This window comes from Somniosus microcephalus, chromosome 1 (assembly GCF_052327205.1).
Source record: "Somniosus microcephalus isolate GS21.2 chromosome 1, FLI_Smic_1.0, whole genome shotgun sequence".
Lineage (NCBI taxonomy): Eukaryota > Metazoa > Chordata > Chondrichthyes > Squaliformes > Somniosidae > Somniosus > Somniosus microcephalus.
In genome coordinates this window covers 218,045,513-218,189,691 of record NC_140987.1, presented here as the reverse complement: position 1 = coordinate 218,189,691, position 144,179 = coordinate 218,045,513, and the positions used below count along the sequence as shown (strand labels likewise).

Genomic DNA, 144,179 nt, shown 5'->3' with positions numbered 1-144,179 from the left:
ATCAGCATAAAGATGAGAGCAATGCTGATTACCTTACGGAACTACGCAAGCTATCAAAGCACTGCCAGTTCGGAGCAGGACTGGCAGATACCCTACGGGACAAATTTGTCTGTGGACTCCTGAGTGAAGGAACCCAGAAGAGGTTACTCTCCGAGAAAGAGCTGACGCTAGATAAGGCTTTCAGCGTGGCAGTATCGTACGAAGCAGCAGCAAGGGGAGATGCGGAAATACAGCAAAAGCCACAGGAATACGGCACCAACGAAATGACACGGGGATTTGAAAAATGTTATCGCTGCAGCAGAACAACCCATGACCAGAAGGACTGCTGGTCCAAGGACAAAATATGCAGGCAATGCGGAAAGATGGGACACATTACACGAGTTTGCAGGTCTGGGAAGAAGACCAACGACAACAAAAATGCTACTAAGGAACAGTACAGGAAAGTACAAAAGATGACGGACAGTAGTTCTGAAGACCAGATGAGCGATAGTGAATCCAGGAACAAGAGACTAAGCTGTCTCAAACTTCACAACGTAATCGCAAAAGAGGATCACCGAACCATTTGGGTCACCCTCACGATAGCAGGGTCCCAAGTCAAAATGGAATTGGATATAGGATCAGCCCTGACCGTCATGAATCAACGAGACCATTGAGCGGCTATTCTCACACATACCCTTGAAAGAGACATCCATTGTCTTGAAGATGTATACGGGGCAAAAAGTATACCCCAGAGGGAAAATAAGGGTGCCTGTCGAATACAACGGCAAGGAAATACAGAAATTGTATCTGTACATACTGCAAGATGGTGGACCACCGTTATTGGGACGTGAATGGATCAGAAAGATAAGTTTAGACTGGCACTCCATTCAGGCACTGACGGTGGCTGGTAAAAAGGAAGACGACGTCACACCTGGACGATTGTCAAAAATCTTAGCTAACGCCAAAGAGGTATTTCAACAAGAACTGGGAACTCTTAAAGGCGTAACCGCCTCGATAAAAATAGAAGAGAATGCAATTCCCAAGTTTTTCAAAGCAACACCGGTACCGTCGAGGCAGAGCTGGAGAATTTGAAGAATGCAGGCGTGTTATCTAAGGTAGACTGGAGCGAATGGGCGACACCCATCGTTCCTGTCATGAAGAAAACGTTAAACAATAAGTCTGAGGAGCCAAGGAAGGTTCGCATCTGTGGGGACTTCAAGGTGACGGTGAACCCAGTCCTTCACACAGTACAATATCCTCTCCCGAGGATAGAAGATATTTTCGCCTCACTATCTGGAGGGAAGCGTTTTACAAAAATTGACCTAGCACAAGCATATTTGCAGATGGAGGTTGAAGAAACCTCTAGGAAGTATCTCACGATAAACACTCACAAAGGTCTTTACCAGTATAATCGACTGGTATTCGGAGTAGCATCAGCTCCGGCGATATAGCAAAGAGCGATGGAACAAGTCCTGCAAGGGATTCCGGGGACTCAGTGTTACTTGGACGACATCCTAGTGACAGGTGATGATGACAGTGAACACCTTGCCAACCTAGAGCAGGTGCTCACTAGACTAAGAGAACATGGGCTACGAGCCAATCGCCCCAAGTGCGAGTTTTTTAAGAAACAGATATCGTATTGTGGCCACGTGATTGATGAAGAGGGGTTACATAAGTCCCCTGACAAAATTGAAGCGGTAGTTAAGGCTCCAGCGCCTAAAAATGTGTCGCAACTGAGGTCATTCCTCGGATTGGTGAATTACTACCATAAGTTTTTGCCGAATTTGTCCAAAATTCTGCACCCACTGAACGCCCTACTACAAACTGGAGTAGCATGGAAATGGAGCGATTAATGTAAGCGGTCCTTTCAGAAGAGTAAAGTCCTAATTACTTCAAGAGAAGTATTGGCTCACTACAACCCATCACTACCGATAAGACTGGCGTGTGATGCGTCTCCCTACGGCATTGGAGCGGTACTGTCACATAAATTCCTTGATGGTTCAGAGAGGCCGATAGCTTTTGCGTCACGCTCGTTAACTTCAGCCGAGCGTAACTACGCCCAGATTGACAGAGAGGCCCTCAGCCTGGTGTGGGGGGTGAAGAAGTTCAATCACTACCTACACGGTCAGAAATTTACTCTACTAACTGATCATCAACCTCTTGTCTCCATTTTCAACCCTCAGAAGGGCGTCCCGATAATGACAGCACAACGGCTACAGAGGTGGTCCCTTTTCCTAGGGGCACACCAATATGACATCGAGTACAAAGGAACTAAACAGCATGGGAATGCTGATGGATTGTCGCGCCTACCGTTGCCGACGGTGGAAGAAGCACCTGCAGTGGATCCAGTGGAGATATTCCACTCAACCATAGTCGAATGTCTACCTGTGACGAATGCAAACATAGAAAAGGAAACACGAAATGACCCGACACTCTCCTGGGTCTATGATTTAACGGTGAAGGGATGGCCAGCACATGGCGAACCACTGTTGCCAGCATTCTCGCCGAGAAGAGAACAGCTGTCAGTGTGCAGAGGAACCTTGATGTGTGGATCCAGAGTAGTAATTCGGGGGTGGCATTACACGGAAAATTAGAGAAGCGTGCAATAAGGGCACAGCAGTTATCATGGGTGAATTTAATCTACATATAGATTGGGCTAACCAAATTAGTAACAATACTGTGGAGGAGGAATTCCTGGAGTGTGTGATAAAAATGCTAACTTCCGGGAAGTTATGTCATCACTTCCTGTGAACTATGAACTGTGAACTATGAACTGTGTACATACCTCACTTCCTGTTGGACTGGTATAAATACTGGTCTGTTCAGTATTGTAAGAGGCTTCTACCAGAGGCATGGTAAAGACCTCTCTTGTATATAGTGTGTTTATAAGTTACTTAAAGCTTACTTTAAAGTTACTTGATGGTAAGTCTCCTTTTTCTTACATCAGAGTGTATACGGGATGGTTTCCTGGACCAATATGTCGAGGAACCAACTAGAGATCAGGCCATCTTAGACTGGGTATTATGTAATGAGAAAGGATTAATTAGCAATCTTGTTGTGCGAGGCCCCTTGGGTCGGAGCGATCATAATATGATAGAATTCTTCATTAAGATGGAGAGTGAAATAGTTGACTCAGACTAGGGTCCTGAATTTAAATAAAGGAGACTACGATGGTATGAGGTGCGAGTTGGGTAGGATTGATTGGGGAATGTCACTCAAAGGGTTGACGGTGGATGGGCAATCGCAAACATTCAAAGATCGCATGGATGAACTACAGAATTTGTTCATCCCAGCTTGGCATAAAAATAAAACAAAAAAGGTGACTCAACCGTGGCTAACAAGGGAAATTAGGGACAGCATAAGATCCAAGGAGAGGACATATAAATTGGCCAGAAAAAGCAGTAAACCTGAGGATTGGGAGCAGTTTAGGATTCAACAAAGGAGGACAAAGGGATTAATTAAGAAAATATGAGAGTAAGCTTGCAAGGAACATAAAAACTGACTGTAAAAGCTTCTATACATATGTGAAGAGAAAAAGATTGGTGAAGTCAAGCGTAGGTCCCTTGCAGTCAGAATCAGGGGAATTTATAATGGGGAACAAAGAAATGGCAGACCAATTAAATACATACTTTGGTTCTGTCTTCACAAAGGAGGACACAAATAACCTTCCAAAGATGTCGGGGAACATAGGGTCTAATGAAAGGGAGGAACTGATAGAAATCAGTATTTGTAGGGAAATGGTGTTAGGGAAATTGATGGGATTCAGGGCCGATAAATCCCCAGGGCCTGATAATCTACATCCTAGGGTACTTAAGGAAGTGGCCCTAGAAATAGTAGATGCATTGCTGGTCATCTTCCAAAATTCGATAGACTCTGGAACAGTACCCACGGATTGGCGGGTAGCTAATGTTACCCCACTGTTCAAAAAGGGTGGTAGAGAGAAAACGGGGAATTACAGACCGGTAAGCTTGACATCGGTAGTGGGGAAAATGCTAGAGTCCATTATAAAGGATGTAAGAGCAGAGCACTTGGAAAAAAGTGACTGGATCGGACAAAGACAACATGGTTTTACAAAAGGTAAATCGTGCTTGACTAAGCTACTGGAATTTTTCGAGGATGTAACTGGTAAAATAGATAAGGGAGAACCAGTGGATGTGGTGTATTTGGATTTTCAAAAGGCTTTCGATAAGGTCCCGCATCAGAGATTAGCGTGTAAAATTAAGGCACATGGGATTGGGGGCAAGGTATTGACTTCGATAGAGAACTGGTTGGCAGACAGAAAAGAAAGAGTTGGAATAAACGGCTCTTTTTCCGAGTGGCAGGCAGTGACTAGTGGGGTACCACAAGGATCGTTCCTTGGACCCCAGCTATTCACAATATATATTAATGATCTGGACGAGGGAACTAGATGTAATATCTCCAAGTTTGCAAACGACACAAAGCTGGGTGGGCGTGTGTGCTGTGAGGAGGATGCCGAGAAACTCCAGTATGATTTGGACAGGTTGGGTGATTGGGCAGAAGCATGGCAGATGCAATATAACGTGGATAAATGCGAGGTTATCCACTTTGGTGTCAAAAACAGGAAGGCAGATTATTATCTAAATGGCAATAGATTGGGAGAAGGGGAAGTGCAACGAGACCTGGGCGTCCTTGTGCATCAGTCGCTGAAAGTAAGCATGCAGGTGCAGCAGGCGGTTAAGAAGACAAATGGTATGTTGGCCTTCGTAGCAAGAGGGTTTGAGTACAGGAACAAGGATGTCTTGCTGCAGTTGTACAGGGCCTTGGTGAGGCCACATCTTGAGTATTGTGTGCAGCTTTGGTCACCTTATCTGAGGAAGGATGTTCTTGCCATGGAAGGAGTTCAGCGAAGATTCACCAGGCTGATACCTGGGATGGCAGGAATGACGTATGAGGAGAGATTGGGTCGATTGGGCTTGTACTCGCTGGAGTTTAGAAGAATGAGAGGGGATCTCATCGAAACTTATAAAATTCTAACAGGACTAGACAGACTAGATGCTGGAAGGATGTTCCCGATAGTCGGGGAGTCCAGAGCCAGGAGTCACAGTCTAAGGATAAGGGGTAAGCCATTTAGGACAGAGATGAGGAGGAATTTCTTCACCCAGAGAGTGGTGAACCTGTGGAATTCTCTGCCAAAGAAGGCAGTAGAAGCCAATTCATTAAATATATTCAAGAAGGAGTTGGATATATTTCTTAAGGCTAAAGGGATCAAGGGATAGGGAGAGAAGGCAGGAACAGGGTACTGAATTTGGATGATTAGCCATGATCTCATTGAATGGCGGAGCAGGCTCGAGGGGCCGAATGGCCTACTCCTGCTCCTATCTTCTATGTTTCTATGTTTCTATGAAGCAGAAGAGGAGGAAGCGGAAAGAATGAGGCAACCCAAGCAGCCCCTTTCTGGCCAGGATATCCGGGATTGAATCATCCACCTGCGGTACCAGTGAACACAACTCCAATTCCCCTTTCAACATTTGTCCCACACCTTACCTTCCCTCTCTTATTGACCATCACAGCATCCTGTTGGCCACAATGTTGAAATAAAAGCCAACACAAAGCAAACTTTCCAATCCAACTTTATCCAAACATGCATCCAATATTACATCCAAAAGTCAACTTGTCACCCTTGTGCATTCCCTCAGTGAGTGTCTTGCGTGTGCCTTTGCTTATCCTACTAATGGCCCGTAGTGCTACCCCAGTGGCTGCAGCATGGCTGATGGAAGGCTTCTGACTTTCAGTGTAGGAGACTGCAGATGGCCTTATAGGATGACCTCAAGGAGTTGGTGGCTGGGAGTGTGAAACTGAGCGATGGTGTTTCTTCTTCTTCATCTTCACTCTTTTCTCCCTCTTCTTGTTGACCCACTGGCTGGGCAGGCTGGATTTCTTGGGTATCTAAAATGAGGAAGGTGCAAGGGTAGGGTTGTGGTGAGGGGAGGGGGTAAGACAAGAGGTGCATGCTTACACCATGTGCAGCTTGTAAATCAGAAGAGATTGTGGGATGAGAGGGAAGTGGGATGTGAGAAGGAGGATAATGAATGAGGATACCAGCATCTAGTATCCTTTCAGCCCCGCCACCAGCCAAGGGCTCAGCCACGCCCCTGCCAAGAATGGCCAGCCTTGTCTCCTCCAAGGGGGTGAGGTGAAGCTAAGAATGTGAGGTGTGCCTCATGTTTGGTAGAGGTTGTTGGTAGTTGAGTGATGGGGGGGTCATGCATTGAGCAGTGTGTGAGACTAGTGGTGTAGTTGGTAGGAGGCAGCTTTTGTAGATGCATTCACTGACCTTGACCACTCGTCTGAGGTCATGAAACATCTTTGGGCACTGGAGCCAGGTGCTCGGGGTGACACTGCTGGTAGTGCCGGCCTCGGCAATCTGGTCCCACATCCTTCTTTCTGAAGGGCCTCCTGGACCTCTGTGGGTAGAGGACCTTGCTTCCAGTGTTTACCCCTTCACAAAGCTTGAGTGCTGTGTCTGAAACCGTGGGTGCCCCTTCCCTGGCCTGTTGAGTCATTTGTGTTAGCTGAAGCACTTTTACCATTTTTTATCAGCAGAAGGTAGCTCATCTTTAGGAGGTGCAGACTGCCTAGTGCTGAAGCAATTTAAATTTTTTTATCTGCAGAAGACAGCTCAGCTTTAAGAGCTGCAGACTGCCTTTAAGAGGAGCAGGCTAACTTTAGGTAAAGCTTGCCTCGCTCCAGCAACATGAACTTCGGCCTCCTGCTGAGTGCACAGCCTGTCAGCAGCTCGTTCAGCTCTAGGTTGTGCGCTACAATCATAGTAATTAGCAGGCAGCATGAAGTTGACAGGCTGCCTGTGCTTTTTGAATAGGCGTGGGCATATCTCGCATTGCGGTGCCTGAGCCCGTTTTTTGGCAGTATTGACGTTCCTGGCCTGGATGTCTATGAAGCCTGCACTGAAATTTAGGGGGGAATTTTCCAGGGGGTCAGTGGGCAGGATCGGTGGCGGGTTGGGTGGGAAAGTATTTTTTTGACAGCTGTCAACCCACTGCCACGCACCTTTCCCAATGTCGTGTCTGTCAGCGCTGAGCAGACCCAATAGGCAGTGGTGGGGGACCCAATTAATCTCATTATTGCCTTGTTGACAGATCATTAACAGGCTTTTTTAACTTAGCTTTTCACTTTATCTTCATAGCCACGGGAACCATGCTGTTCAGGGGCCACGGCTATCAACCTGAGGTGGGAGTTCAGTGGCCATTTCTCCAGCTGATTACTTGACAGCTTCAAATGTACAGTAAAAGCTCTCACCTGACAGACCATCACTTTCCACAGCTATAAGCTGTTTCTCAGTCCATTTCCAGCACAGATTCTGCAGGCTTTCCACTTCACACTCTCCATCCACTCTCACCTCTTTGGAAGAACTCTCTCGCCATTGACAGAATGCTTCTGTCATCTGTGCTTCACCTGCCATTTATTCCATCAACATGGGTGCCTTTTATACTGTCTCACCTTGGTCCTCAGAATCCACCCACAATCAGCCCCAACACCAGCAGCACTGGGCATACCAGCAGCACCAACAATAACACTAACCTTCTCCACAATCACCTTATGCTACACAAGACACAGGGCATCAGCACCCAACCACATTGCTGCCCAGGAGGCCAGGGATGACCTCACCTTGGCCAGATTTACTTCACGTAACGCTGTACACCCTGGCTGCTACATGATGCACCAGGTTGGCACCACCCCACACCAACACCATAAAGCATCCCTACAATGTCCAAGCCATTCCTTTCTCACTTATTATCATTGGGGGGGGGTACCGTTATGTCTCACCATTCACTGCAACTCACTAAGCCACTTCCAAAGATGCACACAAATCTGTCCAAGAATGCAAAATGTTGAAAATAAAGGTTTCAATGTTTGACAGCACATACATGAACATTGGATAAAACACCCAAGTGGCTACCCTTGTGTGTTGTTAGTTGGTATGATTGCATTAGGATGAGGGTGAGTGTGAGGGGTGGCTACTGAGATGGGGATGTGATAATGTAGATAGAGAGAGGGATGGGTGGAGGTGCAAGGTAGGTTGGTGTGAGTAAGGATGTGTAGGAGTAGGGTAGGGAAGGTAGAGTGATGGGGATGTGATGAGAGGCACAGCAGGATGAAGGTGAGTGTGGCTTTGGACTAAAGTTTCATGATCTAATGAGATCATTGAAAGGCTTGCTCCACTGCAGCCAGGTCCTCCTGACCACATCCCTGCTTGTGACCTCCTGTGCTGTGTGCAACCAGACTGTGTTGGTGTCCTGGGGAGGTCTCTTCCACCCATCAGAAGGGAAGAGGACCTCCCTGCGTGCTGTGACTCCCTCCATAAGCATTTGGAGGGAGTCATGGGAGAACCTGGGTGCAGCCGTGCACCTCTGTGCAGTGCTTGTCAGTGTTTGCTGCACCTCAATGCTGTAGATCACTGACAGCACAAATGTCAAAATAAAGTTGGCCATGGTCCCGTTAAGGAAACCGGCTGATGACGCGTCATGAAATTACATCACCAGACCTGCTTCCTCTAATTGGCCCAGAAATGCCCTGGGTGGGCTTAATAAGCCCTATTAACGTAAATTCATTTCAGACAGTGGAATGAAGCCAACAGCGGGGCCACGAGCCGCCACCCACCCCGAACCTGCCGAGGTGAGCAAAATCCCGGCCTTAAAGTCTTTTGACGGGATGATAAAATTATTAAAGCTCCAATAAGGGAGAGGTGATGACATCACAAATGGCAAGTGTATTGTACTCATCACCTGCAGCACTGCCACAGAAAGATAGCTCTTTATTGCTTCTTTAAAATATGTTATTAAAAGGAGTATTCTTGTGAGATATTTAATGTGTAAAGCAGACGTGTGCATAATTATATTACGCGATGATCGCAAACCATTACAAATGTATTAATTTTATTCAAGTTCTTGAAAAGAAAATACCAAGAACACATTTTAAAAGTTTGCACAGCAGTGGGAAAAAATGTCAACTTCCAGGAGGTTCAATAAATTGGGTAGAGCCCTGCATTGGATGAATTGCACTTGGTTTGTATAAGGAATGGGTTTGCTGACTGAATGGCCTTTTCTTGTTCCACACTTCCTTAAGTCTGCTTTAGTGTGAGGTTTTCCCACTGACCAAAATGGTGGAGCGGACAGCTGAATTTTCAAAATTGACTGTTCGATGAACTGAATCTGTCAAAACAATCCCTCAACAGAGGTGCTAAGGATCTTTTAAAATGTACTGTACTTTCAGTGGAGCTGTTGCTACACTCACATTGTTCATCAACAGAGCTTGGTGACAGGAGTGACTATTAAGCACATTGGTAGCTGCCTCACTAACATGCTGCATGGTGACACGGGCCTATCCATAACTGACAGGTAGCCCCCGCTTACAAATAGATTGGTACATGCCAGGAACCTAAATGTTAGTGCATAGTATTTACATTTTAAACACCCAAACAGTCATTAGTAAAGAAATTCCACAGGGTTCTCCCAATCATCCACTGTAACTTTGGCAGAAGATCTACAGAAACCCTAGAAAAATGGCGTAAATAGAAATTCAATCCCAAAGATCTTTTGTGGGCCTTCTGGAATTGGGAAACACTACAAAATGTTTACAAGTTGAATTTTACCATCTGTGGAACACTGTAATTTTACAGCTTGATCAAATCCAGCATCTGTAGTTAGACAAGTGGAGCCACTATAAACATAGCCAGAGAGATATTGCTCTTACTATAGGAACCACGTGTTAACTTTGATTTTAATTATACCCTTTACCCTAAATACAACCATATTGAAAAATATTATATCAGCCAAGATATAAGCATAGTAAAGCACATGATTATAACAGGGTTTTTGCATGGATCAAAAGCACTTTCTGTACCATTGCAATCTAACTGCATATGAAGTGCTAAAACTGCATAATCATTCAGAAGACTGAGAGGTGACCTGATAGAGGTCTTCAAAATCATGAAGTGGTTCAATAGGGTCGATGTAGAGAAGATGTTTCCACTTATGTGGGAGTCCAAAGTTAAGGTCCATAAATATAAGATAGTAACTAATAAATCCAATAAGGAATTCAGGAGAAACGTCTTTACTCAGAGAGTGGTGAGAATATGGAACTCGCTGCCACAGGGAGTGTTTGAGGCGAATAAAATAGATGCATTTAAGGGGAAGCTAGATAAAGACATGAGAGAAAAGGCAATAGAAAGATATGTTGATAGGGTGAGGTGAAGTAAAGTGGGAGGAAACTCGTGTGGAGCATAAACAATGGAAAAGACCTGTTGGGCTGAATGGCTTGTTTCTGTGCTGTAAATTCTATGTAAATTAATAACTTGCAAGGGACAATATTAAATGTTTCCCAATTGAGAATGAGAAGCTGCTTATGAATATGACTGTGTGGATATCTAATGCGTTGTTCCATGGAGTGATGGAGTGTGGGTTTGTGCTCATAACTTCCCATACATTGAGTTCTCAATCTCAGCCAAATTACTATATAGAGATGCTGGGTGAAGGTTAGACTCTTTCTGACAGTCATCCTGACTTCTATCATGCACCACCCAGCTCCTGATATTGGGCTATGTGATATGAAAAGCACTGATTTACTGATGATACAGGGACGTATCATAGCTTTTCTATAATATGGGGATTCTATTTTAAGGGGAATAGATAGGCGTTTCTGTGGCCGCAAACGAGACTCCAGGATGGTATGTTGCCTCCCTGGTGCAAGGATCAAGGATGACTCAGGGCAGCTGCAGGGCATTCTGGAGGGGGAGGGTGAACAGCCAGTTGTCGTGGTGCATATAGGTACCAACGATATAGGTAAAAAAAGGGATGATGTCCTAAAAGCTGAATATAGGGAGTTAGGAGGTAAATTAAAAAATAGGACCTCAAAGGTAGTAATCTCAGGATTGCTACCAGTGCCACATGCTAGTCAGAGTAGAAATAGAAGGATATTTCAGATGAATACATGCCTAGAGGAATGGTGCAAAGGGGAGGGATTCAAATTCCTGGGACATTGGAACCGGTTCTGGGGAGGTGGGACCAGTACAAACTGAACGGTTTGTACCTGGGCAGGTCCGGAACCGATGTCCTAGGGGGAGTGTTTGCTAGTGCTGTTGGGGAGGGTTTAAACTAAAATGGCAGGGGGTTGGGAACCTGTGCAGGGAGACAGAGGAAAGGGAAGCAAGGATAGAAACAAAAGACAGGAAGGGGAAAAGCAAAAGTGGAAGGCAGAGAAATCAAGGGTGTAAATTAAACAGGGCCACAGTAAATAATAATTCTAAAAGGACTAAGAGTGTTAAAAAATCAAGCCTGAAGGCTTTGTGTCTTAATGCGAGGAGCATTCGTAATAAGGTGGATTAATTAGCTGCGCAAATAGATGTAAACGGATATGATATAATTGGGATTACAGAGACATGGCTCCAGGGTGACCAAAACTGGGAACATAACATCCAGGGGTATTCAATATTCAGGAAGGACAGGAAAAAAGGAAAAGGAGGTGGGGTAGCATTGCTGGTTAAAGAGGAGATTAACACAATAGTAATGAAGGATATTAGCTCTGAAGATGTGGAATCTGTATGGGCAGAGCTGAGAAATACCAAGGGGCAGAAAACGTTAGTGGGAGTTGTATACAGACCCCCAAACAGTAATGCTGAGTTTGAGGATGGCATTAAACGGGAAATTAGAGATGTGTGCAATAAGGGCACAGCAGTTATCATGGGTGACTTTAATCTACATATAGATTGGGCTAACCAAATTTGTAACAATACTGTGGAAGAGGAATTCCTAGAGTGTATACGAAATGGTTTCCGGGCCCAATATGTCGAGGAACCAACTAGAGATCAGGCCATCTTAGACTGGGTATTATGTAATGAGAAAGGATTAATTAGCAATCTTGTTGTGCGAGGCCCCTTGGGGAGGAGCGATCATAATATGATAGAATTCTTCATTGAAATGGAGAATGAAGCAGTTGACTCAGAGACTAGGGTCCTGAATTTAAATAAAGGAAACTACGACGGCATGAGGCATGAGTTGGCTAGGATGGATTGGGGAACATTACTTAAAGGGTTGACAGTGGATAGGCAATGGCAAACATTTAAAGATCGCATGGATGAACTACAGAATTTGTTCATCCCTGTTTGGCATAAAAATAAAACAAAAAAGGTGACTCAACATTGGCTAACAAGGGAAATTAGAGATAGCATAAGATCCAAGGGGAGGACATATAATTTGGCCAGAAAAAGCAGCAAACCTGAGGATTGGGAGCAGTTTAGGATTCAGCAAAGGAGGACAAAGGGATTAATTAAGACAGGGGAAATAGATTACAAGAGTAAGCTTGCAGGGAACATAAAAACTGACTGTAAAAGCTTCTATAGATATGTGAAGAGAAAAAGATTGGTGAAGTCAAGCATAGGTCCCTTGCAGTCAGAATCAGGGGAATTTATAATTGGGAACAAAGAAATGGCAGACCAATTAAATACATACTTTGGTTCTGTCTTCACAAAGGAGGACACAAATAACCTCCCAGAGATGTCGGGGAACATAGGGTCTAATGAGAGGGAGGAACTGAATGAAATCAGTATTTGTAGGGAAATGGTGTTGGGAAATTGACGGAATTGAAGGCCAATAAATCCCCAGGGCCTGATAATATACATCCTAGGGTACTTAAGGAAGTGGCCCTAGAAATAGTAGATGCATTGCTGTTCCTCTTCCAAAATTCTATAGACTCTGGAACAGTGCCCATGGATTGGAGGATAGCTAATGTTACCCCACAATTAAAAAGGGTGGTAGAGAAAAAATGGGGAATTATAGACCAGTAAGCCTGACATTATTAGTGGGGAAAATGCTAGAGTCCATTATAAAATATGTAATAGCAGAGCACTTGGAAAACAGTTACAGGATTGGACAAAGTCAACATAGATTTACAAAAGGTAAATCATGCTTGACTGATCTACTGGAATTTTTTGAGGATGTAACTGGTAGAATAGATAAGGGAGAACCAGTGGATGTGGTGTATTTGGACTTTCAGAAGGCTTTCGATAATGTCCCGCATAAGAAATTAGCGTGTAAAGTTGAAGCACATGGGATTGGGGTAAGGTACTGTCTTGGATAGAGAACTGGTTGGCAGACAGGAAGCACAGTGTTGGAATAAACAGATCTTTTTCTGAGTGGCAGGCAGTGACTAGTGGGGTACCGCAGGGATCAGTGCTAGGACCCCAGCTATTCACAATATATATATAAATGATCTAGACAAGGAAACTAGATGTAATATCTCCAAGTTTTCAGACGACACAAAGCTGGGTGGGCGTGTGTGCTGTGAGGAGGATGCAGAGAAACGCCAGTACGATTTGGACAGGTTGGGTGATTGGGCAGATGCATGGCAAATGCAGTATAATGTGGATAAATGCGAGGTTATCCACTTTGGTGGCAAAAACAGGAAGACAGATTATTATCTGAATGGCAAAAAATTGGGAAAAGGGGAAGTGCAACAAGACCTGGTGTCCTTGTGCACTGGTCGCTGAAGGTAAGCATGCAGGTGCAGCAGGCGGTTAAGAAGGCTAATGGTATGTTGGCCTTCATAGCGAGAGGATTCGAGTACAGGAGCAAGGATATCTTGCTGCAGTTGTACAGGGCCTTGGTGAGACCACACCTTGAGTATTGTGTGCATTTTTTGTCGCCTTATCTGAGGAAGGATGTTCTTGCCATGGAGAGAGTGCAGCGAAGATTCATCAGACTGATACCTCGGATGGCAGGAATGATGCATGAGTAGAGATTCGGTCGATCAGGCTTATATTCGCTAGAGTTTAGAAGAATGAGAGGGGATCTCATTGAAACTTATAAAATTCTAACAGGACTAGACAGACTAGATGCAGGAAGGATGTTCCCGATGGCAGGGGAGTCCAGAACCAGGGGTCACAGTCTAAGGATAAGGGGTAAGCCATTTAGGACTGAGATGAGGAGGAATTTCTTCATCCAGAGAGTGGTGAACCTGTGGAATTCTCTGCCACAGAGGGCGGTGGAGGCCAGTTCATTAAATATATTCAAGATGGAGTTGGATATATTTCTTGAGGCTAAAGGGATCAAGGGATATGGGGAGAAAGCAGGGACAGGGTACTGAATTTGGATGATCAGCCACTGAATGGCGGAGCGGGCTTGAGGGGCCAAATGGCCTACTTCTGCTCCTATCTTCTATGTTTCTATATCACATAACATGACGACATGATCAAAGACTTCATGAAATACTAGCTGATCTCCCAGGTAGCCTGTGGTTTGGAGCATGGCTACGATGTTTAACTGCTAAGAGGCAGCTGTGTTTAATCCTTTAAAGTTACTGCTTAGGTACGCCCTGGTTTAAATAAGGATATCATAAGGAAATTAGAGACAAAGGGGTAGATTTTAATTTTCACCGCCAGATGGAAACCTGATGCTAGCAGATTGACAGCCTGTTATACACACACCTGATTTTCATCCAGCAGGTTGTATAACTGGCAGCCAATCCTCTACCACCAGTTTTCTGTCCAGCAGTGAAAGTTATAATCCACCTTTAATTGTCAAAGGAAGTTTCTGTAGGTTAGCAACAATAACAACTTGTATTTATATAGCGCCTTTAATGAAGTAAAACGTCCCCAGGTGCTTCACAGGAGTATTATAAGACAAAAAATTTGACACCGAGCCACATAAGAAAAAAGACTTGCATTTATATAGTGCCTTTCACAACCACCAGACGTCTCAAAGCGCTTTACAGCCAATTAAGTACTTTTGAAGTTGAGTCACTGTTGTAAAGTGGGAAACGCGGCAGCCAATTTGCACACAGCAAGGTCTCACAAACAGTAATGTGATAATGACCAGATAATCTGATTTTGTTATGTTGGTTGAGGGATAAATATTGGCTAGGACACCGGGGATAACTCCCCCACTCTTCTTCGAAATAGTGCCATGGAATCTTTTACGTCCACTTTAGAGAGCAGACAGGGCCTCGGTTTAACATCTCATCCGAAAGACGGCACCTCCAACAGTGCAGCACTCCCTCAGCACTGCGCTGGAGTGTCAGCCTAGATTTTTTATGTGTGCAAATCCCTGGAGTGGGACTTGAACCCACAACCTTCTGGAGAAATTAGGGCAGATGACCAAAAGCTTGGTCAAAGAGGTAGGTTTTAAAGAGCATCTTAAAGGAGGAAAAAGAGGTAGAGAGGTGGAGAGGTTTAGGGAGGGAATTCCAGAGCTTAGCACTTAGTCAACAGAAGGCATGGCCACCAATGGTTGAGCGATTATAATCAGGGATGCTCAAGAGGGCAGAATTAGAGGAGTGCTGATATTTTGGGGGGGTTGTGGAGCAGATTACAGAGATAGGGCTGGGTGAGGCCATGGAGGGATTTGAAAACAAGGATGAGAATTTTGAAATTGAGGCATTGCTTAACCGGGAGCCAATGTAGGTCAGCGAGCACAGGGGTGATGGGTGAACAGGACTTGGTGCGAGTTAGGACATGGGCAGCCGAGTTTTGGATGACTTCAAGTTTACGTAGGGTAGAATGTGGGAGGCCAGCCAGGAGTGCATTGGAATAGTCAAGTCTAGAGGTAACAAAGGCATGGATGAGGGCTTCAGCAGTGGATGAGCTGAGGCAAGGGTGGAGGCGGGCGATGTTATGGAGGTGGAAATAGGCGGTCTTAGTTATGCCGCGGATATGTTGTCGGAAGCTTATTTCAGGGTCAAATATGACACCAAGGTTGCGAACAGCCTGGTTCAGCCTCAGACAGATGTTAGGGAGAAGTGTGGAGTCAGTGGCTAGGGAACGGAGTTTGTGGCAGGGACCGAAAACAATGGCTTCGGTCTTCCCAATATTTAATTGGAGAAAATTTCTGCTCATCCAGAACTGGATGTCGGACAAGCAGTCTGACAATTTACAGACCGTGGAGGGGTCGAGAGAAGTGATGGTGAGGTAGAGCTGGGTGTCGTCAGCATACGTGTAGAAACTGACACTGTTTTTTCGGATGATGTCGCCAAGGGGCAGCATATAGATGAGAAATAGGAGGGGGCCTAGGATAGATGCTTGGGGGACACCAGAGTTAACGATGCGGGGGCGGGAAGAGAAGCCATTGCAGGTGATTCTCTGGTTACGATTAGATAGATAAGAATGGAACCAGGCGAGTGCAGTCCCACCCAGCTGGATGACGGTGGAGAGACGTTGGAGAAGGATGGAGTGGTCAACCGCGTCAAAGGCTGCAGACAAGTCAAGGAGGACGAGGAGGGATAATTTACCTTTGTCACAGTCACAAAGGATGATATTTGTGACTTTGATGAGAGCCGTTTCGGTACTGTGGCAAGGGGAAACCTGATTGGAGGGGTTCAAACATGGAGTTGCGAGAAAGATGGGCTCGGATTTGGGAGGCGACAGCATGTTCAAGGACTTTGGAGAGGAAAGGTAGGGTGGAGATGGGGCAGTAGTTTGCAACGACGACGGGTTCAAGGGTTGTTTTTTGAGAAGAGGAGTGATGACGGCAGATTTGAGGAGAGTGGGAGAGTTATTAGTAAACACCTAGCTCCTGCCTTTGGGAAAAGATCAGATCTGAAAAATCAGCAGAGAATTACTGGCTTTCTTTCTCTTTTTGTTATTACATTTAACATTTTGAAGTGTGATGGATGTGTCCTAGATACAAGACTTTTTTATATTTACCTTCTAACTATATTCCTCTTCGTTGGTTTCCCATTTCAGTTGACAATCGTATCTTCTGTTATCACCACTAAACACTACTGTTTTTTCAGTACTGCTCCATCAATAAACAAGGTATTTTCAAACATTGGGACAAAATAAGGAATAAAAATCCTGTGTATTACTATATACAGGAATAAAGGCTTTATAGAATTGTTCGTCTGTCACAGCTGTGATTTAAGGAAGACAAATACAGATATGGTTGTGTTTACAGGTTTTTAAGTATCTCTAGTAAAAATGGACAAATTATTTCAAGTGGTAATCCTCCAAATTCACTCATAGAAGCTTTTGTTAACCCTTCACTTTCTAAACATATTATGAACCTAATGAAATTGTTTAACTCATAGATAGCTGAGTCAAATTTAATGTACCTACCCGGTCACTCTCATGATAAATATGTCACCACTTAACTAAATCGGAGTTCTGGTAGCAAGCCTGCCTCTAAGGCAGAAGGTTATGGGTTTGAGCCACACTACAGACAGCCTCGGTGAGTGGAGACAAATGTTATGGTCTCTGAATACTGGGTTGACATCCAGCAGGCTACTTGTGTGTGATGGGAGCGGACTACCCCCACCCCTCCCATTTTAGCCTCAGTGAGCAGGAGAGGAACTGAAAGAAATTAGTATTAGTAAAAAAATAGTACTGGAAAAGTTAATGGGACTGAAAGCCAATAAATCCTGTGGACTTGATGGCCTACCTCCTAGGGTTTTGAAAGAGGTGGCTATAGAGATAGTGGATGCATTGGTTGTCATCTTCCAAAATTACAGAGTCTAGAATGGTTCCCGCGGATCGGAAGGGAGCAAATGTATCCCCACTATTTAAGAAAGGAGGGAGAGAGAAAACGGAGAACTACAGACCAGTTAGACTGACATCATTAGTAGGGAAACTGCTAGAATCTATTATCAAGGATTTATATCAAGGACAATAACAAGGCACTTAGAAAATAATAATAGGATTGGACAGAGTCATGAAAGGGAAATCATGTTTGACGACTTATGAAAGAGAAATCATGTTTGACAAATCTGTTAGAGTATTTTGAGTTTGTAACTAGCAGAATAGATAAGTGAGAAACCAGTGGATGTGGTGTATTTGGATTTTCAGAAGGCATTCGATAAGGTGCCACACAAGAGGTTATTAAACAAAATTAGGGCTCATGGGCTTTGGCGGGCTTTTTTTAACAGGCCAGTGTCGGGAGCGGTGAGAGTGGAGGTTCAGTGAGTATTTAAACTCACTTTCGCGGGCTTTTTCTCACAGGCCATTGTCGGGAGCGGTGAGAGCGGAGGTTCAGTGAGTATTTAAACTCACTTTCGCTGGCTTTTTTACAGAGGCTTACCAACCTCGCAGACCAGCAGCAGCATTCCAGAGCCACGTCACGATTCAAAACGTGATGCGGGCAGAAGGAAGCAGCTGATTGGGTGAGTACTTATACTACTCTATAGTTTGACAGTTAAGGTTCATAGGGGGAGAAATTGGGTGAGTAGCGCCACCTGTTAGCGCCTAAAGAGGCAGTCAGTGGCTGTAGCGCCACTGGCTGCGTCTCCGGCGATATTCAGTAGGGGCGCTAATGGTGGCGTTAGGCATTTGCGCTGCACCGCCACCGATGACGTCATCGGTGTGCGCAGCGCCCCATTCGTGCCCCTTTCGTGATATTTGGTAGCGAACGCCGCAGTTGCGCCACTCGCTACCCGCGCCCGGTTCACGGGGCCTTACTGTGCCAGCAGCGGCGCAAGTTAAGGTGGAGGTGCGGGGCGGCCGCTTTTTCGGCGGCTGCCTGCCAGCACCTCTGTCCCCGGCCTCCTAACCCCCCCCCCCCGCGGCATTGCCAGCTGTTTCCCGAGAGCCCGGCACTTCTCCTTGGTGCTGGGCTCATTTGCCGGCACTCGCGAGTGGGGATCACGCTGTTGCAGGCACCTCCCCCTTAACAGTGGGAGGAAGGCCTGCAGTACCGCAGCGTGCCGCGCCGCAGCATGTGGCGCTGCGGCACATTGCGCTGCGATAATCAGTTTCAGCGCCCTAAGAGGGACGCGGAGCGCCTCGAGCCTCGCCCCGTGTCCCTCGAGGGGCACTGAAACTGAATTTCTGGCGTTCGGCATCACTCCGATCGCTGCGCTAAATCCTGCGCTCAGCCGACTTTTGCGCCACTTTGGCGCCCCAACTCAATTTCTAGGCCATAGTTTATAAAGTTTAGAATGTCTTAATTTTGTGGTTATAGTTTCTAAGGTCTCAGTTGTGTAGCGGGGCGTGCTAGCAAACAAGGGCCCTTGAGTATATCATTTAATTGTAGTATAATTGGTGGTATTGATTTAATATAAATTAATTAAAGGGTAAGTTATGACAGCAAAGCTCGGCCGCGTGGCATGCTCCTCCTGCACTTTGTGGGAAATCAGGGACACTTCCATATGTGCGGGAAGTGTATCCAGCTGCAGCTACTGGCAGACCGCATTGCAGTGCTGGAGCTGCGAATGAATACATACTGGAGCATTCGCAATGCTGAGGACGTTGTGGATATCACGTTTAATCAGTTGGTCACACCGCAAGTAAAGGCTGCACAGGCAGCAAGGGAATGGGTGACCGCCAGGCAGAGTAGTAGGCGCAGGCAGGTAGTGCAGAGGTCCCCTGTGGCCATCCCCCTCTCAAACAGATATACCGCTTTGGATATTGTTGGGGAAGATGGCTTATCAGGGGGAGGCAGCAGCAACCAACTTCCTGGTACCATGAGTGGTTCTGCTGCATGGGATGGGAGGAAAAAGAGTGGGAGAGCTATAGTGATAGGGGATTCTATTGTAAGGGGAATAGATAGGCGTTTCTGCGGTCGCAAATGAGACTCCAGGATGGTATATTGTCTCCCTGGTGCAAAGGTCAAGGATGTCTCGGAGCGGCTGCAGGGCATCCTGGAGGGGGAGGGTGAACAGCCAGTTGTCGTGGTGCATATAGGTAAAAAATTGGATGAGGTCCTAAAAGCTGAATATAGGGAGTTAGCAGGTAAATTAAAAAATAGGACCTCAAAGGTAGTAATCTCAGGATTGCTACCAATGCCACGTGCTAGTCAGAGTAGAAATAGAAGGATATTTTAGATGAATATGTGACTAGAAGAATGGTGCAAGGGGGAGGGATTCAAATTCCTGGAACATTGGAACCGGTTCTGGGGGAGGTGGGACCAGTACAAACTGGACGGTTTGCACCTGGGCAGGACTGGAACTGATGTCCTAGGGGGAGTGTTTGCTAGTCGTTGAACTTTTTTCTGCATTGCACAGGAGTCCTGCCAACCATGCTGTTGGAGGTCACCCTGTTTGCCTCCTCCCTCCAGGCTTTTCTATACTCGCTGGGCAGCGGCCTCCTGGCACTATCAGGGAAGAGTGGAATTCTCTACCACAGAAGACAGTTGAGGCCAATTCATTAAAATATTCAAGATGGAGTTGGATATATTTCTTGAGGCTAAAGGGATCAAGGGATATGGGGAGAAAGCAGGGACAGGGTACTGAATTTGGATGATCAGCCATGATCGCATTGAATGGCGGAGCAGGCTCGAGGGGCCGAATGGCCTATTCCTGCTCCTATCTTCTATGTTTCTATGTTTCTATGGGATTGGGGGTAATATACTAGCATGGATTGAGGATTGGTTAACAAACAGAAAACAGAGAGTAGGAATAAACGGGTCATTTTCGAGTTGGCAGGCTGTAACTAGTGGGGTACCGCAAGGATCAGTGCTTGGGCCTCAGCTATTCACAATCTATATCAATGATTTGGATGAGAGGACCAAATGTAATATATCCAAGTTTGTTGATGATACAAAGCTAGGTGGGAATGTAAGTTGTGAAGAGGATGCAAAGAGGCTTCAAGGGGATATAAACAGGCTACGTGAGTGGGCAAGAACATGGCAAATGGAATATAATGTGGAGAAATGTGAAGTTATGCACTTTGTTAGGAAAAATAGAAAACCAGATTATTTTTTAAATGGTGAGAGATTAGGAAATGTTGGTGTTCAGAGGTACCTGGGTGTCCTTGTATACGAATTACAGAAAGTTAACATGTAGGTACAGCAAGCAATTAAGAAAGCAAATGGTATGTGGGCCTTTAGAACATAAGAACATAAGAAATAGGAGCAGGAGTAGGCCAATCGGCCCCTCGAGCCTGCTCCGCCATTCAATAAGATCATGGCTGATCTGATCCTAACCACCAATCTACTATCACAGAGGATCCTTATTACAAGAGGATTTGAGTATAAGAGTAAAGACGTCTTACTGCAATTATATAGGGCCCTGGTGAGACCACACCTGGAGTATTGTGTACAGTTTTGGTCTCCTTACCTAAGGAATAATATACTTGCCATAGAGGGAGTGACATGAATCAGTCATTCATGAAAGACAGACTTATGAAATAATATTGAGCGGCCTGCAGGTGGCGCTGTCCAGGGAGAGTATAAATACTCGGGCACGGGCCCAGCTTGCGCAGGACATTCTTAACAGGAACTAGTGAAGGACACAACTAGACCTCCATGTTGTAAAACAGTTGATTAAAGCTTTGTTTAATGCTTAGACCAAGTGCCTAGTAGTTTTCTTACGTCAGGGAGTGCAGAGTGATTCCTGGGATGGAGGGATTGTCCTATGAGGAAAGATTGAGTAGACTAGGCCTATATTCTCTAGAGTTTAGAAGAATGAGAGGTGATCTCATTGAAACATACAAAATTCTTACAGGGCTTGACAGGGTAGAAGCAGGGAGGATGTTTCCCCTGGCTGGGGAGTCTAGAACCAGGGGTCACAGTCTCAGAATAAGGGGTCGGCCATTTAGGACTGAGATGAAGGGAAATTTCTTCACTCAGAGGGTGGTGAATCTTTGGGATTCTCTACCCCAGACGGCTGTGGAGGCTCAGTCGTTGAGTATATTCAAGACAGGGATCGATAGAGTTTTGGATATTAAGGGAATCAAGGGATATGGGAATAGTGCAGGAAAGTGGCGTTGAGGTAGAAAATCAGTTATGATTTTATTGAATGGCGGAGCAGACTCGAGGGGCCCAATGGCCAACTCCTGCTCCTATTTCTTATGTTCTTATCAGTGATCTAACCTCTGAATACTAGGTTGATATCCAGCAGGGTACCTGTGTCTGATGGAAGTGGACTGTGGACCCTGCACTGCAACTAGCCAGTCCCCCCTGGTCAGGCTAACAACCTGGACACATAAAAATGAGTCTTTGTTATGGAAACAACCCATCTGCTGGATCTAAAAGCAGTGGAAGAAAAGGGTTTCCCCATGTGCTGCTAGGCATGGAGAGAAGAAGACTTAACCGAATTATAATTGATTGACTAGTTTAAACCTAAACTGCACAGCTATTTTTCTATTAAATATGACATGGAAAATGATGTGGAGGTGACTTCAGATTATTGCAGAGCAGAGATGTAAGTAGAAAATATATTTCTTTTTAATAAAAACATTATTTCCAATCTCAGTTGTATACTTTAGCACCAAAAAAGAGGGAAATCAGAGGGAAGATCATTTCTAAGCAACTCTTGTACGTCTTACACTGACCAATAGCACCAAAGGGAACACAAGCAGGTTGTGCATGAGTCCTCTTAGTCATAGGTAGTGGAGAACTTAAAACCCAAATGAAGAATAGTGAGAAAATAACATTAGAAATAGGAGTAATACTTTTACAAAATAAATAACCAGAAGTTAGAAATATATATATATGTGCAAATGTTCAATTATCTTGATTTTGAAACAAGTCACTCCACAAAGCTGGCTAAAATTCATGATACAATTAATTCCCAATGTTTCCCTTTTTCAAACCAATAACAATTTTCAACAAATTCCACTGTTACTGTAAACAAGACCTTTACTTTTGTAAATCTTGTATGACTCCTTAATATGTACAAGAATTGATATAAATTCTGAGTGAGCTTTATTAAATTGTTCTTAGGATGTGGGTGATGCTGGAAAGGCTGCATTCATTGCCCATCCCTAACTGTCCTGAGAAAATGGTGGTGCCCCTTCTATTAGTGATTATTTTTACAAGTCGTGAGTCCACTTCAGAGAATTTTAAGAGTCAACCACATAATAAGGGGCTGGAGTCACATGTTGGCCACAACAGGTAGGCATGGCAAGTTTCCTTCCCTGAAAGATATTCGTGAACCAATTGGGTTTTTACGACAATCCGTCAGTACAATAATCTTAGTACTTGCCTGTCATAGAGTGTGTATTAATTAAGTGCCTGACACTAAAATGGACTGCTGGTTAAACATCAAATATTTATTAATATTTTCTTGCTTTTGAGAATGATGATATTGGTCACATTGGTATATAAACATCCTAGAGGAGTAACACTTGAATTTATGTTGTTACATCGCCACCTTATGGAGAAGTTTGCATATTCATGTATGAGTATTGGGATTCTGAGTATTCTGCTGTTTTATCATTAAAGGAACTAGCATCTTAAGTAATTTTGATCGTTAATCAAATTTTTCCAAACCTGTTTTCATTTTAGTAAAAACAGCTGTAGCCCATCACACTGTAATGTAATATATTGAAAAAGTGTCCATTTTCTGAGAGGTACAAAGCCTAAACTCTTCGTAGCTACAGCTTTAATTACAATTTCTGGGGATATTTTGTTGAATTTATTCCTTAACAGAAGCTGCAGGAAGTATTCTGAAACTCTCATGGATGCAGGAATTATTTCTAATCTTTAAATGAGAACTTCTTGAAAAATGTTGTCCAGGAAACTACTGATGTGTTCTGTCAGTTTAATCCCACTTTCCTCAACCCCAAGAACATTTCTACCATTCTAGTAGAAAGAATTTGTTTTTATGTAATGCTTTATTACATTTGTAGGATGTCACAAAGTGCTTCACAATCAATTAACTACTTTTGAAGTGCAATCACTTCTGCAGTGTAAACACTGCAGCAAAATCCCATAAATAGCAAAGAGATAAATGAGCAGTTACTCTGATATTTTGTTGGTGTTAGTTGAATTAAATTTGTTGTCCAGGAAAGCCTTGTGGTAAACCACTGTATTGTATATTGCCACCTCTGGGTGGCGCTGTGTATGGAGGCATGCCTCAGCTGACTCCACCCACCACTGTGTGGGTTTCGTTCAGACTTGTTCAGTCACTCACGAAGAAGCATGGTCTCTTCTTAGCTAATAAAAGCCTTATTCATCTCTTCTTTCGACTCATCATCTCTTCTTCGACTCATCACCTTTTATGAAGTAATTGATAAGCGTATCAATTTTATTAGCTAAAAGTTAAATGGCGACACCTGAGGAGCAACAACAGCAACGGATACAGCAGACATTGCTGAGAGCCCTCAGACCACCACGCCTGGACCTCGACCCTCAAGATGTGGGTGCATCAGCCAAGTTTGAACACTGGCTGAGCTGCTTTGAATCCTTCCTCGCAATCTCACAGGTTACAGAGGAGGATCACAAACTGAAAATTTTGACCGCCCAGGTGAGCCATCAAGTATATATGCTAATCCGGGACTCTAATACGTACGTGGCGGCCCTCGAGCTACTAAAAGGGCAATATACGCGCCCAGTGAACACAATTTACGCCCGACACCTCTTGGGATCCCGCAGGCAGCAACCGGGAGAATCGGTAGGGGCATTTGCACGGGCGCTACTGGCACTCTGCAGAGACTGCGATTGTAAAGCGGTAACGGCTGTGGAGCACGCGCAGGGACTCGCCTGTGATGCCTTCGTCAGGGGCCTCCAGTCAGACCACACCCGGCAGAGACTGCTAGAAAGCAAGGAACCTGACCTGAAGACGGCCATTGCCCTTGCGCTCTCGTTAGAGGAGGCCCACCGAAACCTCGAGGCATACCCCCGTAACGGCGCCGAGACATGGCAATCGAAACCGTGGGACACGGGACCGCCGCCCCCGGCACCAACCGCTGCAGCGACCCAACCGAGACAGCAGCCTCCGGTAAGAACTGCTTCGATGCCCAGTAACCAGGCCCAAAAATGCTATTTCTGTGGCCAGTTAAAACATCCCAGAGCGCACTGCCCAGCTAAGACAGCTACCTGCTCGGGCTGCGGGAAGAAAGGCCATTACGCTAACGCCTGCAAGGGGAAGCCAGCCAGCAGCGCAGCGTGCGGGCCGTGGGAGCAGCCATCTTATCCGCCATTTTGTGTACCCCCGGCCGCATGGCATCCGCCGCCATCGTATCCAACGCACTCAACCGCCATTTTGTCACCGGAACCGACCACCGTCTCGGCGGATGACTATAGTGACTCACTAAGCCACATACTGGCCTCCGTGACGCTGGATCAAGGCCACCCTCACCATCTATCCAGCTCCATGATGGATATCGCGGTAAACGGCCGCGCCACCAGTTGCCTGATCGACAGCGGGAGCACAGAGAGTTTCGTCCACCCCGACACGGTACGTAGCCACTCCCTCACGATTCTGCCAACGCACCATCGCATTTCTATGGCGTCCAAGTCCCAGTCAATGGACATCAGCGGCTACTGTGTGGTGACCCTGTCAGTAGGGGGCACTGAATATCAAAAATTTAAACTGCTAGTCCTGCCCCGTCTTTGCGCTGCCGTCCTGCTAGGGTTGGATTTTCAGTGCCACCTTAAGAGTGTCACACTAGCATACGGTGGACCCCTCCCCCCACTCACAGTCTGCAACCAACAACTTTTAAATCGCCCGCTGCAAACCACCTGCAGCCTTTCCACATTAAAAGTCCCCCCCCCTCCCCTGTTCGCTAACCTCACCCGCGACTGTAAACCCATCGCTACCAAAAGCAGGCGGTACAGTGCCGGGGACAGAGCTTTTATCAGCTCTGAGGTGGAGCGGCTCTTGAAGGAGGGCATTATCGAAGGTAGCACTAGCCCCTGGCGAGCCCAGGTTGTAGTCGTTAAAACCACTGCAAAACGCCGCATGGTAATCGACTACAGCCAAACCATAAACCGGTACACCCAGCTGGACGCGTACCCCCTCCCTCGCATATCTGATATGGTCAATCAGATTGCGCAATACAAAGTATTCTCCACCATCGACCTTAAGTCAGCGTACCACCAGCTGCCCATCCGCCATGAGGACCGCCAGTATACTGCCTTCGAGGCAAACGGCCGCCTCTACCACTTCCTTAGGGTCCCCTTCGGCGTCACCAACGGGGTTTCGGTCTTCCAAAGGGAGATGGACCGAATGGTTGACCAGAACGCGCTGCGGGCAACCTTCCCCTATTTGGATAACGTCACCATCTGCGGCCACGACCAGCAGGACCACGACGTTAATCTAGCAAATTTCCTCCGTACGGCCCAACGGCTGAACCTAACGTACAATAAGGAAAAATGTATGTTTCACACCAAGCGCCTGGCCATCCTCGGCTGCGTGGTGGAGAACGGAGTCATCGGGCCCGACCCCGACAGAATGCGCCCCCTAATGGAGCTACCCCTTCCCCACTGCCAAAAAGCACTGAAGAGATGCCTGGGGTTTTTCTCCTACTACGCCCAGTGGGTGCCCCTCTATGCAGACAAAGCCAGGCCCCTCATCAAAGCCACCTCCTTCCCCCTGACACCAGAGGCGTGTGCAGCCTTCACTCTTATCAAGAACGATATCGCGAAGGCCGCAATGCACGCGGTGGATGAGTCCATCCCCTTCCAAGTGGAGAGCGATGCCTCCGACTTCGCCCTAGCCGCGACCCTTAACCAGGCGGGCAGACCCGTGGCCTTTTTCTCAAGGACCCTCCAGGGCCCCGAGACGAGACACTCCTCCGTCGAAAAGGAGGCCCAGGCTATTGTAGAAGCGGTGCGTCACTGGAGGCATTACCTGGCCGGGAAACGATTTACCCTGCTCACTGACCAGCGTTCAGTAGCTTTTATGTTTAATAATAAGCAGAGGGGTAAAATCAAGAACGACAAGATCTTGAGGTGGAGAATCGAACTCTCCACCTACAATTATGATATCTTGTATCGGCCAGGGAAACTCAATGAGCCCCCAGATGCCCTATCACGTGGTACATGCGCCAACGCGCAGAGTGATAGGCTGCAGTCCCTCCACAATGACCTCTGCCACCCGGGGGTCACCAGGTTTTTCCATTTTATCAAATCCCGTAACCTGCCCTACTCCATCGAGGAGGTCAGGACCATGACCAAGAGCTGCCAAATCTGCGCCGAGTGCAAACCGCACTTCTATAGGCCGGACAGAGCAAGCCTGATCAAGGCCACCCGCCCCTTCGAACGCCTGAGCGTCGATTTTAAAGGGCCCCTCCCCTCCGCTGACCGCAATGTGTACTTCCTCAACATAGTTGATGAGTACTCCCGTTTCCCCTTTGCCATCCCTTGCCCAGACATGACCAGTACCACGGTCATCAAGTGTCTGAATGACATCTTCGCTCTGTTCGGGTTCCCCAGCTATATACATAGCGACAGGGGCTCATCGTTCATGAGCGACGAACTTCGGCAGTACCTGCTAACAAGAGGTATCGCCACGAGCAGGACCACCAGTTACAACCCCCGGGGGAACGGCCAGGTGGAAAGGGAGAACGCGACGGTTTGGAAGGCAGTCCTCTTAGCACTAAAATCTAAGGGCCTTCCGACCTCCCGCTGGCAGGAGGTCCTCCCTGCAGCGCTTCACTCCATTCGGTCACTGCTTTGTACTGCCACTAATGCGACCCCTCATGAGAAAATGTTCGTTTTCCCCCGGAAGTCTACATCGGGAACCTCGCTACCGGCATGGTTGACTTCTCCTGGGCCCGTCCTACTGCGGAGGCACGTGAGGACGCATAAAACGGACCCCCTGGTCGAGCGGGTGCACCTCCTACACGCCAACCCCCAGTATGCCTGGGTGACATACCCAGACGGGCGGGAGGACACGGTCTCCATACGAGATCTCGCACCCTCGGGTACCCCTGAATTACCACCGTTATCCCCCTTACCACCGTTATCCCCCTTACCACTGTTATCCCCCACCACCCCTCCCAACCCAACCCCTGCAGACGGCATGCCAAAGCCCCAGGAATCTTCGCCAACCACCCAGACACCAGACCCGACGTCGGATGCTGCAACACCACCGCCGCCACCACGACAATCAGGACGTCAGACAAGGCCTCCTGATAGACTTAACTTGTAGTACCCTTCACCCCGCCGGACTTCACATTAAACAAGGGGTGAATGTGGTAAACCACTGTATTGTATATTGCCACCTCTGGGTGGCGCTGTGTATGGAGGCATGCCTCAGCTGACTCCACCCACCACTGTGTGGGTTTCGTTCAGACTTGTTCAGTCACTCACGAAGAAGCATGGTCTCTTCTTAGCTAATAAAAGCCTTATTCATCTCTTCTTTCGACTCATCATCTCTTCTTCGACTCATCACCTTTTATGAAGTAATTGATAAGCGTATCAAGCCTCCTTCAAATAATGTTATGGGATAGTGTCCACCTGAACAGTTGAAAGTTGTCTTGGGTTTAACAAAATCTCCAAGCGTTAAACCTAGGACCTGTCCACACTCTCAGGTGCGCATAAAAGATCCCACAGCATTATTTGAAGAAGAGCAAAGGTGTCCAGTCCGATATTTATCTCTCAAACAACACCTAAAAACAGATTAACTGGTCATTATCTCATTGCTATTGGTGGAACCTTGCTGTGCGTGTTTCCTACATTAAAACAGTAATAAACTTCAAAAGTACTTCATTGGCTTTAAAGCGCCTTTGGACATCCTGAGGTAATGAAAGGCGATATGTAAATATATAAGTTCTTCTTGTCTTTTTGCTCTAGCAATACAGCTCAAAACTGGGCCTCTATGAGGTGCTGTGGGCCATCAGCAGCAGCAGAATTGTATTCCACCACCATCTGTAACCTCATGGCCAAGCATATTTCTCACTCTACATTTACCATCAAGTCAGGGGTTCAATGAGGAGTGTCAAAGAGCATGCTAGGAGCAGCACCAGACGTACCTAAAAATGAGATGCCAACCTGGGGAAGCTGCAACACAGGACTACATGCATGCTAAACAGTGGAAGCAGCATACTATAGACAGAGCTAAGTGATCCAACAATCAATGGATCAGATCAAAGCTCTACAATCCTGCCACATCCAGCTGTGAATGGCGGTGGACAATTAAATAACGAACGGGAGGGGGAGGCTCCATGAATATCCCCATCCTCAATGATGGTGGAGCCCAACATGTGAGTGCAAAAGACAAGGCTGAAGCGTTTGCAACCAACTTCAGCCATAAGTGCCAAGTGGATGATCCATCTTGGCCTCCTCTTGAAGTCCCCACCATCACAGAAGCCAGTCTTCAGCCAATTCGATTCACTCCACGTGATATCAAGAAACGTCTGCGTCGTGTATTGATTGCGAGTTTGACACCAGTCAATACGGTAATGTAATGTGCGAGTTTAACACCAATTAATACGGTAATGTAATGTGCATTGCATTATGGGAATTACCCGGGAAAGCGGCAGTCAGCCATTTTACCAATAAAGAGAAGATTGCAGTTAGAAGCCTGTCTGCCTGACTCTGATTTAATTCGACGTATCTACATGCTTGATTGAACGCATTAAAGCATAGATACAACATTGGTGACGAGGATAACGAAAAGGATCATTTTAAAAAGGTAGTTGCCCAAGTTTTAGTTAGCTAGGGTGGAGAAGACCGGCATTCAAAATTTTGCATGTTTCGCCGAGCCAGCCACGTTGGGTCCAAGATGGACGAGGTGGTTAATGTCTTTTGAGCTTTATGCCGACGGCAAAGGACTCATTATCGACGATACCTCTACAGCTGCCACAAAGCAGAGGAGAAGAGCTCTACTTCTACACCTAGCAGGACCAGAGGTCCAGGATATCGTTTCGACTCTACCGGACACAGGAGAGCCAACAGACTACACGGCGGCGGTTAGTGCTTTGAATCACTACTTCATGCCCCAGGTCAACGCAGCATTTGCTAGACAGACTTTTCATAAGTTGTCCCAGAAGGCAGGTGAGACTGTGCAACAATTTGCTACTCGCTTGCGGCAGGCTGCTAAAGACTGTGCTTTTGGGGGGGATGCGGATAATCAAATAAGAGACGCTATCCTGAGTAGGTGCACGTCAGCCTATGTGCGGAGGAAATTGCTAGAGGAAGGGCATGATCTAACGCTCGCCCACACGTTACAATTGGCCTCACTATGTGAAAACGTCGAGGAGCAGATGTCAGCCATGTCATGTACAGAGAAGGCGGAGACAGATACTGTTCATCGTGTTACACTGAAAAGAGGGTATTGTGTGAAAAGCTCAACAGTGAAACCAAAAGGAAATGGCGATAGGAATGAAAGGAAATGTTACAGATGTGGACACACAGACCACATGGGCAGAGATCCGAAATGCCCAGCACGCGGACAAATGTGTCATAAGTGCAAGGGAAAGGATCATTTCTCCAAAGTATGCCGCACAAAGGGTACAAAGAAACACAGTGTGAACAATGTAGAGGAACAAAATTATTGCATCTTGACCGAACAGTAATGAATAGAGGAGACGGAATGTACCTTTTACTATTTACTGAGTAAATGGGTGGACATTACAGCACATTGTCTGCATGGCAGAACCCGAAACTGAAAGTGAAAGCCAAAGTAAAACCGAGCCCCCCAGCACCCGCTTCAGGTAACACCCGGGAACTGGGACAAACTTAATTGAAGCAAAACTCAAAACACAACACTCCTTTCCCCCAGATAAAACCCTTTAGTCCTCCAGGCGTCTGGGACGGAATCTAACCCGACTTGAGCGCCGCTGGACAGGCATAGTCGGGGTGCCACTGTTAGCCGCAGGAAAACCTTCCTCTGTGGCTGATGACTCCGTGACACCTTCTGTCGATGTGGCTTCCGTCGTTGTTGCAGGAAGCAGGCCGTCACTGCCTGGCAGAGGTGGCGGAGACAATGGCCTAGCCTGTGACATCTCTGTTACTCTCACCGGAGTACGACCCTGTAGCTGGTCTACAAGGCGTCTGTGTAGCTGGCCATCAGGTGTACGGACGCTGTACGACAGGGGACCCGTGGCCTGCTCCACCACGGCAGGCATCCATTTGTCTCCTCCTGCATAGCAACGGGCAAACACAGTCTCTGATGGCTCGAACTGCCTGCCCGTTAGAGGAGGGGTGATAGGGCGCTGTGGTCACGTGGCGGATCCAGTTTCTGCCTGCAAAAGCCTTGAACTCTGCTGATGTGAAGGCTGCTCCATTGTCCGAAACCAGCACATCGGGGACCCCATGTGTGGCAAACAGCAAACGCAACGCGTTGATCACTGCACTGGATGTCATGGAGCTCATGATAGCCACCTCCAGCCATTTCAAATGAGAATCCACCACTGTCAAAAAGACCTTCCCCTGAAATGGCCCTGCAAAGTCAATGTGGAGTCTTGACCATTTACGAGTGGTCCACTCCCAGGGGTGAAGGGGAGCCTTGGATGGGCTATGGTGAGTCAGCTGACATGTCTCACAGCTCTTTACCACCTCCTCCACGTCTCGGTCCAACCCCGGCCACCAGACGTAGCTTCTCGCCAACGCCTTCATGTGCACAATCCCAGGGTGCGAGTCATGCAGCATTTTCAGCACCTCCTCTCTTGCGGCGGCAGGAACCACCACACGGCTTCCCCAGAGCACGCAGTTCTTGTGTGCAGACATTTCATGGTGCCTCTGAACGAAGGGCTTGAAATGCTCCTCCTGGACCTCGGAGGGCCAGCCATGCAGCAGCCAGCGTAGCACCCGTGATAAGACTGGATCTTTCCTTGTGAGGCTGCCAATCCGCTGGGCATGGAGTGGGGCCTCCGGAACCTCCTCCAGCAGCAGCACCTCCAGGGGTGGTGGCGTCTCAGCCATTGGCCGGTTCAAAGGCAAGCGACTCAGAGCATCAGCATTAGCCAGCATCTTCCCAGGCCTGTAGCAAAGTTCATAACTGTAGGCCCCCAACATCAGACTCCACCAAAGCATACGCAGTGATATGATCTGGGGCATGGGCTTGGAGTGATGCAAGAGCCCCAAGAGTGGCTTGTGGTCTATGTAGATGACGAACTGTCTCCCTAACAGGTACTGGCTGAACTTCTTTACCCCAAATATGATGGCTAGGGCCTCCTTGTCAATCTGGGCGTAATTACGTTCTGTTGTTGAGAGTGTTCTTGAGGCAAAACTGATAGGCGCTTCCCGGCCATCTGGCTCTATGTGACCCAACAGAGCTCCCAGCCCGTATGGTGAGGCATCACACACCAACACCAATGGCTTGTTTTCATCATAGTGTGCCAGAACCTTATCTGCTTGTAGCAGTTCCTTTGCCTGTCTGTAGGCTGTTTCGTGAGCTGAGGTCCAGTTCCACACTGTTGCTTGGTCTAACAGCCTGTGCAGTGGCTCTAAGATTGTGGCTTTGCCCTTGAGAAAACAACTGTAGAAGTTTAACAGTCCGAGGAATGCCTGCAGTTCGGTCTTGTTCTTGGGGGTGGGAGCGCTCCGGATAGCCTCCACCTTCTCTGTAGTCGGATGCACACCGTCTTTGTCCACTCGGAATCCCAAGAACTCCACCCCATTTGCAGCGAACACACATTTCTCCTTCTGAAGGCGTAGTCCTACCTCAGCCAGCCGGCGTAGTACTTCCTGCAGCCGCTCATCATGGGCTTCCTGTGTCTTGCCTGTAATCAGTATGTCATCCAAGTAAGGCTGAACTCCCGGAACACCAGCCAACAGGGTGTCCATGAACCTCTGAAAGATTGCCACAGCCGTAGACACCCCAAACTGCAGCCTTGTGGCTCGGAAAAGTCCTCTGTGGGTGTTGATTGTCAACAGCTCGGCTGACTCTTCATCCAGGACCAGTTGCTGGTATGCTTGCTTGAGATCCAGCTTGGTGAACAGAGTGCCTCCAGCCAGTGTTGAAAACAGCTCTGTAACTGTTGATAAGGGATACACATCTGGTAACACAGCAGTATTAACCGTACATCTGTAATCTCCACAGATTCGCAGGCTCCCATCCTTCTTTGCAATGGGCACGATAGAGGTGGCCCAACGGGAGTTCTTCACTGGCAAGAGAACCCCTTGGTTCACCAGCTTATCCAGGGCCTCATCCACCTTCTTGCGCAACGCAAAAGGAACTGGTCGCGCCTTGAAGAACTTAGGCGCTACCCCTGGGTCCACTTTGATTGAGACTGGCGGTCCCCGACAGGCCCCGAACTCACCAAAAACCTCTTCATAGTTCTCCAACATAGGCATTATGGGCTGTCGCTGTACCTTGTGTACTCCTGTCACTTCAATACCGAGGGGCTCAAACCAATCTCTGCCCAGCAGGCTTGTGCCCTGCCCCGCCACCACATAAAGTGGAAGTGTGTCCTTGACTGCCTGATACTTAACTTCCACATGAATCATACCCAGCACCTGGAGTTGAGCTTGGGACCACTGCCGTAGCACGCCACTGACCTGAGCCATTGCCGGGGGTTCACTTGGCCACAGCCTATTGTAAGTCTCTTCACTTATCAACGAACACGCTGAGCCTGAGTCCACCTCCATGCAGAGTGGTGCCCCATTCATGATCACATTTGGCGTGTATCCCCACCGTCTGTGGGGTAGCTGCTCAGCTTCCGTGGTATACACTGTGTACTCATCGTTGTCCTCCAGTGTCAGGGTGTGTGTCTGTGATGCTTGTGTTGGCTCTGCTGCAGCAGCCTGAGCTTTCTTCACACAGACACAAGCTATGTGTCCTCTTTTCTTACAGAAATGACATACCGCTGCTGACACAAATTTGCATGTAGTGGAACCATGGAGAGCCCCACAGTGGAAACATTTTCTTCCTGTCTCTTTAGTTGCCTCCATGTCTCTCGCAGCAGCAGCTGCGTGTGTGGTCTTGTGCACCTCCTCGGCGGCCTGAGATGGTGCTGCCTCTGTACGGAGCATACGTGTGTTCATCAATGCAGCCTCTGCTGCTAAAGCCTTCTCCTCGGCCAGTCGGAACGTCAGGGCCTTCTCCGCTAACAGCTGTCTCTGCAATGCCGAGTCCAGCACTCCACACACAATCCGATCATGGAGCATATTGTCTAAATGGTCACCAAAATTACAATGTAATGAGCGTTTCCTCAACTCAGCAATGTAACTTGAAATAGATTGTCCAGGCTGTTGTTTACAATTGTGAAAATGGAAACGCTGCACAATCTCTGAGGGTTTTGGGTTAAAATGTTTCTGCAGCTTCTCAATCAAATCAGCATAATCCACCTCACTAGGTTTACGAGGAGCCACCAATGAACGCAGGATGGAGTAAGTAGCAGCTCCGCATACACTTAGCAACACTGAGCGCTTCTCTTCTTTGTCAATATTATTGGCCTCAAAGAAACACCCCAGTCTTTCTGCGTATTCCTCCCATGAACTGTCCTTATCCCCAGAGAACTCTTCAATACGTCCCAAGGTCGTCATAGTTTAAATGTGCACTGTCCCTTTAAGATCCACAGACTTTTTTCTGTTTTTTTAAATTCTTTTTCTCCTCCGGCCAGAGTTACGGTAGCTACACTCACGGTAGTTGCCTGGCCCGCACAATACTCTGTCCGCCGTCTACATCGCAGCTAGCCAACTATCAAAATGCCGTTGATGTTGCTAGCTGAGTGGCCCGCTTGTCGCAATTTCCAATATCACGGCTGTAGGTTCGCATGTCTATCTCCGTCCTTCTAGAGAGTTCAACAGCCGCCTCGTCGCCAGTATTGCATCTTGACTGAACAGTAATGAATAGAGGAGACGGAATGTACCTTGTACCATTTACTGAGTAAATGGGTGGACATTACAGCACATTGTCTGCATGGCAGAACCCGAAACTGAAAGTGAAAGCCAAAGTAAAACCGAGCCCCCCAGCACCCTCTTCAGGTAACACCCGGGAACTGGGACAAACTTAATTGAAGCAAAACTCAAAACACAACAAAAATAACTGCATTTGCTGTTACTGGAAATAACGTGACAGAGAGACTTACCTTGTGTGGGGGGAGTAAACCTGAGAATGTTAATTGATTCGGGTGCAACTAATAATGTGATAGATGAGAATACATGGGAAGGATTAAAGTCAGAACACATTAAGTGTCAGTCACATGTCCCTAAGACAGAGAGAAAGTTATTCTCTTATGCTTCTAGCCGACCACTGTCAGTTAAAGGTGTATTCACATGTGGGATTACAATAGGTAAGAGAACTGAGCAGGCAGAGTTCATTGTGGTTAAAGGCCATGGAGAGCCGTTGCTAGGAAGAGAGACAGCCATGAAACTGGGAGTTTTAAAAATTGGCGCAGATGTCTCAGCTGTGGTAGATGTGAGACAGCTACTAGAACAGCGGTATCCAAAGGTGTTCCAGGGAGTAGGAAGGCTGAACACAAAACAGATCAGTTTGTATATCGACCCACAAGTGAAGACTGTGGCCCAGCCACTCAGGCGTATACCATTCAACTTAAGGGGGGCAGTAGAGGCCAAAATAAAACAATTGAGGGACATGGACATTATTGAACCTGTAACTGGTCCCACCCCATGGGTAAATCCTGTGGTTATTGTACCAAAAGCGGATAAGGATGTAAGGTTATGCCTAGACATGAGATGAGCAAACCAGGCAATAGTGAGGGAACGATATCCAATCCCCACCGTTGATGAGATACTCCAAGGTGTGAATGGCTCGACGGTGTTTAGTAAGCTAGACCTGAAATGGGGTTATCACCAGCTAGAACTGACCCCTGAGTCATGAGAAATCACAACGTTTGCAGTACATAACGGAGTATACAGGTACAAGGGGCTGATATTCGGTGTATCTTCAGCTAATGAGCAATATCAACACGAGATAGCTAATGCCTTAGCTGGAATAGAGGGTGTTCAACACATCTCAGACGACATTATCATGCATGCACACAACCAGGAAATGCACAACAGATGCCTGCACGCTGTCATGACCAGACTAATGGAAAGTGGACTGACACTAAACTCAGAGAAGTGCCAATTCAACATGGACCGATTGATTTTCATGGGAATCCTGTTGTCTGAAAAGGGCATCGGGCCAACAGCAGGGAGAGTGCGAGCGGTGGCAGAAGCTCGGGAACCAGAGAATGCTACAGAGGTGAGGAGTTTCTTGGGACTCGTTGGGTACAGTAGCAGATTCATCCCGCAGTTTGCAACGCTATCAGAGCCACTGCGACGCTTGACGAGAAAAGACACACCATTTAAATTTGGATCACAACAGAGACAGTCATTCAGTGCACTCAAGGAAGAGTTGGCCAGAGCCGGCACTTTAGCATATTTTGATAAGGACGCACCAACCAAGGTGATAGCAGATGCCAGTCCTGTAGGTTTAGGTGCAGTACTAGTTCAGGACCAACAGGGACAAGAGGTGCCAATATGCTATGTAAGTCGTAGTTTAACAGACTGTGAGAGGAAATACTCTCAAACAGAGAGAGAGGCCTTAGCTCTTGTATGGGCTTGTGAGAGGCTGCATCCATATGTGTATGGCCAAAAATTTAACTTGGTAACTGACCATAAGCCATTACAAGTGATATACGGCCCACACTCTAAACCCTGTGCCTGTATAGAGAGATGGGTACTTAGATTACAGCTGTACGATTTTAAGGTGATACACATTCCAGGCAAGCAAAACATTGCAGACCCACTGTCACGATTGCTGGGGGAGACAGCAAAACAGGAGAGACATTCTCATGGCTCAGATGAATATGTGAGATTTGTAGCTGTGAGTGCGACACCAAAAGCACTCACTACTAGAGAGGTGGAGGAAGCCTCTGCTACCGACCCAGAGCTGATTGAGGTACAGAAGGCAATCACAAACAGACATTTTGAGAACTGTAAAGCTTATGCAGCAATTGCAAATGAGCTGTGCGTAGTGGGGTACCTAGTTCTTCGGGGAACACGCATCATGCTACCCACAGTGTTACACGCACGAGCCCTGGTGTTAGCACATGAAGGACACTTGGGAATAGTTGGAACAAAGCAACATCTCAGAACCAAGGTTTGTTGGCCTGGCATGGACAAGGCAGCTGAAAAACACTGTAAAGTGTGCCACAGCTGTCAGATAGTAGCCAGACCCGACCCACCTGAACCGTTGAGACCAACACCATTACCGGAGGGCCCCTGGCAGGATGCAGCTATAGACTTACTGGGACCCTTGCCATCCAACCACTCTATTCTTGTGGTAGTTGATTATTATAGTCACTACTATGAATACGACATCATGACCTCCACAACAACAGAGAAGGTTATTGATAGTTTAGAGTCAATCTTCAGCTGTCATGGTTTGCCAATAACCTGCAAATCTGATAATGGTCCCCAATTCAGATCTGAATTATTCAAAGAATACTGTGAAAACAACGGAATCAAACACCTGAAAACGACAGCAAAATGGGCTCAGGCTAACGGAGAAGTCGAGCGCCAGAATGCATCGCTGATGAAGAGAATCAGAATTGCTCAGTCAGAAGGACTGGATTGGAAATGTGAACTTAGAAAATATGTGACTGTGTACAGGAGCATTGACCATGCCACGACAGGAAAGAGCCCGGCAGAGCTGCTCTTTAAACGGAAAATGAGAGGAAAGCTGCCAGACATCACAGAGTCGCACGCAGACATGGAAGTACGTGACCGGGACGCAGAACAAAAAGGCAAGTCCAAACTGTACGCAGATGAACAGCGGAGAACACAATACTCAGAGGTGGAAGTTGGCGACACGGGGCTGGTACGGCAGGACAAAGTAGACAATTTCACCACTTCTTTTAATGCCACACCACACAAAGTTTTGAGTAAAACAGGGAGTCAAGTAGTAGTGGAATCTCCAGAAGGAGCACGCTACTCGAGAAACACTACGTTTGTGAAGAAATACAGAACCAATGGACCAAAGCAGACACTCCATGAGCAGGAGGAAACACAAGGGACTGAGGACAGTATAGTAGACCCTGACACACATATCACTGTGACACAGGCAATACCCACTGACACCAACATGTCAGACATACCCAATACAGCCAGACCTCAAAGGGTTAAAAAAAAAAAACAAAGACTGTCTGATTATGTCACAACATAAACTGTGCGAGAACTGCATGGGTGATATTAAATGTTTAAACCTGGGAATTATTTACTTGTGTGGTAAGACACAAGTTTGTAAAAAGTTTATAAACCAAATAAGTTATGCAGTGTTATTGTAAGCAACTGTTTGTAAACTGCAAGTTTGTTTCCAAGGAAAAGGGGGATGTCGTGTATTGATTGCGAGTTTGACACCAGTCAATACGGTAATGTAATGTGCGAGTTTAACACCAGTTAATACGGTAATGTAATGTGCATTGCATTATGGGAATTACCCGGGAAAGCGGCAGTTGGCCATTTTACCAATAAAGAGATGATTGCAGTTAGAAGCCTGTCTGCCTGACTCTGATTTAATTCGACGTATCTACATGCTTGATTGAACGCATTAAAGCATAGATACAACAGGCTGAGCGCACTGGATACAGCAAAGGCTATGGGCCCCGACAACATCCCGGCTGTCGTGCTGAAAACTTGTGCACCAGAACTAGACACGCCTCTAGCCAAGCTGTTCCAGTACAGCTACAACACTGGCATCTACCCGACAATGTGGATTGAAAGCAGGACAAATCCAATCCGGTCAATTACCACCCCATCAATCTACTTTTAATCATCTGCAAAGTGATGGAAGGTGTTGTCGACAGTGCTATCAAGCAGCACTTACTCACCAATAACTTGCTCACCGATGCTCAGTTTGGGTCCCTCCAGGACCAAACATGGACAAAAAAGCTGATTTCCAGAGGTGAGGTGAGAGTGACTGCCCTTGACATCAAGGCAGCATTTGACTGAGTGTCGCATCAAGTAGCCCTAGTAAAATTGAAGTCAATGGGAATCAGGAGGAAAACTCTCCACTGGTTGGAGTCATGCCTAGCTCAAAGGAAGATGGTTGTGGTGATTGAAGGTCAATAATCACAGCCCCAGAACATCGCTGCAGGAGTTCCTTAGGGCAGTGTCCTAGGCCTAACCATCTTCAGCTGCTTCATCAATGGCCTTCCCTCCATCATAAGGTCAGAAGTGGGGATGTTCGCTGATGATTGCACAGTGTTCAGTGCCATTCGCAACTCCACAGATAATGAAGCAGTCCGTGCCCGCATGCAGCAAGACCTGGACGTCATTCAGGCTTGGGCTGATAAGTGGCAAGTAACATTTGTGCAACACAAGTGCCAGGCAATGACTATCTCCAACAAGTGAGAGTCTAACCACTGCCCCTTGACATTCAACAGCATTACCATCACCGAATCCCCCACCATCAACATCCTGGGGGTCACCATTGACCAGAAACGTAACTGAACCAGCCACAAAAAACTGTGGCAACAAGAGTAGGTCAGAGGCTAGGTATTCTGTAGCGAGTGTCTCACCTTCTGACTCCCCAAAGCCTTTCTACCATCTACAAGGCACAAGTAAGGAGTGTGATGGAATACTCTCCACTTGCCTGGATGTGTGCAGCTCCAACAACACTCAAGAAGCTCGACACCATCCAAGACAAAGCAGCCCACTTGATTGGCACCCCATCCACCACCTTAAACATTCACTCCCTCTGTCACCGGCGTACCATGGCTGTAGTGTGTACCATCTACAAGATACACTGCAGCAACTCTCCAAGGCTTCTTCGGCAGCACCTCCCAAACCCGCAACCTCTTCCACCTAGAAGGACAAGGAGAGCAGACGCATGGGAACACCATCACCTGCAAGTTCCCTTCCAAGTTACACACCATCCTGACTTGGAAGTATATCGCCGTTCCTTCATCGTCACTGGGTCAAAATCCTGGAACTCCTTCACTAACAGCACTGTGGGAGTACCTTCACCACATGGACTGCCGCGGTTCAAGAAGGCAGCTCACCTCTACCTTCTCAAGGGTCATTAGGGATGGGCAATAAATGCTGGCCTTGCCAGCGACGCCTACATCCCAGGAACGAATTTAAAAAACAACTCCAACTACTGCACTGAAGTGACAACCTAAATTCAGTACTGTAGTCCTGGAGTAGAACTTGAGCCTACCACTCATCTAACTCAGAGTCAAGGCTGCTATCAGCTGAACCAAACACACTATGCAATCACTTCTATCTCCTTCATCATTGAGGTGTTCAATCTGAAATAGCTTATAGAATTGAAAGATCAATAATAAGCTGAGATGATCCAATTTTTCCACGAACCTAAATAGAATTGAGAACAACAAATTATTGCACTGAATAAAATAAGACATAATTCGGCATGTTAGGATTGAAACTGGATTTGAACATTTTGTAAAAGTTTTCAAAATGTAAAATTACCCCTTTCTTTTCCATAAGCATGGGGTCAGCTCACAGCTTTACTTTCCACCACAACTGTTCACTCCACCACCACCACTGTGCTATCCAACTAATTGTCCATCATCACTGGTGAGCAAGAACTTATCCAAATTATCAAGACTGAAGCTGTACTTTTTGGCTCCCACCAAAAATCACAACTATCTATCCTCATTTCTGGATACTCACTCAAGCTGAATCCAGTGGTGTGCAGCGTTGGTGTCTTGCTAAGCTTCAAACCCCACTACTAGCTATCACCAAGTTTGCCTATTTCCACTTCTATCACCCCACTGAAACTCCCATCCATGGCTTCATCACTTCTAAGCTTGTCTTCTCTAATGCTCTTCTCGGCTGCCCTCTAGTTCCACCCCACATCAACTCGTCCTACATTCCGCCACCCTCATCTTATCCCGTACTGTCTTGATCCCCTATTAGCCCTATCCTGTCAATCACCAAAGGTTCCCTATCCCCCAATGTATAAACTTCAAAATTCATGTCTTTGTCTACAAGTTCCTCCATATTTTTGCTGTTTATGAGCTCTGCAACCTCATTCAGATCTACCTGCCAGCTTGAACCTTCTATTGTCCTTTACACCTCACTCCACTTTCAGTCACAGCAACTTATCTGATTTGGCCCCACACTCTGGAATACTTTCCCTAAATCACTCCATCTTTCTCTTTTTTCCCCCTCATTCAAAACACTCCTCAAAATTTACATCTTTGACTATGTCTTTGGTCACTTCCACTAACTCATCTCTCATTACTGCTTGGTGTCTGATTTTACCTCTGTGAAGTGCTTTGGGACATTTTATTACGTTAAAAACACTATGTAAATGCACAATGCTGTTGATATTGCTGTGTCATGTGCTAGTGATATAATAGAGTTCATTTGAAATGGTCATCTTGATATACCCTATTGCTATGCAGTGTTAGTTTGAAGTTGTTTTCAACAATTTTCTGCTTCCACTTACCCCCTCAAAATCCAAAACTCCAAAAGGGAAACTCTCAAAGAAATATTTGTATTAAAATGAATCATTTTATTTCTGTACATTTTCTATCTTCAGATGCTATGTATATAAATGTGTTATCCTGATGACATTATGTCTGCAATGACACATCTGCATTACATAACATGTTTTGAAGCTCAATTTATTTGCGTAAAGCTCATACAAGCACTATATACAGCACAAACTGATCTATTTACCTTGAACACCCTAAGCTGCACAATGAGTTTATAAGTCCATATTAAACTAGGTCCCATCGGTACAAGGTCATTGTGTGAATTTCTCTGAGTAACAGTAGTTTTAAGGAGTGGTTACAAAAACACATTAGTTACCTTCCTGTCTCATATTCTGAAAGGAAATTCTTACTGACCAAGATACTTCAGTTATGAAAAATTTGTAAGTGTTTGATGAAATTTGCAAGATTAAGAAGTTGGTTCTTTGATCTCGGAAGACATTGCATTAGTGTTGGAGCATTACTGGGTTTAACACATGAGCATGAAAGAGGCAGAAATAAGAAGAACTGCTCCTACAAGTGGATTCCTCAGAAATTAAATAAACCCAGCAGCACATTGCTACTAAATCAATATTTATACTCTGCCAATGTGTAAAAAGTTGAAAGAAATTTCTATTTTAGTGCTGGTATTCTTTGACAAAGTAGTTAATATATTCCACATTTTAATGACATTGCTTCTCAGACTGACATTAAAACCCAGCTGTCAGAGAAAAGTGGTCAATCTCCAATAGATTAATTGAAGCACTCACTGAGTGAACCCATGGGTGACATGAGCTAATTGAGCATCTTACATAGAATTACAACGGATATACGGCACAGAAACAGGCCATTCGGCCCAACCAGCCTATGCCAGTGTGCCATCGTCCAATATGAATATAGCAGGTCTCCTTAAAGGTTTGAAGCCATAATTAAAATCAGAGTTTCTCCCATTAAATAGGAAACATTCTTTACACCAGAAATCTAAAAGGTGGTGATGGAGGGGCAGTAGGTTGCAATAAATGATGTCACCTGCGTCATCTTATTTGAAGGGGCTGCTGCAGGAGAAATGCTGCAAGAATTACTTTAAATGTGTTCTCAAAATGGAGTCAGTGGTCAGACTGAATGGCCGGAATGTTCACTGTCCGATCCACTAGCAACGGGGGAGCACTGGAGCGCATGGGAATCCAAAAGTTTGTCAGTGGCTTTTTAATGAAGCCACTGTATTTGCATCTGACTTCCTGCTTTCCCGACCAATTAACACAAACAGGCGTGATAACGACATGCATGCGTTTATTTCAGCTGAGGTATTTAAAGGAACACTGCAAAGATAACAGTTGAAGGTTTGTGGAGATGGGAGAAAGAGTGGTTTGAGATAAAAATGGATTCTCAATGTTCCAAAGCTGCCCCTCACTTTAGTGATGCCTCCCTGGACCTCATGCTGCAAGTTGTTAGGCCCACAGGGAAGGTTTATTCCCTTCTGATGGGAGGAAGAAGCCAGCCTCACTTATGAAGAAGGCATGGCTGGAGATAGCGGAGGAGGTGAGCAGCAGGAGTGTGGTGGTTGCTCCTGGATACAGGAAGAGATTTAATGACCTAATGAGGGCAAGAAAGGTGAATACAACAACACATTCAACTACATCCTGATGTGTGTGTCACCCCAACCCCCTCACTCTGCCTTCCCAAGCCTACTTCTACACATCACTCCTCACATCAATGTACCTTGCAGATGCACCCATCCCTCTCTATCTATGCACTTCCTCACATCCCAATCTGACCATCCAGCACTGACACTCACCCTCATCTTAATGCAATGTCATGCCATCCATCCATTCCACTCATTCCATGACTCTCACTCAAAGATCTCTTGTTTCCCTCCTTGCAAGAGAAGAGAGCACAGAACAACAGGGAGGCAGAGGACCGGAGGTGGCCCTCCAGGCATAGCAATGCTCACACCTCAGAGGATAAGGCACTTGAAATAAGTGGAGTGTCAGCGTGCATGGCAGTGGGAGATAGAAAGACGGGGAGCTCCCAGCTATCTGGTGACAGAATTAAATATCACACAACCACACGGCATGCAACAGACACTCATGTTGACTTGATGTCAGCAGCCAGTGAAATATGATCATGTGCATAATGTTCACATAAAACATTCTTACCATGACAGTTTTAATTCATGTTTTTAATCTCTCACAGACCCGTCAAGTGTCCAACAGGCGGTGGAGCTGGAGGAGGAAGAAGACTCCTCAGAGGAGGTCGCTAATTCTGAGGGTGCACCGTCACAGGGTGCATGCACACCATGTACCAGCTCAGATACACACACGTCGGTGGCACTATCAAGACAGATAGTTGTGTTGTCACCTGGTGTCTCACAGATCACATGTGAGCAAAAGCGGATGGTGGAGGCAGGGACAGAAGTGGAGAATCCTCGTTGGAGGGCACAAGATGCTCCAAGCTCTGCTCAGCTGGACACAAATGCTGAACATCGGGGTCCGTCGACAAAGAGGATGATTCTGGAGAGGCAGCAAAAAATGTGTGAGGCTCTGGCAGGATTTCCAGCAGTGATGTGCACGCTTGCAGAGAGAATGGAGGAGTCCATCTCAAGCATGACTGGCATAATGTCGCAGGCCTTAGCTATGATGTGTTCGTCCATGGAAAGGTTGGCCACGCGCATGGAGCATCAAATGCGGCAGTCAATTGAGTCCATGCTTGCCCTCACCAACTGTTTGCACACTCTGAATGCCACTTTAACTCAGATAGATCAAAATCTAAAATAACAACAGGAAATGCTGGAAAAACTCAGCAGGCCAGGCAACATCCGTGGAGAGAAATTAGAGTCAACGTTTCAGCTCAAAACCCTTTATCAAGACTAAAGAGGCACAGGGAATGAAATGGATTAAGAGGCTGGGCTGGGAGAGAACAAAAGAGAAGAGACATTAAGAGGTATTCAAAACGAGACGAGATGGTGATAGGACTAGTGGAGACAAAAGACGGCTCTAGATTAGGTGTGAAATGCGCTGGCAGAATGGGAAACAGCTGCCATGTGGGAAAGAGAAAAAAAAGGAAAGGGGGGGTGGAGGGAAAAACCAAAACAAAGGTGTGGATAAAACATATAAGTAAAAATGTAATAGGGACCGAGGTTATGATCTGAAATTGTTGAACTCGATATTGAGTCCGGAAGGCTGTAAAGTGCCTAATTGGAAGATGAGGTGCAGTTCCTCGAGTTTACGTTGAGCTTCCGTGGAACAATGCAAGAGGCCAAGGACGGTGAGGCCTGAGTGGGAATGGAGCGGTGAGTTAAAATGACAGGCGACCGGAAGCTCGGGGTCACCCTTACGGACTGAACGGAGGTGTTCTGCAAAGCGGTCACCCAATCTGCGTTTGGTCTCCCCAATGTAGAGGAGACCGCATCGTGAGCAGCGAATACAGTATACTAGATTGCAAGAAGTACAAGTAAATCGCTGTTTCACCTGGAAGGGGTGTTTGGGGCCCTGGACAGTGGGAAGGGGGGAGGTATAAGGGCAGGTGTTACATCTCCTGCGCTTGCACGGGAAGGTGCCAGGCGAAGGGGAAGGGGTGCTGGGGGTGATAGAGGAGTGGACTAGGGTGTCTCGGAGGGAGCGGTCCCTACGGAATGCTGAAAGGGGAGGGGAGGGGAAGATGCGTTTGGTGGTGGGATCACTTTGGAGGTGGCGGAAATGGCGGAGGATGATCCGTTGAATGTGAAGGCTGGTGGGGTGAAAGGTGAGGACAAGGGGAACCCTATCGTGGTTCCGGGAGGGAGGGGCTGGGGTGAGGGCAGAAGTGCGGGAGATAGAACGGACACGGTCGAGGGCCGTGTCAACCACGTGTCAAAACCTAACCTTGGCTGTTCATCGCCCCACTGCTGCGCAGCAAGGTGCTCACCAGCAGGGAAGTGTGGGTGGGCCATGAGAGGGATGATGGCAAAAGGGGACATAGAAGTGGGGACTCCACTCAAAGCGCTTACACTTCTCACACATTGCCACCCACCCCCCTCCCAGTCAGTGCCCCACATGCTGCTGTTATGTTCATAAATAAATAGACGTTTTCATTATGAACAGCTAGCTTGAGCTAGTCATTTATTCAGCCATGTGGACTAGTGTACAGGCATCCATCTTGACTACTGCCTTGTGGGTAGACCACCTACTAAACATACAGCTCCACCTAGTGTACCATTCTAGAATGACATGTTACTGATCATTACATCCCCCTTCCTTAGAGGTTAAACAAAATCAATATCAATCACTCATAACGACATAAACATCTTCACAACAGTCAACACATTTTCAAAGCTTTACTTTATGAACTCTAAGCTTTTCATTCTTTTATTATAGTTTACTTTATACTCAATGATTAAGTCTGTCAGGCTTTTTTACTTCACGTGTGGATCTTCTCAGCACAGGTAAGTCTGATGTGTTTTCATGAGAGCCTGTATGTGTGTTTGTGTTAGATTGTTCTGGTGGTGAGTGACAAGATTCAGTTGCGGCATTGTCATCAATTTGCTCTTGGATAGTTTCTTGTGTTTTCAGGAGGGAACGGCGGTTCCTCCTGAGAATCTGTCCTTCCTCAGTTCTAACAGTGTATGACCTTGGTCCTACTTCCTCAAGAACTGTAGCTTTCCTGTTCCATGCATCTGGATCCTCAATCCTGACAACATCATCCCTTGTCAATGGTTTCAGAGTTTTGGATGACTTGTCATAGTATGATTTCTGTTTCAGCTGTCTCTGTCTTAGTTCCTTACTCTGCTTTTCTTTTGCACAGCAGGGTAGCGTGGTGCGCAACTTGCGACCCATTAGGAGTTCAGCAGGTGAAGAACCACAGTCTAAAGGGGAGGCTCGGTAGCTCAGCAGGGCGAGATAAGGATCAGACTTGCTTTCTGTTGCTTTCTTCAGTAGCTGTTTGAGAACTTGAACACCTTTCTCTGCCTTACCATTCGACTGAGCATACAGAGGACTGGATGTGATGTGTTGAAAGTCATAATGTGCTGCAAACTGTTGCCACTCCTTACAGTTGAAGCACGGACCATTGTCGCTAACGGCAATCCTGGGAATTCCATGTCTGGCGAAGATGGATTTAACATGCATTATGACACTGCTTGCTGATGTGCTTGAGAGCAGCGCCATCTCAGGATAGTTAGAATAGTAGTCAATCACTATTAGATAGTCTTCACCATTCAAATGAAAAAGGTCCATACCAACCTTTTGCCATGGTGCTGTTGGTAAGTCAGCTACTATCATTGGTTCCTTTGCTTGTTTGTTTTGGTGTTTCTGACATGTCTCACATATGCCTATCATGTTCTCAATGTCCTTATTTATGCCAGGCCAATAAACAGTGTCTCTTGCTCTCCTTTTGCATTTTTCAATTCCGAGGTGTCCCTCATGAATCATTTTGAGCATGTCTTGACGTAGAGCCTGTGGAATTACTATTCTGTTCTGTTTTAGTAATAGTCCACTTGCGACACTCAACTGTGACCTGATGTGATAGTACTTTGGACAGGAACCTTTTGGCCAACCATGATGAATGTTCTCTATTACTGTTTGTAACACTGTATCTTTTACTGTTTCTTCTGCTATTTGCTTTGATTTTGTGTCTGACACGGGCAGCGCAGCAGTGACCATACTCACATAAACATCCACGTCTTCCTCAGTAGAGCTCACATGACTCATTGTGGGTGCTCGGGATAGTGCATCTGCTAACACTATGTGTTTGCCTGGTGTGTAGATCAGTTCAAAGTCATATCTTTGCAGCTTCATCATGAGTCGTTGAATCCTTGGTGACATCTCATTCAGGTTTTTTTTTATGATGGCAACCAGTGGGCAGTGGTCTGTCTCAACTGTGAAGGTGGGAAGTCCATATATGTAGCCATGGAACTTTTCTAGTCCAACTACCAAGCCTAGACATTCCTTTTCAATCTGGGCATATCAACACTCAGAATCAGTCATAGACCTGGAGGCATAGGCAACAGGCTTCCAATCTTCACCCTCTGCTTGTAGCAAGACTGCGCCTAGGCCATCTTTTGATGCATCTGTTGACACTTTGATTCTCTTTGTTGGGTCAAAGAAGGTGAGTACAGGTGTGGTTGTCAGCACTGTTTTGAGGTTCATTCACTCTTGTTCATGTCTTTCTGTCCATGCGAACTCATTTGTTTTATGTAATGGTCTCGCAGACAGGCTGTCTTGGCTGACAATTTAGGAATGAACTTTCCAATGAAGTTTATCATCCCCATGATGCGTAGCACTCCTTTTTTGTCAGTGGGTCGGGGCATGTTGAGTATGGCGTTTACTTTTTCCATATCTGGCTCTATTCCTTTACCAGATAGATTATCTCCTAGGAAAGTGACTTCCTGGACGCCAAACTGACACTTGGCTTTGTTGAGCTTCAGTCCATTCCGGCGTATGCTCTGTAGCACTTTAGTCAGTCTCTCATTGTGTTCTTTCAGTGTGGAGCCCCAGATGATGATGTCATCAACATAGACCCGAACTCCTTCCAGACCTTCAATTATGTGTTCCATCGCTCTATGAAAGATTTCAGATGCAGATATTATCCCGAAAGGCATTCTGAGGAAACAATACCTGCCAAATGGTGTGTTGAAGGTACAGTATTTGGTGCTCTCTTCATCCAGTTTTAGTTGCCAAAATCCTTGTGAGGCATCGAGCTTTGTGAAGTATCTGGCACCTGACATTTCACTGGTGATTTCTTCTCGCTTGGGAATCTGGTAGTGTTCACGTTTTATGTTTGCATTTAAGTCCTTTGGATCCATGCATACTTTTAGATCATTGTTCTTTTTCTTTACACATACCATGGAGTTAACCCAGTCTGTTGGCTCTTCGACTTTCCTGATGACTCCTAGTGTGGTCATTCTGTCCAGTTCTTTCTTGAGCCGGTCACGCAGGGGTGCTGGAACTCTCCGTGGAGCATGTACCACTGGCTGAGCATCCTCCTTTAGCTGGATCTTGTAAGTGAATGGTAGAACTCCAAATCCTTTGAACACATACTGGAAATTACTCACTACAGAATCCACTGAGTGATCTGGTCTGCTTATGGCACAGTTTATATGGTAGACTCTCTTGACCAGTTCTAAGTCCTCACAAGCTTTGTCACCTAGTAGTCCTTCAGCCACAACAGAAAACATGAGATGATGCACTTTGTCTTTGACTGTCACTTTAAGTGTGCATACACTTAAGCTATCTATTTTCTGTCCATTATAGTTCTTCAGTAGTACTGACTTTTTCTGTATTTTGGGCTTTTCTTTCATGTTTTTAATGTCTCTCATACTGATTAAGTTTGCTTTTGCCCCAGTGTCTAGTTTCAATGTAACTAATGCTCCATTTACCTGCAGTGACATTATCCATTTGTCCTCTTTTACTGCATTAACTTTATGTTCAGCATTGTCCATTCCTGAGGGCTGCACATTTTCTGTATCCTTTTCGATATTGTCATGCGACACCATTCCTACAGAAAATGTCTCACTTAAATCAGTGTCCTCTATCACATTGACTTGTTGCCCTTTCTTTGTTTTTACTTTTGAAAAGCATTGTTTGGCAAAGTGATTCTTTCCATTACATTTTGTGCACATTTTCCCAAACGCTGGGCATTGTCTTGACTGGTGCTGGTAACCACAGTGTTTACAATTAAAAATTCCATCCTCCGATTGCTTTGCATTTCTGTTCTGCCCACGTTTCTTCCCCTTGTAGGACACAGCACCGACAGCAGCACAGTCACTCATTACAGTCGCATTTTTATTAATTTCACTGAAAGTCTTTGCGTGCTGTTGAGCTAGCTCACTGGTATGGCATATTTTCACAGCATCCTCCAATGTTAGTTCGGTTTCTCTCAACAAACGTTCCCTGACTTTTTTTATCATGAATACCAAACACAATCTGGTCACGAATCATGGATGATTTCAGTTCAGAGAAATTACATGTCTGTACTTTCAGTTTCAGATCGGTCACAAAGCTATCAAAAGTCTCATTTTGCTACTGTGTCCGTGAACAGAACACTTTCCAGTCTTGTCGATTTTTACCTGCAGTCTGCCAACTGGCCTTCTCAGTTCTGATGAATGGTAACATGAGACTCAAATCTGAGCAATGGGTGTCTGTGAAAGGGCTTCTTTGTTGATTGCAGGACTGCTTTATGCTGAGGTGGGGGGGGGGGGGGCGGGCAAGTATATTTAGCATGTGGCTGCCAAATGGGTATAGTGGTGCAACCTAACTAAAGGTTGCCATGATGAGTCGATCCTGGGCATCCCGGGCAGCAATGTGCGCTGCTGCTGGTGTTGTTGATGCTGGTGCTCATCTTATTCTTCATCTGAGGTCCAAAGTGAAACAGCATAAGCAGCACCCATGTTCATATGATTTATGACAGATTTAAAGTGGAGATCAGACGCACAAACCTCCAAAGTTGTGAGAGTGACCTCCAAAGTAGTGAAAGTCACCTGCAAAGTTGTAGAAATCACCTCCAAAGTACTGAAAGCAAACTCTCAGAATAAGTGCTGTTCGCAAAAACCTTTCATTTAGGCAAGGAAGCAGGTGTGAGGTCTCTTTTTGCCTGTCATTTGATCAGCTCCCTTAATTGCTGCTGTGCTCTCACTTTCTTTTCAGTGTCAAGGTCCAGGAAGCTCAGGAAACATGAGGGGCCACACTGAAAGTTGAAAACACCTGTTTAAAAACATGTTAACTACCTGTTAATTGCTTTCAATTGCTAATCTGACTCTCCCGAAAGGGTTTCTCGCACGCTGTTGAATGCGCTCCAGTGAAATGCGGAAGATGGCGGGTTGGAGCCAGCTTCCCAACGCGCTGTCAATTTCACCACTTTTTACTATCTACCCGCTCCAAAACGCACTCATTGCTGCTCGTAAAAATTCCCCCCAGTGTAGGTAAAATAAATGCTAACTAAATCATGAAGGCTTACAGAAACAAAAAATTCTTTACTGGGATAGAAGATGAACCATCAAGACCAAAGGCCCATAGGCAGCTCATTAAGGGGGACATAAATATGTCCTACCTTAGCTGGACCTGTGTGTGAGCCCTTTATTCGCAAAGACTTGAAAAGCCATGGAGTAAATAAGTGCCCAAGCATGGACTGGTTAATAGAACGGAGGATGTTTTCTTAGAAATTAAGGATATAAGAGATGCTTGTGACACTAAAGTCAGTATTCAGTCCTCGGTCCTTAGTTTTTCATTTAGTTCTCTTAATAGTTCTTGCAGTAGTATTTGTTGTAGTATTTGTAGTAGAAGGTATCAGACTTCTTTGTCTAGTGTATGCAGAAGGGTGCCTCTGTAAAATCAGAAAGTGTATCTCCGACAGAGAGAAAAATTATCAAGTTAAGATTGTATGGCAATGCCAGCCAGATACAGGCATTTAAAAATTAGATGTAAAAGTTTTCCTGAGAGCAAGGGAGGTGAGATTGAAACCAGCTAATTCAGATACAGCTCCCTGTGCGGAAGGTTAATTTACCCAGGGGCAGAGGATCCAAGTGAATGGATAGCACCTCTACAGACAGAGGCTCATCACTTTAACATCTAAGACGGCTAGCACCATCTTTCCAAGAGGAAAGCAAGACAGCCAGCTCATCCATGCCCGCTCATAAGGACGTGTTCTAGAACCATTGCTAACTGCAAGCATATCGGCTTTAATCTATTCATTAACAACAATAACTTGTATTTATATAGCACCTTTAACATAGTAAAATGTCCCAAGATGCTTCACAGGAGTGTTATAAAAATTTTTTGACACCGAGCCACATAAAGAGATATTAGGGCAGATGACCAAAAGCTTGGACAAAGAAATAGGTTTTAAGGAGTGTCGTAAAGGAGGAAAGAGAGGTAGAGAGGCGGAGAGGTTTAGGCAGGGGATTCCAGAGCTTAGAGCCTCGGCTGCTGAAAGCACGACCACCACTGGTTGAGCGATTATAATCAGGGATGCTCAAGTGACCAGAATTAGAGGAGCGCAGATATCTCGGGGCGGGGGGGTTGTGGGGCTGAAGGAGATTACAGAAATAGGGAGGGGTGAGGCCATGGAGGGATTTGAAAACAATTATGAGAATTTTAAAACCAAGGCGTTGCTTAACCAGGAGCCAATGCAGGTCCTCGAGCACAGGGGTGATGGGTGAACGGGACTTGCTGCGAGTTAGGACACAGGCAACCGAGTTTTGGATGATCTCAAGTTTACGTAGGGTAGAACGTGGGAGGCTGGCCAAGAGTGCGTTGGAATAGTCAAGTCTAGAGGTAACAAAGGCATGGATGAGGGTTTCAGCAGTGGATGAGCTGAGGCAGGGGTGGAGACGGGCGATGCTATGGAGGTGGAAATAGGCGGTCTTAGTTATGGTGTGGATATGTGATCGGAAGCTCATTTCAGGGTCAAATAGGCCACCAAGGTTGCAAACAGCCTGGTTCAGCCTCAGACAGATGTTATGGAGAGGGATGGAGTTGGTGGCTAGGGAACGGAGTTTGTGGCGGGGAACGAAAACAACGGCTTCAGTCTTCCCAATATTTAGTTGGAGGAAATTTCTGCTCATCCAGTACTGGATGTCGGACAAGCAGTCTGACAATTTAGAGACAGTGGAGGATTCAATAGAAGTGGTGGTGAGGTAGAGCTGGGTGTCGTCAGCGTACATGTGGAAACTGACACTGTGTTTTCAGATGATATGCAGAAAGTGTCGCCAGTTACAGGTTTCGGAGCTTGAGCGGCAGCTGGAGTCACTACAGTCACTACAGTGCATCCGCAAGGCTGAGAATTACGTGGATAGCACGTTTCTGGAGGTGGTCACCCCGCAGCATACGAGTATGCAGGCAGAGAGGGAATGGGTGACCGCCAGACAGAAGAGGACTAGGCAGGTGGTGCAGGAGTCCCCGCGCATCGTGCTCTCCAACCAGTATTCTGTTCTGGGAGTGCAGCCAGAGTCAAGTCCATGGCACCATGGGTGGCTCAGCTGCATGGGGGGGGGGGGGGGGGGGCTGCGAAGAAAGAGTGGAAGAGCAATAGTGGTAGGGGATTCGATAGTTAGGCAGACAGGCGTTTCTGCAGCTGTAGACGTGACTCCAGGATGGTATGTTGCCTCCCTGGTGCCAGGGTCCAGGATGTCACTGAGCGGCTGCAGGACACTCTGAGAGGGGAGGGTGAACAGCCAGAGGTTGTTGTCCATATCGGTACGAAAGAGGGATGAGGTCCTGCAGGTAGCGTTTAGGGAGCTAGGAGAGAGATTAAAAAGCAGGATCTCAAAGTTAATAATCTCTGGATTACTCCCAGTGCCCCGTGCTAGTGAGTACAGGAATAGGAGGATAGAACAGATGAATGCGTGGCTGGAGAGATGGTGCAGGAGGGAGGGCTTTAGATTCATGAGGCATTGGGACCGTTTCTGGGGAAGGTGGGACCTGTACAAGCTGGATGGGTTACACCTCAACAGAGCCGGGACCGATATTCTCACGGGGAGGTTTGTTAGTGCTGTTGGGAGGGTTTAAACTAGCTTGGCAGGGGGATGGGCACCAGCATGTAGGAGTAGAAGAGGAATAAGGTGCATAAAAGAGTGAGTGTGTCGGATAGTACTAGAGAAGGTAGTACTAGAGGTGGTAGTAGTACCATATTAGATAGGAGCAGACTAAAAAAGACTACGAAAAATTCAAAAATGGGTTTAGAATGCATGTACGTAAACACACAAAGTGTGGTGAATAAGGTTAGTGAGCTACAAGCACAATTAGCCGCGTAGCAATATGATGTGGCAATAATGGAAACGTGGCTTAAAAATGGTGAGGACTGGGCACTTAATATTCAAGAAATAACAACAGAAAATGCTGGAAATACTCAGCAGGCCAGGCAGCATCCGTGGAGAGAGAAACAGAGTTAACGTTTCAGGTCTGGGACCCTTCATCAGAACTGGAAAAAGCTGGAGATGTAACAGATATTAAGCAGGTGCAGAGACGGGGCGGGGGGGGAGGGGGGGCGGTTAGGAGGGGAGGAAGAAATAGAAAGAACATCCTGTACTTTTGTAAGAGGCAGGAAAGATAAAATGTTGCAAATGGGAATGGCAAAAATCATACTGCATGAAAAATGGGGGCAGGGATAATTATCTGAAATTGTTGAACTCAATGTTGAGTCCGGCAGGCTGCAAAGTGCCCAATCGAAAGGTGAGGTGCTGTTCCTCGAGCTTACGTTGAGCTTCATTGGAACAATGTAATAGCCCGAGGACAGAGAGATCAGAGTGGGAGGGAAGCAGAGAATTAAAGTGACAGGCGACCGGAAGCTCAGGGTCACCTGTACGGACTGAACGGAGGTGTTCCGCAAAGCGGTCGCCCAATCTGCGTTTGGTCTCCCCAATGTAGAGGAGACCGCATCGTGAGCAGCGAATACAGTATATTAAATTGCAAGAAGTACAAGTAAATCGCTGTTTCACCTGGAAGGGGTGTTTGGGGCCCTGGACAGTGGGAGGGGAGGAGGTAAAAGGGCATGTGTTGCATCTCCTGCACTTGCACGGGAAGGTGCCAGGTGAAGGAGCAGGGCTGTTGGGGGTGATTGAGGAGTGGACCAGGGCGTTGCGGAGGGTGCGGTCCCTTCGGAATGCTGAAAGGGGAGGTGAGGGGAAGATATGTTTGGTGGTGGGATCACGTTGGAGGTGGCGAAAATGGCGGAGGATGATCCGTTGAATGTGGAGGCTGGTGGGGTGAAAGGTGAGGACAAGGGGAACCCTATCGTGGTTCTGGGAGGGAGGGGCAGGGGTGAGGGCAGAAGTGCAGGAAATGGAACGGACATGGTCAAGGGCCGTGTCAACCACGGTAGAGGGGAATCCTCGGTTGAGGAAAAAGGAAGACATGTCAGAAGCACTAGTATGGAAGGTGGCATCGTCAGAACAGACGCGGCGGAGACGGAGAAACTGGGAGAATGGAATAGAGTCCTTACAGGAAGCGGGGTGGGAGGAAGTGTAGTCCGGGTAGCTGTGGGAGTCGGTGGGCTTGTAGTGGATGTTTGTTGAAAGCCGATCGCCAGAAATGGAGACGGAGAAGTCAAGGAAGGGAAGGGAAGAGTCGGAGATGGACCATGTGAAGGTGAGGGCAGGGTGGAAATTGGAAGTAAAGTGAATGAACTTATCCAGTTCAGGGCGAGAGCAGGAAACGGCACCAATACAGTCATCGATGTACCGGAAAAAGAGGTGAGGGAGGGGACCCGAGTAGGACTGGAACAAAGAATGTTCCACATGTCCCATGAACAGGCAGGCATAGCTAGGGCCCATGCGGGTTCTGATGGAGGGTCCCAGACTTGAAACGTTAACTCTGTTTCTCTCTCCACGGATGCTGCCTGGCCTGCTGAGTATTTCCAGCATTTTCTGTTGTTATTTCAGATTTCCAGCATCCGCAGTATTTTGCAATTATATTAGTGTTTGGTTCACTGCCACCTCTCTTCTAGGAATGCCTACCTTGAAGAAGTTCTACTCTTCTCTCCGACGGGAGTTCCGTTACAGGATGTTCTTTCTATTTCTTCCTCCCCTCCTAACCCCCCCCCCCGCCCCCCGTCTCTGCACCTGTTTGATATCTGTTACATTTCCAGCTTTTTCCAGTTCTGATGAAGGGTCCCAGGCCTGGAACGTTAACTCTGTTTCTCTCTCCACGGATGCTGCCTGGCCTGCTGAGTATTTCCAGCATTTTCTGTTGTTATTTCAGATTTCCAGCATCCGCAGTATTTTGCACTTAATATTCAAGAGTACAAAGTGTTCAGAAAAGATAGGGAAGGAAAAAAGGGAGGTGGGGTGGCAGTGCTGATTAAGGAAGACATTGTAGTGTTGGAAAGGAAGGATGTTCTTGAGGGGACAAGGACAGAATCCATTTGGTTAGAGTTGAGGAGCAAAAAGGGTATGATTATGCTATTGGGGGTATTCTATAGGCCTCCAAATAGTGAGAGGGAGGTAGAGGAGCAAATCTGCAGGGAAATCACAGAGATATGCAAGAGCTATAGAGTGGTGATATTGGGGGACTTTAATTACCCAAATATCGATTGAGATAATGCTAGGGTAAAGGGAAAGTGTAATGTATGTAATGTATATATACCTTAAGGGAGAGAACGACTTTTTACAGCTCCTGTATACTGTAGTACCGGCAGTGACCACACCTGTTTATAAACCCTGAATAGTGATCTGTACAATTAGTTCTAGAGTAACCCTCATTCAGTAAACATCTGTTGAATCGTTCCCTGCAGTCTGTTGTCTGATTATTGAAGGACACAACATTAAGATACACGGACATAACATTGGCGATGAGGCAGATTCGAACCTACCTGCAACTCTGCATTACCTCCCAGGGATTCGCTCCTGGAGAGCAGTGGAAGAAGGTCGAGTCCAGAAGCACGGGCGTCGGCCACGGGCAACTGCCCAGTCATCCAGCGGAGATTTGAGCATCACAGGGGAGGCTGTCTAGAGCCAGGCTTGGCTTTCCAGTCACGGTGGTCCAGCGAAACGGGCTGGCAACAGGTACTGCGCAGACCCTTCCCGGACAGCGGCGGGCTAGAGCCCGACCGAGCGGCACAGAAAAAGGCCGAGCAGCGTCGACGGGAGAGAGAGGGCAGAGCGCACAGGGCGCAGCCGGCGTTCAGGACCGAGCGGCGTCAACGGGGGAGAGAGACGAGAGAGAGCAGAGCGCAGCCGGTGTTCAAGGGCCGAGCAGCGTCAACGGGGGAGAGAGGCGTGCAGGAAAACGCGAGGCGCTGCCATTGCCACGAGGACCGCAGAGAGCGGCGTTGGCAGCAGCGCAGGAGCAGCGCACGAAACCCACAGGGCGTCGCCATTTGCCACGAGGACCGCCGAGAGCGGCGTTGGCAGCAGCGCGGGAGATGCCATTTTAAGCCGCAGCGGGGAAGAAAGGAAAGCGCGGGAGGCGCCATTTTAAGCCAGTCAAACCACACCCAAAAATGCCGAAGAGTGGCAGTATCACAGCGTTCGATAATGAAGTCGAAGATTGGACGACATATGTCGAACGCATAGAAGTATACTGCAAGGCGAATGAAGTGCCAGATGACAAGAAAGCGCTGGTATTGTTGAATTCAATGGGTGCAAAAACGTATGGCTTACTACGAAACCTAGTAACCCCAGAGAAGCCAGTAGAAAAGGATTTTGAAAACAGTGTCAATCCTACAGGACCACTTAAACCCCACACCGCTGCTGATAGCAGAAAGATTTAAGTTTCACAAAAGGAACCAGCATAAAGATGAAAGTAATGCTGAGTATTTAACGGAACTGCGCAAGCTATCGAAACACTGCCAGTTTGGAACGGGACTAGCAGATACTTTAAGGGACAAGTTTGTGTGTGGGCTTCAAAGTGAAGGAACCCAGAAACGGCTTCTATCAGAAAAGGATCTTACACTGGACAAGGCTTTCAGCATTGCAGTATCACACGAAGCAGCAGCACGGGGTGCTGCAGAGATACAACGGAGACCGCAAGAATATGGCACAAATGAAATGTCATACAGAATAGTGAAGTGCTATCGCTGCGGCAGAACAACACATGACCATAATGATTGCTGGTTCAAGGACAAAGTGTGCAGACAGTGTGGAAAAGTAGGACACATAGCAAGAGTCTGCAGGTCGGGAAAGAAAACCAGCAGCAAGAAATCTCCACAGGAGAAGTACAAGAAGGTACATAAGGTGAAGGAGAATAGTTCAGACGAACAGAAGAGTGATACAGACTCCAGAAGCAAGGAGCTGGGTTGTCTGAAACTACATAATGTGATCAAAACGGAGGATCCCCAAACTATCTGGGTCACGCTCAAGATAGCAGGAGTCCAAGTGAAAATGGAATTGGACACAGGATCAGCCCTAACAGTCATAAACCGAAGGGACTACAAGCGGCTATTCTCACATATACCCTTGAGAGATACAAAGATTGTCTTGAAGACGTACACGGGGCAAAAAGTCTACCCCAAAGGAAAAATAAGGGTGAACGTTATATATAACGGCAAGGAAACACCAAAAATGGACCTATATGTATTGCCAGATGGAGGACCACCACTACTTGGACGTGAATGGATCCGGAAGATACAACTAGATTGGCATTCCATACAGGCACTGACTGTGGCTGACAAAAAGGATGACGACGTCACACCTGGGCGACTGTCAAAGATCCTAACTGACGCGAAAGAAGTGTTCCAGCAAGGACTCGGAACACAAAGGCATGACAGCGATGATTAAAATTGAAGAAAACGCAAGCCCAAAATTTTTTAAGGCCAGACCGGTACCTTATGCGATCCGCCCAGCCGTCGAAGCAGAGCTGGAGAGTCTGGAACGTTCAGGTGTACTGTCCAAGGTAGACTGGAGCGAGTGGGCTACACCCATCGTCCCTGTGATGAAAAAGTCGTTGAGCAGCACGCCTGGGGAACCAAGGAAGGTTCGCATCTGTGGGGACTTTAAGGTAACAGTGAACCCGGTCCTTCACACCGTACAATATCCACTTCCGTGGATTGAAGATATTTTCGCCTCGCTATCTGGAGGGAAACGCTTCACTAAGATTGATCTGGCCCAGGCGTATCTGCAAATGGAGGTAGAAGAAGCATCAAAAAAATACCTCACAATCAACACCCATAAAGGTTTCTACCAATACAACCGGCTGATATTCGGGGTAGCATCAGCTCCGGCTATTTGGCAGAGGGCAATGGAACAAGTCCTGCAAGGGATCCCAGGGACCCAGTGTTATTTGGACGACATCCTGGTCACGGGCGAAAATGACAGTGATCACCTTGCCAACCTGGAGCAGGTGCTCACTAGATTGCAGGAATATGGGCTCCAAGCTAACCGCCGCAAATGCGAGTTTTTTAAAAAACAGATCTCGTATTGTGGCCACGTTATCGATAAAGAGGGGTTACATAAGTCCCCCGAGAAGATTGAGGCAGTAGTCAAGGCTCCAGCACCGGAAAATGTGTCACAACTGAGGTCGTTCCTCGGGCTGGTAAACTACTACCATAAGTTCTTGCCAAATTTGTCTACAATACTACACCCACTGAACACCCTACTGCAAACTGGGGTGCCATGGAAGTGGAGTGACGAATGTAGACGAGCTTTCCAGAAGAGCAAAACACTAATCACATCGAAAGAGATATTGGCCCATTACAACCCGGCATTACCAATTCGGTTGGCATGTGATGCGTCACCCTACGGCATTGGAGCGGTGCTGTCGCACAAATTCTCGGACGGCTCAGAGAGGCCAATAGCCTTTGCGTCACGATCACTAACCTCAGCCGAGCGTAACTACGCCCAGATTGACAGGGAGGCCCTCAGCCTAGTGTGGGGAGTGAAAAAGTTCAATCACTATCTGCACGGGCAGAAGTTCACCTTGCTGACTGATCACCAGCCTCTTGTCTCCATCTTTAATCCAAAGAAGGGCGTTCCGGTGATGACTGCGCAACGGCTACAAAGATGGTCCCTTTTTCTAGGGGCGCACCAATATGAAATCGAGTATAAGGGCACGAAACAACATGGAAACGCTGATGGGCTATCACGCCTGCCACTGCCTACTGCGGAGGAAGCACCAGCAGTGGATCCTGTCGAAATATTTCATTCGACTATAATTGAATGCTTGCCAGTAACTAACGCTGGTATAGAGGAGACCCGAAATGACCCGACACTGTCTCGGGTATATGATTTGACGGTGAAGGGATGGCCAGCATATGGCGACTCACTGTTGCCAGCATTCTCATCCAGAAGAGAACAGCTGTCAGTATGCCAGGGGACATTGATGTGTGGATCCCGAGTGGTAATTCCACCCAAGTTAAGGGAGAGTGCGCTCAATGAGCTTCACAAAGGTCATCTGGGAGGGGTGAAAATGAAAAGCCTTGCTAGGGCTTATGTGTGGTGGCCGGGGATCGATCAGCAAATCGAGGACCTGACAAAGAGCTGCTCAGGATGCCAGAAGGTCCAAAATGCACCACCAGATGCCCCTCTACACCTATGGGAGTGGCCCTCATCTCCATGGCAACGGGTGCATATTGATTTTGCTGGTCCATTCATGGACTCAATGTTATTAATAGCCGTGGATGCGCACTCGAAATGGCCTGAGGTGATCAAAATGTCCTCCACCACCACGGAGAAAACTATTGCAGTCCTACGGACCATTTTCGGCAGGAACGGCTTGCCAGAGCAGATTTGCTGTGATAACGGACCACAGTTTGTGTCCGAAGAGTTTCGAAGATTTATGAAAAGGAATGGGGTAAGGCATTACACATCCGCCCCGTATCATCCAGCCACAAATGGATTGGCTGAGAGGTTCGTACAAACCTTTAAGAAGGCAATAAAGGCTATGTACAATGACAACATTCCGCTGCAGCACAAGGTGAACAATTTCCTGTTCGCCGACCGGAATGCGACACATGCAGTCACCAACCAGGCCCCAGCCATGATGTTCTTTAACCGAAGGTTAAGATCTCGCCTGGATTTGCTCAGACCAAACGTACGAAGAGATGTTGAGAGTAAGCAATTCCAGCACATCAATGAGAAGCCAACAAGGAGCTTCAATGTAGGGCAACCAGTCTTGGCCCGCGACTACCGAACAGAAAAATGGCAGCCAGGAACGATATGCACACGGCAGAGCCCACTAATGTACACAGTGGACATTGGGGAGAGCATCATGAGACGCCATGCTGACCAGATCCTGGAATCACAGGAACAAGTCAACCCCATGCCTCGCCCATACGTACCTGGTGATGAACCCGATGTACAGGTAGCATCTACCCCAGAAACAGTAGCATCAGAAGCTGATGAACCAACCGACGACAGGGGGCCAGAATCGCTTCCGCACCAAGAGCAAGACACTCGGGAAAGGCGCTATCCAGAAAGGATCAGGAAGCCTCCCCAAAGACTGAATATATGAATGGACTATTTTCATATAACATTGTATATTAAAAATGTTAATTGTTAAATGAGTATTATGGTACTGTTAATCTAAAAGGGGAGGAATTGTAATGTATGTAATGTATATATACCTTAAGGGAGAGAACTACTTTTTACAGCTCCTGTATACTGTAGTACCGGCAGTGACCACACCTGTATATAAACCCTGAGTAGCGATCTGTACAATTAGTTCTAGAGTAACCCTCATTCAGTAAACACCTGTTGAATCATTCCCTGCAGTCTGTTGTGTGATTATTGAAGGACACAACATTAAGATACATGGACATAACAGAAAGGAGGGGGAGGAATTTCTGAAATCTATTCAAGAGAATTTCCTTGACCAATATGTTCTTGGCCCAACTAGGAAGGAGGCATTGCTGGATCTGGTGCTGGCGAATGAGGTGGGCCAGGTTGACCTGGTCGACCTCAGGAATCGGTGCTGGGTCCTTTGCTGTTTGTAGTGTACACTAATGATTTAGATATGAATGTAGGAGGTATGATCAGTAAGTTCGCAGATGAGACAAAAATTGGTGGTGTGGTAAATAGTGAGGAGGGAAGCCTCAGGCTACAGGACGATATAGACGGGATGGTTAGGTGGGCAGAACAGTGGCAAATGGAATTTAACCCTGAAAAGTGTGAGGTGATGCATTTTGGGAGGATAAACAGGACAAGGGAATACACAATGAATGGTAGGATCCTAGGAAGGACAGAGGATCAGAGGGACCTTGGTGTGCATGTACATAGATCCCTGAAGGCAACAGGACAAGTAGATAAGGTGGTTAAAATGCATACGGGGTACTTGCCTTCATTAGCCAAGGTATATAGTATAAGAGCAGGGAGGTTATGATGGAGCTGTACAAAACGCTAGTTAGGTCACAGCTGGAATACTGTGTGCAGTTCTGGTCACCACACTATAGGAGGGATGTGATTGCATTGGAGAGGGTGCAGAGGAGATTCCCCAGGATGTTACCTGGGCTGGAGCACTTCAGCTATAAAGAGAGAGACTGGACAGGCTGGGGTTGTTTTCCTTAGAGCAGAGAAGGCTGAGGGGGGGATCTGATTGAGGTGTACAAAATTATGAGGGGCATAGATAGGGTAGATAGAAAGGAACTTTTCCCCTTAGTAGAGGGGTCAATTACCAGGGGGCATAGTTGCAAGGTAAGGGACCGGAGGTTTAGAGGGGATTTGAGGAAAAACTTTTTCACCCAGAGGGTGGTTGGAATCTGGAACTCACTGCCTGAAAGGGTGGTAGAGGCAGGATCCCTCACAACATTCAAGAAGCATTTAGATGAGCACTTGAAACGCCATAGCATACAAGGCTACAGCCCAAGTGCTGGAAAATGGGATTAGAATAGACAGGGCTTGACAGCCGGCGCGGACACGATGGGCCGAAGGGCCTCTTTCTGTGCTGTATAACTCTATGACCAAGTGTCTGTGGGAGAACACTTGGGTACGAGTGATCATCGTATCATAAGATTTAGATTAGCAATGGAGAGGAGCAAGGAACAATCTAGAGTGGAACTTCTAAACTGCAATAGGGCTAACTTCAATGGGATGCAAAAGGATCTAGCCAGGGTAAAATGGAACCAAAGACTGACAGGAAAAACAGTAATGGAACAATGGGTGATCTTTAAGGAGGAGATGTTCCAAGTATAGGCTAGGTACATTCTAACAAGAGGGAAAGGTAAGGTAACCAAAGCAAGGGCTCCTTGGATGACGAGGGGGTTAGAGATGATGAAACAAAAAAAAAGAGGGTGTATGATGCATGTCAGGCGAATTCTTCAAGAACCAGACCAAATACAATAAGTTGAGAGGGGACGTGAAGATGAAAATAAGATTGGCAAAGAGAGAATATGAGAGTAGAATGGCGGTTAACATAAAAGGGAACCCAAAAATCTTCTACCGGCATGTAAACAGTAAGCGGGTAGTAAGAGGCGGGGTGGGGCCTATTAGAGACAAAGAAGGTGATATATGCTTACAGGCGCAGGGCAAGGCTAGAATACTCATTGGCCCAGAAATTCGGGTCTCCACGGGTGAGTACGCACGGGGTACTCGCTCGTAGGCCCAATGGAAGTGCTGGTTTCCTGCATGCACTGTGCATGCGTGGGAAACCGGCACTTCCGTTCCCCTGAAAGCAGGGGTTAAGTGGTCGAACGCATGCGCAGGAGAGGCAGCGCGTGTGCATCAAACCTACGTTTTTTTTTTGCAGGTTTTCCCGGGAGGGTATGTCTGCAGAAGTTACACATTTAAAAAGCAGTTGTAAGGCCTGCTTTTTACAAGGTAAGTGGTGAATTAATTAAAATGAAAACATTTTTTCCACAGATTTATTATTTTAAAATACTTTAAAGCAAGTTAAGTTTATTTTTAGCCCCGTTAGAAAATAAAATTATTTTTTTCAAAAATTAAATTGTTTAAAAGTTATTTCATGTAATTTATAGTTTATTTCAAAAATGTGATTTTTAAAAATTTATTTGAAGATTTAGTGATGTTTTGGGGCCCGTAGTATTTATAAGTTTTGACCGCTCTTCCTGCCAAACTTATGAATGGAGCATTCCCTGCTCCGATTGGCTCCCCATGGCCCACGTGATCCCAGGGGACGCATCGAACTAACTGCGCCCCTGGGATATGCAAGCACTGCGTGCCAGCAGCTGGACCAGGCCCCGGATCAGAATTTCACGGGGGCCCACAGCTCAACGGCCGGCACGTTAGGTAAGTGCAGGTCGGGGGCTTGCACCCGCGGGAAGCCCCCGACCCGAATTTCTGAGCTAATGAGTACTTTGTTTTGGTGTTTACTAAGAAGGTGGATGCTGACAAAATATCGGTAGAACTGCAAAAGGTAGAAGTAATGGAAGGGGTGAAAATTGATAGACAGGATGTACTAGAAAGGCTGGGTATGCTTAGAGTGGACAAGTTGCCTGGTCCAGATGGTTTGCATCCCAGGTTGCTAAGGGAATTGGGGGAGGAGATAGCGGAAGGGCTTGCCATAATTTTCCAATCTTCCCTAGATGCGGGGGAGGTGCCGGAGGATTGGAAAGTAGCAAATGTGACACCATTGTTCAAGAAAGGGTGTAGGGACAATCCTAGTGACTACAAGCCAGTCAGTTTAACATCAGTGGTGGGTAGTTTTAGAAACAATAATCAAGGAAAAAATTAACGGGCACTTGGAGAGGTTTAAGCTAATTGAGAGCCAACACAGATTTGTAAAAGGCAGATCGTGTTTGACTAATCTCATTGAATTTTTTGATGAAGTAACAGAGAGGATTGATGAAGTGAATGCAATGGATGTTATCTACATGGATTTTCAGAAGGCGTTTGACAAAGTACCACATAAAAGGCTGGTTAACAAAATTGAGGTTCGTGGAATAGGTGGGTCAGTGGCAGCTTGGATAAGGAATTGGCTTAAGGACAGAAAACAGCGAGTTGGGGTAAATGGCTGTTTTTCAGACTGGAGGATGGTAGACAGTAGTGTTCCCCAAGGGTCAGTGCTGGGGCCACTATCCTGGATATTGGAATACAGAATAGAATTTCTAAATTTGCCAATGACACCAAACAGCATGGTAAACAGTGATGATGATACCAATCGACTGCAACAGGTCATAGAAAGGCTAACAGAATGGGTAGACAAGTGGCAGATGGAATTTAATAGAGAAGTGTGAGGTGATGCATTCTGGCAGAAGGAACAGGGAGGGGCAATACACACTTAATGGCAGTTTTAGAGTGTGCAAGGACAGAGGGACCTGGGAGTCAATGTGCATAGGTCCTGAAGGTGGCAGGACATATTGAGAGTGGTTAACAAAGCATATGGGATCTTGGGCTTCTTAAATAGAGGTATTGAGTACAAAAGTAGAGAAGGTATGCTGAACCTTCATAAAGCACTGGTTAGGCCACAACTATGTAACCTGCATGTAAGAGAGACTATGATAGAAGTAATCCCACTAAATGAATGACTTTGAATTGTCAGTTTTAGATTTGTGATGCAATTAGCTTTCTTCCCGTTTTGTTTGTTTGCAGGAGGGGGCAGATTTGCTTTGATTTTAAGATGTGGGACAGAAGTTTCATATCTTTTACATTTTAAATAGGTTTCAGATATGAGCACTGTTGTTATTCCATTACACTGTTCCACAAAGGGTGGTAAAACACAGCTTCTTGCCTATAATTCCCCACATGTTTAGCTCCAAATCTCTGCCCCATTGGGTATGTTCTTCCCCACACTCGCTGTGATGGGTAGGAGAGCAAAGAGCGGTCAGCTGAGTCTGTACCACCTGCTGGGAACTCAGCAGTTGTGCGAGCAGCAGTGTAGGATCCATATCGCTGGCCGCCCTACAGTACAAGATATAGACAAAAATCCAAAATGAACAGAGAAAAATATCTTCCAATGCTTTGGGCTCATCAGTGTCACTTTTTAATTTAAAAAAGTTAAGATACCAGCATATTTTATTTTCTTTTGCATTCCTGCAACATCACTGAGCGATCACGCTCATATACTCTGGAAATCTCGCAACTCTTCCTCCACTCTCAATCTTCAAAGGCTTCTCAAAACCTGCTTCTTTAGCCGCACCTTCAGTCACCACCCCTACCTCATCTCCTTCTTCTAAAGCACCATGGGACATTTTGCTACCTTAAGGATACTATTATATATGTAGTTAATTTTCATCAGTGATGTTGATTACTTACAGACTTGTCAATTGTTAAAGTAAATTTCATATTTTGTTCCACCTGGGATTTGTTGCTGATCACTTCCTGTACATTATTTTACCAATATAGCTTCTCTAGGTCTGGGTCCTGCAGTTCCATTTACAAGGTATCTTTTTAACAAAGGTCATCACTCTAGCTTTGTAGTTGCTCTGTGACATTTTCTTTGCTGAGGAAGAGAAGCTTACTTTCATTGTGGGGAATTGCTGAAAGCTGAGCGGAGTATCAGACAGGGGAGTGTGATGGGGTGGCAGGTAGAAACTTGGCTGTTGTGGTTTGAGAGAAATTATTTAAATTTACTTCCCATTGTAATAATATCCTGACTACGATCACACTTCACAATGTGATCATTAATTTATCTCACCATCTAAAGATCAAATATAAAAGCCACTTGGACAAGACACCAGACTATGTCAGTGTAATTTTATCTCAACACAAGTTAACTCCTTCAGGGGGAAGGGAGAAAAGTACCAAGACATTACACAGCTAGACATCTCAGGTCAGGATGTACATTACCACCCCAAGTCATGAAATAGTGAATTGCATATCCACAGAGGCAGTAGTCAGTAGAAAATCTCAAACACCACCAATAGCAATGAGACCAAGATCGGGTAAATGGCACTCTCAGAATGACAAATCCTACATTAACAGTCAAACCTGCACCAGATGCACCACCATTTCTGTTCATTAATCTGCAAAATATAGCCTGAAGATCAAGCGACGTGCACAATTAATTTTCAATTCATGTTACTGCCCTGCCTTGTATTCAGGCCCATTGGAATTTCAGTATTTCTTTGGTAAATTTCCTAATTCTGCAGCAATTCAAAATATGTTGGGGCATCATTGAAAGAGCAGTCCAATGGGACACACCAACATCACATTAGGATGGTATTTCACTGGAAACAATGAGAAGCTCAAGAACAATGTCAACCGTGGCTTAGTTGGTAGCACTCTTGCCTCTGAGTCAGAAGGTTATGGGTTCATAGTCCCACTCCAGAGACCAGAGCACAAAAAAAAATCTAGGCAGACACTCTAGTGCAGTACTGAGGGAGTGCTGCACTGTCAGAGGTGCTGTCTTTCGAATGAGACGTTAAACAGAGGCCTGGTCTGCTCTCTCGGGTGGATGTAAAAGATCCCATGGCACTATTTTGAAGAGCAGGGGAGTTACCACAGGTGTCCTGGCCAATATTTATCCTTCAGTCAACATCACACAGCCACAGGTCATTATCACATTGCTGTTTGTGGGAGTTTGCGGTGGGCAAATTGGCTGCGCGTTTTCTACATTACAAAAGTTACTACACTTCAAAAGTACTTCATTGACTGTAAAGCGCTTTGGAGCATCCTGAGGTTGTGAAAGGCACTATATAAATGCAAGTCTTTATTTTTTTTAAGAAAAACTTAGGGAGTTAATACTGGAAAAGTGCTGGAAACAGTCACAGTTTTAAGTGTTCAAAAGTCTGGTATGTTGTTACACTTCCAGCTAATGATTTAAATTAATTTCATTTCAAATAAAACAAAAATTAACTTGCATTGGACTATGGCTATAATTAAAGTCTGACAATTTAAATACAAAAAATGATACTTTATAACAAGATGAAAGACAGATCTACATTATTTTTATGAAGTATTTGGCCTAAAACCAGCCTAAATGGGCATGATTTCATAATATAAATCATGGGTGAGAATAAGCCATTCTGCTCAGAGAAGCTCATCCCTCCAGTACATTAACTCTCCCATCATGTAACTGAGAGTATTTCCTAACCATTCTCTCCATGAATGCTGTTGAAATAGTGAAGAATGAAGTTGAAAGAAACCTAGGAGTCGGATTCGACTCGTTACTTAACATGTCCAACAACACAGAGCAGCAAACAAAGCCAAGAGAACGTTGAACTATATAACCAAAACAATAGAATACAAATAAGAGGAAGTCATGATCAAGTGGCATAGTCCTCTGGTTGGGCTACACCTTAAGTAGTGTCCATTTCTGGTCACCAGGACACAGTAAAGCATTGGCAGCAGTGCTCGGTGGCTAACCCTAGTCTCAGAGGTCTAAGCTACGAAGGTTAAAGAAACTACAGGATACATACAGCAAGAACATGATTATGTATTCATAGTCGCAGTGACTTGAAAATTATGCATGCAGTCAGAAACAAGAAAGAAATTAACAGTGGGTTCAGAGACCATAGTAAAGTAAATAAAAGGAGCACTAACAGTAGCCTTATAGAGACCACACAGGAGGTAAATTTATAGGGGACGATAACCAAGAATCAGGTACCTACAATAACAGACGGAGCATTCTTGCAGGTTTTTGAAAATTCAACTTATCCTCCTTCATACATGTAATAAATTATAGTCATACTTTGTTGAATCAGTAGTCAATATATTTTTTATTTTTAAATAAAACCACGCTTTAGAAAAAATATCCATCAGACGGTTGGACATTTGACTGGATCAAACACTGTTGCACACCGTTTAAAACTCGTACTGAAGGATACCACAAAATGTTCTGACAATTGTTTTTCAAAGCAGTTGCTGTCTGTAGTCATTTATTTTAATTTCTACTCCTCCATAATACTGTTTTGCCAAGAGCAGGTGGGCAACTGATTCTGGGTCTCTACCTCTCAGTAGTAGGTACTGATTCTGGGTCTCTACCTCTCAGTACAGGTAGACTATCCTTTATCCGAACTTCCGAAAACCTCTAAAAACCGAAAGTTTTTTCGTTCAGCGTAAGTCGTGCGCACGACCCCCACCCCCGACATCGCCCCCCGCCCCCGACAAATTTCCCAGTCTTATAAAATACCTTCTGAAATCCGAAATTTTCCGAAAACCGAAACACGGCTGGTCCCGAGGTTTTCGGATAAAGGATAGTCTACCTGTAGTAGGTACTGATTCTGGGTCTCTACCTCTCAGTAGTAGGTACGACAGTATCATGTGAGCTGCCTCTCACTTTGATTTTCTCTCCATCATCAGAAGTATCTTTAGACAACCACAGATCAAATCTTATTATCTGGGCAACGATTCAATGTCCTAGTCTGTGGCAAAATGATCACAAATCCACTGACACGCTGTGTAACCAGGACCACAATTAGCCACTGATAGTCGCACATCTTTCCACCATCCAACTGTTGAACTCAGATGCAGCAAGAAATAATTGCGCATGTTGCCATGGACAGATGGAAATCCCACATACATTAGAAAGCCCTTTATGAACCAGTGCTGCATTGATCAGAATTGAAAGTCATAGTTCATGTGCTCACCTGTCAGTGCTGCAGGTTTTTTAACATAAAGAAAACTAAAATCTAAACATCTGCACTGGTTGTGGGCAGTTTCTGGAGTAACATCAAAAACTGCATGTGAAGCCTTTACCCTGTGATTGAACTTTACCACTCACAGTTCATTCCTTAATACTTAAATGAGAACAGCCTTTAGTGACCTAATGTTGAACTAATTAACATTCTGTTCATAATGATTGCTTTCAAACACAAAAGCGCCCTTCCACTGCCACTTAGTATCCTTGTCTCCAATGCCCCTCGTCGTGCAGAACATTTTCAGAAGTTGAGAAGGATCTGTAACTACTTTTTCATATTCTAGCGAAACAAGGGATAGCCATCAAGGTAAAATTCTATGCAAGATCAACTTTCTGACAAATAACCACTCCAAATCAAATCTACTTTTATAATTGGGTCACTGTGCTTATTCACTCTTCAATTGCAAATGTTAATTTTTGCCGTTCTCCAAGTTTCCTTCCAATTTCCTCCCCTCTATCGTGAAACAGAGTGACTATTCTTCAATTGTGACCCTGGGCAGCAAGTACCGACAGGCTGTCTGACAATGGGGGGAGATCATAGGAAGGCCAGATCTCCTCAGCAGATATTCACTTTCCAGCAGGAGTTAATGGATAGCAACTAAGAGCAAGAACAATGGCTACATTTTTCTCTCCCTTGCCCAGGGAGGATTAAGCCAATTGTAGTTTTCCCATCACTTTACGAAGATCGGCTATCCTGCGATTTTCTTGACCTTTATGGTTCAGTACCATGGCACACAGATATTCATCCACTGAGATTCCAAATGTTAGATCAAATTAGATACATTAATATGCAACATTCACCTTGTGACAGTCAACTTCCTAATCTGATCTTAAAAAATTGTTTTTACTTTCTTGGGACAAATTCCGTATAAATAATGTACAAAATAGATTCTGTCTTCCAGTGGGAGACAGTCAGGCAGGAGTGCTGCACTGTAAAAGCTCCAGCACCGAGGTTAATCTGTGGTATACTGAAGCTTATTGCTCTATCATGATAGACATTTGGTTTTCTTGGTACAAAATACAAGTTTCTGAATTAGATGATCAATTTTGCAGAACACAATTATCTCTTTCTGTCGGTGAGATTTTGATGGAAAAAAAAAACATAATTAGAAAATATTCTTTACCCCCCCTCAACATAAACAATATCACAGTATTTATTCCCCAAAGGAACTCAGCCATATAGAACTTCACTTCCCCTGCATCACCCCAGAGTGTTATTGTACTAAACCCAAAGAAACAGGAATAACTTTGCCTTTGGCTATAGCATAATAGCAAATGCTCCATAAGCATTTTACAATGTTCACCTTCAATTCATTGGGGATTATATCAGGATAAGTTTGTGAGCAAGTGTGCCTAATCCAGCTTTTGTCAGTGAAGAGGTGTGGCTTTAGGGAACTGCCATTGGTTCTTCCTGCTCAGGTCCAGCAATTAAGGCGCAGTTCTGATTTCCAGGAACAGCAGCTTCCTTTCTGGTCGTCATGGTAGCAAAAAGTGTATCCATCATTCCAAGGACCTCAAGCAGTTCTTCCTGATAATCTATCTCTTTCTCTATCAGGTCTTGCAGCTTCAGGAACTGCTTGTCAATCACTGATGACTCACCAATCACAGAACTATAAATACCTAAAGGACAATAAATGAATATATTGAAGTGAATAGACAATTTCTCCACCAACCATTTCACTCCCAAAGGAAGGCATTTTCTCTTGGAAATGATTTCAACTCTAAAATGTCTCGTGAAGTTGCAAACCCCTCTTAGAAAGAATTCTTTCTTCTGTATTCCCCGCTACCCAGTCTCCCACGCACCAACTGCAACTGACCTGCTTCCAGGTCTGTGGTGATGCTGCTCGGAGTTAGGAATGTGGTTGTGTGATGATTCACCCACCACTATGCTGGAAAACGTTAGGGGTGTCTGTATTTTTTTTTGTTGAAGTGAATCTATCTCCCATCACTTTGTGCATGTATTAATAAGTGCATTTGCAAACATAAAGCAGATCACTTATTCATCAAATTTCTGTACAATAAAATCCCAACTTAATTCTTTTAACAATATAAATATTTAAATGTTCACAGGTGTGGATACATTGAGCCTGAAAATCCACAGGTATTCCAATGCACTCCCATCGTAACTCCAGAAAGCCCAGGACCACAATGCATCAGCTGCCAACAGTCACTGGTAGTTTCCCCGATGGGGATGTTGTTTGGGTTGGAACCTCCAACCGCCCAAACATAACTCTGTGTCAGAGGGGGCAGGGACTCCCAATGCTAGGAGTTCTTGCTTCCCTAGCTGCAGTGCAAACTGGTGTAGCTGTGGAGGCCATTATGCCCAGTGAAAGGCAGTGCACTGACCTCCTGAAGGGCAGAAGCAGGCACAACCCAAGTGGTTCAAACTGGGCCAAAAAATTGTTTCTGGGTTTGGGGGGGGGGGGGGGGGGGCGCGGAGGAGTGGCCCTGTACCCTACCCCCTCCCACAGTCAACATCATCCCATTTGGAGCTGGCAGGTGGCCAAGACATGCCTGTAGTGGTGCAGGCACCCAATGGCCCCATGCTAATTAGGTGCCCTCCCACATACCCCGACAGACACCGACAGGATCAGTGCTGCAGGGCATCAGCAGGCACAATCCTGGTGTAACTGTAATTTTGGAGCTGTTGACTTTAGTTTCTCTACATTAGTTTTCTTTAAGTTGAATATAGTGGGCTCACAAGCACAAGACATTCAGAATCTATAAAGCACAGTGTTGGCAATGGTGGGGGCTAGCTAGTTATCACACTCTTCTTTCACCTATGGAACATGAGTTTCAACCTAGAACAAGCTGATCAGATGCATAATCGCTGAAGTGAAAAGAACTTGGGACAACCCGAGCATATTATTGTCCATAATTCAGCCCAAACAGGTCATCTAATTTAGAGAGGATGATTTGTGAGAGAAGTAAAAGAATCATCTGGTGCATTAGGTAGTCCTGTCCTGCAGCTGGAGTGAAGGTCTGCTTATAATGTGGCAGCGCAGAGCAAGCTGTATTTTGTATGTGACCATGCCGACACTGGATGACTAAGTTTCATTCCCAGGAAATGATTTCCTCTCATGTTGTTGAAACCCAAAACAAACAAGTGTGTCACAAGTACAGTCAAATTTTGCACTTTATTCAAGAGAATGGGGCAGGGGAAAGAGGGCAGCGAAATGTGGAACTGCAAACACGCAGACTCCAAGATATATAATTTATTAGATATTGAAGTGTTCATAGGCAATAGATATAGCTACAAACTAGATCGGTGCAGTAAAACTACCAGAAGTCAATGTGGAGTGTGTACATGCATTTCTATCACAGTATCAGCAGTGTTGGAAAATATATTAGAATCCACTGGATTCCTAACTCACTAATAGATGAAAGTATACATTTACTGGAGTTAGCTTTTCTTTTAAAAACAATATAAAAATATATAAATACTTGCTACAAAGTAGGGTCACCCACATAGCAAATTCCCATCTTGCTGATCTTTCAGGGATAAGCAAACCAAGGACAAGTGCTTTCTATTGGCAGGGGGAGGGAAGTCACTCCAAGCTGATCTTGAATACATTCTAGTAGCCAGATCAAGAATAGCAGGTGTATACTCATGCTGCCCTGCTCCCTCCCAAAAAGAGAACAGCAAACAAATGACACAGAAACTACAAGAACATGCATTTATATAGCGCCTTTAACGCAGTAAATATCCCAAAGTGCTTCACACCCGAGCCACATAAGAAGATATTAGGACAGGGTCCTGATTCAGCCTCAGGCAGTGGCCAGGGAGAGGGATGACGTCGGTAGCTCAGGAACGGAGTTTGTGGCAGGGAGCGAAGACAATGGCTTCAGTCTCCCCAAAATTAAATTGGGAGGAAATTTCTGCTCATCCAATACTGGTCTGACAAATCAGAGGCAGTGGAGAGGTCACGAGAGGTGGTGGTGAGGTAGAGCTGGGTGTCAGCAGCGTACACGTGGAACCAGATGTCGTGTTTTCGGTTGATGTCGCCGAGGGGCAGCATGTAGAAGATAAATGTTAAAAGATGAGGCACAAGCAAAAGAAAAAATAGAACTTACCAGCAATAGCCTCGGCAACATTTATTAAAACAGGTGTAAACCTCGGATCAACAACATTCCTAAAAATAAGATACACCATTAAACAACGTCAATTCTCCACGGAAGCATTATTATTTTTGTGCCAATTAAGTCAAAAACACAAAAGTTGAGATTAACATGATATTTACAAGATTTCATATTTCCTCATTTCAGTGCTACAGCAACGGGCAACAATTCTAGGGTATGAAGGCCGGTATTGCAGGTTTCTATTGCCTCAATAACAGTTATACTGCATATTCTCTCTACACACTGAGAATGCCATATTGATACAATGTACCATGGCACTAATTTTCTGTTAATCGTGGGAAAGCACGGTATTGAATCAGTGATGCTGCACACAGCAACATTCTAATCTCAAGCAAGTTGTTGGGGAAAGGGGTTACCAAGTAGATTCTAGATATTTCAGCCAATGTCCCAAACTCCATCATCACCATCACCAGGGGTGGCGGCACAGTGGTATACAGTCGGGAAGGAGTGGCCCTGGGAGTCCTAAACATCGACTCCGGACCCCATGAAGTCTCATAGCTTCAGGTCAAGCATGGGCAAGGAAACCTCCTGCTGATTACCACCTACTGCCCTCCCTTAGCTGATGAATCAGTACTCCTCCATGTTGAACACCACTTGGAAGAAGCACCGAGAGTAGCAAGGGCATAGAATGTACTCTGGGTGAGGGACTTCAAAGCACAACTACTGACCGAGCTGGCGGAGTCCTAAAGGACATAGCTGCCAGTCTGGGCCTGCGACAAGTGGCGAGAGAACCAACACGAGGGAAAAACCTACTTGACCTCGTCCTCACCAATCTACCTGTCGCAGATGCATCTGTCTATGACAGCATTGGTAGCAGTGACCACCGCACAGTCATTGTGGAGACGAAGTCCCGTCTTCACACTGAGAACACCCTCCATCGTGTTGTGTGGCACTACCATCGTGCTAAATGGGATAGATTCAGAACAGATCTAGCAGCTCAAAACTGGGCATCCATGAGGCACTGTGGGCCATCACCAGCTGCAGAAAATTATATTCCACCACAATCTGTAACCTCATGGCCCGGCATATCCCTCACTCTACCATAACCACCAAGCCAGAGGACCATCCCTGGTTCAATAAGGAGTGTAGAAAAGCATGCCAGGAGCAGCACCAGGCGTAACTAAAAATGAGGTGCCAACCTGAGGAAGCTGCAACACAGGATTACATGCATGCTAAAAAGCAGAAGCAGCATGCTATAGACAGGGCTAAGCGATCCTACAATCAACGGATCAGATCAAAGCTCTGCAGTCCTGCCACATCCAGTCGTGAATGGCGGTGGACCATTAAACTAATGGGAGGAGGAGGCTCCAAGAATATCACCATCCTCAATGATAGTGGAGCCCAGCAAGTGAGTGCAAAAGACAAGGCTGAAGCATTTGCAATCATCTTCAGCCAGAAGTGCCAAGTGAATGATCCATATCGGCCTACTCCCGAGGTCCCCACCATCAGAGAAGCTCATCTTCAGCCAATTCGATTCACTCCACGTGATATCAAGAAAGGGCTGAGCGCACTGGATACAGCAAATGCTATGGGCCCCGACAACATCCTGGCTGTTGTGCTCCAGAACTAGCCGCGCCTCTAGCCAAGCTGTTCCAGTACAGCTAGAACACTGGCATCTATCCGACAATGTGGAAAACAGCCCAGGTCTGTCCTGTCCACAAAAAGCTAGACAAATCCAATCCGGCCAATTACCGCTCCATCAGTCTACTCTCAATGAACAGCTGGAAGGTGTCATCGACAGTGCTATCAAGCGGCACTTACTCACCAATAACCTGCTCACTGATGCCCAGTTTGGGTTCTGCCAAGACCACTCGGCTCCCGACCTCATTACAGCCTTGGTCCAAACATGGACAAAGGAGCTGAATTCCAGAGGTGAGGTGAGAGTGACTGCCCTTGACATCAAGGCAGCATTTGACCGAGTCTGGCATCAAGGAGCCCTAGTAAAACTGAAGTCAAGGGGAATCAGGGGGAAAACTCTCCACTGGCTGGAGTCATACCTAGCACAAAGGTTGTGGTGGTTGAAGGTCAATCATCACAGCCCCAGGACATTGTTGCAGGAGTTCCTCAGGGCAGTGTCCTAGGCCCAACCATCTTCAGCTGCTTCATCAATGACCTTCCCTCCAACATAAGGTCAGAAATGGGGATGTTCGCTGATGACTGCACAGTGTTCAGCGCCATTCACAACTCCTCAGATAATGAAGCAGTCCATGCCCGCATGCAACAAGACTTGGATGGCGTTCAGGCTTGGGCTGATAAATGGCAGGTAACATTCGCGCCACAGAAGTGCCAGGCAATGACCAACAAGCGAGAGTCTAACCACCTCCCCATGACACTCAACGTCATTACCATCGCCGAATCCCCCACCATTAACAACTGGGGGGTCACCATTGACATAAACTTAACTGAAATACTGTGGCAACAAGAGCAGATCAGAGGCTAGGTATTCTGCAGCAAGTGTCTCACCTCCTGACTCCCCAAAAAGCCTTTTCACCATCTACAAAGCACAAGTAAGGAGTGTGATGGAATACTCCCACTTGCCTGGATGAGTGCAGCTCCAACAACACTCAAGAAGCTCGACACCATCCAGGACAAAGCAGCCCATCCACCACCTAAAACATTTACTTCCCTCCACCACCGGCGTACCGTGGCTGCAGTGTGTACCATCTACAAGATGCACTGCAGCAACTCGCCAAGGCTTCTTCGGCAGCACCTCCCAAACCCACGACCTCTTCCACCTAGAAGGACAAGGGCAGCAGGCGTGTGGGAACACCACCAGCTCCAAGTTCCCCTCCAAGTCACACACCATCCTGACTTAGAAGTACATCGCCGATCCTTCATCGTCACCGAGTCAAAATCCTGGAACTCCCTCCCTAACAGCACTGTGGGTGTACCTTCACCATACGGACTGCAGCGGTTCAAGGCGGCGGCTCACCACCACCTTCTCAAGGGCAATTAGGGATGGGCAATAAATGCTGGCCTCGCTAGCGACGCCCAGATCCCATGAGCGAATAAAAAAAAATATTGCACAGTATCACTAAAAGGAGCAGAAAAATCAGAGCACTTGAGCACCTACTAATGACAGTGCTACAACAGCAGTGACAGGCAGTCACCTGCCCTGCTCAGCTAGGGCACCCAAAAAGAGCACAGAAAATGTAAAACAAAATTCAATAAAGGAGATTTTGCTAAACATCAGTGGAGAAGAGGCGGGCGGAGTAGTTTGATCTGCTCAACCCGAGCACAAAAGATCAAGGAATTTTAAACGCAAGTGACTTAGGTTTGTGTTTTCTGCAATCTTTTACACTGGTTCAAGATTCAATTCGCCCACATTAGGCCCCACCCGCAAAACTGGCCACGCTCCCAGGTCAAAATAGCGAGATTCTGCCGATTGCGCTCGTTAGGGAAGGCTCTTCCAATTATGCTCATTTTCTTAGGCACACAGGCATGTTTTAAAAGTATTTTCATATCAAAAAATATTGAATTTACAGGTTGAGTGTCCAGAATCCAGCAACCTTGGGACCAAGGCCGAGCCGGTTTTTGGGTTTTTCCGGACTTCGGAATGTGTTTCTGATGTCCGAAGTCCAGAAACGCCCGAGCCCAGGTTGCGCTATTTCTGGACTTTGGACATCAGAAACACGTGCAGAGTCCGGAAATGCCTGGGCCCAGGTTGCGTTTTTGGCAAGACTCCCTCAGGGTGTCTGGATTCCAGAACATTTTACGGATTCCGGACCCCTGCCACCAATCGTCCCGGAGTCCGGATTCCAGAACTCCGGATTTGGGACGCTCAACCTGTACTAAGAAACTGAAGCGTGCACCAATGAAACTATTGAATGGTTCAGTATAGATTTTTAAATGTAATTTTCAGGTTACTCATGAGCAGAGGACTGGATACTCTTATTAAAAATGCTTATTTTTTGGTGATAAACCCTTTTTCAACTGAATTAATAATCATAAGAACGTAAGAAATAGGAGCAGGAGTAGGCCATTCGGCCCCTCGAGCCTGCTCCGCCATTCAATAAGATCATGGCTGATCTGATCTTGGCTTCAACTCCATTTTCCTAACCGCTCTCCATAACCCTTGACTCCCGTTTTTCAAAAATCTGTATCAAACTGCACCAGGTTACCACTCTTAAATATATCACAGAATACTTTTTAATGGAAAGAAAAAAAAAGAAACAATTATGTTCCATTACACTGCCGAATTTTAGCGCAAACTTGAACTGTAACCTAACCAGCATAATTTCAAGTGCAGTTTGGGTGGAATTTCCTGTTTTCACATCATGCATGAACAATTTCTAACATATGTTACTGAAACGAAGTCTTCTGCTATCAGCAAGAACCTTGTTAATCTATGCTCACACAATTTACATCATAGGGTAGGGTCTAATGTGTTTACCAGTTACTAAAGAGCAAAGGTTAGACTAAGAAATTGAGTAAATACTTAAGCAATTTAATTGTGCATATTCATAACTACAGTGTATTGTTCTATGATATAACATTCAAAGATGACGTCTCATTACCTGATGAGGAAGCCAAGGAGAATACTAAGCTGTTTTTCATCTCGTCCTGCAAGTGCATTTTGAAGCGTCCCTCTGCGGTTAAGTTCTTGCATAACCCCTATGGTAATCTCTGGCGTCTTTACCCTGATTTTTGTCTGCAAGATAGTACCACTCAGTTCAGAACATTGCAGAATTCCAACCGTACACTAAATCCACACATTGTCGCTTAGTAAGGTGGGGAATTGAAGAGGTGCATGTTGCAAGGTACTTTTGGCTAGAAACAATTCTAGGAGTTTGATCTGTGAATTAACATTAAATATATTTTGGGCAGCTCCCCAGTAGTTTAAGGAATTTACCCAGTGAACAGCTGAGCCACACAGACCAAGAAAGTTACAGGTACTATTCTCGGTCTGTGCAAGTAGGATAATTGATAATTCTCCAGTCATGTAACTTTGCATGTGGAGAGTACTGAAAAGATACTGGTTCTTGATTTTAAGAGGACAAGGTCTGCTTCAGAGAAATTCTGCTGAACCATGGAGAGAAAATGAACACAAAAATCCAAAATGGAATATCTCATGAAAAACACTTTCTCTACATCTCAAATTAATAATGGCCCAGATTTTTTTTTTGCAGCGGAGCATCTCGCAGCGTGCCCAGTTAGATGCGAGCTGATAACGGCGCAGCACAGACAACGGGGCATCTGGGACCTTGGTGAACGATGGGACCAACAGTCTATCCCCTTAACCAATGAGATTTAAGGATTGAGAAAGAAACAGCGGAACGATGGAGAAGGAGGGTGTCTACAAAAAGCTGGACAAATCCGACCCGGCCAATTACCGTCCCATCAGTCTACTCTCAATCATCAGCAAAGTGATGGAAGGTGTTGTCGACAGTGCTATCAAGCGGCACTTACTCAGCAATAACCTGCTCACTGATGCCCAGTTTGGGTTCCGCCAGGGCCACTCAGCTCCTGACCTCATTACAGCCTTGGTCCAAACATGGACAAAAGAGCTAAACTCAAGAGGTGAGGTGAGAGTGACTGCCCTCGACATCAAGGCAGCATTTGATCAAGTGTGGCATCAAGGAGCCCTAGCAAAACTGAAGTCAATGGGAATCAAGGGGAAAACTCTCCATTGGTTGGAATCATACCTAGCACAAAGGAAGTTGGCTGTGGTTGTTGGAGGTCATTCATCTCAATCACATGACATCACTGCAGGAGTTCCTCAGGGCAGTGTCCTAGGCCCAACCATCTTCAGCTGTTTCATCAATGACCTTCCCTCCATCATAAGGTCAGAAGTGGGGATGTTCATTGATGATTGCACACTGTTCAGCACCATTCGAGACTCGTCAGATACTAACGCAGTCCATGTCCATATGCAGCAAGACCTGGACAACATTCAGACTTGGGCTGACAAGTGGCAAGTAACATTCGCACCACACAAGTGCCAGGCAATGACCATCTCCAACAAGCGAGACTCTAACCATCTCCCCTTGACATTCAATGGCATTACCATCGCTGAATCCCCCACTATCAACATCCTGGGGGGTTACCATTGATCAGAAACTGAACTGGACCAGCCATATAAATACAGTGGCTACAAGAGCAGGCCAGAGGCTGGGAATTCTGCGGCGAGTGTCTCACCTCCTGACTCCCCAAAGCCTTTCCACCATCTACAAGGCACAAGTCAGGAGTATGATGGAATACTCTCCACTTGCCTGGATGAGTGCAGCTCCAACAACACTCAAGAAGCTCGACACCATTCAGGATAAAGCAGCCCGCTTGATTGGCACTCCATCCACCACCTTCAACATTCACTCCCTCCACCACCGGCGCACTATGGCTGCAGTGTACCATCTACAAGATGCACTGCAGCAACTCGCCAAAGCTCCTTCAACAGCACCTTCCAAACCCGCGACCTCTACCACTTAGAAGGACAAGGGCAGCAGACGCATGGGAACATCACCACCTACAAGTTCCCCTCCAAGCCACACACCATCCTGACTTGGACCTGTATCGCCGTTCCTTCACTGTCGCTGGGCCAAAATCCTGGAACTCCCTTCCTAACAGCATTGTGGGTGTACCTACACCATATGGACTGCAGTGGTTCAAGAAGGCAGCTCACCACCATCTTCTCAAGGGCAATTAGGGATGGGCACTAAATGCAGGCCTAGCCAGCGACGCCCACATCCCATCAATGAATAAAAAAATAAATTTAAAAAGTCAAAGCAGTTACAGAAAGAAATAAAGGGAAAGAAAAATACAATTGAGAGAAAGAGAGACAAAGGAAAAGTAGGGGGAAAAAATTAAAATCTAAATTTAAAAAAAATCTCAACCTGTAGGAATGACACTCCATAGTTTAAACTGTTCTCTTTTTGAGCTGGAGAAGTTGATTGGCATTGCAGGAACATAAATCTCATTAAACAGGTACTTACGCTGTTACGTAGCAGCCTCAACTTTCTGGGGCAAGCTTAATTGGCAACAATGCAGCAACTTCATGAAAATTGAGGGCGAGCTGCCATTTCCACGAGGCGAACGGCAGGGCAGCACAAATCGGCCAGCAACTTGTGGTGATTTGCAATTCATGGGGTATCTCTTCCTCGCCGCAGCAGCAGCAACAGCAACAGCAATTTGTATTTATATTTACAAGTTGCTGAACAATTTATACATTAATAATGGTGAGCACCATTAAATTTGCCGTTATTTTGGCAGCAACATCTGGGCCAATACTTTACAACATTCCTTACTTTGAGAAGCAATTCACATTGAAGTTGACGATACATTCTAAAATCAAAAATGAAATCCAATTCCCTTCACTGTGCTGTGCAATTCATTCACTGCCAAAAATGCACTTAACCACTGGTTCACAAATCAAAGACTGTGTATTGTGGAGTCAAAGACAGGTCTTTACCTCCAATACAGCATCGAGTGCAAGGGACACTCGGAAACTTTTCAACAGCTTGTCGTACTTCTTCAGGTGCCACTTCACTGGCTTACTGACCAAAAGATCATCCTAGGGGAAAAAAAAGGAACAAACATGAAAATAAATTTGTTATAGGATATTGATAAAAACAAAATGTAGGTTAATTCTTAGAAAAGCAAATCTTTTTTAAAAAAATTAATATTTTCAACATTAAATATGATCCAATTTTTTTTTCTAAACACAGAAAATGATATTTGAATTGTATCCAAGAAAAGCAGCCTCTAGAAATCATTCACTTTCACATCTGAAAAGCAACAATGAATTCCAGAGCGAGGTGCAGGTCTCTAAATGGACGTGTGGAACATGCACTCTAATAATTGGTGGCGGGTTGCATGTTGTGCATCGATCCAGAAATGCCATAAAATAAACCGCAGATACAGGGGATCAACAGACAGCCAAACAACAAATGATTGGAATTGAAAGTATTCAACCATGGGGGAGGGATAGTAGAGGAATGTGGTTACGGTGGCAATCGAGAGCAAATGAACATTCATAGTGTAAAAAAAGAGTCAAGTAAAGACTATTTTGTAAAGTTTATTATCCTGCTTGAAGAGATTCTGTTCACTGACAACAGTTCCAGTATGTTTCAGAAATAAAAGTAAACTTGATTAAATTTTACCACCAGAGAGAAAATCCACACACATCATATAAACCTGTTATGTGGAGTATCCATTATAGATTAGTGGCTGAAGTATTATTTTTTCAGATCTTTCTAAAGGTAGACAAACAAATATAAACTTAGCCCATTATTGTACACGTTTTACAAACAGCTCACCTTCTTTGGCATGTAATCTTTTCCTTTTATGAAATATTTGTAGGATGGTCCCTTTTTCTTACTTGTGAATTCAAGCTTCTTTTCATTGCGTTTCCGATGCTGGATATTCAGGACACTGTTAGTCATTCCTACAACAATGGCCTCATCTTCAGGCTAAATTAAATTTTGAAATAAATTGAAAAAGATATTTTTGTATCAGTGGGCTGAACTGCTAAAGTTTACTATATTTTATAATATTTTCACTGCACAGGAAATGTGACGTTGCAACTGGCCTCAGTACCTAAGCTTTGAGGACGAGGGGAGAAATCTGATCAGTATCCAGCAATTACTGTCGTAAAACACACACGCACGCAAGTATGGATGGTAGCTACAAACAGAATCAACCTCAGCTGTGTTTGCCGCACAAAAAAAAAAATCTGCTTTACTGCAATACATTTTACTGTACATACCATTTTTAAATGGTATAGACGCAGTTAAAGGGTTTAAGTGACTGAACATGCTTGGAAAAGATCATAATCAGCCATATCGTAACAAAAACATATTATACTCACTGCTAAAGCCAAGCTCAGAATTGCTGCTGCATAATCCAAACTATGGACAACTTTGTATGTGGATGTACTGTAGATTTTGACGTGCCTGCAAATTAAGATTCTAATATGTTATATGTGTATATACAAAAACAAGCATAATGCTACTTTAAAAACCGAAATATCAAAGACCATTAACAAAAACACTGTTTTACAACAGACTTAAAACTCAACATTGTGATTTTAACTACCACAAAATCCAGTATATACGGAGGCTTTTATGATTCTAAAACTATAGACTTTTACAGCACAGGAGGAGGACATTCCGCCCATTATGAATACACTGACACTCAGAGCGCTATCCACAGACCCTTTCTTTGAAATAAAGGTTTTTCAAATATTTACCCAGTCCACTTTAAAAGCTATTATGGATTCTGTTTCTACCACCGTTTCTGGGAGGACATTCCACATCGTAATAAGCCTCCACAAAAAAAATGTTTCCAGCTTGTTCCTTTGTTGTTTTGATGATCTTAAATTATACCTTCTAGTTACAGACTCCTCGACCAATGGAAATAGCCATTCCCTATTTACCTCATCAAAACCTCAGTATTAAACAGCTCTGACCTGTAAACTCTCAGGATGAGATTTAACATGATTTTACATAAATGGTAAAATTTTAATGCAATCCATATACCAGATTTTAAATAACCCTTCCAAAACCTAATATCTATTTAAAAGAGGCAAACATTGCCTCCTTGCACATGCTGATTCCATTTCAATTCTGTTCAAAGAACAAATGAGTTTCCTACCTATCAAGAGAGCCTGAGAGCAGCCTCTGTCCCGAGCTGCTTAGACACAGACAGGTGACTGTCTTGTGGTGGTTCCGTAATGAAACCAGTAGCTGTCCACCTTTCAACATATCCCAGACTTTTACATACCGGCCACCTTTAAAGGGAAGTGTACTCGATTAGGATGAACAGCTATTAATAAAACAGCACTTAAAAGCTACAGCTATCGTCAAGATGGTAAACACAAGAAAAATGTGTTGAGTAATTCTGTATAGATTTCATAAAGGAATATATGTCTATTTTTTAACAACATAGCACAGGACTATTAATGCTGATACTCCAGATGTCAGTAACTATATCACTGCCTTTGCAGTTACAGAAAAAGTTACAAAGAATGTAAAAAAAAATCAAAAATGTTCTGCGGATTGTGAAGGCTGGAAAATAGGTTAACAAGACTTAGTTCATCCTCCAGGCTATATTGCAACTTATGATGTATCTAGGATAATATACTGATCTACTGTCAATGTGAGACCACGAGAGAGAGGAAGAAGATATGAATGGTGGTAGATTTGATGAAAATTAGTTGGCTGTCTTGACAGATTCCTTTACATTTGACAGCACAGCTAAATTAAAAACTCCACTAGTTTAGAACACTAAATTTCTAAACAGCCAAAGCATAGTGACCTGCTGATACCAGAAGTCCACCTGATGGAAAAAGCAACACACTCTCCACTGGCTGCCCATGTTCCATAGTTATCACGCTTTGATCCATTCGGGCATCAAATACCTTCACTGTATGATCGTATGAACCTATAAACAGCAGGAAATAGGGAAGAATATCAGAAACTGTTGGTGGAGCAGATTCAATGTATTGTACCAGAAGCGCAATTTATGCATTTTATATCACAAGTGTGTGTGACTAACAACCCGTGAAGAGTTTTTCTATTCCCACGTGGACAAAATCAATAGCTACAGAGACCAAGAGGACGAACAGCACATTACACTGCACTTACAAACAGTCCGACACAGAAAGACAGCCTGGATTGCACTAGCGTCGGAGAGGTGGGGCACACTACACATCGGGCTGAAAACTGATGTCAATGGTTGCTTAAGTGGAAGTAGAAAAACAAAGAAAGAATGCTACTGAACCCAAACATTTACAGATTGCTGTTCCAATAAGAACTACTTACCTGTAACAAATAGGTCTGCATTCAAATTGCTGGTGCAGCCACACCGGATATAATCACTGTGCTCTTTAAAGGAGTGGAGTTCTGTTGAACTTGGAATGTCCCAAAGCCGGACTGAGTAATCATCTGATCCAGACATCAAACGATATTTGTCAGATGTGAACGCAGTGACTTGAACTGCTCTGAAGAAAAAGATTTTACCTAGACTCAGTTGGTCTTTTACATCTTCCAATTATTATAAAGGCAAACACATCTATTTTGGGTTTCAAATCACAATTATCAGGCTTTCTCCAATGTAACCTTATTAGGACATCTCAAATTATTTGCTTGCATTTCACTTGTAATGTTATTGAAAGCAAAAAATCCTTTAAATTAACAAAAGTTACAAATTTGCTTAGCTTTAATTTGCAATTTAACTTTTGCTGGCAATCTGGACTCAAAACAGATGGAAAAAAAGGATAGGCTGGAGCCTATTTTTTTAATATAAGAAACTAATTTCAAATATTTTAAAAACCATTTAGCATATTAAAAATCCATCTGAATTCATAATACACACCCACATACATCAGGCTAAGGATTAATATGGACTTGGAATCATAGAAACTTATAGCACAAAAAGAGGCCATTCGGCCAGTCGTGCCTGTGCTAGCTCTTTGAAAGAGCAGTTGTGCTTAGTCCCATATCCCCACTTTTTATCCGTAACCCTATAAGGTCCTCATCCTAAAGTACCTGTCCAGCACCCTTTTAAAATTATTTATTGAATCAGCTTCCGCCACATTTTCAGATAGAGCGTTCAGGAGTCCGATAACTCAATGAAAACATTTCTCTTCATCTTCCCTCTAGGCCTCTAGCCAATGATTTTAAATCTATGACCTCTGGTATTGACCCGCTCACCAGAGGGATTAGGTTTTCTCTATCAAAACCTCTCATCATCTTGAAAACCTTGATTAGGTCACCTCTTAACCTTCCCTGTTCCAGGGAGAACAGTCCTAACTTTTCTAACCTCTGCTCATAACTAAAGTCCCTCATCCCTGGCAACATCCTGGTAAACCTACTCTGTACCCTTTCTAAGGCCTTTGCATTTTTCCTAAAGTGTGGTGCCCAGAATTATCCACAATACTCCAGCTGAGACCTAACCAGTGATTTATAAAGTTCTAGCATGATCTCTTTGCTTTTATATTCAGTGCCTCTATTTATAAACTCAAGTAACCCATATGCTTTAACCACCTTATCAACTTGCCCTGCCAACTTTAAGGATTTGTGTATATGGACACCAATGTCTCTGTGCTCATCTACACTTTCCAAAATCGTATTAATTATTCTACTAAGTAACTATAACACTCAGATTTTGGAGAAACATTTGAAGCAGAAGATACAGAGGATGAGGAGACAGCAGGGATCAGATGTGGATTGCTCTAGCAAGGGGCCAGTACAGACATGACTGGCCAAATTGCCTTTGTCGGTTTACAAGCTTCCTCAAAACTGAAACTTGGATGGTTCTGAAACTTTCACAACAGAAGATTGCATCCAATCTGTTGGGCCTGACTGCCTTCAGAGACCACACCTTCCTTGCTGGTCTTATATAAATAACTCCCAGATGAAGTTGGAGGGTGAAGAGAAAGAATCTCCACTGAGACAGAAAAAAAAATCCCCATTCTGTGAAGGGAAGTGTGTAAAAAAGGGATCTCCACGCTAGGCAAAATATTGCTTTACAACATTCTTCCAAAGTGAAATTTCTTTTTCAAAATGACGCTTTTTTAAACTGGTATGAAGAATTTTTATTGGCAAATGCCCATCAACAGTACTCAGCCACACGTTACCTTCTCCTCTAATTCTGGTCTTAGAAAACAACTGAGTAAACAACTGGGAAAGTTGTGAGGAGGATGCAAAGAGGCTGCAAAGCGATATAGACAGGTTAAGTGAGTGGGCAAATACATAGCAGATGGAATATAATGTGGAGAAGTGTCAAGTTATCCACTTTGGGTGCCCTTGTACACGAATCACTGAACATTAACATGCAGGTACAGCAAGCAATTAGGAAAGCAAATGGTACGTTAGCCTGTACGATAAAGGAATTGGAGTATAAGAGTAAAGGAGTCTTACTGTAAGTATATAGGGCCCTGGCGAGACCTGGAGTACTGTGTACAGTTTTGGTTTCCTTACCCAAGGAAGAATATACTTGCCATAGAGGGAGTGCAACAAAGGTTCACTAGACCGATTCCTGAAATGGGGGGATTGTCCTATGGGGAGAGATTGAGTAGACTAGGCCTATATTCCCTAGCGTTTAGAAGAACGAGAAGTAATCTCATTGAAACATATAAAATTCTTAAGGGGCTTGACAGGGTAGATGCTGGGAGGATGTTTTCCCTGGCTGGGGAGCCTAGAACTTGGGGTCACAGTCTCAGAATAAGGGGTAGGCCATTTAGGACGGAGATGAGGAGAAATTTCTTCACTCAAAGGGTTGTGAATCTTTGGAATTCTCTACTCTAGAGGGCTGTGGATACTCGGTTGTTGAGTACATTCAAGACAGAGAGCGATAGATTTTTGGATACTACAGGAACCAAGGGATATGGGGATAGTGCGGGAAGGTGGAGTTGAGGTAGAAAATCAGCCATGATCTTACTGAATGATGGAACAAACTCAAAGAGCCGAATGGCCTGCTCCTAGTGCCTATGTTCTTAACTTACTTAGTATGTCCACTGAACTGTCTGAGTGCTGCTCGGCCATCAACATCAAAAAGGCGAACGATACCATCCTCACTGCCTGCAACAAGCAGATTTCCGTCATCTCTGTATGTGCCACAGTATGCTGTGTCCTTAAATCGGGAGAATGTTTTGATAGGTTCCTGAGAGTATCGACCATAAATGTGGATCTAAACAATTAAATGTAGAGGTTATTAAACATATCCAACAGGTCTGTCAAGAACAACCCAGTACAGCAGCTGTTTAAGAACATATGTTGGTGGGTACCCAGCCGTACAAGTCACTAAGTGTTTTTAAAAAAAACTTAATTTAGTGCTAACTGACCCTACACATAGAACTGTAAGTAATAATGAGGAGGCATCAAGACTTAAAATAGAGAGAGAGATCTGGTCGTATTACTGCACCCATGGCATCTTCTGGAACCAACAGCTCAACTCCCAACAACCAAGAGGTAGTTAAGCACATATAAGAAAAGGCCATTCAACCAACAAGTCTGTTCTTTCAGTATCAGCTTTGGCTCAGTGGTAGCATTCTTGCTTCCAATTCAGAAGGTGGCGAGTTCAAACCCCACCCCAAAGACTTGAGCAGGCTGACACTTTGCAGTACTGAGAGATTGCTGCATTGTCAGAGGTGCCATCTTTCGGAGGTTAAACTGAGGCCCCATCTGCCCTGTCAGGTGGCTGTAAAAGATCCCATGGCACTTTTCAAAGAGCAGGGGAATTCTCCAGGTGTCCTGACCAATATTTATCCCTCAACTAACACGTATAAAAAAAAATTATCTAGTCACGTATCTCACTGTTGTTTCTGGGACCTTGCTGTGCGCAAATTGGCTGCCACGTTTCCCTACATTGCAACAGTGACTACACTTCAAGTACTTAATAGGACCCAACACACTTTGGGACACCCCGAGATTGTGAAAGACAGTATATAAATTCAATTTCTTTCTTTCCACAAAACATGTACAATTTGGTCTGTCACAAACTCTACCCAATTCATTCAATCTCGAGGGAGGCAACAAAGCTACAGATAAACCTGTTCAAAAGTTCTGTGAAATTTCTCCCAAATGCTAAAGGACCATCCAACAAAACACCTTAATACTAAGCTAATGTAACAATTCTGACCAATTGCATTCTACAAATGGTTCCACCATTGCAAGACCACTTGTTCCTTAAGTGTTTGTTCATCTCTATCTTTATAATCTTCAATCTCATTCAACATATTTATCCACCCGCTTTTTTTATTTAAATAAAGCTATTCCCAACTGACACTTTTAAAACACAGAAGTGGCAGAACAAGGGTTTAAAATTGTACCAAATGCAACTGTACCTCTCATAACAGAACACTGGAGTAGAATGGTTAACGCGCAGTTTCCGATTACTGCGAAATCACAGAAATAGATCTGTACTAGACATATGACACAGTAAAACAGTCAATTATGGTTTTGTAGAAACACTAAGATTATTGTATCAAATCAAATTGAAGTTATTTCATATTTTTTTAAAAAAGACAAACACACTTATTCTGCACTCACCCTTGTAGAAGCAGTTACTGCATAGTTGTAGGGAGCAATTGGAGAAAAATCTATGTTTGTCACAGCACCAAATTCTTTTATTTGAACTGGAGCCTGAAACAAAGAAAATAAAGTTAAGCCAGCACTGGTATTTCCATCAGATGTACAACTTCATATGTTAGTGATGCGGGGGTACAGATGGATTCCTTTGCATAAAATATGGAACGTCTCAAAATCCAGTCATATGGACAGTGAGTTTTAAATATCAAGACTTATAAAGAATTCCCAGTCTTATATACGGGAAAATATGAAAACATGAAAACCATCTCACTTAATACAATATATGTGGTTTCAACAAAACTCAACTGGCCTCATTTTACATTAAGGAGCCCAAAGCTCAGAAATAGCTGGAACTGGTGATTCTGTAATACTTATGGGTGCCAGGGCTAAATATTCGATTGTAGCTAAAAGCACTGTTGTCACTGTATGCATAACAGTGGCATTGGGAAACTGGCCTATTGGCTTAAAGAAGGATGAAAGCTCTCTCCCTTCTCACTTACAAAATAATGATTAATGTTAACATTTGCACAGACAAATAAAGATAGAACATAATATACCCACACATATTAAATCTGCTCTTTGAGAATTAGCAAAGATCGTTCATTCTGATCGTACCTTATAATGTTTCCAGTATAATGTGTCCTGTGTGACCTTCTTTCCAAGTTTTGGGTAGCTCTGAATCACGGTTGGTTTGTAAGAAGTCATTGTTTTCTGATTTTTATTCTAGCAAAAGTTACACCCCTCTCCCAGGCACCTGAAAGGATCAAAATTTGAAATACAAGTTAATGGCCAGTATTGATCTCACCAGAAAAAGACAAAATGAGTACAGAAAATTAAATTTTCATCTGATAAAATAGATAAGCTTCTATCAAGTAGTGCTATACAAAACTAAACACTTAAACAAAGCTGCCATGACTTACTGGTGAGAGAGTACCTTGTGTGCCATTACCTCGTGTGCCATCTAACGGGTGTGCAATTCATGTTAGAATAGTGGATATTCCAGCAAAAGCAGCTTCTTTAAGCCAATTGGCTTATCAATTAACTCCTTTAAAAAGCTTAGTAAATATCTGATTAGGACAAAAGGGTACAAGGACGAGTATTGAGGTAGTTTTGCTCCATTAGAAACAATGGAGGCATTTACCCTCGATGATCTGATTAAGTGCAACCTACCAAATACAGGATGACCATATTGAAGAATAGCTGTTATGCTAAACTAGTAGAATATACAAACATTAAGGTTGTATTCATATTGTAGCTCTTGGTCGGAGACTCTATATAAAACAATTTTAAGTCTTTAAAATTCCCAGTAGGTCCAAAGAATCAGTGAGCCCTTTTTGAAACTAGGTTTGACAGCACACAGGAGTTATACTGTCACATTTGTATTGCTGCAAAATGGAAACCACTTCATGGCAATACAAAAGTGGCAGTATAACTGCACTGTTAAACATCAAAAGCACAAGTTCCTATAGTGCAAATGGTACACTTAATTTGACATGGCTCAGTATAAACTTGTGCTCATCTAAAACTCTGCTGCCCATATCTTAACTCATTCCAAGTCTTGTTCACCCATCACCCTTGTGCTTCCTCACCTACACTGGCTCCCGCGGTCTGACAACACCTCAATTTTAAAATCCTTATGTGTTTTCAAATCCCTCCATAACCTCGTCCCCTCCCTATCTCTGTGACCTCTTCTAGCCCTACAAGCCTTCAACATCGCTGCGCTGCTCCAATTCTGGCCTCTTGCGCATCCCCTATTTTAAATGCTCCACCATTGATGGCGGTGCTTTCAGCTGTCTTGGCCCCAAGCTCTGGAATTCCCTCCCTAAACCTCTCTCTCCTCCTATAAGATGCTCCTTAAAATCTACCTCTTTGACTAAGCTTTTGGTCAGCTGTCCTGATATCTCCTCCTGTGGCTCAGTGTCTAAAATGTTTTTATTGATATCACTCTTGTTAAGCGCCTTGGACATTTTGCTACGTTAAATGTGCTATATAAATGCAAGTTGTTGGTGTATAAATCATGGTCCCCACCTATGGAGGCCTGTAATACTGCACTAAATATGAATTGGTTAGTCCATTCTTCAGATACGTTTCAATGCTAATTTCAGCTTCTCTTTTAACCCAGTAAGAACGTGGACTTAAAAAGACAGTTGGGCTTCTTTTCCCTGCTATAAACCATTCTACAGAAGCTCGAGTACCTGCAAACGTTCATCATCAGGGAAGGGAACAAACTACTGTTTGCTTTTAAAATTGATCACAAATAGCTTTTCACAAAAACGTGTTATATTTGAGAAGGGAGAGCGTGGTGCATCATTTTTCTCCACATTAAAACCACATACAAGTCTTTCCTTTACTTTTCACAAACAAATGACACAGTAAGATCTTGCACTTATTATAGCACCTTCAAACTTAGAAAACATCACAATAAAGAAACAGACACTGAGCAGCAGTGCAAGATTTAGGAGAGATGACCAAAAGCAAGATTAAAAAGAGGGTCATTTCTTCATAAAGAAGTGAAAGGTTACCTAAATACTTTTTCAGGGTTTCATTAGATTGACTTGTCCCTTAAGCTCACTATTGTTGACAGAGCCTTCTGAAGCCTCAGACCTACTCTCTAGACTGTCTACTCAAACCCTCCACTTCACTTCTTTTTACCACCATCATTAAAAATCTTCTCCAAACCCATCTTTCTGATCAAGTTTTTAGCCACCTGTCCTAACCTTCCCACCATGGCCCACCCCCACCGACCGCTATACCACCGTGGAGCATTTTCAGTGTTAAATGTGTTATATGATTGCAAGTTGTTGTTGCGCCAAGTCACATTAAGATGATACTTGAAGAAAATAAATGTTACTAAACTGCCAAAATTAACCATAATCTCTCAATACTACGAAGGGAGACATCTGTGGTGGAGTTTTCAGTCGTCCCATTACGGTGTTCATCTACTGATTATACAAATAACATTTGCATTTATCTAACACCTTATTACATCAAAATATTTCTATGGACTTTCCACAATAGAGTGGCAGTGACTATTATGTAGGCAAATGCAGCAGTTATTTTGCATCACAAGCAGTAGTGAGACGAATTATTACTAGATCGGGAGGAGGAAAACAATTTGTCATTTTCACTCATCATCCAGTACAAACCCACAGTCCTTCATCACAATATCTAATCATTTCCTTCCAGCATTTTCACTCCATTACCCAGTCTAAGAATCTATTCCATGTGTTGATCATTGTGTGATATACAACTATGTCAAGTCAGTCCTAAATTTGTCTTTTTTGCCCACATGTCCCATGATCATTGTAACTTGAAGTACTGTTCCAAGTTTACTTTTTCCATACCATAGTTCTATCTCATATTTGAATGAGGTTCACGCCCTTTAAGACTAAAAAGACCAAGGCCTAGAAATTGGGTATAGCCCCGCTTGAGGCATTAGAACTGGCGCTGCGCAAAGTTTATAGCCAGACGCAACTTATCGCCACCTGGCGCGATATTGGGTTGCATCGCCCCTAAAGATGATTGAGGCACGAATTCAGGCGTTACACGGGACTCCTAAGGCGCTAAACTTCTGGCGCAACCCAATATCGGAGCGGACGGGCGCAGCGCAGGTGCTCTCAATTACCAATGACCACGAGACTTCCAGGCGCCGGCCAGCTCTTAAAGGGGTGGGTCAGTCAGCTTCAGCATCCACACTCTGCGCCTTGCAGGCCTCAGAATCGGCGCAGGCCCTTCTCTGGCGCTAAAAACTTGGACCAGATGGAGAAGGTGAGACAGAGAGCAGAGTGCTTCACCAATGAGGCTCTGGAGCAATTGGTGGCCGCAGTGGAGCGCCGGCGAGATGTTCTCTACCCAGACAATGGCAGGAGGCCGAATCATAAGGACTACCGACGAGCTTGGAGGGATGTATGCCAGAGGGTCAACTCCAGCAGCATGGTGACCAGGAGCCCTGTCCAATGCAGAAAGAAATTCAACGACCTCACTCGGGTCGTGAGGGTGAGTGTTGTTTCTGCAAACTTCTGCATCCCTTCATTTGCACCTGACTTTATGGCTACAGGGTGGGCTGTGCCCCATTGGCCATCTGCCAGCAAGCACCCATGGCCCTTTCTGGGCACACACATGCACATTTGACTCAAGGCATCATGTAAGGGCTCTTGCACCATGGGGGGCATGAGATGATCACTCAGGGCATCATCCTTTCCCCTGCAGTCCAAGCTGGCGAGGATTGGCAAAGACCAGCTTTGCACCAGTGGAGGACCTCCACAAGTGGTCACTCTCACGGATCTCGAGGAGAGAGTCCACCAGATTCTAGGAGGACGTCGGAGTGGTCCTGTAACCACTGCAGCTGCCGACCCCATTGTCGACAGCAATGGTAAGGTTCTCACCTTTTACAACTGTCTCCTTCCACTTGTTCCCCCCGCCAGCATGCTTTCCCTCTGTGGACCATGTCATAGCTTTGCCGCAATCTGGCATCCCTTGCTGCCAAGCTGTCCTTTTGCTAAAGCCACTCTTCCACCTCCCTGCTTTCAGATGCTGCATCACCAGCTCGGGAGCCAGGCCCTCAAGCTGCCAGTGCCAGTGCCTCCGAAGGCTCAATGAGAAAATTACTGTCCAACAGAAGGTCAGCAACTCTCCCCAGCAACGATCAGAATGGCCAGCCCAAATGGCTGCAGCTTTTATACTAGTGCTGTCCCCTTTAAATAGCGCCCCCCGAGTCCGAGAAGGGCCTGGGAACGCTCCATCCAACTGTCACTAATAGCGCCAGGCAGAAAGGTTGCGGGCGCCACCGAATATCCGGTCCGGGGCGCCAAAAGGGCGTTGCACACTGAAATGACGTCATTATCTGCCTGCGCCCGCGCGCACAAAGAGTTAGCGCCGGCGCTAAAAGGATACTCAATATGGGAGGTGGCGCTATATTCACTGCGCCCGCCCGAAAATTGGGTAACGCCCCAATTCTCGGGCTCTTTAGGCGCTAACCGCTGGCGCTACCAACCGAATTTCTAGGCCCAAGTGTCCAGTCTTCCTCAAACTTTCTCTCTCTGATCAACCTTGTGAATTTTCTTTGCACCACCTACAAGGTTTGAATGTCTCTCATGTCTTGATGACCAAAAGTGGACTCAACATTGGGTCTGACCAGAGCACCAAAATAATTTCAGCTGCACACCTTAACTAGTGGTCTACTGGCTATATAATTCAGCATTCTACTTGCTTTATTAGTGTTTCCAGTCACTGCAGAGCAAAAATTAAGTGCTGAATCCGTTAACTCTTTCTCTTCTAGATCTTGTTCAATGTCACCTATGCTATTAATGGTGTCTGTGTATCACCAACTTTTTCTTCTAATGTGCGATTCTTTACACTTATCTGTATTTAATTTAATTTGCCATTAATCTTCCCACTTACATATTTTCCTGAACTCATTTTGAAAGTACTTGGCTGCTTTTTCAGATTTGATTGCCCTCTCTAGCTTGGTGTTATCTGTGAGTTTGATAAGCTTACACTGAACCTCTGAATTGATGACATTAATGTAAATTATAATCAGTAGAGGTCGTAACACCATACCTTGAGTCACTTCACTCAGTACTTTCCCAAGTACCAAGCATCATCATAGAATCCTGATCATCTAGTTAAACCACAAGAGCTGGGACCACGATTTGATATCTCAGCTGAAGAACAGCACCTTTGGCAATGCAGCACTCACTCAGTATGGCACTGGAATATCAGCCTTGATGGTGTGCTGAAGCAGAGGTACAACCTGTTGGCAGGGCTTTTACACAGAACTCACTGTAAAGAAAGAAAGCACTTGCATTTATATAGCACCTTTCATGACCTCAGGACATCCCAAAGCACATTACAGCCAATGAACTATTTTGAAGTGTAGTCACAGTTGGAATGTAGGCAATGAATGGTGACAGCCAATTTTGAAAACAGCAAGGTCCCAAAAATATCAATGAAATAATGACCAGATTTTTGGTGATGTTGGTTGAGGGCTAAATATTGGTCAGGACCAATGCTCTCTCTAATTTTTTTGTGTGCAGTCCCTTTAAATTTGCTGCTCGGTACCTCTTCCAGTGGCAGGAGCTGGTGAGTTGCCTGCTCGGGTCTTTATGATTGGTGCACGGCCGTTGGTCAGGGTACCAGGGAAAACTCCCCAGCTCTTCTTTAAACAGCGTCATGGGATCTTTTACACCCACCTGAGGGCAGACGGGGCCGCACATTAACGTCACATTCAAAAGACGCACCTCCAAAAGTGGAGCACGCCATCTGTACTGCACTGATGTGTCAGCCTAGATTATGTGCTCAAGTGCCTGGAGTGGATCCCACCACCCGCTGAGTCAGGGGTGAGAATGCTGACACTGAGCCGAGGCTGACATCATGATTGGGGAGTGATGACCTCAGGCCATTGTCCCTATTCAGTGCATCATTGAGATGGAACCATGATGCCACCCCAACAAAATGTCTGCTCCTAGCCTACCTTTAGTGCTGAAGGATAAAACACTGCAACAAGGGGAAACGGAGACACCCCGGTAATGTTTCGGATGGCCTTTAGGATGATGGAGCACCTCAGTAAATACAACTCCCCTTAACACCAGTTTTAGGCCACCGTTTGGGACGGGGGCAGAGGAATAATCCTGGAGCCCTCGCCTGCGAGGGATCACCGCCCACAGAATGGAGATCGGAAAGTCATTGAGCCGCAGATTAGCCCCATCACGGCGCCGTTATCGACCGCGAAAAGGAATATGCCGGCCTTCCAGTTACGAGGCAGTGATTTTAGTAACACGAAGCACCGCCACAGCGCACAACATGCACCCATTTGCCTTGCAAGCCTCATACAGCGCGGTACCGGCGAAACGCCGCCGTCAGTGTCTGATCTCACGCATCCCTGCCATTAAAAGGATGCGAATATTTTGCGGCGTGTAGCTTTACAAACACCGCCGCCCCACACCATCCCTCGCCCCATCCTCACCGACACCGACACGGACACGCTCCGCCCGCCGCCATGCCACCCACGCGGCGTCACTTCCGCCTCTCAATCAACTTTATTAGCATTATAAAAAATACCCAGAGACCAGTGTTTGACGGGATTTTTTTTAAATAACGGCCTAAACGTGATTTCTCCTTTAAGTGATTATCGAAACTGAACTAATTTTCACGTTCAGACTGATCAAATGTAAAATGAAACTTCTGACCTCGCGGAGCGAAAGGACTAATCGCCTTTATAAAAAATATGCCCCGCACAAAAATGGCGCCCAGAACAACAACAATAATAATTCGACATAAGAGCGAAACACTACGGATGGTGGAAATCTGAAATAACAGGAAATGTTGGAAACACTCAACAGCCGCGGAGAGAGAAAAACAGAGTTAACGTTTCAGGTCTGTGACCCTTGGTCAGAACTGGGACAAGTTAGAGATGTAACTGGTTTTAAGCAGGTACAGGGAAAGGGAGGAAAGAACAAAAAGGGGATTATAATTCGACGTTTTGTCAGAGAGTCGGCGAGAACGTTCCGAAATACGAAGATGCATTTGCTGGACTGTCGCAGGTACGGGAGCCCTGTGTTTGGGCCGTCGCCGGGTGATGGCGGTACATTTTGAACAAACTTTATTGATAGAGGGGCATTGTGCTGCCGGGGCTCACGGGAAGGGGAGAGCAGAGCAATCCGCGCTGGTATTTCGACCACCGCAACTGCTCCGCCTAAAGGTAAGAGGCACTGATTAAACACAGGCATTCGCAGAGGGCCCCCGACACATCGGCTTTCATTGCTCGCCAACCGCTAGAGACAAATTAAACCTGAACAGCGAGGCCCCTGCCGTGAAATTAACGGAGTGGCTATTGACAGCGCAGCCGCCCTGGAGCAATGGGTCCCAAAGTCAGACCTGAACGCAGGATCCCTCCTGTCCCTGCTTTTTATACACACGCACACAGATAAAGGCCTGATTAAGCCAGACCTGAAGTAAAGTGAATGCATAGCTGTCAGGAATAGAGAGCTCACAACCCCGTTTAACCATCTGTTTATTTTTAAAGTCTAAATACACCAAAACAGACTCTTCAACAACAACAACAACAACCGAGCCAGATAAGGAGATATTAGGGCAGATGAGGTAAGTTTTAAGGAGCGTCTTAAAGGAGGAAAGCGAGACAGAGAGGTTTAGGGAAGGAATTCAAGAGCATAGGGCCTCGCAACTGAAGGCATGGCAGACAATGTTAGAGCAATTAAAAATCAGGGATGCTCAATTGGCCAGAATTAGACGTGCGCAGATTTCTCGGAGGGTTGTGGGGCTGGAGGAGGTTATCGAGACGGGGACGGGCGAGGCCATGGAAGGATTTGAAAACAAGGATGAGAATTTTTAAATTGAGGCGTTGCTTAACTGGGAGCCAATGTAGGTCAGTGAGCACAGGGGTGATGGGTTAATAGGACTTGGTGCGAGTTAGGACATGGGCAGTAGAGTTTTGGATGACCTCAAGTTTACTGAGGGTAGAACGTGGGAGGCTGCCAGGAGAGCGTTGGAATAGTCAAGTCTAGAGGTAACAAAGGCATGGATGAGGGTTTCAGCAGCAGATGAGCTGAGGCAGGAGCGGAGACGGGCGATGTTAGAGGTGGAAATAGGCGGTCTTGGTGATGGCGCGGATATGTGGTCGGCAGCTCATCTCGGGGTCAGATATGACACCAAGGTTGCGAACAGTCTGGTTCCGCCTCAGACATTTGCCAGGGAGAGGGATGGGGTCAGTGGTTAGGAAACAGAGTTTGTGGCGGGGACCGAAGACAATGGCTTCGGTCTTCCCAATGTTCAGTTGGAGGAAATTTCTGCTTTTCCAGTACTGGACCAAAAATGAATAAAAGTCTGCAGATATGTTTATCAGGGTGAGGGAGCAGTGAGACACCAATGGAGTGTGAAAACACAGGAGGTTATCCTCATTAGGAAGGATGGGCAAAAGTACTGAATGTTTTACTTATTTCATGGCCTTTCTCTGAAACCTCTTCCAGCCCTATAAATTTCTGAGAACTCTGTTCCTCTAACTCTGACTTGTGTATCTACCGCTCCCTACATCCCACTATTGGTGGCCGTACCTTCAACTCTTTAGGCCCTATGCTCTGGAATTCCTTCCCTAAACCTCTCTGCGTTTCCACCTCTCTCCTCCTTTAAGACCCTCATTTAAAACAAACATCTTTGACCAAAGTTTTAATCACCCCTCCTAATATCTCCTTATTTGGCTCAGCATTTATTTTTGTCTATTACCCTTCAGTGAAGCACCTTGGGCATATTTTTCTATCTTAAAGGCAATTAAAAGCAATGATCTCATTGAATGGCGGAGCAGGCTCGAGGGGCCGAATGGCCTACTCCTGCTCCTATCTTCTATGTTTCTATGTAATTTAGAAATGTAAATGATTTATTTTATTGTATGGTAGCATAGTGGTTATGTTACTGGACCAATAATCCAGAAGCCTGGACTAATGATCCAGAGACATGTGTTCAAATCCCACCACAGCAACTGTGGAATTTAAATTCAGTTAATTAAATAAATCTGGAATACAAAACTGGTATCAGTAATGGATTGTCGTAAAAACCCATCTGATTCATTAATGTTCTTTAGGGAAGGAAATCTGCCATCCTTGCCCGGTCTGGCCTATGTGACTCCAGGCCCACATCAATGTGGTTAACTCTTAACTGCCCTCTGAAATGGCCTCGCAAGCCACTCAGTTGTATCAAACCGCTATGAAAAACAATACTAAGAATAAAACCGGACGGACCACCCGGCATCGACCTAGGCACCAGATCTGGACACGACAAAGGCACACCCAGCCCAGTCGACCTTGCAAAGTCCCCCTCACTAACATCTGGGGACTTGTGCCAAAATTGGGAGAACTGTCCCACAGACTAGTCAAGCAACAGCCTGACATAGTCATACTCACAGCCAATATCCCAGACTCCTCCATCACCATCCCTGGGTATGTCCTCGTCGTCACCAATCTACCTGTCGTAGCTGCATCTGTGCATGACAGCCTTGGTAACCGGGACCACCACACAGACCTTGCAGAGATGAAGTCCCTGAGGACACCCTCCATCATGCTGTGTGGCACTACCACTGTGCTAAATGGGATAGATTCAGAACAGATCTAGCAGCTCAAAACTGGGCTTGCATTAGGCACTAGGCCATCAGCAGCAGCAGAATTGTATTCCACCACAATCTATAATCTCATGGCCTGGCATCTTCCTCAGTCTACCATTGCCATCAAGCTAGGGTACCAACCCTAGTTCAATTAGGGGTGTAGAAGAGCATGCCAGGAGCAGCACCAAGCATATCTAAAAATGAAATAAAAATAGAAAATGCTGGAAATACTCAGCAGGTCAGGCAGCATCTGTGGAGAGAGAAACAGAGTTCACGTTTCAGGTCGATGACCCTTCGTTAGAACTGGGTCATCGACCTGAAACGTGAACTCTGTTTCTCTCTCCACAGATGCTGTCTGACCTGCTGAATATTTCCAGCATTTTCTGTTTTTATTTCAGATTTCCAGCATCTGCAGGATTTTGCTTTTGTATCTAAAAATGAGATGGCAACCTGATGATGCTACAACGCAGGACTACATACATGCTAAACAGCAGAAGCAGCATGCTATAGACAGAGCTATACAATCCCACAACCAACGGATCACAGCTCTGCAGTCCTGCCACATCCAGTCATGAATGGTGGTGGACAATTAAACAACTAACCAGAGGAGGAGGCTCCATGAACATCCCGATCCTCAATAACGGTGGAACCCAGCACGCGAGTGCAAAAGACAAGGCTGAAGCGTTCGCAACCATCTCCAGCCAGAAGTACCGAGTTGATGGTCTATTTCAGCCTCCTCCTGAGGTCCCCACCACAGAAGCTAGTCTTCAGCCAATTCGATTCACTCCACATGATATCGAGAATCAGCTGAGCACCCTGGATACGGCAAAGGCTTTGGGCCCCGATAACATCCCAGCTGTAGTGCTAAAGACTTGTGCTGCAGAACTAGCTGTGCCTCTAGCCAACCTGAGCCAGTACAGCTACAGCACTGACATCTATCTGAATAAGTGGAAAACTGCCCAGGTATGTCCTGTCCACAAAAAACAGGACAAATCCAATCCGAATAGTTACCACTTCATCTGCAAAGTGATGGAACGTGTCATCGACAGTGCTATCAAGCAGCACTTCCTCACTAATAACCTGCTCACCGATGCTCAGTGTGGGTTCTGCCAGGACCACTCGGCTCCAGACTTCAATACAGCCTTGATCCAAATATAGACAAAAGAGCTGAATTCCAGAGGTGAGGTGAGAGTGACTACCCTTGACATCAAGGCAGCATTTGACCGAGTGTGGCATCAAGGAGCCCTAGTAAAATTGAAGTCAATGGGCAAAAGCAAATTGGTTACGGATTGGCCTCCAACAACATCGCAGCCCCAGGACATCGCTGCAGGAGTTCCTCAGGGCAGTGTCCTAGGCCCAACCATCTTTAGCTGCTTCATCAATGACCTTCCCTCCATCATAAGGTCAGAAGTGGGGATGCTCACTGATGATTGCACAATGTTCAGTTCCTTTCGCAACTCCTCAGATAATGAAGCAGTCTATGCTCGCATGCAGCAAGACCTGGACAACATTCAGGCTTAGGCTGTTAAGTGGCAGGTAACATTTGCGCTGCACAAGTGCCAGGCAATGACCATTTCCAACAAGAGAAAGTCTAACCACCTCACCCGGACATTCAATGGCATTACGATTGCTGAATCACCCAGCATCACAATCCTGGGGATCACCATTGACCAGAAACTTAACTGGACCAGCCACATAAATACTGTGGCTGCAAGAGCAGGTCAGAGGCTGGGTATTCTGTGGCGAGTGACTCCCCAAAGCCTTTCCATCAGCTACAAGGCACCAGTCAGGAGTGTGATGGAACACTCTCCACTTGCCTGGATGAGTGCAGCTCCAACAACACTCAAGAAGCTCGACACCATACAGGACTAAGCAAGCCCGCTTGATCGGCACCCCATCCACCACCTTGAACATTCACTCCCTCCACCGTGGCTGCAGTGTGTACCATCTACAAGATGCAACTCGCCAAGGCTTCTTCAACAGCACCTCCCAAACCCACGACTTCTACCACCTAGAAGGACAAGGGCAGCAGGTGCATGGGGACACCACCACCTCCAAGTCACACACCGTCCACACTTGAAAATATATCGCTGTTCCTTCTTCGTCGCTGGGTCAAAATCCTGGAACTCCCTACCTTCACCACACGGGCTGCAGTGCTTCAAGAAGGCAGCTCACCACCACTTTCTCAAGGGTAATAAGGGATGGGCAATAAATGCTAGCTAAAATGAAGTATATTAAAGTCAATCACCACTTGTAATAACTTTATATTTGTTGATTAAAAAAGCAACATACAGTTGATGCTGGAAATTTGAACTAAAAACAGAAAAGGCTGGAAGTATCTCTGGAGAGAGCTTCTCCTGAACTTCTGGCTGCACTTCAGTCCCACGCTCCTGATCTTTGGCCACCCGGTATGGAGGGGTACAGGCAGGTTGGAGGACCTCATGGGTCTGCTCCTGGGCCTGGCCATGGTGGCTATCCACAGGTCCAAGTTGGACAAGGCCCCTGGGGGGAATTGCTCTGACTGCCTGCATCTCTTCCGTGGCTTCCTCCGTGCCCGGGTGGCCCTGGAGAAGGAGCACATGGTATCCACCAGTACGCTTGAGGTTTTCTGCGATTAGTGGACACCACAGGTACTGGAGTGGATCGTGCAAATAACATTATTTATTTTTATATATTTCCTTTTTTTATGATTGGGTTTTTTAGTTGAGTGTATCCTTTTTAAAAAAAAAGGGGCACTTTTGTTATTTGTTTTTGGGTTGATGACACTGGGTCAGCCAATGTCTCCTTACAGGTTGTAATGAAAAGGCTTCTGTGGAGAGAGAAAGAGAGTTAACGTTTCAGGTCGATGACCTTTCATCAGAAGTGATCATCTGAGTGTTTCCTGCATTTTCTGTTTTTATTTTAAACTTTTTGATGCCTTACATGTGGGTTGAGCTAGTAATGAGATAATTGATTGTTCACATTAATGGTGTGGTGAGTGCTTTTCTCATTGGCTGATTTTTCCCGTGACAGCTAGGCTATTGTATAAGTTAAGCGCTTGGGAGAAATTCGTGTGGTTAGCGCCACGAGATGACGCTAAAACGCAATTGAGAACTCTAACGACACCTGATGCCGGTTACAGTGCCGCACGCCATGTTGGTCTTGCCGGTAGCACTGCCACTGACCTCGATTGCCAGGGACCTCGCCATCACGGAGATCGTGACATCCGTGAGTGTGCAACGCTCACCTGATGCCCGATTTCCCAACTTCGTTACAGCCAAGGAAATTACGACAGCTTCAGGTGGCGTGCAGCAGCAGGAAGCTGGCTCCAGCGAAGCTATTTAAAGGGATCATCACCATTCACTCGCACCTGACAGGGTTTTGAAGTTTGAGTAGCTGTGTGCTATTTCCTGCTACTGCAGGAGTTTTCTTTCATCATTTCAAGGTTCTTTGGTATCAGGGAGTGTTTTGGCAAGTACAAAACTCCATAATTATTTTGGAAAAGCTTCAACCTTCAACACTTGCTAAAAGTCATGAAGGCTGTACTGGCAGGTGACCTCGCCCTCCAGGATCTATGGTGGAGGGAGCAGAGGCAGCAAGAAAGACAGGAATATGTGCGCAGAGGGAGGAGGAGGGCCATCCGGGCTCTCAACAGGAGGTCTTACCCGCCATGGGTCTTCCGACATCACTTCTTGTACCTTCAATTAAGCGAGGAGTAGTGTATTAGGAGGCTCCCCTTCACCAACCAGACCTCCAGGCTGCCCATGGCTCTCCCAGTGGCAGTCAATGTCACCATGGCTCTCAATTTCTTCGCCAGCGAATCGTTTCAGTATACAGCAGGAGACTTATCTAACATCTCATAGTTCGCTATCCATCGCTGCATCCAGGAGGTCACTGAGGCGCTCTACAGCAGGAAAAGGGACTACATTGGCTCCCCGATCACCAGAGAGAAGCAGGACGAGTGTGCATGTGGCTATGCCAGGATAGTGGGCTTCCCGATGGTGCAGGGTGCCATTGACTGCACCCACATGGCTTTGCGAGCACTGCATAACAATCCTGAGATCTTCTGTAACCACAAAGGCTGCCACTCACTTAATGTGCAGTTGGTGTGTGACCACACACAGCGAATCCTCAACTTCAATGCCCGCTATCCTGGTAGCAACCACGATGCCTTCATCCTGCACCAGCCACCACTTCAAGCTCACGAGTGGCTGCTCGGAGACCAGGGCTATCTGCTGTCCACCTGGCTCATGACTCCCCTCCAAAACCCCAACACTCATGCCCAGCAATCAAATAATGAGAGCCATGCTGCCACCAGGAACATCATCGAGCAGACCATCGGCTTGCTGAAGCAACGGTTCTGCTGTCATTACCGCTTGGGAGGAGTCCTCCAGTACGTGCCGGAGCAGGTGTCCCATTTCGTGGTGATCTGCTGCATACTTCATAATTTGGCCATCATGAGGGCGCAGCCCTGGCCAGCAGGGTTTGCGGGACCACCTCAGGAGGAGGCATAGGAGGGAGGGCGGAGGCAGCGAGACAATCAGTCTTCCGGACGGGCTGTCCGTGACCGGCTCATCAGACTCTGATTCACTGGAATGGAGCCCCAGATCTTCATAGTTCATCACATCCCCATCATACAATCCCTGTCTCATGCCATATCACAGCGTCCTCCTGGACACAAAGGTGAAATGAGAGAGATCGCAAAATATTCCAAACACACTTAATCTATAAACATATCACATGAATTCTAATAACTAATGACCCTTGTGCCTGCCATAGTTAAATAGCTGTCAGGTAGAGATTGACGATGGGTGAGTGCTGGGGTTGTGGTGCATTGAGCTGTGTGTGACGCTTGTGGTACAGATGGTGGTATGTAGCATTTGTTGAAGTCTTCACTCACCCTGACTACCTGTGTGAAGTTGTTAAACTTCTTCCTGCACTGTGTGTGGGTCCTGGGGTGCTACTTCTCCTTGTCCTCCTTATGGTTGTTGAGGCAGCTGCAGACCCAACAATGCTGACTCTTAATGCCAGCAGTTCAGCATGTGGCACCTTTTTAAAGGGGCACAACCAGTAAAGACTGTAAATTAAACAAATTAAAAGGAAACTTAACAAATTACGTAAATGAATATTCTATACCCGGGGGTGATGATGCACTCCAGTCCCTCTGGTGCCACCCAACAATGTTGAGAATGAGGTGCTGCAGCATCAATGAACCTCCCCTTCAAGTAGTGAAAAAAGCCTGTGGCAATGATTACTTGCATTTAGACTGCCCCCAATATTGGTCCAGCTTTTCAATGTAATGCCAATGAGCTTGAGCTTTTAGACGAGAATTATGACTGCAACCATTTTAATGAAGAGCAAGGACGAATTTTGTGTGCATCCTAGATGATTTTCAGGTGGTGTTACTTAAACATTTTGGGGGGATAATTTGGTTGGTTAGCGCCTCCGGGGGCGCTAGGAACTTGGTGCCCGAGCGTGGCGATTTTAGCGCAGCTCGCGAAATTGACCAGTCGTTTTGTGGTGGCGCTAAACACTACCGCCATGATCTCCTGCGCCCGCAGATCGAGACGTCAGTCAAGCGTGTAGCGCCCTGGACCGGATATTGAGTCGCGCCCCCCTGCCTTAGTGCCTGCCGCTAGGAACGACAGGTAGGGGGGAACGTCTTCAAGTCGGGAAGGGGCTGGGGAAGCACTATTTAAAGGCGGGCGCTTCCTGCCTTTTCTTGTCGGCAAAATTTTTGGTTTAATGCTGTCCTAAGGAGTTTTGGCCCTCAGCACCACTTTTGAGGTTCCTAAGCGCCAAGCTCTTTCCCTGGGCCTATCCATTAGTGCTTCCAACACAATTGCTTTAGAGGTCTCTCCAGGCTGAGATTCAAGGCTGCAATGAGCAGGGTGTGGCTGGCCAGCAAGATGGCCCCTCCCCTTTAATAACTGGATGGCGCCAGTGTGTCTGGCTTTCATGGTAACTGGCATCGCCTGAGCTTCGGTAGTGTTCTGAGGTAGCACCTCGCTCCTTGATGTTTGCGCCTTGAGAGGTGCGTAGCACTCAAATCAACTCCTGGGGCGATAGAGGCAAATTTTGCAGTCGGAGGCGATAATTAGTGCCGGGTGCTAAACTTTGCGCCCGGCCGATATTAGCGCCCCAGAATGGGCGATACCGAATTTTTCCCCCTTTTTAGTCTAAACACTACCCATTTCTTGGCTATAACGAATTTCTAGCTCTATAAATTTGAGTTTATTGCTGTGATTAGTCTTGAGCAGCAAGGGCCAGTGAAATGCGAAAGATAGAAGTGTATATGAGAGGCAGTTGGTAACTATTCAGTACTGATTACCTGTGACAATGATAACACCTTGGTGGTGGGTAACCTCCACGAGCAAACAAGGGGAAGTGAAGTGCAGAAACAGGGAGTAAAAGCACTCAAGAATGAATGGGGGAATCTTGCTGTGGAGGTTGAAGGTATGGCAGAGATACTAAATATCGATTTTGCTTCAGTTTTTACAAATTATGGTGTAAGTGAGAATGCAGATGTGCTAGAAGAGGATAGGAAAAATGTCCCAGGTAAATGTAAGAAAGGAATTGATTCTGAACAAATTAGCAGAACTGAAGGTGATTAAGTCACCAGACCCTGATGGCATGCATCTAGTTGCTGAGGTGATAGCAGATGATGTGACAAATATTTCAATCCTCCCTTAGATAGCAAATTATGACCAGGACTGGGGTATAACTAATGTAACACCTCTGTTCAAATAGGGAGAAAATAATAAACTAGGCAACTATAGATCAGTTAGTCTAATGTCAGTTGTGGGCAAACTCTTATAATCCATGTTTTTGAAATTAAAGCATTCAACTTAATAAGCATTTAGAGATGTGTGAGATATTCAAGACCAGCAAGCATGGAATTGTTAAAGGCAATTCATGCTTGACAATGTTACTCGTGCTTTTTGAAGAAATGACTAATTGAATACATAAAGATAGATGTAGTATATATGGATCTTTCAGTAGGTATCCTCTTGGTGCAAAAATTCAGGTATATGGTATAAGAGGCAATGGAGCAGTATGGATCGATTTTTTAAAAATTCATTCTCACGATATGAGTGTCATTAGCAAGGCCAGCATTTATTGCCCGTCGCTCATTGCCCTTAAGGTGGTGATGAGCCTTCTTGAACTGCTGCAGTCCTGCTGTTCTTCAAATAGTGTTATGGGATCACTAACATTCACCTAAACCACAGGAATAATACCCAAACCGTCGGGTAAATGACTTAATACCTATAAGCGGATTTAAATACCGGAGAGAAATAGCTGGTGAGAATTAGCAATCTTCCTGATAATACAGCAATCTTTCAGTACTTGCCTGAAATGTCAGTGTAGAATATGTGCTCAAGACCTGGAGTGGTGCTTGAATTCACAACCTTCTGACTCGAAAGTGAGAGTTCCAGCAAATGAGCCAATGTCTGCTAATTTGGTACGTGTAGCATTGTCTCATGGTATTCCTCTAACTGTTTTAACCAAGTGTTCCAATTCACGTGGGCACAATTAATTTGTATCTTCAGGCTTTTGTTTTATACATTGGCTGACCTGCTGTAATTCAATGTTGTACCAACAGATGGAGTAGCAGATTGTACCAACTGAGTTGAGCAGTAATGGCTGCAGTAGAGAATCCAACCACTGAAGCCGAATCCTCCAGAGGTGGAAACGAGAATCATTCTACCTATGCTGAAATTCCATACATCAAGGTGGAGCCACATGCAGATATTCATGCAGAAGGTGGTCCTTCCCACAGTGTTGCCATGGGAATGAAATTTGTCCTACCCAATAGATTTGATATGAATGTCTGCTCTCGATTTGTGAAGTCTCTGAATGAAGAAGAGAGTAAAAACATTCAAGATCAGGTGAACTCTGACCTCGAAGTGGCCTCCGTGTTATTTAAAGGTAGGTAATATGCAAGTATTTTAGATGGACTCGTGAACAGCAGCATCAACTAAGGAAAAACTGGTTAAAATTTTGGGTAGGGACACTTTATCAGAAATGAGAGAGAATTAAGGCGAGTCCTTTTATAGGTTTGGCTAAAACAAAGGAAAGGTGAGAACAACAGGAGAAGGCTATTGATTGAGTATGCTAATACTAATCTAAAGAGGAGATGCCAATGGGTTTAATAGCCTGGAAATAAACTTGTGGAAAAAAGCTAGAAATGGGTGAAAGGTGTTGGATAATATACAACGGTCACCTCAGTTGGGCTTTAAAAAAACCTAAAGCATAGTTACTTAAAACCTACTGGGATATAGCTAGAACAAGTTCTACAGTGGTCATGCTAAGGATCTACGTTCACTGGGCAGACCAGACATGGAACACTGTTCAGTCTGGTCACCATGTTACACAATATAATGTACATGTATTGGACAGGGTGCAGAGAAGAGAAACCAAAATATCCCAGGTGTAAAGGCTTTAGTTATGATGAAAGATTAGAAAAGCTCAGTCTCTACAGTATAGAGAGAAGACGGTAAAGATGGGGATCTCATCCAAAGTATTAAATGTTTTAGATGGAGTAAACCAGAATATGCAAAGTAGGACATATTAGTAGTTTATGTTAGTGAAATATAATTTTAAAATAGATATTAGGAAGAATTTTTTTTTCAGAATTTGTTTCTAACCAACTTGTTCTGGATTCCCCTATTACAAGGAAAAGTTGTCCCATATGTACCTGGCCATTATTTTAAACACCTCGATCAGATAACCCTTTACCGCTTCATCTATAGGAAATATAACTCAAGTTTAATATACTGCCTAAAGGAAGCGAGTAGCTAAGGTAAATATTGGCCCTTAGAGGACGAGACTAGGGAATTAATAATGGGACACAAGGAAATGGCAGAGACATTGAACAAATATTTTGTATCTGTCTTCACAGTAGAGGACACTAAAAACATCCCACTAATAGTAGAAAATCAAGGGGCAAAAGGGAGGGACGAACTTAAAACAATCACTATCACTAGAGAAAAAGTGCTAGGCAAACTTATGGGTCTAAAGACTGACAAGTCCCCTGGACCTGATGGCCTGCATCCTAGGGTCTTAAAAGAAGTGGCTACAGAGATAGTGGATGCATTGGTTGTAATCTTCCAAAATTCCCTTTATTCTGGAAAAGTCCCAGCGGATTGGAAAACTGCAAATGTAACACCCTTATTCAAAAAAGGAGGGAGACAGAAAGCAGGAAACTATAGGCCAGTTAGCCCAATATCTGTCATTGGCAAAATGCTCAAATCCATTATTAAGGAAGTAGTAGCAGGGCATTTAGCAAATCAAAATACAATCAAACAGTCAGCATGGTTTTATGAAAGGGAAATCGTGTTTGACAAATTTATTAGAGTTTTTTGAGGAGGTAATGAGCAGGGTGGATAAAGGGGAACCAGTTGATGCAGTGTACTTGGATTTCCAAAAGGCATTTGACAAGGTGCCACATAAAAGGTTATGCATAAGATAAGAGCTCATCGTGTTGGGGGTAATATATTAGCATGGATAGAGGATTGGCTAACTAACACAGAACAGAGAGTCGGGATAAATGGGTCATTTCAGGATGGCAATCTGTAACTAGTGGGGTGCCACAGGGATCAGTGCTGGGACGTCAACTATTTTCAATGTATATTAATGACTTGGATGAAGGGACCGAGTGTACTGTTGCCAAATTTGCTGATGATACAAAGATAGGTGGGAAAGCAAGTTGTGAGGAGGACATAAAGGGCTGGATTTTCCAAGCCCTGAGGAGGCGGGCATGGAGGCGGGACTACTAGTAAAGTAACAGAAAGTGGGGGCGGATGGCAAACCCGCCCTCATCCCGCCTCCGTGCCCTTTTGCCAGGAGGCGGGAAGAAGTGCTGCTTCAGGTCCCGTCTCCTGGAGGCGGGAAAGGCATTAAATACTTTTAACTGCCTGTTAGTTAACAGGCAGAAAAAAGTATTAGTGCCATTTTACCTTCACAGGTGAAAGCTTCCCGACCTCGGAGAACCCCGCCTGGTTGGAGGAGACGTGAAGGAGGTCTGTGGCGGTCGGAGGGACCTGGAAGTAAGATGTAGAGGTGAATGATGGGTGCAAGTGTGGAGTGGTACGTATGTGAGTGATCAGTGTAAAAAAATGTTCACGTACCTTGTTTTCTTCCTAAAGCCTTCATCCTCTCTGGATCGGGCGACCCGACATCCTCGATGAGTCCTGAACACAAGGACTCATCAAACTACAGAGAATGTCCGTGTTTGACAGCTCTGTGAAGCTGACATTTCTTCTTCCAAGAAGTCTTGACAGATAGCACGTCTGACGTTGACCTGCTCTGTCAGTGACTTCCTCCCTAATTGGCCTGCTGAGCCCGCATGGCGGGCTTACCAAGGCCAATCGGGAAAATCCCTCTGGTTGGTCAGACAAGGATGGAGGCGGGACATTGACACGACAAGCAGCAGTCCCGCCTCCAACTCGTCTCCATTGAGAAAATCCAGCCCAAAGAGTCTGCAAAGGGATATAGATAGTTTAAGTGAATGGGCAAGAATTTGGCAGATGGAATACAATGTGAAAAAATGGGAAGTTATCCATTTTGGTAGGAAGAATAGAAAAGAAAAATATTATTTAAATGGAGAAAGACTACAGAATGCGGCGGTACAGAGAGATTTGGGTGTCTTCCTACATGTAACACAAAAAGCTAACATGCAGGTGCAGCAAGTAATTAGGAAGGCAAATGGAATATTGGCCTTTATTGCAAGGGGGATGGAGTATAAAAGTAGGGAAGTCTAGCTACAACTGTACAGGGCGCTGGTGAGACCTCACCTAGAGTACTGCGTACAGTTTTGGTCCCCTTATTTAAGGAGGGATATACTTGCATTGGAAGCAGTTCAGAGAAAGTTCACTAGGTTGATTCCTGGGATGGAAGTGTTTTATGAGGAAAGGTTGAGCAGGTTGGGCCTATACTCATTGGAGTTTAGAAGAATGAGAGGTGATCTTATTGAAACATAAGATTCTGAGGGGGTTGGACAGGGTAAATGCTGAGAGGATGTTTTCCCTCGTGGGGGAATCTAGAACGAGGGGGCATAGTTTCAGGATAAAGGGTCACCCATTTAAGACGGAGATGAGGAGGAAATTCTTCCCTGAGGGTCGTGAATCTTTGGAATTCTTTACCCCAGAGAGCTGTGGAGGCTGAGTCATTGAATATATTCAAGGTTGAGATAGACAGATTTTTGAGTAACAGGGGAGTCGAGGATTATGGGGAACAGGCAGGAAAGTGGAGTTGAGGCCAAAATCGGAACACCCATGATCTCATTAAATGGCAGAGCAGGCTCGAGGGGCCGAATGGCCTGCTCCTGCTCCTATTTCTTATGCCTCATCATAGCTAAGTTCTTCTTAGGCAATCCCTCGGAACTGAGGATGACTTGCTTCCACATTAAAAATGAGTTCTCAGGTGACTGAGTCCAATGCGGGACCTACAGTCTCTGTCACAGGTGGGGCAGACGGTGGTTGAAGGGGCGGGTGGGTGGGGTGCTTGGGTTGATATGTGCTCCTTGCGCTGCCTGCGCTTGGCTTCCGCTTGCTCCCAGCGAAGAGACTCGAGGTGTTCGGCGCCTTCCCGGATGCTTCTCCTCCACGTTGTGCGATCTTGGCCAGGGATTCCCAGGTGTCGGTGAGGATGTTACACTTTTTCTAAGCTAAGTCCCTTTAAACCAGATATCAACCTGGTTGGTGGACTTTCTTGAAGAAAAAAAGTAACTTGTATTTATAGTGTTCTTCAAGTCCTCAGGTCGCCTCAAAGTTCTTCAGTCATTGAATAACTTTTGAAGTGTGGTCACTGTTACACAGACAAACGCTGCAGTCAATTAGCGCAGTTTATCTTTTTGAGATGCGGTGACCAAAATTGAACACAATATTCCAAATAAGATCTTAACAGCATTATGTACAACTGCAGTAGCTGCTCCTTATACTCTGTGCCTCTCGTGAAAAAGCCCCTCTTGTGATGATGCCCAACACTCCATTAATCTTTTAATTACCCTTTGCATATGCAGACTAGCTATTAATAATTTGCATACCAGAACCCCAAATGCTGTTGTTCGCTCTCCTCCTTTAGTGCCCCTCATTTAGACTGTAGTCGCAGTTTACTACCTCACGCTATATGTTAAACTGCATCTACTATCCTTCTGTCCACTTGCTTAAGCTATATCCTTTTTTAATTTTCTACTCTTCACCTTTCATTACACCTTTGTAGAATCAATGCAAATTCAAATATACTCCTATTCCCAAATTCTGGACAGTAGGTTAGGAGAGATTGGATACTAAAGTTGCAAGCTTCAGTGGGCTGGGTGATATTTTATCCTCCTGCAATGTTCTTGTGATTTGTGGGTGGGGAGGAGATGGAATGTTGTTACATTATTCTGTGGCCTGATCACTGACTTGAAGGAAGAGGCACAGCCAAGCAACAATATAAAGCAAAAAAGCTAACATAATGATTATGTGGGAAGACCACTTTAAGTACTTTTTCCCCCAGTTTCTATCTATTCTACATTTCATGAGTGAGTAAAAAATTGCAATTTGCCTGAAATAGTGAAGATTAGTGTTTGTGAACAGGATAAGTAATCATAAATGGCTCAATGGTCTAAATAGGGATATAATATAAAAGCAAAGAGATCATGCTCAGAACTTTATAAATCACTAGTTAGGCCTCAGCTGGAGTATTGTGGACAATTCTGGGCACCACACTTCAGGAAAATTGTAAAGCCTTAGAAAGGGTACAGAGGAGGTTTACTAGGAGGATACCAGGGATGAGGGATTTCAGTTATGAGGAGAGGTTGCAAAAGTTAGGACTCTTTTCCTTGGAACAGAGAAGGTTAAGAGGTGACCTAATAGAGGTTTTCAAGATGATTGATAGAGTGAATAGGGAAAAATATTCCCTCTGGCGAGTGGGTCAATAAATAGAGGTTATAGATTCAAACTCATTGGGAAAAGATCCAGAGCGGAGATGAGGAGAAATTTTTTCATTGAGTTGTCGAGATCTGGAACGCTCTATCTGTAAAGGTGGTGGAAGCTGATTCCATAATTAATTTTAAAACAGAGTTGGGTAGGTACTTGAGGATGAGCAACTTACAGGGTTACGGACAAAAAGCGGGAATGTGGGACTAAGCACGACAGCTCTTTCAAAGAGCCAGCACAGGCATGATGGGCCGAATGGCCTCTTTCTGTGCTGTAAGCATCTATGATTCTAATACCACTCTTCAGGTGTTAATTTACTTGTGTTGTTTGCAGCTGAGTGCAACATACACACCTCTCCTCCTGGAATTCAAGTAAGGCATGTCTACACGCCATCGGTGACCAAGCATTTCTCACCCATTAAACAGTCAACAACCCTGACTAACAAACATCGTGGAAATGAAATCTCTGCAGTACCTTTACTCTTGCACTGTAAGTCTGGTGTAAACATAATTTATTTGCATCCAAATGACCTTGGATTTAATATGTATAATTATACATAATTATTAATAATAAAGGCAGTTTGTTGCATGAGTGCATGAAGACTAGATAGCTCACCACTGCCAAAGTCCAAACAGGTTATTGTCTTTCAGAAGAATGGACCAAATTCTTTTATGGTGTGTTTTCACCTTCCCTATATTTTTAAATGAATGTAACTTATTTCCTTTCTCTTGTTTGTCTTTGTTCATCAGCTGATAAAGTAGTCAAGCCTGTTTTCAGGCACCTATCAGTACTATCTGTGCTATTTGCCAGGATGTGCATGCATTAGCATGATGGGGTCGGGCTCCACAGTGGGAAAACTTGGAGTGAAAAAAATTAACATAAAATTATGTGTGTGGAGGGGGAGTGTGTGATTTTGGTTACTGGTAGATCTTAAGGGAAATACTGCTCATGGAAACTTGCTCCTGAAAGTGAAGTATATGGAATAATTGCATTTACTGAATAGTTTGTGATTTCTATTCTGCACTTACTTTTTTAAATATATTTTCATAGCTTTGTCTGTACATCAGCTGGCAGCACAAGGGGAATTACTTTATTTGGCGAGCCGTATAGAGCAAGGTGCGTTCTTAACAGCTTGTGTTGTATGACTTGCACCAGTGAGATACAGAAATTGTAAATTGACCTCAAAACCCATTGAGTTTGTAGTTATGTCTGTGAAGTGGAGTGAATGCCTGTTTTATTAAATTTCTAGACAATCTGCTAAACATGCAAGATGAGCAAGGCTTTACTCCACTGATGTGGGCAGCAGCTCATGGACAGATTGCAGTGGTGGAGTTTCTGCTACAGAATGTAAGGAATTTACCTCTGCTCTTTATGTACTAGCTCTAATCTATCAAAAATAAAATTCTAAAATGATTAGAACAGAGCAAATGGAAAAAGCAAGATAACTGAGAACATGTTTTAGCTTTACTTTATGTTCCTTGATATGTGATGAGTGGAATAGACAATGGAGGTGTATTTTATTGGGCCAGAAATTCGTGAACGGGGCTTGCCGCGCGTGCAAGGTCCCGATTTGCACTTACCCGACGCACCTGCCGATCACCTCCAGGGACGCCTGGAATTCGTGTTTCAAAAAGAAGAATCCCGGGCAGCGTATGACGTCACACCGCCCAGGAGTGCAGCCAGCGCGAAGCCTGTAGCGCGCTGTGCAACTGAGACACGCCCCTTGAGGTCTCAGTTTCACAGGACACGCCCCCAATGTTTCTGCCAAGCTGCTAAGCATTTTTACATGCAAAGCAGCAGTTTAAATAGGTTTTTGGAAGTTTTTTGAAGATTTTGGTAACTTTTATAAACTTTTAAAAATGTTTACATTATTTTGAAGAATCTGAAGTAGTTTTAAACAGAATTAAAGCAATTTAAAGACTTTTAAAAGCCCTAAAAGAATTTTTTAAATTCCATTTATTTATTTAGCAATGTCGTCGTCATACGTGTCTTCACACTGTTCCCTTTGGGGAACTGTATGAAGTGGTGGAAGGATTTATGGCCATGATTAACGCTCATTCCGTGACCGTAACCATCTTTGAGCCAGCCATTAGGGCGGTTAGTCCTATGGCGGGAGGGTTTTACGGGCCCCCACAAGCTATACAAGGAGGGGGGGCCACCCACACCCACGGACGCAAATATCCCACTGGATGTCAACCCAGAATTTAGAGCCGGAGCTCCGACTCCACTTGCCGGGACTGTCTGGAGCGGGGTTCGAAACCCTACCCTGATCTGGCCCAGCGGCAGGGATCCTACCGCTATGCCAAAGGCCCAATCCGATTAGCAACGTGAAATGGCTGGAATGAGCACAATTCACGGCATTAAAAGAACTCACAATTGAACTGATGATGACCTCAGCAATCTCCTCAAGGAGGTGGAGGCGCAGCGCCTGCTCATCATTGGTAATGAGAAGTCAAAGGCGCCGCAAAAAGGGCAGATGATAGCTTGGTCTTTCAAGTGGCAGCATAGGGCTCCAGTCACGGGGAGGGAAAAGGCGCAGGAAACGTATGGGTGTCACCTTTTGTGCGGAGTGGGCCTTTTGCGTAGCAGTAAGCATCCCCGCCGCTGGGCCAGAAGGAGTAGGGTTTCGAACCCCGCTCCAGACAGTCCCGGCAAGTGGAGTCGGAGCTCCAACTATAAATTCTGGGTGGACATCCAGCGGGATACTTGCGTCCGTGGGTGTGGGTGGCCCCCCCCCTCAGATGGGTTGTGGGAGCCCGTAAAACCCTCACGCCATAGGACTAACCACCCTAATGGCTGGTTCAAAGATGGTTACGGTCACGGAATGAGCGTTAATCACGGCCATAAACCCTTCCACCACTTCATACAGTTCCCGAAAGGGAACAGTGTGAGGATATGTACGACGATGACCTCTTGCGCAATGCACCTCCTTGGACCCTCAGTCGCAGATGCAAGGGGGCAAATCGTGCAATTGTTAAATTTTTCATTTTATTGACATGTAAAATGTTGGCCCAGTAATTCCCTTCCAAATGCGCGAGTACGGTCGGGGTACTTACGCGTCTGGCCGGAGGAAATGCCGGTTTTCAGCATGCACAGCGCATGCGGGGAAAACCGGCATTTCCTGTCCTCTGAACGAAGGGGTTCAGAGGCAGAACGCGTGCGCAGTAAAATTCGCCGCTTTCATTCATGCTTTCAGTGAGGTCAAGTCCTTACAACTTACACATGAAAAAAGCATGGGTACAGTTGCTCCAGAGGCTGCGGAGGAAGATATTTCTTATCGTGGAGCTTCTGAAAGTATGTATGTCTGTATATATTCCTTTGCGTGTTATGTATATATTCCTTTACTTATGTGTATGAATGTATTATTTAATTATGACTTTCAGAGAAAGTAACTTATTGGAAAATCATAATTAAAAACATACATTCATACACATAAGTAAAGGAATATAAAACATACATACATATACGTAAAGGAATATATGCGGACATACATACATAATTACTTATTACTGATGAAAAGTTTCTTTCTTAAAAGTGCTGGAAATGTTACATTACTCATTTTAGAACACTCATTTTCACATTCCATTCACACAGCCACAATTGCTCCTTCTACCTACCGTTCTGAAAACCCGTTTTAAAAAAAAAAAAAAAAAAAAAATTTAAACTTTAAAACTTACTTAAAATTTCTTAAAATAACTTCCCTCCCTTTCCCAAACAAAAATATTGCCTTTCAGAAGCTCCACGATAAAATATATCTTCCTCCGCAGCCTTGGAACAACTTTACACCTGCTTTTTTCAAGTGTAACTTGTAAGGACTTACCCTCACTGAATCCATGAATGAAATCTATGAAGTTCACTGCGCAAGCGCTGCCTGTGCAGTCGCACGCGCTGTGCCTATGAACCCCTTCGTTCCGAGGACTGGAAATGCCGGCGTTCCCCGCATGCGCTGTGCATGCTGAACGCCGGCATTTCCAACGGCCAGATGCGTGAGTACCCAGACCGTACTCACGCATTTGGTCACGAATTTCTGGCCCATTGTAGGCTTTGAGTTGCTTGACTTTCTGATGGAGCTGAAGATGGACATGATCTGGTTCTTGAAACGTGAGAATTGTGGGTTGGAAACCTATTGGTCCATAGCCAATCCCACTGTACTAATGAATTATAATTTCAGAGCTCCTCACTGAAGCCCCAATACATGTAGTTTATTGGCACCAATGTAACATTGTGACTCGCAGTGCAGCTGCCCTACAACATTTTAAAATTTGGGGTTTATTTTTGCTTTTTTCAGTTCTCTCCTTGAGGTGCTGACTCAAGTACAATTTCATAGCTGTTAGCAGTCTTCTAGGTGTGAGTTTAAACAATGAGTATCAGAAGGTAATTCAACCCCACTCCTTTTAAGATAAGTGAGAGACTTTTTTTTCCCCCCATCCGCTCCTCAGACAGCTGAGAAAGCGTTGGATCTGAGCCTATCTCAACAGAGGCTAATTGTGCCACAATTGCATCTCCACTAAGATTAGCAAACACAGCTAGGAAGTTAATGATCTATATGGAATTGAACTATACTGGGCGATATCTTTACCTCCAAGGACATTGGGGAGCAGCTGGATTTGTGTTGTTAATAAGTCTCTTTTTTTCCCCCATCTTGACCCAACTGAGTATTTTCTAAATATTCAATTGGGCGGTGAGAAGGAAGAGTAGATCGCAAATAAAGTTCAACAAAATTTAGTGATGTGGAATAAGATGGTGTGCAAAGGAGGTTCTTGTTTCTTTTTATCATTCTTTGGGATGTGGGCATCTCTGGCAGGCTGGCATTATTGCCCATCCCTAGTTACCCTTGAAGTGGTGGTGGGCCTTCTTGAACCACTGCAGTCCATGTAGTAAAGGAATTCTCACAATGCTGTTAGGTATGGAGTTCTGATTTGGTACAGTGCATCCTGTAGATAGTAGACACTGCAACCATGGTACACCGGTGGTAGAGGGAGTGGCTATTTAAGCTAGTGGATGGGGTGCTGATCAACCACCTTATGATGGAGGGCAGGTCATTAATGAAGCACCTTGAGGAAATCCTGCAGAGATGTCCATTGTGGGCTGATATGATTGGCCTCCAACAACCACAACCATCCTCCTTTGTGCCAGGTATGACTCCAGCCACTGGACAGTTCCCCAGCCCCTGATCCCCATTGACTTCAGTTTTAATAGGGCTCCTTGGTGTCACACTAGATTGAATGATTACTTGATGTCAAGGGCAGTCACTCTCGCCTCGCCTTTGGAATTCAGCTTTTGTGTCTGTTTGGACCAAGGCTATAATGAGGTCTGGAGCTGAGTGGTCCTGGTGGAACCCAAACTGAGCATCAGTGAATAGGTTATTAGTGAGTAAATGCCACTTGCTAGCACTGTTGACGACTCCATCACTTTGCTGACGACTGGGAGTAGGTTGATGGGGCGATAATTGGCTGGGTTGGATTTGTCCTGCTTTTTGTTAACAAGACACACCTGAGCAATTTTACACATTGTCTGGTAGATGCCAGTGTTCCAGCTGTAGTGGAACAGCTTAGCTAGAGGGTCAGCTAGTTCTGGAGCACAGGTCTTCAGCACTACAGCCAGGATGTTGTTGGGCCCCATAGCCTTTCCTCTGTCCTGTGAACTCAGCCGTTTCTTGATGTCACGTTGCATATCCCTTTGAATATGACAATCTTAGTTTTCCCACTCTACTAAAATAGATGCATCGTGAAATTGTGATCTATACAAAACTTTTTTTACATATTGTAAATAATTTGATTTCTAACTAATTAGTTTATAATTTAATCCTCATTATAAAATGAATACCGTGTGTTATTTTGCCACAAGGCATCAGGTGCAGGTTTTTACTTTGCGTACTTTGGAAATGAAACTGCAGCTTGTGTGTTTCTTTTTGAAAGGGAGGTGATCCTCATCTTTTAGCAAATGGGAGGGAGAGTGCACTGTCACTGGCCAGCAGTAAAGGCTACTCAAATATTGTAAACATGCTGCTCGACTATGGGTGTGATGTGAATGAGTACGACTGGGTAAGTAACATCGACAACATATTGCCCAATATTTTTGTTTTTTCATAGAAATAATATTTTAAGCAAAATTAAAAGAGCAAATTAAGTGGAATGTAAAACCTTCAGCTGGGAGCAATTTGTGTTGAATTTATTGTCATTTGTCAAATACACTCATTTAGTTTCTCTCTTTGTTCATTCAAGCCATATGTTCTGATGACATAATTGAGAAATTTAGAAGCAGTTACTGAGCTTGACAGCCTGAGGTAGCTGTAGTAATATCAGTAGGGGTGGTCATTAACCTCCATGTGTTTCAGCAGTTTTCCATTTCAGATATATGTATACTAATTAAGTTTTCCCACATTGCCAAGTTTAATACCACTTAAGGATTTGTTGATTCAGTGTGTTCATTAATCAAACCCAAATATTCATAGAAAAAGATTTAAATAAATCAGAATTTTCTTTTTTAAATGGTGAGATTATCTCTCTTTAAATGCTGCTGATTTATGGGATAGTGGACTTGATGTAGTAGCTATATCTATGATTTCTGCCTAGATTATCTCAAAATATACTGTAATTGTATTATTGTAATTCTTTTGTTTAATGCACCCAAATTGTTTGAAATATCTTATTGTATCTCTTAACTCCAAAATTGAATGCAAGATGATGGTATATGATATCTAAGTAATGCATAATTTATTAATTATGGTCATCTGAGGGGTTGCCACACAAAGATTTCTCGGTACTGGTGTCCCAAGCGTTTAATAGCTGTTATGTAATAACTGGAAACTATGCACCTGTAGGAACGGAGGTTCCTAGCTGAAGAATTGAGATCGACGCAGAGAATCAAAAACAATAAAATTTAATGAACAAACGAAGTTAAACAGTAAACTGCTGGATACAATGCAAATAGGTCTGGTCTGGTTGAAAGCCTCTCCAGAATTGCTAGAAGGTTCCGAGCACTGACGTCATGACGTCCTCACATTCTTCCTGCCGTTGGGGGATCACGTGACGGGCGGCATGACGTCATCACGCGGAGTAAAGGAAAGAAGCCATAGTACAGTTAACGGATACATTAAAGGTGCAGCCCCCGGTTGCACTACATTGCTGTTAAAGGAATTATAAACAATTGTCCTGAATCTCCTGGTGGCTCCGCCACATACGCCCCCCCCAGAATTGTCTTTAACAGAAAAGGTAAGACGAGAAGGGGGTCTGACGAGTCTGTCCGACCGACTGCGATACTCTGGCAACTGGAACGGAGCGCTAGAAGACGAACTGGCAGTTTGCCGTGGTTGGGATGGTGCCGCAAGCGTAGGAGAAGTGGTGGCTGGCTGTGGTTGACCCGATGAGGCGGGTACGGGCGACCCAGCGGCTGACTGTGGCTGTACTGGACCGACGGTGGACGCCCACGACGAGGCGGTTGAGCGGTGACGACTGGCTCGCTCAGATCCAGATGAGCCGGTTTTAACCGGTCGATGGAGATGTGGTCAGGCTTACTGCCGACGTCGACTGTGAAAGACTTGTCACCTGACGAGATGACGCGGAACGGACCAGTGTAAGGCTGTTTGAGCGGGTCTCTGAGCATCTTGACGAATGAAAACTTATTTGGCGCTCTTAAGCTCCAACGGGACATGGGAGCGCTGCAGGTCGTGATGAGACGTAGGCACTGGGATGAAATTCTTAGCCGTCTCTTGGTGGCTGACGAGCTGCTGAGCTGCGGACCAGGGTTCCGTGTGAGGAGGAAGAAAATCGCCAGGAACTCTGAGTGGTTGGCCGTAACCCGTGTTTTTAAAGCTTCGTACTTGCCATCGTCCGGAGGACTCCTGAGGAGGCCGACGACCCGCAAGGCCGTGGCGCTGCCGAGGGCGGAGACCACGTAATAATAATGGGTCGAATCCGCTACTACTCCCCAGATTGCAAATTGGGCTTCCGCCTGGAAAAACCACGCGGCTGGTTGTTGCTCCCAAAATTGCGGCAGTTTGAGGGTGACGGCGTTCGTGTCCATGATGTAACTTCAACGAAAATTGTTCGAAGAAATTGGGGTCACCAATGTAGGAACGGAGGTTCCTAGCTGAAGAATTGAGATAGATGCTGAGAATCAAAAACAATATAATTTAATGAACAAATGAAGTTAAATAGTAAACTGCTGGATACAATGCAAATAGGTCTGGTCTGGTTGAAAGCCTCTCTAGAACTGCTAGAAGGTTCCGAGCAGGACGTCATGACGTCATCACGTTCTTCACGCCGTTGGGGGATCACATGACAGGCGGCATGACGTCATCACGCGGAGTAAAGGAAAGAAGCCGTAGTACAGTTAACAGATACATTAAAGGTGCAGCCCCCGGTTGCATTACATTGCTGTTAAAGGAATTATAAACAATTGTCCTGAATGCCCTGGTGGCTCCGCCACACACCCAAACAGAAATTACCTGTATTGCCAACTCTCGCGATTCCATCGAGACACGCGATTTCGGAGTTAAATAAAGCATCACTCGTGACCTCATGATGGAACGTTTAAATCTTGGGCGGTTTTTTCGGAGGGACAAAAATACACCAATATACGCATGCGTGAAAAATAATTTATGCGAGTTTAAGCATGCGCAGGGGAAAAAACTACGCAATTTGCGCATGCGTGAAGCATTATCAAAGCCGCCATCTGCTGCCTGGTCTCCTTTCCCCCCCCCCCCCCCCCCGGGCTTTCTCCCCCTCCCCCCGGCATATCAACCACGGGCCGCTGCAAGCAGGAGGAGAAGCACCTGACGCAGGTGCGGGGACTGGACACGCGACCTCACAACCGGTAGTGCTTCGAATGCAAGCAGCGCGGCCCAACCTACACCAACATCATCGTCAGCAGCTTCGTCTGCACATCGTGCTCGGGTATCCTGTGAGTACCGCCCGGGACTGCATGTGCAGGTACAGTAGTGCTGTTGCTGCGTTACCTGGTGTCCCAATTGCTGGGCACTACAGTCGTTCCTTGGTCATTTGGGTTAACACGAGTTAGGTAAGAGCTCAGTAACTGGAAACATGCAGCCAGTCGGTCAGCAGGTGGTTCAGAATGATTGGCTGAGGCTTAGAGTGAGACCCTTGTTCTGATTCCTGTCAGTGTTCAGTAACTACCAGGCCCTCAGATTATTAGCTTTAATCTATGACCGAGGTCAGCATTTCTGTCATTGTCACCATAGAAGCTGACAGCACAGAAGGAGTCTATTCAAGCCCATCATGGATGAGCCAGCTCCTTGCCAGAGCAATCCAAAAATGAATCCCCCTGCTCCACTCTCTCTCTGCCCTGTATCATCATTTGCTTTAAATATTTGTACAATTTTTCTTTTAAAAGATGCTGTGTTCTCTGCCTCAAACCACTCTGTGGCAAAGCATTTCATGTTCCAACAGCCCTCTGTACAAATAAATTTATCTTCACTAATATGAACAAAGGCTTTGAAAAAATAGGACTATTTTTGTTAGAACAGAGAAGATTAAATTTAATTTGATAAGATGTTTTAAAATAATGAAGAGTTGGGACAGAGTAGGTAGAAAGAATAGGTTTTCAGTGTTTGGTGGGGGCGTGGGGAGAGCGGTGGTGTTGTAGAACAAGGGGACACAAAGTTTACACAAAGGATTGTGAGGCTGTGGAATGCAACATTTAACGATAGGTGGTTGAAGGAAAGGGGAATAAAGCCATTAATGAGGTTTATAAACCAACTGGCAATCTATATTGGTTTATGTTTGGGGGAAAAAATAGCAACTCATGATTTCTATACCAAATGATTTTTAAGAGTTTGTCTCCTGATTTATGATGCGGTGAGGTTGGCAGTACTGAATTGCTACGATAGAAGCTTTGCAATTTTAAATAGCAATTGTAATCATTGTCATTTTATAATTTAAACTGTATGAAATTCAAGCAAGTTGACGTATCATTGCAATTACATGTAAAAATCATGAGACAGCTGCTGGAAGACGATAGCAGGAGAACACGTAGTCACATATCCAGGGTTTGGTGCCTACCATGATTTGAGTTACAGGGAGGCGAGCAGCTACTGCTGAAGATCTGCATTCCCCAACTGGTGGAATCATCATGTAATGGGGTATGTTATGTGTCCACACTATGGTGAGGAGGATGGTGACGAAGAGTTCACCTGTTTTATGATGAGTTGTGCTACTCACCATTATGCACCTGAAACTGCTGTTCACTTCGGGAGGGGCTCAAACCATGCTCGTCAGTTGTTTAGTGACCAATTCCTGATTTGGAGTGGAAGTAGAAAGAATCTGCATTTATATAGCATCTTTCACAACCTCAGGACGTCCAAAAGCGCTTAATTTTTTTTTTTTTTTTTATTCTCTGGAATTGGGTGTTACCCTGGCAAGGTCTGCATTTATTTCCCATTCCTAGTTGCCCTGAGAAGGTGGTGGTGGTGGGCCTTCTTGAACCACTGCATTGCATCAAATGAGTGGCATGCTAGGCCACTTTCAGAGGGCAGTTAAGAGTAAACCATGTTCATGTGGGACTGGAGTTTATATATTGGCCAGACCAAGTAAGAACAGCAGGTTTCCTTTCCTAAAGGACATTAGTTGAAGCAGTTAGGTTTTAACAACAATCAGACAGCTTCATGGTCACTTAATACTAAGCATTGAAACTCTCATGTTCCATTTGTGAGAAATTATCCAGTACATTAGTGTGTTTTTTTTTTTTTTTTTTTGGTTTTTGAATTTAGGTGAAATATTTAGTACAATCATTTTACTGCTCTGTTTCTGTTGCAGAATGGGGGAACTCCTTTGCTTTATGCTGTGCATGGAAATCACGTGAAATGTGTGGAGACTCTGTTGGGTGAGCTAATGCAACATCTAGTAATGCGGTTTTAAACTCTGTCATTTTGACTGAGATTTTTAAGACTCCTATATGAAACACAGGCTTCGACTGTTCAAACTACACAATGCTGCAAGTTTTTTTTAAACGTTTGATCATAAATGTTTTTATTTTGGAGACTTGGGCAGCATTGCCATGTTCACTAAAACACAAGTTTATGCCCGCACCCGCTTACTCAAAACCAGTGGGGCAGAAAGCAGTTACTATCAAACTCTGAGATCCCATTATACCTCATGACAGATTTGACAGACATGACTGTGACCATTTCAAGTTTAGCTCCACAGTAAGTACAACATCAAAACCTTCACCAATTCTTATTTTACTTTGCTAGGATGACTAACTCACTAGATAACTTTGCAAATCTGTACTCCCAGCAAGGACCCATGCTCACTCGGAGTGCAAGTTGGAGAATTAAGGCAACAATGTTGTAGCCCCTGGGAGTACACAATGACAGAATTACCCCCAGTAGATTTTATACTGTCTTGGACAGGAATTTTCCAGTATTTTAGTCATGTCCAAAGTTCTGTTACTTTGATGCCAACCCACAGAAATAAATGCTCCAAAGGTTTTCCTATAATCAATTTTAAGAAACTACAGGCCTTTTATTAATGAAACCGATCCTTATCCCAGTACATACTTTCCGATGACGGCGAGCTTAGTATAGGCAAGATGGCAGATTGCTTTGTAGTTTGCCATCTATAAGAATCTGATATTTTGAAGTTCTATGTTAATTTCAGTCATTGAGATACTCTGAGATCCCATGTTACCTCATGACAGCAACAATAAAATAAATTGTACCTAATGGCAGCTATAACAGTGAAAAAAGCTGAAGAAAGGTAATTATATCTTTTTTTAAATTAAGATAGATAAATAAGAGTTCTGGTTTATTCCTTATCCTCCAATCACCATATCAGTATAATCTAACTTGATTTATTCTAGGGTAAGCATCTGCTGACTAGTTATATTTTAATGTTGCCATGACTTTGCAGATAGGTAGTGTTGTATGTGGTTTCCTCACACATTGTTTAAAATCCCAGGACATGCGTCACTGTGCCAGTTTTTTCTCCCCAAGTAAAGGTTCATTCCCCTTGCATCGGACCTCACATCGTTAAAGCTTGAGACAAAATCTCCAGCTTTTCTAAAGGTAGAAGTTTAGATTAAACAGACACTGGAATTTCAAACATTCTGGCTGCGAAATTGGAGCCTTTAGCACCGGCCGTTAAGGCCGGTTTAGAAGAAAAAATGACGGCCACCTTGCTTCCGCCCACTTCTGGCGAGTCCTGTGGCGGCAGCCATTTTGGGCAGGTCAGTAGTGCTGCCATTGCTTGCGCTCGCTACAGATACTTCGATGAGGCAGATCGTGTCGTCAATGAGTGTACAATGCTGATTTGACACACGATCTGCCACTTTGGACATCACCGCTCCATTTAATGCCCTCTCCTAATCATGACCAGCTGACCATATGCTCAGCAGTAGGAAAGATCCCCCAGCAGCGCTATTTAAAGGAATCAACAACAACTTGGAGCTGGCATGTTTTTTCATTTCAACTGGCTCTGTGGAAGTTTGTGAAACTGTTTGGAGCTTTCTAGAGTTGTTTAAAGTTTCTGAGGTGACGGGGAGTGTTGCTGCAAGTGGAGAACGCCTTGTTTCTCATTTAAAGGGTTCTGCTCACACCGCAGTCGTGGGGCCTCTACTTGCAGTCCCCCTCGTGCTCGAGTATGACAGGGAGATGGGAGGAGGTAGCGAAGAAGAGGACAAGATGCTCGCAGAGGGAGCAGGGGCAGAAGGGCTCTCGGCTGGAGGCCTTGCCCACCAAGGGTCTTCAGGGAGCACTTTTCCCATCTGCACTTAAGAAAGGAGCAGTGTATTTGGAGGCTCCGCTTCACCTAAGAGTTGGTCACAGAACTCTGCCACCTCCTCCAACCAGACCTGCAGCCTCCGGGCAGGGCAACGACAGCTCTCCCAATGGCCCTCGAGGTCACCGTGGCCCTCAATTTTTTCACCACTGGATCTTTCCAGTCTGGAGCAGGCAACATAGCTAACATCTCCCAGTTCACCGTTTATCAGTGCATCTGGGAGGTCACAGAGGCTCTGTACTCCAGGAGAAGGGACTTCGTGGTCCTCCTGCTTCTCTGTTCAGAGAGAAGACAATGTGGCTTTGCCAGGATATCTGGCTTCCCCATGGTGCAAGACGCCATTAACTGCACACACGTGGCTTTGTGGGCGCCATATACCAAGCCTGCGATGTTCCCGTAACCTCAAAGGCTACCACTCACTTGCGTACTGCCTTCACCACTTTGGGCGTGGGCACATAGCGCTGCCCGCACCCATTTTCGGGCCTTATTCAATTTCTAGGCCTCTGTTATTTAATCCAGCATGTCCAGGGTTTTGTGGGGGGTTTTTAGGTTTCTCAGGAGTCCAAATTATCTGCAGTGAACCATCACACTAAATGTCCTGAGCTGGACAAAAATACAGACGAAAAGTAGGCTATTCTCTTTAGGTCATATGGCAATACCAGCAATCAATCCTGTGTCTGTAGTTGTACATTTAGAGAGCAAACATAAGCAAAGAATATTAGCAAAAGAAGGACTGAGGTGCAAATTAGAATTTTACACACGGCACAGAGTGTATCCCAGCTTGGCTGTGGCTGTACAAAGTACCCTTTTATTTCTGGTCCATATCACGCATTGTCTGCATCAAAGCAAAGTGCCTCTACAGTTGGATTGCTTTGTCTGCACAAATATCTGCCAAAGCGTTTAAATACTATACCAAATGCAATAGTCCACTCATGATTGCTGCCACTTATGATTATTATATAAAATGTTCATCACTAAAGCTTGAGTCAGTGACTTGCCAAGTTTTCCCTCAGTTCATGAAGTGCACACTTAAGGATTCATTGCATTGTATTTCCTACACTGATTCAGCTGGATACTCACTGTACTTTTCCTTGCTCTGAATAATCAGGGGTGGGGTCACTGCACACATGATAGTACTGATCAGTTTCAAGGAAATTTAGCACCACACTGTGTCAGGATTTGATGACTTCTGTCAATACCAGGGATTTGCTGCTTTCAAACAATGCCTAACCTCAGCCTCACTGCTCAAACACGCCACCCCTGTCCTGCAGCCAGAATATCTAGTATATCTAATACAAGAACACTGGATGCTTGGCAGAGAGTTACAGGTAGTGGTTCAGACTCCAGTTTCAGTTGATGAGCAAACCACTGGAACTTTGTTCCTGCTGATACCCATCTGTTGCCCTCTATATAATGCATCATGTAGATTAAAAACTATTCAAGCAATTGAGTTATCACGGTCTGAAAATGCGACAACATCTCATGAATTAAGTTCTTTAATTATTGTTTGATTTGACAAGTTCTCGCTCTTTTTACAGAATATGGCGCTGATCCAACTGTAGAAACAGATTCAGGATTCAATGCTATGGATATGGCTGTAGGGTTGGGTTTCAAGAATGGTAATTACTAAGTTTGATTTTTATTATGTAAATCAACTTTTTTTCCCTCCTTCGTCTACATGGCTTGACACCTTTTGTATCCAACAAGACCGGCACACATGATGTTCCCGGGCCAGTGCCTTGTGGTCAGCTGCAGCTGACACTAAGGGACTATTTTATTTTTCCCCTCCCAATTTCTCTCCCATGCCATAGAGATGCCACAGCCTTTATTTGACACCTCCCCATACGACATGACTCAACACAGGAACTAAGTTGAACAGGACTCGAATCTGTGCCCTTGACCCCTCTAACTGTTAGTGAGCTAGCACTCCATGCCACCGTATCATCGGCTCAAACATTTTTAGTCTACGTTACACATGTCCTACTTGCAGGTAGGGCTACTCTTGTATGATACAGTACAAGAAATACTGCTGTTCGCTGCTGTGATTAGTGTGCAGACTTTGATATTGTAGTGGAATAAACTGCTAGGTGGTCTGTTGAGACATTCAGTCAAAATTGGATCGACAGCAGAGTATTTTTTTAAGTTTCTTAATGGAGCACACCAACAGAGTTGAAAAATAATTCCATTAACAAATAAAATTAAAAGTGCTAGTCCAAAAGTTACTTTAATTTGGCCGTGTGTTTTAGTATTACAGAACCCAATTTCACTGGGTTTCTGTGCATTTCTGTCACGTTCCATGGTGGTCACACGAGAAGAGGCAGCACTGGTGGGGTGATGTTAAGCATCTGAAATTCCTCCGTTACCCCTAAAGCACTCTATGCCTGTATGAAGCAGGCATACAGTACATGCCAGAACTAAATCCTGCTGGTGGTGGGGCCCAGCAGTTGTTTGAAAGTCAATTTCCATGTGGCACTCAATCTCATGGCTGGACAAGCAGCAACTGCAAGATGGATTTTTTTTTTAAAAAACACTCTCCAACTAGAATTCCTCCCCCTCCCCCTCCCCCCCCCCCCCCTCCCCCACCCGATGGAGTGGCAAGATGCCCCTCAGAAATTCCTGGTCCTCAAGGTGGCCACCCAGTAACCACCATAAATGTCATGGGTGCACTGCCCACCTGCTTTATACTAATGATGACTCCACCTCCAGTTTTTGGGACAGAGTCAAATGCCAGGGTAGACCAATGGGTGAAATCCTGCACAATCACATTTCCAATAACATAGCAGCCTGCCAAGAATTTCAGGGACAATTTATTTAGTATTTTCAAAATCTTTTTCAGGAAAAAAATAACCTGAACTAAGTTATTTAATGTAGAAATGTCTTTGAGCCATTTAGTTCACTTATAAACCTGCAGGATGCAACATTGATCCTTTGAGTGATTTTAGCAGCAAAGTTGATTTGCCATTTTACTACTTGCACTAACTATTTTGCTAGTATCATCAACAAAAGGCATTTTATCTTCCTAATTATTACTCTAATGTGCTTTGTTGTTTTGCTTCATTCCTTTCTTGCTGGCAAGCATTGTTAAGTAGACTTAATTACATCGCAGTTCAAAGTCTTCTGCCCCTGCTTATTCATTCATTCTTGTTCACTAAACCAGTGTTTCACTTCTGTGTATCTAGAAATGGGAATTGTAGCATTTTCTAATTCGGGGATTTTCTTCTTTTAGTTCAACAGGTTATTGAGGCTCATTTGCTGAAGTTGCTATTGAACATTAGGGAATGATGGCCTGACACCTCTTGAACCATTACATACGTCATCTGGGTTCTCTGAAGGAGTGCTCCAAAATGTTTACGTTTGACATTATATCAATCAACATACTGATTGTTGTAATTTATCCATGGTGGAAGAAAGAAAAGATTATTCCTGATCCAGGTTTGCCTGTGATGATGATGAGACTCACTGCTGGTGAACATGGTTAAAGACTTACTTTATAATACAATTTATTGGGAGGCGTATTATACCATCACCATTGGATTGGACAGTTGGGCACGATTTTACCCAAATGCATAAATGGAGCCCATTTTTTGAGGTACTGAAGGATTAGCTACACAACCAAGATTACTTGGGTGTAAAAAGGGATAATACTTCCTACAGAAGAAGGAATTTCCTTCAGTCCTGCCTGTTTTATTATTGAGTAGGAACCTTAGTGAATGATCATCAAATTATTTTGTAAACCCACTGGGAGCTTAGCAGATTTACTCATTTTCAGGCAAAAAAACAGGATTTGGAGTGACTATCCCTTTTGGGGGGGGGCAGGTGGTAAATGGGATTTCTTTAGGCTTGAGGTGGCGCCAAAGCGATAAGCCTGGCAATGGAAATTTGGAACTAATTCAACCATTTGTGTTAGACTGGTAATCTAATACCTGAGCCAAGCAAGTCTGTAATACAGATTATTGACCAGCCAGTTTGGCTCACTGGTGGAACCTGAAAGGGTAGACCTGTCACTGGGGCAGGGGGAGAAGCTGGCATTCTCAACTCTGCTCCAGAGAACCTTGTAAGCCAGTATCATAATAGGTAGAATGGTCCTGACTGGACAAACAGTGAAAAGTTTACTGATATATCATGCTGGCAGGCTCCGTGGCCATAGCTGAAAAATCCTAGCTCCCAGTTGTGGATCTATTCCTCCAAGTTCCATTTAGGAAGTCAGGTTGGCTAGTCAATTGATAACAGTTCCCTGGAGTACTGTGCACATGGGCGTCTCAAAGCCTTTGCACTACTAATCGATGCCAAAGGTATCCGGACAGGGTGTATCCCCATAGTGGTGGTCCCCATACTGACCAAATAGAAATTCTACTTGGTTCAGAGACTTTTAAACATGGTGGTGGATTTCTGACTATTTCAGACATTTGGCTGAGCCCCCCCACCGCCCCCCCCCCCCCCCCCCCCCAAAAAAAAAATGCAGGATTTGGAATTTTGTTTCTATTTTCAAAATTATCATCTTAGCTTCTCATTATTGTTCTCCTAAAGGGCAAGTATTGTTCTCCTAAAGGGCAAGTACTAAACTAAGACTGTATAATGTGGATGAATTATACTAGCATATTGTGAAGTTCACCGACAAAAATTACTGACTAAAATCTTAAATCCCAGTTCTTTTGAAAGGTGCCCTAATTCTGCTTAGTGATTTCAGGTGATTTGAGAAAATCCTTTACCAATATTAAAATTGAATAAATTCTGCAAATTAACAGGACATATTTTCATTCAATATCTACAAGATTGTGCTCTGTCCCCCTTGCTGGAAGGTTTGTCAAGCGCAGTCTCTGTTTAAAATTATTTTATCTAAAAGTATCAATAGTGTAGCAATCACAATGCCAATTTCAATGCATTGTGAGCTGTGCAATTTCAAAGCACAGTGGCTGACACTTAAATCAATTTGTTATAGACCTAGGTTTTTTTTTCACGGAGGGGGGAATGATTGGAAGAGGGTCAGTTCCCAGTCACATTACTATTTGAGATTCTTTTCAGAAGCAAGTGTTCCTCTTCTAGGCATAGGACATGTCTATTTTGACCTGAGAGCAGTCCTGTTTGCTTAACTGTTTGCCTGAACGAGTTGCTTACCTATGCTTTTCACTCTGGACTTAAGGCAGGATGTAGCAGCTGTATCGTTTATATTGGGGAATTCTAGGATGAAATGTACATGGAAGTTGCACTCGTCTATCATATTTCAAACTGTGTGGTCCTCTTAGGTTATAGTGGTATCATTTCACACCAGGTTCAGAAATAATTTCACGCTAGACTATTCTGTTGCCTTCTATATTATTATTATTGAATAGTTGTAGATTTGTTCCATTCTAGAATTGACCCAAACTGTCTTTGATAGCGATATAAAAAGAGTATGGTCGAAAGATGGCATTTTGTACGCATGCCTGTTTCATAGTGTTACGTACTTGGGGGATGCTTGTTTGTATTGTAATCTGCAATAAGCTTCGACAAAAATTTTTTTTTAAATTAAATTATTAAATGAAAAACATTTTTCAGTTCTAAGTTTTCTGAACCAAGAGATTATACAATGAGAAGAATTCATAATACCACCAAAAATCTCTGGTTGTTCTGTTTAAGACAACATATGGTAGACAGTATGCTGTAATGCCTCCCAATCCAGCATGATGTTGGCAATGGCACCATTTCTTCAGGCGCTTTCCTCTGCCCCTCAAAACTGCTATCATTATCCCATCTTCACATGACCCATCTTTGATCCCTCCATCCTCTCCAACTACCATCCTAGCTCCAATCTCCCTTCCCTCCCCAGGTGTTCAAACATGTCATTGCCATCCAGCTGTATTCCAATCTCCCATTAATTGCTATTCAAATCTCTTCAGTCCAGCTTTCACACAGCCCACAGCACTGAGACTGCCTAGGTCAGATTCACCAATGACACATTTTGTGACTGCCGTGATGCATTATATCATTTTCTCTCCGAGACTGTCTTGTTTTACACACCTTGTATAAAATAATAAATTGCAGGACAACGGAGTATTACAGTTTAACTCTTTTATTAAGCATTAGGTCTGTGATCTTACTCATAGCAGCACCATGGGGAAAGCCTGGCATTAGGACCCCTAGCCTGGGTCTTCAAAACAACAGTAGTCCTTACAGATGCCTGCAGGCCAATGACAACTCAGCATGTGATCACATGTGAATATAATAGGTATTCCTTACAGATGCCTGCTGGCCAATGATAATTCAATATGCAAATGTTACACCCCCTTTTAAAAGAAAAATGTTTTGCATTACTTTTAAACCTTTCTTCTACATAATGTTCTCAGTAGCACAAACATATAAGTAAACTCAGCATTTAACTAACACTGAAAACATCGCAACATTTCAATAACGATGTACAGGTTTTGTTTAGGGCAGCGATCCGCCTACACCCTTTTGACAGTTCACAAGTGAAGGATAACTCTAGGCTTGACCTCTCGTCCTGACCTTGTGTGGTATGAAACTGAGCATGCTCCTGAATCGGTCAACAATTCAAGTTCAGGTAAGTATGATGTGTTTTGTGTATTGCTCTGTTCATTACACTCTGTTGAACTGATCCTCTCGTCGGAATGACGGTGTTGTTCCTTGGTGTTCAGGAGGTGCCTGCGATTGCGGCGGTACACCTGTCCTTCTGGGGTGCGGACGTGATACGATCGCTCAGTGTCAGCTGGCTGGATGACGACTGCTGGCTTCCAGTAGTCATGCTCCTGGATTCTGACAGATTCTCCATTGTGCAGCGGCGGCAGTAGTCTAGCTGACCTGTCATAGTATCTCTTTTGGTGTTGCTGTCTCTGTACACGTTTTGCATGCACCTGCTTGCAGCTGACTGTTGTATCCGTGTGTTAATGAAGACACGGAATGCAGGAGTTGGTTTACAGGTGTTTACTAGACAAAGTCTGGAGGTGAACTAAAAGATACAAAACACTATACAGGCTTATATAGCCCGAGTGGCCATTACCGGCATTACAGTACACAGGGGCTCTTAAAGGCACATACACCACACTGACGACCTCTGGCTGCAGCTGCTGGTTGGTGCTTGGAAGGATTGAGCGAAGTCTGCGGCTCATCAGCAGCTGTGCTGGTGACTTGAAGTTGTCAACCGGAGTGTTGCGGTACTCAAGGAGACTGATGTAGGGGTCTCTTGTCCACTTTGGCTTTGTCCATGAGTGTTTTTGCAATCTGGACAGTTTTTTCAGCAAGGCCATTACTTTGAGGGTAATGTGGGCTTGATGTGACATGTGTGAAATCCCATGCCTTGGCAAATGACTCGAACTCTCTTGATTTGTATTGGGGGCCATTGTCTGAGACTAAAGTCTCTACCATGCCATGCCTGGCAAAGGCTGCCTTTAGCTTGTGGATCACAGCTGCAGATGTGGTGCTGTGAAGCTTGTCCAGTTCAAAAAAATCTGCTGTAGTAATCAACAGTCACTATGTAGTCCTCATTCCATGTGAACAGATCCGTTGCTGCGACCTGCCAGGGCCTGTCTGGGATACGGTGAGGTATCATGGGCTCTTTGACATTTGATGGGCGGCGTTCTAGACAAATGGAACTTTTTCCGACAATGTCCTCAATGTGTTTGCACATTCTGGGCCAAAACATAATGTCACGTGCTCTTTGTTTGCATTTTTCCATGCCCATATGTCCAGCATGAATTTTTGTCAACATCTCTTCTCTGAGACTGGTAGGAATGATGATTTTCTCCCCTTTGAAGACGATTCTGTTGATTTATGACAGTTCGCCTCTGTGGTTCCAGAATTCAGATATGCTCTGAGGGCATTTCCTCCTTTCCTCAGGCCATCCTTCATGTATGACTTTGCTCAGCAGTGTGAGTTGTGCATCTTTCACTGTTCCTGCTTGGATCTCCTTCTTCAGTTTTGAGTCACTCACAAGTAAGCTGTTGTACACCATGTGCACCTGCACATCCATGCCTTCACTGAGGCTGCTGTCCTGGTAGCTAAGAGACTTTCTGGACAGCGTGTCTGCGACAGGAATGTCTTTGCCTGGACGGTGAATGATTGTGAAGTCGTACTTCTGTAGCTGAAGGATCATTCTCTGTAGCCTTGGTGGGGCTGTGGCTAGTGGTTTCCTCATGATTGACTCGAGGGGTTTGTGGTCGGATTCCACAATGACTTGTCGACCATAGATGTCCTGGTGGAAACGCTTGTATCCAAACAGAATTGCATATAGCTCTCTCTCGATTTGAGCATAGTTGATTTCACTGAGAGATCTGGATGCGTAGCCGATGGGCTTTCCTTCTTGCAGTAATACTGCGCCGAGTCCGTACTTTGACGTATCCACTTGTAGTCTGAGCTCTTTGTTGGGGTCGAAGTAGGCAAGAACTGGTCCTGGTTCTCTGGTGATTAGGTCTTTCATTTTCTGAAATACTGTGTCATGTTGTTTGTCCCACAGGAACTGATTGGATTGTTTGAGCAACTGACGCATGGGTGCGTTGATTTCGGAGAGGCTCGGGGCAAACTTGGCTAAGTAGCTAACCATGCCTAGTACTGTCTCTAGCTCTGCGCGGTTCTTCGGCGGCTTGATGGCGGAGATTTTCTCTGGATCCGGCTTAATGCCATCAGTTGAGAGGCGATGCCCGAAATAACTGATCTCGGTGGATCCGATTATGCTTTTCTCGGGGTTGAGCCGGATACCTTTCTCCCGTGATCTTTGTAGCATCGCACGGAGGTTCCTGTCATGTTCCTCTCTATTCCTGCCATAGATGAGGATGTCGTCTACGATTGCGACTACTCCGTCGAGGTCTTCATAGGTTTCGTTGACCTTCCGCTGGAATTCATCCTGAGCTGAGATAAGACCAAATGGTAAACGCAGAAATCGGTAGCGTCCAAATGGTGTGTTGAACATTGTTAGCTTAGATGACTCTTCCATGAGCTTGATAGTCCAGTATCCTGATCGTGCGTTCATTACACTGAAGTAATATGCTCCCACTAGCTTGGGTGTGATGTCATCTAGCGTTGGTAGAGGGTAGTGAGGGCGTTTGATAGCCTTGTTCAAATCTCTGGGGTCGAGACAGACTCTGAGCTTGCCTGTACGTGGTTTCTCAACCACTACTAACGCGTTGACCCACTCTGTCGGTTCTGTTTCCCGGACGATGATTTCTGTATTCTCCATGCTCTGCAGCGCCACCTTCAGGCGACTACGTAGAGCAAGGGGTATCCTTCTCGGTGGGCAAACCACAGGGGTTGCTGCTGGGTCAAGGTGAATAGTGCATTCATCTGGGAATAGTCTGATTCCTTTGAAAACGTCAGCAAACTTCTCCATGACTGTCTGCTTCCCCCACTGGTGCTGTCAATGATAGCACTAGCTTGACGAGGTCCATGTCTAAACATGCCTTTAGACCTAGCACTGGAGGTGCTCGAGTGTCAACAATGTAAAAGTCCAACATCATGTTGCTTTCTTTGTACTTGCATTTCATCACGCATGTGCCTTTTACAATGAGCTGCTCACCCCCATAGCTGGTCAGTCTGTGTGAGGTGGGCTGTAGCTCACACTCATCCTTCAAGCTGTGATACTCACTCAGAGGAATTACATTAACCTGAGCTCCAGTGTCTAGTTTAAATTTAAGCTCTGTGCCCTGTTTTCCTATCTCAATAGCTGCAAAGGCTTGCTCAGTCTCTGAAATCTTTTTTCTGTGACACAGAATCAATAAACAGTTCCTCTGCATTTGGCTCTCTCTCTGGCACTTGGCTGTCACTCACTGTGTGTACTGCTCTTCCAAAACAGTCCTGCAAACTTTAGCAAAGTGGTTCCGTTTACCACATTTAGCATATTGCCTTCCTTTGGCAGGGCAGTGCTCCTTTTCCCCATGCACCTTGTTTCCACAATATCCACAGTTTTTGAAGCGTTTTATGTCTGTGTCGCTCATTTTTAGAACTCTCTGTTCTTTCTGTTCTGAAACACGCTCTCTGGGCGGTGTTCTTTGGTGTGTGTGTCTATTAACTGTGTACACTGTCTGTCCACGCAAGCTGCTCGTGGCGCCGGTTATGGTTTTCAACTGTGCTTGGGCTATCGCGTGTGATCTAGCTATGTCCATAGCTTTGTCCAGCATTAGCCCGGACCCAACATTCAAAAGTTTCTCACTTTAGCTGCAAGTATTCCAAACACGATGCGGTCTCTGACCATCTCATCTTTATCTGCATATTCACAGTCTTTTACCAGCAGTTTTAACTCCGTCACGAACTGTTCAGACGACTCCCTAGCTCCTTGTACTTTCTCCTGAAACTTGTACCTAGCGAATATCGTATTTGTCTTGGGCATCACATATGATTCAAAACGGTCAAAATAACTTTTCAGTACCTTTTGCTTCATCCGCGGTGCGACCATGTGTTAAAAATGTGTCTCCCTTTTTCTCCGATCCACAGGAGTAAGTAGCTAAATCTTTCTTCCTCCCCTTTGCTTTTCAGCGGACCCGAGAACATCAACTCCACGTGTTGCTTGAACTTGCGCCATTCTCCAGGTACGTTCAAAGATTCCCAATTCATTCAAGGCAAGGGAGCTCCAACGATGTCCATTTGCAATCCCACTTCTGACACCATGTCTTGTTTTACACACTTTGTATAAAATAATAAATTGCAGGACAACGGAGTATTACAGTTTAACTCTTTTATTAAGCATTAGGTCTGTGATCTTACTCATAGCAGCACCATGGGGAAAGCCTGGCATTAGGACCCCTAGCCTGGGTCTTCAAAACAGTAGTCCTTACAGATGCCTGCAGGCCAATGACAACTCAGCATGTGATCACGTGTGAATATAATAGGTATTCCTTACAGATGCCTGCGGGCCAATGATAATTCAATATGCAAATGTTAGAGACGTTTGCCACTATCACCACTCATTCTCCTTAATCATTTTTTTTACAGTTCTGATGATGTGGGTCTGCCCTGACTTAGTTCCACCCCCAACACAGCCAGCACATCTCCTGTTTTTTAATTCACAAGACGTGGACGTCACTGGCAAGGCCAGCATTCATTGCCCATCCCTAATTGCCCTCGAAGGTGGCGGTGAACCGCCTTGTTCAATACAACTGAGTGGCTTGCAAGGCCATTTCAGAGGGCAGTTAAGAGTCAACCACATTGCTGTGGATCTGCAATCACATATGGACCTAAAGGGCATTAGTGAACCAGATGGATTTTACAACAATCCGGTAGTTTCATGGTCACCATGGCGTGGTGGGATTTGAACTCACGTCTCTGGATCATTAGTCCAGGCCGCTGGATTACTAGTCCAGTAACACTACCACTAGGTTACCGTACCCGTACCCTTACCCATACCCCCCTCCAATGGCTTCTCCTCCCAACTCCAGCACTGTTACCTTTGGTGCGATCCAAGGTTTCATCCTTGGCCAATTTCTTTTCTGCATCAGCTTCCTTACATATGTTGATGACACCTGACACACTTGACTCCATCGCCATTATTGTGCTGTCTGGTTGCTTATGTGGCATCAAGTTGTAGATGAAGTGGGGCATTCTACAATTTAACATTAGCAAGACGAAAGCCATCCTGTTTAGCTCACGCCACAAACTCTGCGTCTTAGGCCTTATTCCATCAACTCGGCTGCTTGCTCAGGCTTAATCTGAAAGAGTGCAACCCTGGTGCCTTTTCTGAATCTCAGCGGAGTTTTGAACCCCACATCCGAGCCACTGTCAAGACCACCGATTTCCATCTGCAACATCATCGATTTCCATCCTTCATCCCCACTGCCATTGAAACCCTCATCCACCTTCGACTTCAGGCATGATGGCCCCAATGCTTTCTTCACCTTCCAAGTAAATAAATAAAACTCCAGCAAAACTCCAAACACATCTACCCCACACTAAGACTAGGGCTGCGATTTTGCAGGTGCTCAGAGGGCAGGTTCGGAGGCAGGTCTGCTGTCAAAATCGAAATGATTGACAGCAGGTTGGGAGCCCCTTCCCAGCCCGCCTCCATGTAAGTTTCCAAAGTGTCGGGTCTGCAAATGCAGGGCAGACCCGACACCAAGTGGCGGGGGAGTCATTTCAGATAGTTAACTGCTTGTTAACTACTATTTTGCCAGCCTATTTCTATTTTACCACATTTTTAACGGGGTTCACGTCATTTGGGGATCACATCAGGTAAGTAGGCTGGGAGTTCAATCGAGCTGAATAGTTCACAGCTGCAAATGTAGTATAAAAGCTAACATTTCACATCTGTTCTCTTTCCAATGTCAGAAGTTGCTGATTTTGGGATTTGGAAGACAATTGAGGCTGTAAGTGTGCGTTGTAAACTATCCACTGTCACTTCCTTGGAATAACCTCTCTCCCCATTGACGGATTGCTTCTAACATCTCATCCTCACCTGCCATATATAACAGCAGAATGGGAACAATTTATACTCACCCTGGTCCTCAGAGTCTGACCACAATCAGCTGCAGCAGCAGCAGAACCAGGCACACCAGCAGCGCCAACCTTCTCAACCACCTGCTGCTGCACAGGGAAGAAGGCATCAGCACAGGGCTGCACCACGCCGCAGGAGATACAGGCAGAGGATGAGCTTCCTCAACATGAGCAGCAGTGCCCAAGGAGGCTGAGACTATCGTGATAGGTAGTCACAGACATTTGCACAATGCTCGATCAAGACCTGAAGCCCAGAGGAGCGGGTGGACATGCCTTACCAGTGGCTGTCCAAGTCACCACTGCCCTCAACTTCTTTGCGCCAGGTTCCTTCCAGGGATCTGCAGCAGATATTAGCAGCATCTCCCAGTCGACCGCCCACAGATGCATCACGCAGGTCACCGATGCCCTCTTTGACAAGTGCGCCAATTACATCCACTTTTCCACTGATGAAGCCAGTGTTACCGAGCGGGCGCTCGGCTTTGTCTATCTGGCTTGTTTCCCACGGGTGCAGGGCGTCATCGACTGCCTACGTGGCCATCAGAACCCAGCAGTATTTGTTAACCGCAAGGGTTTCCACTCCCTTAACGTGCAGCTGGTCTGTAACCATAGGAAGAGCATCATGCATGTGTGCGCCAAATTCCCTGATGGCTGCCATGACTCTTACATCCTGTGCCAGTCCACTGTCCCTCAGCTCTTCACTGCCAAATGAACTTTCCGGCTGGCTCCTTGGAAACTAGGGCTATCCCCTGAAGACGTGGCTAATGACACCTTTGAGGAGGCCATCAAACGAGTCTGAGCTGCATTATAATCAAAGCCACATTTCCACCAGAAGTCTCATAGAGCAAACAATAGGGTTGCTCAAAATACGCTTCAGATGCCTGGACAGGTCTGGTAGAGCCCTTCAGTACGCACCAGCCAGGGTCTCGAGAATTGTCGTTGTCTGTTGTGCCCTGCATAACATAGCACTGCAGCGAGGATTAGTGCTGTATGAGGAGTAAGGCACAGAGCGCGCAGTCTCTTCGGAGGAGGAGGAGCAGCATGAGGTTCAGCATGAGGAGCACCTGGAGACGGCGCTGTCCCAATCCGACCAGAACGCGAGCACATTGCTGCCCGTAATGCCAGATTTACCTAACTTTATGCAGCACAGACATGTGGCTGCCACATGCGTGTGAAGATTGACATGACCCCACTTCAACACCATAGAGCATCTCTGTAATGAACTGTGCATTCTTTGCACTGTTGCCACCGTTGCTGGACATAAAAGGTGCCCTTACCCTTCATTCTGCCACTTGCAATTGTGAGCACACATATGGCAACGAATTCAGAATTTTTTTTTTATTACCACAAAGTAAAAGAACAGAAACTTAACATTCACTTATATCAAATCACCCCTTGTGACTGTGGGATCTTTCTTTTACTCTTGCTTCTACGTAGTGCTACCCCTGTGGCTTCAGCAGATGTAGAGGCAGCCTGCTCACTTCCCTGCTGTGCCTGCTTAGTTGCCTTTGGCGGTCGTCCTCTGGGTTTTAGAGCCTGTGAGGGCCCCGCCAAAGTCTGCTCTTCCTTTGACTGTGCAGGGGCAGACTTGGCCATCACTGTCCGGGGAGGCATCTGGGCTCTGACTGAGGGGTTGGCAAGGGATGGAAGTTTGATTGCTTCCATGTCCCCTCCCACCATTATCCCTCTCATGGGCCACCCGTACTTCTCTGCTAGCAAGTAGCTGGAGAGCACCTTGCTGCACATCAGTGGGGCCATGAGGCCTCATGTCTGTACTGACATTCCTCAGAACAAGGACGTCCATGAACCTCTGGTTTCTCACCTCAATAGATGCCCATCTATCCTCCATAGATGACCATCTATTTAGAAGTGTTACCATGTTCTCCTGAGTCTGGTGATTTATGTCCTCCATGGAGGTGGCCATCCTTTCCATGGCAGATCCTACAGTTGCCAGTGCGTGCACCATGGCATTGATCATATTTGAGATGGACTCCTCCATTCTCTGCACACTCGCAGTCACCATGGTTGCCAACCCTGCCACAGCCTCCTGAACTTGTTCCTGAAGCTCCAGGATCGCCCTCTTTATGGATGCCCCCCGAGGCTCAGCGTCTGCATGCAGCTCGGCAGAGCTAGGAGATTCCTGTGGCCTCTTGACGAGGAGTCTCCACTGCTGTCCCTGTCTCCACCATCTGATCTTTCTCACTTGTGACTTCTGATACACCAGGTGACAACACTACTCTATTTCGCATAGGACCCACTGAGATGTGCGTCTCCGTGCTGGTGCTGGGTGAGCTGACTTCTGCTGATGCTGCAGGATCCTCTGAATGCTCCTGCTCTTCCTCCTGGACAGTGGAGGGCCGGGCTCTTGATGGCCCTGTGGGAGAGTAACGACATGAGTTAGACATGTGATATGTAGATTGCAGACACATCCCATTATGCACATGATGAGCATTCAATTTCTCTTGACATCAGACCCCATATGAGTCACTCATGAATGCCAACTAAGATGTATGGGAAATAATTCTGTCACCAAGTTCTAATGAGCCCCTCTCTCTGTCCCCCACTTCAGCTGGTTAATGACTCCTGTTATGTCCAAAGCTGCCTCCTCAGCATTGGTGAGCACAGCCAATGAATGCAGTCCTCCTCCTGTTCTCTCCCTCCCTCTTATTGTGGGCTCTCTTCTTGCAATGAGGGAAACGAGAAGTATGAGTGAGAGTGATGGAATGTGTGTAAAGAATGGATGGGATAGATGTTCAGAGGGAGACTATGATGGAGTGGGGTGCCAATACCAAGTTGCCTCCTTTTGAGTTGTTAGTTGTCATTGCATAACGATGAGGGTGAGTGTGAGGGGTGCATAGTAAGATGGGAATGTGATTCTGTACATAGGGAGAGACGGATGGGTGATGGTGCAAGGGATGTTGGGGGTGAGTAAGGATGTGCAGGAGTAGGGTTGGCAATGCAGAGTGATGGGAATGTGATGACAGGCACAGCAGAGTGAAGGCAAGTGTACTTTCATACTCACTTTTCCTGAACGCAGAAGATCATTAAACCTCTTCCTAAATTGCACCCAGGTGTGAACAAACACACACCTTGCAATGACCTCCTCAGCTATTTGCAGCCAGGCTGCCTTTGTCTGCTGAGGAGGTCTCCTCCTTCCATCCCCAGGGAATAGAACCTCCCTGCGTCCTTTGACTCCCTCCACAAGAACATGGAGGGAGTCATCATTGAAACGTGGCTCAGCCTTTTGACTATCTGCAGTCATTGTTGCCTGAACCATCACTCGGGAGCATTAAATCAGAATTGAGAGCAAATGGGGACATGGCCCCTTTAAATATACCGGCAACAAATGTGTCATCAGGTGACGTCACCAGACCCGCACCTTGTAATTGGGCTGGATAATGTGCAGGGCAGGCTTAACAAGCCCAATTAACATAAAATCCTTTTCATAGAGCAGCTGGAGCTGGGATTGAGACCGGGACACCCCCCCCCCCGCCCCCCCCCCCCCCCATGACCTCTCCCACCACGATCCCGCCTCTGATGGTGAAATTGTGGCCTAGATCTCTCACCGCCACCCCCCCCCCCCCCTTATTCTTACCAACCTTCGTTGGCTGCCTCTCCCCAACACATTTAATTCAGAATCCTGGTCCTCATCTACAAGTCACCTCACAGCCTTGCCCTCCACTTCTGCAACCTTCTCCAGCCCTATCTGCCAATTTGTTCCCTCTGCTCTTCTAATCCTGGACTCCTTTTGTATTCCCCCGGCCCTGCCTTCGCTTTAGCTGTAGTCACAGCTTTCAGCCATCGTGGCTCTGCACTTAGGAACATTCTCAAGTGCCCCTCTCCTCCTTGAAAAACCTCCTCAAAACCTACCTCTTTGATTATGCCTTTGGTCACTTCCCCTAACTCTCCTCCCATCACTGTTTGGTGTCCAGTTTCTGCTTCTGTGAAGCCCACTGGGACATTTTATTATGTTGAAGGTGCTATATAGATGCAAATTGTTGTAATAATCTAGATCACAGATAATAGCACTATGACTGTTATAATTTATGTTCTCGGTGATTTTTTTGTAAGAATGGGGGAAAAAAGTACATAATGGTACATTAATATGGACTGCCCTGAAAACTAAAATTGTAACATCTAAGAGATTATTTATTTGACTATAATGTGAGGAAAATTAGTCAAATGGATTCAATGCAGTATATTAAACATTCACAACTAAAGTTATCAACCTTTTAACACAAAACATTAATATTATGAAGGAGGGGACTGTGTGGCAAAGCTGTAAAATGGACATTTGCATCAATGATTTCCCATGCCGTGTTTTCCCGGTCTCGTCCATGCAATCAAACGTTCGAAGCAGAGGCCACTAGGATACACCGTAGAGCAGCCTGGAGTGATTCATCTTGTCATTTGGAAAATTACCAAGTTGCTGCTCAATACCTTCTTATTGTTTGTGTGAGATTCGCAATTCACTGTATGGGTGTGATGCGCTATCAATTACTCAAAAGACTGAGGTTAAGCGAGTAACTAACAGGCTTTTATTAACAAGAGAATGAAGGTGTGCCTCGAGTGGTCGACCAGTCCAGAATACAGAGGGACTGTGGAGCAGTCACCTTTATACCTGGACTCGTGGGAGGAGTCAGCCGAGGCATGTACAGACATGTACACAGTGGAATACAAACACCCACACAGGCAGGTATAACAGTGGTTTACCACATTCACCCCTTGTTTAAAAATGAGTCCGGCGGGGTGAAGTGTATTAAAAGTTTGCGTATTGGAGTCTCTCCGGAGGTCTTGTCTGCCGCTGTGATCGACGTGGAGACGGCAGGGGTAGTGAAGCTTCCGGTGTCGAGTCCCGCGTAGGCTGGGGCACTGGTGTGTAGTCCTCGTGGGTGTCGAGCGGGTCGCGGGGCCCAGGCGTGCCGTCTGGTGGGGTTGGATATTGGATCGTGGGGGGGGGGTGGTAGTGGGTAGTGGGTTACTGGGGCCCCCGAGGGTGCGAGGTCTCGTATGGAGACTGTGTCCTCCCGCCTGTCCGGGTACGCAATGTAAGCATACTGGGGGTTGGCGTGGAGGAGGTCGACCCTCTCGACCAGGGGGTCCGTTTTATGGGTCCTCACGTGTCTTCTCAGTAGGACCGGCCCTGGGGACGTCAGCCATGGCGGTAGCGATGTCCCCGATGTGGACTTCCTTCTGAAGACAAACATTTTCTCATGAGGGGTGGCGTTAGTGGCAGTGCAGAGCAGTGACCGAATAGAGTGGAGCGCATCGGGGAGCACATCCTGCCAGCGGGAGGTCGGAAGGCCCCTAGACTTTAAGGCTAGCAGGGCGGCCTTCCAAACTGTCGCATTCTCTCTTTCCACCTGTCCGTTCCCCCGGGGGCTGTAACTGGTGGTCCTGCTTGTGGCAATACCCCTAGCGAGCAGGTACTGGCGGAGTTCGTCGCTCATAAACGATGAGCCCCGGTCGCTATGGATATAGCTGGGGAAACCGAACAGGGTGAAGAGGTCGTTCAGACATTTAATGACCGTGGCACTGGTCATGTCCGGGCAGGGGATGGCGAACGGGAAACGGGAGTACTCATCAATAATGTTGAGGAAGTACACATTGCGGTCGGAGGAGGGGAGAGGCCCTTTAAAATCAACGCTCAGGGGCGAGTGGCTTTTATCGGGTGAGCCCTGTCTGGTCTATAAAAGTGCGGTTTGCACTCAGCGCAGACTTGGCAGTTCCTGGTCATGGTCCTGACCTCCTCAATGGAGTAAGGCAGGTTGCGGGCCTTGATGAAGTGGAAGAACCTGGTGACCCCCGGGTGGCAGAGGTCATTGTGGAGGGCCCGCAGTCTATCGATCTGCGCGCTGGCGCAGGTGCCACGCGATAGAGCATCCGGGGGTTCATTGAGCTTCCCGGGCCGGTACAAGATCTCGTAATTGTAGGTGGAAAGTTCGATTCTCCACCTTAAGATCTTGTCATTTTTGATTTTGCCCCTCTGCTTGTTGTTAAACATAAAAGCAACTGAACGCTGGTCAGTGAGCAGGGTAAATCGTTTTCCGGCCAGGTAGTGCCTCCAATGACGCACAGCCTCCACAATAGCCTGGGCCTCCTTCTCAACAGCGGAGTGTCTGGTCTCCGGGCCCTGGAGGGTTCGTGAAAAGAAGGCCACGGGTCTCCCCGCCTGATTAAGGGTAGCGGCCAGGGCAAAGTCGGACGCGTCGCTTTCCACCTGGAAGGGGATGGATTCGTCCACTGCGTGCATGGTGGCTTTGGCAATGTCTTCCTTGATACGGTGGAAGGCTAAGCGGGCCTCTGCCCTCAAGTGAAAACAGGTGGACTTGATCAGCAGACGGGCCTTGTCCGCATAGCAGGGGACCCACTGGGCGTAATAGGAGAAAAACCCTAGGCACCTCTTCAGGGCCTTGCGGCAGTGGGAGTTCCATAAGGGGACGCATCCGGTCGGGGTCGGGACCGATGACTCCGTGTTCCACAACACAGCCAAGGATGGCGAGGCGGGTTGTGCGGAATATGCACTTCTCCTTGTTATACGTCAGGTTCAGTAGTTGGGTGGTGCAGAGGAATTTTTTGAGGTTTGCGTCATGGTCCTGCAAGTCATGGCCGCAGATGGTCACATTGTCCAGATATGGGAAAGTGGCCTGCAACGCATTTTGATCGACCATCCGGTCCATCTCCCTTTTGGAAGACGGAGACCCCGTTGGTGACGCCAAAGGGAACCCTAAGGAAGTGATCGAGGCGGCCGTTTGCCTCAAAGGCAGTATACTGGCGGTCCTCAGGGCGGATAGGGAGCTGGTGGTACGCTGATTTCAGGTCAATGGTCGAGAAGACTCGGTACTGCGCGATCTGGTTGACCATATCAGCTATGCGGGGGAGTGGGTAAGCGTCCAGCAGGGTGTAGCGATTTATTGTCTGGCTGTAGTCGATGACCAGGCGCTGCTTCTCGCCGGTCTTAACGACCACAACCTGGGCTCGCCAGGGGCTGGTGCTGCCTTCAATAATCCCCTCCTTCAGGAGCCGCTCCACTTCGGTTTTAATGAAAACCCTGTCCCCGGCACTGTATCGCCTGCTCTTTGTGGCGATGGGCTTACAGTCGGGGGTGAGGTTAGCAAACAGTGGGGGGGGGGGGGGGGGTGACTGAGTGTGGAGAGGTTGCACCTGGTGCGCGGCGGGCAATTTGGAAGCTGCTGGCTGCGGACTGTGAGTGGGGGGAGGGGTCCACCGTACGCCATCGTAACACTTTTAAGGTGGCACTGGAAATCTAACCCCAGTAGGACGGCAGCGCAGAGGTGGGGCAGGATCTGAAGTTTAAAATTATCGTACACAGTCCCGTCTACTAAGAGTGTCACCACGCAGTAGCCGCCAATGTCCGCCGACTGGGACTCGGAGGCCATAGAAATCCGCTGGTGCGCAGGCAGGACTGGGAGAGAGCAACGCCGCACCGTGTCTGGGTGGATGAAGCTCTCCGTGCTCCCAGAGTCAAAAAGGCAGGTTGTTTCGTGACCATTTACCTTAATGTCCATTGTGGACCGGGCCAGTTGGTGCGGTCTCGCTTGGTCCAGCGTAACGGAGGCCAGCGTAGGGGTCGGTGTGCCGCTGCGGGTATCAGATGAGGCGGTGTTGGGGGCCTGCTGCGTCCCGGCTGGCGTCCAAGATGGCGGCGTCCATGATCCCCATGTGGCTGGAGGCGTCCAAAATGGCTGCTGTTCCGGTGGTTCGCACATGGCTGGGGAGGCCCAAGATGACGGCCCACACGCGGCGCTGCTGGGGTTCGGGGTGGCTTTGGCCCTGCAGACGCTGGCGTAGTGTCCCTTCTTCCCGCAGCCCGAGCAGATCGCATTTTTCGCCGGGCAGCGCGCTCTGGGGTGTTTGGCCTGGCCACAGAAGTAGCATTTCTGGCCTTGGGACACTGCTGCGGTAGTTGGGCCGTTGCTGGGATGTGGCTGGGGTGGCACGGCGCTATGAGACGGTCCTACCATGTCCCAGGCTGTCGTTCCCCGCGGCGTCCACGGTGCAGAGGAGTAGGCATCCATGCCCCGGTAGGCTGCGTCCAATGATAGTGCGAGTTCAGAGGCCTTGTTGAGGTCGAGGTCACTCTGCTCCAACAGTCGCTGTCGGGTGTAATTGGACCTGTGGCCCGCTACAAAAGTGTCCCGGATAAGTTCCTCTGTGTACACGGTGGCCTTTACATCCTTACAACCACAGGCCCGGCCAAGCACAGACAGTGCCTGAAGGTATTCCTCGGTCGATTCCCCAGGTTGTTGTTTACGACTCCCCAGGAGGTGCCTGGCGTACACCTCGTTCACTGGGCGCGTGTACTGGTCCTTGAGGAGCTTGAGAGCAGCCGTGTACGAGGTCGCGTCCTGGATGACCGAGTACGCTCGGTGGTTCACTTTGGAGGTCAGGACATCCAGTTTGTCCTCATCCGATTTGACCGTTGCAGCGGAGGCGATCAGGAATCCTTTCAAAGCACCTAAGCCAGTGAGCAAACTTGGTGGATGCGTCCGCCTCCCGATGGTCTAAGTCCAGGCATGCTGGTGTGAGGATCTTCTCCATTATAAAAAATCTTGTTAATAAAATTGATGCGCTATCAATTACTCAAAAGACTGAGGTTAAGCGAGTAACTAACAGGCTTTTATTAACAAGAGAATGAAGGTGTGCCTCGAGTGGTCGACCAGTCCAGAATACAGAGGGACTGTGGAGCAGTCACCTTTATACCTGGACTCGTGGGAGGAGTCAGCCGAGGCATGTACAGACATGTACACAGTGGAATACAAACACCCACACAGGCAGGTATAACAGTGGTTTCCACAGGGTGGTCATAGACACAAACACACCCCACCACTCACTGAGATAATGTGTTGGAGCACAAGCTACTACTGTGGACATGTGGTTTTAATGGAGGGCATTTATTAAAAATAAAACTGAGAGATAAGGAACTAATTATTGAGCTAATCACAAACGCTGTTCCTCAGCCACTGACTCCATCCCTCTTCTTGGTCACTGTATGAGGCTGAACCAGACTGTTCGCAACTTTGCC

The 144,179-nt window shown here is 45.6% G+C and overlaps 2 protein-coding genes across 8 annotated transcripts; one reads left to right on the top strand and one right to left on the bottom strand.

Annotated features, from left to right (window-relative positions):
- Window positions 1-66,876: 66,876 nt before the first annotated feature.
- Window positions 66,877-94,003, bottom strand: utp15 (UTP15 small subunit processome component). 4 transcript variants are annotated; one of them, XM_085990249.1, is made up of 14 exons: window positions 93,946-94,003; window positions 92,541-92,762; window positions 87,597-87,735; window positions 86,943-87,035; window positions 85,397-85,581; window positions 82,713-82,891; window positions 82,207-82,332; window positions 81,544-81,679; window positions 80,759-80,843; window positions 80,208-80,360; window positions 79,361-79,462; window positions 76,473-76,606; window positions 71,890-71,948; window positions 66,877-69,435 (listed from the first exon to the last, which is right to left on the bottom strand). In XM_085990249.1, exons 3-14 carry the CDS (start codon window positions 87,684-87,686, stop codon window positions 69,203-69,205), a joined length of 1,575 nt encoding a protein of 524 aa, XP_085846375.1. In that variant the 5' UTR covers window positions 87,687-87,735; window positions 92,541-92,762; window positions 93,946-94,003; the 3' UTR covers window positions 66,877-69,202. The 4 variants fall into 4 exon arrangements, with proteins under 4 accessions (XP_085846375.1, XP_085846381.1, XP_085846387.1 ...); XM_085990255.1 differs by having other exon boundaries at window positions 93,952-94,003; XM_085990261.1 differs by lacking the exon at window positions 93,946-94,003 and adding an exon at window positions 93,454-93,917.
- A 134-nt stretch (window positions 94,004-94,137) lies between these two features.
- Window positions 94,138-128,761, top strand: ankra2 (ankyrin repeat, family A (RFXANK-like), 2). Of its 4 annotated transcripts, none has more exons than XM_085990294.1 (9): window positions 94,138-94,355; window positions 104,672-104,997; window positions 110,325-110,480; window positions 111,042-111,107; window positions 111,241-111,338; window positions 115,910-116,035; window positions 120,767-120,833; window positions 124,267-124,347; window positions 125,955-128,761. In XM_085990294.1, the coding sequence occupies exons 2-9, from the start codon at window positions 104,709-104,711 to the stop codon at window positions 126,008-126,010; spliced, it is 939 nt and encodes a 312-aa protein (XP_085846420.1). In that variant the 5' UTR covers window positions 94,138-94,355; window positions 104,672-104,708; the 3' UTR covers window positions 126,011-128,761. The 4 variants fall into 4 exon arrangements, with proteins under 4 accessions (XP_085846420.1, XP_085846429.1, XP_085846410.1 ...); XM_085990303.1 differs by having other exon boundaries at window positions 94,138-94,522; XM_085990284.1 differs by having other exon boundaries at window positions 94,138-94,680.
- Window positions 128,762-144,179: the final 15,418 nt, after the last annotated feature.

What these genes read in the sequence shown, in the direction of transcription:
- ankra2 (XM_085990294.1), top strand. Translation starts at nt 104,709, where the DNA reads ATGGCTGCAGTAGAGAATCCAACCACTGAAGCCGAATCCTCCAGAGGT. An exon ending in TGGAGTTTCTGCTACAGAAT is followed by an intron (nt 111,339 to 115,909) that starts GTAAGGAATTTA and finishes TCTTTTTGAAAG; the next exon opens with GGAGGTGATCCTCATCTTTT. An exon ending in ATGTGAATGAGTACGACTGG is followed by an intron (nt 116,036 to 120,766) that starts GTAAGTAACATC and finishes TTTCTGTTGCAG; the next exon opens with AATGGGGGAACTCCTTTGCT.
- utp15 (XM_085990249.1), bottom strand. Translation starts at nt 87,686, where the DNA reads ATGACTTCTTACAAACCAACCGTGATTCAGAGCTACCCAAAACTTGGA. An exon ending in TGGACTTCTGGTATCAGCAG is followed by an intron (nt 81,680 to 82,206) that starts GTCACTATGCTT and finishes TTCCCTTTAAAG; the next exon opens with GTGGCCGGTATGTAAAAGTC. An exon ending in CTCTCAGGCTCTCTTGATAG is followed by an intron (nt 80,844 to 81,543) that starts GTAGGAAACTCA and finishes CTTAATTTGCAG; the next exon opens with GCACGTCAAAATCTACAGTA.